This window comes from Podarcis liolepis (genome assembly GCF_965112155.1).
Source record: "Podarcis liolepis genome assembly, chromosome: 7".
NCBI classification, from domain to species: Eukaryota; Metazoa; Chordata; class Lepidosauria; order Squamata; family Lacertidae; genus Podarcis; species Podarcis liolepis.
Window position 1 is genome coordinate 17,779,871 of NC_139561.1, and position 139,906 is coordinate 17,919,776.

Here is a 139,906-nt window from a genome sequence, read left to right on the forward strand (position 1 = left end):
ATATTTTTGCTGAAATTGTGACCCCGGGGCTTAGGGATTTTTTCAAAAAAGTCTTTTCCGCAGGTTAAGTTGTTGAGGGCTGATTTCTTTTCCTGTGATAAAAAACACTTCTGTTTCCATCGCCAAAGCTTTCTCGGGAGCATTAGCAAGCTTCTGGCACCATTTTTGAGTGAATTGCCAAAAGTCAGATTTTTGCTGAAATTGTGACCCCGGGGCTTAGAGATTTTTTCAAAAAAGTCTTTTTCGCAGGTTAAGTTTTCTAGGGCTGATTTCTTGTCATGTGATAAAAAGACTTCTGTTTCCATCGCCAAAGCTTTCTCGGGAGCATTAGCAAGCTTCTGGCACCATTTTTGAGTGAATTGCCGAAAGTCAGATTTTTGCTAAAATTAGGGCTTAGGGATTTTTTCAAAAAAGTCTTTTCCGCAGGTTAAGTTTCGGACGGCTGATTTCTTGTCCTGTGATAAAAAGACTTCTGTTTCCATCGCCAAAGCTTTCAGGGGAGCATTTGCAAGCTTCTGGCACCATTTTTGAGTGAATTGCCAAAAGTCAGATTTTTGCTGAAATTGTGACCCCGGGGCTTAGGGATTTTTTCAAAAAAATATTTTCCGCAGGTTAACTTTTCTAGGGCTGATTTCGTGTCCTGTGATATAAAAGACTTCTGTTTCCATCGCCAAAGCTTTCTCGGGAGCATTTGCAAGCTTCTGGCACCATTTTTGAGTGAATTGCCAAAAGTCAGATTTTTGCTGAAATTGTGACCCCGGGGCTTAGGGATTTTTTCAAAAAAGTCTTTTCCGCAGGTTAAGTTTTTGAGGGCTGATTTCTTGTCCTGTGATAAAAAGACTTCTGTTTCCATCGCCAAAGCTTTCTCGGGAGCATTAGCAAGCTTCTGGCACCATTTTTGAGTGAATTGCCAAAAGTCAGATTTTTGCTGAAATTGTGACCCCGGGGCTTAGGGATTTTTTCAAAAAAGTCTTTTCCGCCGGTTAAGTTGTTGAGGGCTGATTTCTTGTCCTGTGATAAAAAGACTTCTGTTTCCATGGCCAAAGCTTTCTCGGGAGCATTTGCAAGCTTCTGGCACCATTTTTGAGTGAATTGCCAAAAGTCAGATTTTTGCTGAAATTGTGACCCCGGGTGTCAGAGCTGCTTGAAGATCCTAGCTCACAGAGGATCACGCTAGCCAGCGATCATTAAGTAAAAGCCTTTATTGAATTACAGTTTCCATTCTCACGCTGCTGCGCGCAACTCTACGTCTAGTAGCTAGGTCGGCGAAGCTCCGTCTGAGTCTCCGCCCCGTGTGCACCAACTTAATATCCTAGCCTTGCTCCACCTTTTCCGCCTGACTGTCCTCCTCTGGGTCCCTCTACCCCCCGGGGCTTCTTCCTTCCGGGATTCTTCTGACGCTGACCCGGACCCTCCTGCCTCCTTGCGCCGGGCTTTAGGACCTGGTTCCCTTTCGGGGCTGCTTACTGCGCCGCCTTCCTCTGCATTTGAACTTGGCGCGCGCGCCCAACCTTCCACTTTCCTCTTAACCGTTTCTTCGCTCCCCGATGGAGGTGTGGCCACTCCTGACTCATGCCCTCCCTCCTGTGGTGAGCTGCCAGCGCTTCCCCCCTGGCTCCCTTCCTCTTCCCTGCTTCCTGGCGGTGACGCTGGTCCCGATTTCCAGCTGCTCCCCCCTGAGTCCCCTCTGGCTCTATCTTCCTGGGGTGCCCCCCTAGACTCCCCCCTTGCCCTGGCCACTGGTGCTCCTTTCTGTGAATCCTCTGATTCACTGGAAAGACTAGGAGATCTCGGGTCGTCGTCATCACTCATCTTTTCTTCTGCCTCCTCCCCTTCGCTCTCTGTTTCCTCCCTTGCCCGTGCCTCTGCTCCTAAACCCCTGACACCGGGGCTTAGGGATTTTTTCAAAAAAGTCTTTTCCGCAGGTTAAGTTGTTGAGGGCTGATTTCTTTTCCTGTGATAAAAAACACTTCTGTTTCCATCGCCAAAGCTTTCTCGGGAGCATTAGCAAGCTTCTGGCACCATTTTTGAGTGAATTGCCAAAAGTCAGATTTTTGCTGAAATTGTGACCCCGGGGCTTAGAGATTTTTTCAAAAAAGTCTTTTTCGCAGGTTAAGTTTTCTAGGGCTGATTTCTTGTCATGTGATAAAAAGACTTCTGTTTCCATCGCCAAAGCTTTCTCGGGAGCATTAGCAAGCTTCTGGCACCATTTTTGAGTGAATTGCCAAAAGTCAGATTTTTGCTGAAATTCTGACCCCAGGGCTTAGGGATTTTTTCAAAAAAGACTTTTCCGCCGGTTAAGTTGTTGAGGGCTGATTTCTTGTCCTTTGATAAAAAGACTTCTGTTTCCATCGCCAAAGCTTTCTCGGGAGCATTAGCAAGCTTCTGGCACCATTTTTGAGTGAATTGCCAAAAAGTCAGATTTTTGCTGAAATTGTGACCCCGGGGCTTAGGGATTTTTTTAAAAAAGTCTTTTCTGCCGGTTAAGTTGTTGAGGGCTGATTTCTTGTCCTCTGATAAAAAGACTTCTGTTTCCATCGCCAAAGCTTTCTCGGGAGCATTAGCAAGCTTCTGGCACCATTTTTGAGTGAATTGCCAAAAGTCAGATTTTTGTTGTAAATGTGACCCAGGGGCGGAGGGATTTTTTCAAAAAAGTCTTTTCCGCCCGTTAAGTTTTCGAGGGCTGATTTCTTGTCCTGTGATAAGAACGACTTCTGTTTCCATCACCACATCTTTCAGGCGATCATTTGCAAGCTTCTGGCACCATTTTTGAGTGAATTGCCAAAAGTCAGATTTTTGCTGAAATTGTGACCCCGGGGCTTAGGGATTTTTTAAAAAAAGTTGTTTCCGCAGGTTAAGTTTTCGAGGGCTGATTTCTTGTACTGTGGTAAAAAAGACTTCTGTTTCCATCACCAAAGCTTTCAGGGGATCATTAGCAAGCTTCTGGCACCATGTTTGAGTGAATTGTCAAAAGTCAGATTTTTGCTGAAATTAGGGCAAGCTTCTGGCACCATGTTTGAGTGAATTGCCAAAAGTCAGATTTTTGCTAAAATTAAGGCTTAGGGATTTTTTCAAAAAAGTCTTTTCCGCAGGTTAAGTTTCGGACGGCTGATTTCTTGTCCTGTGATAAAAAGACTTCTGTTTCCATCGCCAAAGCTTTCAGGGGAGCATTTGCAAGCTTCTGGCACCATTTTTGAGTGAATTGCCAAAAGTCAGATTTTTGCTGAAATTGTGACCCAGGGGCTTAGGGATTTTTTCAAAAAAATATTTTCCGCAGGTTAACTTTTCTAGGGCTGATTTCGTGTCCTGTGATATAAAAGACTTCTGTTTCCATCGCCAAAGCTTTCAGGGGAGCATTTTCAAGCTTCTGGTACCATTTTTGAGTGAATTGCCAAAAGTCAGATTTTTGCTGAAATTGTGACCCCGGGGCTTAGGGATTTTTTCAAAAAAGTCTTTTCCGCAGGTTAAGTTTTTGAGGGCTGATTTCTTGTCCTGTGATAAAAAGACTTCTGTTTCCATCTCCAAATCTTTCAGGGGAGCATTTGCAAGGTTCTGGCACCATTTTTGAGTGAATTGCCAAAAGTCAGATTTTTGCTGAAATTGTGACCCCGGGGCTTAAGGATTTTTTCAAAAAAGTATTTTTCGCAGGTTAAGTTTTCTAGGGCTGATTTCTTGTCCTGTGATAAAAAGACTTCTGTTTCCATCGCCAAAGCTTTCTCGGGAGCATTAGCAAGCTTCTGGCACCATTTTTGAGTGAATTGCCAAAAGTCAGATTTTTGCTGAAATTGTGACCCCGGGGCTTAGGGATTTTTTCAAAAAAGTCTTTTCCGCCGGTTAAGTTGTTGAGGGCTGATTTCTTGTCCTGTGATAAAAAGACTTCTGTTTCCATCGCCAAATCTTTCAGGGGAGCATTTGCAAGGTTCTGGCAGCATTTTTGAGTGAATTGCCAAAAGTCAGATTTTTGCTGAAATTGTGACCCCGGGGCTTAAGGATTTTTTCAAAAAAGTCTTTTTCGCAGGTTAAGTTTTCTAGGGCTGATTTCTTGTCCTGTGATAAAAAGACTTCTCTTTCCATCGCCAAAGCTTTCTCGGGAGCATTTGCAAGCTTCTGGCACCATTTTTGAGTGAATTGCCAAAAGTCATATTTTTGCTGAAATTGTGACCCCGGGGCTTAGGGATTTTTTCAAAAAAGTCTTTTCCGCAGGTTAAGTTGTTGAGGGCTGATTTCTTTTCCTGTGATAAAAAACACTTCTGTTTCCATCGCCAAAGCTTTCAGGGGAGCATTAGCAAGCTTCTGGCACCATTTTTGAGTGAATTGCCAAAAGTCAGATTTTTGCTGAAATTGTGACCCCGGGGCTTAGAGATTTTTTCAAAAAAGTCTTTTTCGCAGGTTAAGTTTTCTAGGGCTGATTTCTTGTCATGTGATAAAAAGACTTCTGTTTCCATCGCCAAAGCTTTCTCGGGAGCATTAGCAAGCTTCTGGCACCATTTTTGAGTGAATTGCCAAAAGTCAGATTTTTGCTAAAATTACGGCTTAGGGATTTTTTCAAAAAAGTCTTTTCCGCAGGTTAAGTTTCGGACGGCTGATTTCTTGTCCTGTGATAAAAAGACTTCTGTTTCCATCGCCAAATCTTTCAGGGGAGCATTTGCAAGGTTCTGGCAGCATTTTTGAGTGAATTGCCAAAAGTCAGATTTTTGCTGAAATTGTGACCCCGGGGCTTAAGGATTTTTTCAAAAAAGTCTTTTCCGCAGGTTAAGTTTTCTAGGGCTGATTTCTTGTCCTGTGATAAAAAGACTTCTGTTTCCATCGCCAAAGCTTTCTCGGGAGCATTTGCAAGCTTCTGGCACCATTTTTGAGTGAATTGCCAAAAGTCATATTTTTGCTGAAATTGTGACCCCGGGGCTTAGGGATTTTTTCAAAAAAGTCTTTTCCGCAGGTTAAGTTGTTGAGGGCTGATTTCTTTTCCTGTGATAAAAAACACTTCTGTTTCCATCGCCAAAGCTTTCAGGGGAGCATTAGCAAGCTTCTGGCACCATTTTTGAGTGAATTGCCAAAAGTCAGATTTTTGCTGAAATTGTGACCCCGGGGCTTAGGGATTTTTTCAAAAAAGTCTTTTCCGCAGGTTAAGTTGTTGAGGGCTGATTTCTTTTCCTGTGATAAAAAACACTTCTGTTTCCATCGCCAAAGCTTTCAGGGGAGCATTAGCAAGCTTCTGGCACCATTTTTGAGTGAATTGCCAAAAGTCAGATTTTTGCTGAAATTGTGACCCCGGGGCTTAGAGATTTTTTCAAAAAAGTCTTTTTCGCAGGTTAAGTTTTCTAGGGCTGATTTCTTGTCATGTGATAAAAAGACTTCTATTTCCATCGCCAAAGCTTTCTCGGGAGCATTAGCAAGCTTCTGGCACCATTTTTGAGTGAATTGCCAAAAGTCAGATTTTTGCTAAAATTACGGCTTAGGGATTTTTTCAAAAAAGTCTTTTCCGCAGGTTAAGTTTCGGACGGCTGATTTCTTGTCCTGTGATAAAAAGACTTCTGTTTCCATCGCCAAATCTTTCAGGGGAGCATTTGCAAGGTTCTGGCAGCATTTTTGAGTGAATTGCCAAAAGTCAGATTTTTGCTGAAATTGTGACCCCGGGGCTTAAGGATTTTTTCAAAAAAGTCTTTTCCGCAGGTTAAGTTTTCTAGGGCTGATTTCTTGTCCTGTGATAAAAAGACTTCTGTTTCCATCGCCAAAGCTTTCTCGGGAGCATTTGCAAGCTTCTGGCACCATTTTTGAGTGAATTGCCAAAAGTCATATTTTTGCTGAAATTGTGACCCCGGGGCTTAGGGATTTTTTCAAAAAAGTCTTTTCCGCAGGTTAAGTTGTTGAGGGCTGATTTCTTTTCCTGTGATAAAAAACACTTCTGTTTCCATCGCCAAAGCTTTCAGGGGAGCATTAGCAAGCTTCTGGCACCATTTTTGAGTGAATTGCCAAAAGTCAGATTTTTGCTGAAATTGTGACCCCGGGGCTTAGAGATTTTTTCAAAAAAGTCTTTTTCGCAGGTTAAGTTTTCTAGGGCTGATTTCTTGTCATGTGATAAAAAGACTTCTGTTTCCATCGCCAAAGCTTTCTCGGGAGCATTAGCAAGCTTCTGGCACCATTTTTGAGTGAATTGCCAAAAGTCAGATTTTTGCTGAAATTCTGACCCCAGGGCTTAGGGATTTTTTCAAAAAAGACTTTTCCGCCGGTTAAGTTGTTGAGGGCTGATTTCTTGTCCTTTGATAAAAAGACTTCTGTTTCCATCGCCAAAGCTTTCTCGGGAGCATTAGCAAGCTTCTGGCACCATTTTTGAGTGAATTGCCAAAAAGTCAGATTTTTGCTGAAATTGTGACCCCGGGGCTTAGGGATTTTTTCAAAAAAGTCTTTTCCGCCGGTTAAGTTGTTGAGGGCTGATTTCTTGTCCTTTGATAAAAAGACTTCTGTTTCCATCGCCAAAGCTTTCTCGGGAGCATTAGCAAGCTTCTGGCACCATTTTTGAGTGAATTGCCAAAAAGTCAGATTTTTGCTGAAATTGTGACCCCGGGGCTTAGGGATTTTTTCAAAAAAGTCTTTTCCGCCGGTTAAGTTGTTGAGGGCTGATTTCTTGTCCTGTGATAAAAAGACTTCTGTTTCCATTGCCAAAGCTTTCTCGGGAGCATTAGCAAGCTTCTGGCACCATTTTTGAGTGAATTGCCAAAAGTCAGATTTTTGCTGAAATTGTGACCCCGGGGCTTAGGGATTTTTTCAAAAAAATATTTTCCGCAGGTTAAGTTTTCTAGGGTTGATTTCTTGTCCTGTGATATAAAAGACTTCTGTTTCCATCACCAAAGCTTTCAGGGGATCATTTGCAAGCCTCTGACACCATTTTTGAGTGAATTGCCAAAAGTCAGATTTTTGCTGTAAATGTGACCCAGGGGCGGAGGTATTTTTTCAAAAAAGTCTTTTCCGCCCGTTAAGTTTTCGAGGGCTGATTTCTTGTCCTGTGATAAGAACGACTTCTGTTTCCATCACCACATCTTTCAGGCGATCATTTGCAAGCTTCTGGCACCATTTTTGAGTGAATTGCCAAAAGTCAGATTTTTTCTGAAATTGTGACCCCGGGGCTTAGGGAATTTTTCAAAAAAGTCTTTTCCGCAGGTTAAGTTTTTGAGGGCTGATTTCTTGTCCTGTGATAAAAAGACTTCAGTTTCCATTGCCAAATCTTTCAGGGGAGCATTTGCAAGGTTCTGGCACCATTTTTGAGTGAATTGCCAAAAGTCAGATTTTTGCTGAAATTGTGACCCCGGGGCTTAAGGATTTTTTCAAAAAAGTCTTTTTCGCAGGTTAAGTTTTCTAGGGCTGATTTCTTGTCATGTGATAAAAAGACTTCTGTTTCCATCGCCAAAGCTTTCTCGGGAGCATTAGCAAGCTTCTGGCACCATTTTTGAGTGAATTGCCAAAAGTCAGATTTTTGCTGAAATTGTGACCCCGGGGCTTAGGGATTTTTTCAAAAAAGTCTTTTCCGCCAGTTAAGTTGTTGAGGGCTGATTTCTTGTCCTGTGATAAAAAGATTTCTGTTTCCATCGCCAAAGCTTTCAGGGGAGCATTTTCAAGCTTCTGGCACCATTTTTGAGTGAATTGCCAAAAGTCAGATTTTTGCTGAAATTGTGACCCCGGGGCTTAGGGAATTTTTCAAAAAAGTCTTTTCCGCCGGTTAAGTTGTTGAGGGTTGATTTCTTGTCCTCTGATAAAAAGACTTCTGTTTCCATCGCCAAAGCTTTCTCGGGAGCATTTGCAAGCTTCTGGCACCATTTTTGAGTGAATTGCCAAAAGTCAGATTTTTGCTGTAAATGTGACCCAGGGGCGGAGGTATTTTTTCAAAAAAGTCTTTTCCGCCCGTTAAGTTTTCAAGGGCTGATTTCTTGTCCTGTGATAAGAACGACTTCTGTTTCCATCACCACATCTTTCAGGCGATCATTTGCAAGCTTCTGGCACCATTTTTGAGTGAATTGCCAAAAGTCAGATTTTTGCTGAAATTGTGACCCCGGGGCTTAGGGATTTTTTTAAAAAAGTTGTTTCCGCAGGTTAAGTTTTCGAGGGCTGATTTCTTGTCCTGTGGTAAAAAAGACTTCTGTTTCCATCACCAAAGCTTTCAGGGGATCATTAGCAAGCTTCTGGCACCATGTTTGAGTGAATTGCCAAAAGTCAGATTTTTGCTGAAATTAGGGCAAGCTTCTGGCACCATGTTTGAGTGAATTGCCAAAAGTCAGATTTTTGCTAAAATTAAGGCTTAGGGATTTTTTCAAAAAAGTCTTTTCCGCAGGTTAAGTTTTTGAGGGCTGATTTCTTGTCCTGTGATAAAAAGACTTCTGTTTCCATCGCCAAATCTTTCAGGGGAGCATTTGCAAGCTTCTGGCACCATTTTTGAATGAATTGCCAAAAGTCAGATTTTTGCTGAAATTGTGACCCCGGGGCTTAAGGATTTTTTCAAAAAAGTCTTTTTCGCAGGTTAAGTTTTCTAGGGCTGATTTCTTGTCCTTTGATAAAAAGACTTCTGTTTCCATCGCCAAAGCTTTCTCGGGAGCATTAGCAAGCTTCTGGCACCCTTTTTGAGTGAATTGCCAAAAGTCAGATTTTTGCTGAAATTGTGACCCCGGGGCTTAGGGATTTTTTCAAAAAAGTCTTTTCCGCCGGTTAAGTTGTTGAGGGCTGATTTCTTGTCCTGTGATAAAAAGACTTCTGTTTCCATCGCCAAAGCTTTCTCGGGAGTATTTGCAAGCTTCTGGCACCATTTTTGAGTGAATTGCCAAAAGTCAGATTTTTGCTGAAATTCTGACCCCGGGGCTTAGGGATTTTTTCAAAAAAGACTTTTCCGCAGGTTAAGTTGTTGAGGGCTGATTTCTTTTCCTGTGATAAAAAACACTTCTGTTTCCATCGCCAAAGCTTTCTCGGGAGCATTAGCAAGCTTCTGGCACCATTTTTGAGTGAATTGCCAAAAGTCAGATTTTTGCTGAAATTGTGACCCCGGGGCTTAGAGATTTTTTCAAAAAAGTCTTTTTCGCAGGTTAAGTTTTCTAGGGCTGATTTCTTGTCATGTGATAAAAAGACTTCTGTTTCCATCGCCAAAGCTTTCTCGGGAGCATTAGCAAGCTTCTGGCACCATTTTTGAGTGAATTGCCAAAAGTCAGATTTTTGCTGAAATTGTGACCCCGGGGCTTAGGGATTTTTTCAAAAAAATATTTTCCGCAGGTTAACTTTTCTAGGGCTGATTTCGTGTCCTGTGATATAAAAGACTTCTGTTTCCATCGCCAAAGCTTTCTCGGGAGCATTTGCAAGCTTCTGGCACCATTTTTGAGTGAATTGCCAAAAGTCAGATTTTTGCTGAAATTGTGACCCCGGGGCTTAGGGATTTTTTCAAAAAACTCTTTTCCGCAGGTTAAGTTTTGGAGGGCTGATTTCTTGTCCTGTGATAAAAAGACTTCTGTTTCCATCGCCAAAGCTTTCTCGGGAGCATTAGCAAGCTTCTGGCACCATTTTTGAGTGAATTGCCAAAAGTCAGATTTTTGCTGAAATTGTGACCCCGGGGCTTAGGGATTTTTTCAAAAAAGTCTTTTCCGCCGGTTAAGTTGTTGAGGGCTGATTTCTTGTCCTGTGATAAAAAACACTTCTGTTTCCATCGCCAAAGCTTTCTCGGGAGCATTTGCAAGCTTCTGGCACCATTTTTGAGTGAATTGCCAAAAGTCAGATTTTTGCTGAAATTGTGACCCCGGGGCTTAGAGATTATTTCAAAAAAGTCTTTTTCGCAGGTTAAGTTTTCTAGGGCTGATTTCTTGTCATGTGATAAAAAGACTTCTGTTTCCATCGCCAAAGCTTTCTCGGGAGCATTAGCAAGCTTCTGGCACCATTTTTGAGTGAATTGCCAAAAGTCAGATTTTTGCTAAAATTAGGGCTTAGGGATTTTTTCAAAAAAATATTTTCCGCAGGTTAACTTTTCTAGGGCTGATTTCGTGTCCTGTGATATAAAAGACTTCTGTTTCCATCGCCAAAGCTTTCTCGGGAGCATTTGCAAGCTTCTGGCACCATTTTTGAGTGAATTGCCAAAAGTCAGATTTTTGCTGAAATTGTGACCCCGGGGCTTAGGGATTTTTTCAAAAAAGTCTTTTCCGCAGGTTAAGTTTTTGAGGGCTGATTTCTTGTCCTGTGATAAAAAGACTTCTGCTTCCATCGCCAAAGCTTTCTCGGGAGCATTAGCAAGCTTCTGGCACCCTTTTTGAGTGAATTGCCAAAAGTCAGATTTTTGCTGAAATTGTGACCCCGGGGCTTAGGGATTTTTTCAAAAAAGTCTTTTCCGCCGGTTAAGTTGTTGAGGGCTGATTTCTTGTCCTGTGATAAAAAGACTTCTGTTTCCATCGCCAAAGCTTTCTCGGGAGTATTTGCAAGCTTCTGGCACCATTTTTGAGTGAATTGCCAAAAGTCAGATTTTTGCTGAAATTCTGACCCCGGGGCTTAGGGATTTTTTCAAAAAAGACTTTTCCGCAGGTTAAGTTGTTGAGGGCTGATTTCTTTTCCTGTGATAAAAAACACTTCTGTTTCCATCGCCAAAGCTTTCTCGGGAGCATTAGCAAGCTTCTGGCACCATTTTTGAGTGAATTGCCAAAAGTCAGATTTTTGCTGAAATTGTGACCCCGGGGCTTAGAGATTTTTTCAAAAAAGTCTTTTTCGCAGGTTAAGTTTCGGACGGCTGATTACTTGTCCTGTGATAAAAAGACTTCTGTTTCCATCGCCAAAGCTTTCTCGGGAGCATTAGCAAGCTTCTGGCACCATTTTTGAGTGAATTGCCAAAAGTCAGATTTTTGCTAAAATTAGGGCTTAGGGATTTTTTCAAAAAAGTCTTTTCCGCAGGTTAAGTTTCGGACGGCTGATTACTTGTCCTGTGATAAAAAGACTTCTGTTTCCATCGCCAAAGCTTTCTCGGGAGCATTTGCAAGCTTCTGGCACCATTTTTGAGTGAATTGCCAAAAGTCATATTTTTGCTGAAATTGTGACCCCGGGGCTTAGGGATTTTTTCAAAAAAGTCTTTTCCGCAGGTTAAGTTGTTGAGGGCTGATTTCTTTTCCTGTGATAAAAAACACTTCTGTTTCCATCGCCAAAGCTTTCTCGGGAGCATTTGCAAGCTTCTGGCACCATTTTTGAGTGAATTGCCAAAAGTCAGATTTTTGCTGAAATTGTGACCCCGGGGCTTAGAGATTTTTTCAAAAAAGTCTTTTTCGCAGGTTAAGTTTTCTAGGGCTGATTTCTTGTCATGTGATAAAAAGACTTCTGTTTCCATCGCCAAAGCTTTCTCGGGAGCATTAGCAAGCTTCTGGCACCATTTTTGAGTGAATTGCCAAAAGTCAGATTTTTGCTAAAATTAGGGCTTAGGGATTTTTTCAAAAAAATATTTTCCGCAGGTTAACTTTTCTAGGGCTGATTTCGTGTCCTGTGATATAAAAGACTTCTGTTTCCATCGCCAAAGCTTTCTCGGGAGCATTTGCAAGCTTCTGGCACCATTTTTGAGTGAATTGCCAAAAGTCAGATTTTTGCTGAAATTCTGACCCCGGGGCTTAGGGATTTTTTCAAAAAAGACTTTTCCGCAGGTTAAGTTGTTGAGGGCTGATTTCTTGTCCTGTGATAAAAAACACTTCTGTTTCCATCGCCAAAGCTTTCTCGGGAGCATTTGCAAGCTTCTGGCACCATTTTTGAGTGAATTGCCAAAAGTCAGATTTTTGCTGAAATTGTGACCCCGGGGCTTAGAGATTATTTCAAAAAAGTCTTTTTCGCAGGTTAAGTTTTCTAGGGCTGATTTCTTGTCATGTGATAAAAAGACTTCTGTTTCCATCGCCAAAGCTTTCTCGGGAGCATTAGCAAGCTTCTGGCACCATTTTTGAGTGAATTGCCAAAAGTCAGATTTTTGCTAAAATTAGGGCTTAGGGATTTTTTCAAAAAAATATTTTCCGCAGGTTAACTTTTCTAGGGCTGATTTCGTGTCCTGTGATATAAAAGACTTCTGTTTCCATCGCCAAAGCTTTCTCGGGAGCATTTGCAAGCTTCTGGCACCATTTTTGAGTGAATTGCCAAAAGTCAGATTTTTGCTGAAATTGTGACCCCGGGGCTTAGGGATTTTTTCAAAAAAATATTTTCCGCAGGTTAACTTTTCTAGGGCTGATTTCGTGTCCTGTGATATAAAAGACTTCTGTTTCCATCGCCAAAGCTTTCTCGGGAGCATTTGCAAGCTTCTGGCACCATTTTTGAGTGAATTGCCAAAAGTCAGATTTTTGCTGAAATTGTGACCCCGGGGCTTAGGGATTTTTTCAAAAAACTCTTTTCCGCAGGTTAAGTTTTTGAGGGCTGATTTCTTGTCCTGTGATAAAAAGACTTCTGTTTCCATCGCCAAAGCTTTCTCGGGAGCATTAGCAAGCTTCTGGCACCATTTTTGAGTGAATTGCCAAAAGTCAGATTTTTGCTGAAATTGTGACCCCGGGGCTTAGGGATTTTTTCAAAAAAGTCTTTTCCGCCGGTTAAGTTGTTGAGGGCTGATTTCTTGTCCTGTGATAAAAAACACTTCTGTTTCCATCGCCAAAGCTTTCTCGGGAGCATTTGCAAGCTTCTGGCACCATTTTTGAGTGAATTGCCAAAAGTCAGATTTTTGCTGAAATTGTGACCCCGGGGCTTAGAGATTATTTCAAAAAAGTCTTTTTCGCAGGTTAAGTTTTCTAGGGCTGATTTCTTGTCATGTGATAAAAAGACTTCTGTTTCCATCGCCAAAGCTTTCTCGGGAGCATTAGCAAGCTTCTGGCACCATTTTTGAGTGAATTGCCAAAAGTCAGATTTTTGCTAAAATTAGGGCTTAGGGATTTTTTCAAAAAAATATTTTCCGCAGGTTAACTTTTCTAGGGCTGATTTCGTGTCCTGTGATATAAAAGACTTCTGTTTCCATCGCCAAAGCTTTCTCGGGAGCATTTGCAAGCTTCTGGCACCATTTTTGAGTGAATTGCCAAAAGTCAGATTTTTGCTGAAATTGTGACCCCGGGGCTTAGGGATTTTTTCAAAAAAGTCTTTTCCGCAGGTTAAGTTTTTGAGGGCTGATTTCTTGTCCTGTGATAAAAAGACTTCTGCTTCCATCGCCAAAGCTTTCTCGGGAGCATTAGCAAGCTTCTGGCACCCTTTTTGAGTGAATTGCCAAAAGTCAGATTTTTGCTGAAATTGTGACCCCGGGGCTTAGGGATTTTTTCAAAAAAGTCTTTTCCGCCGGTTAAGTTGTTGAGGGCTGATTTCTTGTCCTGTGATAAAAAGACTTCTGTTTCCATCGCCAAAGCTTTCTCGGGAGTATTTGCAAGCTTCTGGCACCATTTTTGAGTGAATTGCCAAAAGTCAGATTTTTGCTGAAATTCTGACCCCGGGGCTTAGGGATTTTTTCAAAAAAGACTTTTCCGCAGGTTAAGTTGTTGAGGGCTGATTTCTTTTCCTGTGATAAAAAACACTTCTGTTTCCATCGCCAAAGCTTTCTCGGGAGCATTAGCAAGCTTCTGGCACCATTTTTGAGTGAATTGCCAAAAGTCAGATTTTTGCTGAAATTGTGACCCCGGGGCTTAGAGATTTTTTCAAAAAAGTCTTTTTCGCAGGTTAAGTTTTCTAGGGCTGATTTCTTGTCATGTGATAAAAAGACTTCTGTTTCCATCGCCAAAGCTTTCTCGGGAGCATTAGCAAGCTTCTGGCACCATTTTTGAGTGAATTGCCAAAAGTCAGATTTTTGCTAAAATTAGGGCTTAGGGATTTTTTCAAAAAAGTCTTTTCCGCAGGTTAAGTTTCGGACGGCTGATTACTTGTCCTGTGATAAAAAGACTTCTGTTTCCATCGCCAAAGCTTTCTCGGGAGCATTTGCAAGCTTCTGGCACCATTTTTGAGTGAATTGCCAAAAGTCATATTTTTGCTGAAATTGTGACCCCGGGGCTTAGGGATTTTTTCAAAAAAGTCTTTTCCGCAGGTTAAGTTGTTGAGGGCTGATTTCTTTTCCTGTGATAAAAAACACTTCTGTTTCCATCGCCAAAGCTTTCTCGGGAGCATTTGCAAGCTTCTGGCACCATTTTTGAGTGAATTGCCAAAAGTCAGATTTTTGCTGAAATTGTGACCCCGGGGCTTAGAGATTTTTTCAAAAAAGTCTTTTTCGCAGGTTAAGTTTTCTAGGGCTGATTTCTTGTCATGTGATAAAAAGACTTCTGTTTCCATCGCCAAAGCTTTCTCGGGAGCATTAGCAAGCTTCTGGCACCATTTTTGAGTGAATTGCCAAAAGTCAGATTTTTGCTAAAATTAGGGCTTAGGGATTTTTTCAAAAAAATATTTTCCGCAGGTTAACTTTTCTAGGGCTGATTTCGTGTCCTGTGATATAAAAGACTTCTGTTTCCATCGCCAAAGCTTTCTCGGGAGCATTTGCAAGCTTCTGGCACCATTTTTGAGTGAATTGCCAAAAGTCAGATTTTTGCTGAAATTGTGACCCCGGGGCTTAGGGATTTTTTCAAAAAAATATTTTCCGCAGGTTAACTTTTCTAGGGCTGATTTCGTGTCCTGTGATATAAAAGACTTCTGTTTCCATCGCCAAAGCTTTCTCGGGAGCATTTGCAAGCTTCTGGCACCATTTTTGAGTGAATTGCCAAAAGTCAGATTTTTGCTGAAATTGTGACCCCGGGGCTTAGGGATTTTTTCAAAAAACTCTTTTCCGCAGGTTAAGTTTTTGAGGGCTGATTTCTTGTCCTGTGATAAAAAGACTTCTGTTTCCATCGCCAAAGCTTTCTCGGGAGCATTAGCAAGCTTCTGGCACCATTTTTGAGTGAATTGCCAAAAGTCAGATTTTTGCTGAAATTGTGACCCCGGGGCTTAGGGATTTTTTCAAAAAAGTCTTTTCCGCCGGTTAAGTTGTTGAGGGCTGATTTCTTGTCCTGTGATAAAAAACACTTCTGTTTCCATCGCCAAAGCTTTCTCGGGAGCATTTGCAAGCTTCTGGCACCATTTTTGAGTGAATTGCCAAAAGTCAGATTTTTGCTGAAATTGTGACCCCGGGGCTTAGAGATTATTTCAAAAAAGTCTTTTTCGCAGGTTAAGTTTTCTAGGGCTGATTTCTTGTCATGTGATAAAAAGACTTCTGTTTCCATCGCCAAAGCTTTCTCGGGAGCATTAGCAAGCTTCTGGCACCATTTTTGAGTGAATTGCCAAAAGTCAGATTTTTGCTAAAATTAGGGCTTAGGGATTTTTTCAAAAAAATATTTTCCGCAGGTTAACTTTTCTAGGGCTGATTTCGTGTCCTGTGATATAAAAGACTTCTGTTTCCATCGCCAAAGCTTTCTCGGGAGCATTTGCAAGCTTCTGGCACCATTTTTGAGTGAATTGCCAAAAGTCAGATTTTTGCTGAAATTGTGACCCCGGGGCTTAGGGATTTTTTCAAAAAAATATTTTCCGCAGGTTAACTTTTCTAGGGCTGATTTCGTGTCCTGTGATATAAAAGACTTCTGTTTCCATCGCCAAAGCTTTCTCGGGAGCATTTGCAAGCTTCTGGCACCATTTTTGAGTGAATTGCCAAAAGTCAGATTTTTGCTGAAATTGTGACCCCGGGGCTTAGGGATTTTTTCAAAAAACTCTTTTCCGCAGGTTAAGTTTTTGAGGGCTGATTTCTTGTCCTGTGATAAAAAGACTTCTGTTTCCATCGCCAAAGCTTTCTCGGGAGCATTAGCAAGCTTCTGGCACCATTTTTGAGTGAATTGCCAAAAGTCAGATTTTTGCTGAAATTGTGACCCCGGGGCTTAGGGATTTTTTCAAAAAAGTCTTTTCCGCCGGTTAAGTTGTTGAGGGCTGATTTCTTGTCCTGTGATAAAAAACACTTCTGTTTCCATCGCCAAAGCTTTCTCGGGAGCATTTGCAAGCTTCTGGCACCATTTTTGAGTGAATTGCCAAAAGTCAGATTTTTGCTGAAATTGTGACCCCGGGGCTTAGAGATTATTTCAAAAAAGTCTTTTTCGCAGGTTAAGTTTTCTAGGGCTGATTTCTTGTCATGTGATAAAAAGACTTCTGTTTCCATCGCCAAAGCTTTCTCGGGAGCATTAGCAAGCTTCTGGCACCATTTTTGAGTGAATTGCCAAAAGTCAGATTTTTGCTAAAATTAGGGCTTAGGGATTTTTTCAAAAAAATATTTTCCGCAGGTTAACTTTTCTAGGGCTGATTTCGTGTCCTGTGATATAAAAGACTTCTGTTTCCATCGCCAAAGCTTTCTCGGGAGCATTTGCAAGCTTCTGGCACCATTTTTGAGTGAATTGCCAAAAGTCAGATTTTTGCTGAAATTGTGACCCCGGGGCTTAGGGATTTTTTCAAAAAAGTCTTTTCCGCAGGTTAAGTTTTTGAGGGCTGATTTCTTGTCCTGTGATAAAAAGACTTCTGCTTCCATCGCCAAAGCTTTCTCGGGAGCATTAGCAAGCTTCTGGCACCCTTTTTGAGTGAATTGCCAAAAGTCAGATTTTTGCTGAAATTGTGACCCCGGGGCTTAGGGATTTTTTCAAAAAAGTCTTTTCCGCCGGTTAAGTTGTTGAGGGCTGATTTCTTGTCCTGTGATAAAAAGACTTCTGTTTCCATCGCCAAAGCTTTCTCGGGAGTATTTGCAAGCTTCTGGCACCATTTTTGAGTGAATTGCCAAAAGTCAGATTTTTGCTGAAATTCTGACCCCGGGGCTTAGGGATTTTTTCAAAAAAGACTTTTCCGCAGGTTAAGTTGTTGAGGGCTGATTTCTTTTCCTGTGATAAAAAACACTTCTGTTTCCATCGCCAAAGCTTTCTCGGGAGCATTAGCAAGCTTCTGGCACCATTTTTGAGTGAATTGCCAAAAGTCAGATTTTTGCTGAAATTGTGACCCCGGGGCTTAGAGATTTTTTCAAAAAAGTCTTTTTCGCAGGTTAAGTTTTCTAGGGCTGATTTCTTGTCATGTGATAAAAAGACTTCTGTTTCCATCGCCAAAGCTTTCTCGGGAGCATTAGCAAGCTTCTGGCACCATTTTTGAGTGAATTGCCAAAAGTCAGATTTTTGCTAAAATTAGGGCTTAGGGATTTTTTCAAAAAAGTCTTTTCCGCAGGTTAAGTTTCGGACGGCTGATTACTTGTCCTGTGATAAAAAGACTTCTGTTTCCATCGCCAAAGCTTTCTCGGGAGCATTTGCAAGCTTCTGGCACCATTTTTGAGTGAATTGCCAAAAGTCATATTTTTGCTGAAATTGTGACCCCGGGGCTTAGGGATTTTTTCAAAAAAGTCTTTTCCGCAGGTTAAGTTGTTGAGGGCTGATTTCTTTTCCTGTGATAAAAAACACTTCTGTTTCCATCGCCAAAGCTTTCTCGGGAGCATTTGCAAGCTTCTGGCACCATTTTTGAGTGAATTGCCAAAAGTCAGATTTTTGCTGAAATTGTGACCCCGGGGCTTAGAGATTTTTTCAAAAAAGTCTTTTTCGCAGGTTAAGTTTTCTAGGGCTGATTTCTTGTCATGTGATAAAAAGACTTCTGTTTCCATCGCCAAAGCTTTCTCGGGAGCATTAGCAAGCTTCTGGCACCATTTTTGAGTGAATTGCCAAAAGTCAGATTTTTGCTAAAATTAGGGCTTAGGGATTTTTTCAAAAAAATATTTTCCGCAGGTTAACTTTTCTAGGGCTGATTTCGTGTCCTGTGATATAAAAGACTTCTGTTTCCATCGCCAAAGCTTTCTCGGGAGCATTTGCAAGCTTCTGGCACCATTTTTGAGTGAATTGCCAAAAGTCAGATTTTTGCTGAAATTGTGACCCCGGGGCTTAGGGATTTTTTCAAAAAAATATTTTCCGCAGGTTAACTTTTCTAGGGCTGATTTCGTGTCCTGTGATATAAAAGACTTCTGTTTCCATCGCCAAAGCTTTCTCGGGAGCATTTGCAAGCTTCTGGCACCATTTTTGAGTGAATTGCCAAAAGTCAGATTTTTGCTGAAATTGTGACCCCGGGGCTTAGGGATTTTTTCAAAAAACTCTTTTCCGCAGGTTAAGTTTTTGAGGGCTGATTTCTTGTCCTGTGATAAAAAGACTTCTGTTTCCATCGCCAAAGCTTTCTCGGGAGCATTAGCAAGCTTCTGGCACCATTTTTGAGTGAATTGCCAAAAGTCAGATTTTTGCTGAAATTGTGACCCCGGGGCTTAGGGATTTTTTCAAAAAAGTCTTTTCCGCCGGTTAAGTTGTTGAGGGCTGATTTCTTGTCCTGTGATAAAAAACACTTCTGTTTCCATCGCCAAAGCTTTCTCGGGAGCATTTGCAAGCTTCTGGCACCATTTTTGAGTGAATTGCCAAAAGTCAGATTTTTGCTGAAATTGTGACCCCGGGGCTTAGAGATTATTTCAAAAAAGTCTTTTTCGCAGGTTAAGTTTTCTAGGGCTGATTTCTTGTCATGTGATAAAAAGACTTCTGTTTCCATCGCCAAAGCTTTCTCGGGAGCATTAGCAAGCTTCTGGCACCATTTTTGAGTGAATTGCCAAAAGTCAGATTTTTGCTAAAATTAGGGCTTAGGGATTTTTTCAAAAAAATATTTTCCGCAGGTTAACTTTTCTAGGGCTGATTTCGTGTCCTGTGATATAAAAGACTTCTGTTTCCATCGCCAAAGCTTTCTCGGGAGCATTTGCAAGCTTCTGGCACCATTTTTGAGTGAATTGCCAAAAGTCAGATTTTTGCTGAAATTGTGACCCCGGGGCTTAGGGATTTTTTCAAAAAAATATTTTCCGCAGGTTAACTTTTCTAGGGCTGATTTCGTGTCCTGTGATATAAAAGACTTCTGTTTCCATCGCCAAAGCTTTCTCGGGAGCATTTGCAAGCTTCTGGCACCATTTTTGAGTGAATTGCCAAAAGTCAGATTTTTGCTGAAATTGTGACCCCGGGGCTTAGGGATTTTTTCAAAAAAGTCTTTTCCGCAGGTTAAGTTTTTGAGGGCTGATTTCTTGTCCTGTGATAAAAAGACTTCTGTTTCCATCGCCAAAGCTTTCTCGGGAGCATTAGCAAGCTTCTGGCACCATTTTTGAGTGAATTGCCAAAAGTCAGATTTTTGCTGAAATTGTGACCCCGGGGCTTAGGGATTTTTTCAAAAAAGTCTTTTCCGCCGGTTAAGTTGTTGAGGGCTGATTTCTTGTCCTGTGATAAAAAACACTTCTGTTTCCATCGCCAAAGCTTTCTCGGGAGCATTTGCAAGCTTCTGGCACCATTTTTGAGTGAATTGCCAAAAGTCAGATTTTTGCTGAAATAGTGACCCCGGGGCTTAGAGATTATTTCAAAAAAGTCTTTTTCGCAGGTTAAGTTTTCTAGGGCTGATTTCTTGTCATGTGATAAAAAGACTTCTGTTTCCATCGCCAAAGCTTTCTCGGGAGCATTAGCAAGCTTCTGGCACCATTTTTGAGTGAATTGCCAAAAGTCAGATTTTTGCTGAAATTCTGACCCCGGGGCTTAGGGATTTTTTTAAAAAAGTCTTTTCTGCCGGTTAAGTTTTTGAGGGCTGATTTCTTGTCCTGTGATAAAAAGACTTCTGCTTCCATCGCCAAAGCTTTCTCGGGAGCATTAGCAAGCTTCTGGCACCCTTTTTGAGTGAATTGCCAAAAGTCAGATTTTTGCTGAAATTGTGACCCCGGGGCTTAGGGATTTTTTCAAAAAAGTCTTTTCCGCCGGTTAAGTTGTTGAGGGCTGATTTCTTGTCCTGTGATAAAAAGACTTCTGTTTCCATCGCCAAAGCTTTCTCGGGAGTATTTGCAAGCTTCTGGCACCATTTTTGAGTGAATTGCCAAAAGTCAGATTTTTGCTGAAATTCTGACCCCGGGGCTTAGGGATTTTTTCAAAAAAGACTTTTCCGCAGGTTAAGTTGTTGAGGGCTGATTTCTTTTCCTGTGATAAAAAACACTTCTGTTTCCATCGCCAAAGCTTTCTCGGGAGCATTAGCAAGCTTCTGGCACCATTTTTGAGTGAATTGCCAAAAGTCAGATTTTTGCTGAAATTGTGACCCCGGGGCTTAGAGATTTTTTCAAAAAAGTCTTTTTCGCAGGTTAAGTTTTCTAGGGCTGATTTCTTGTCATGTGATAAAAAGACTTCTGTTTCCATCGCCAAAGCTTTCTCGGGAGCATTAGCAAGCTTCTGGCACCATTTTTGAGTGAATTGCCAAAAGTCAGATTTTTGCTAAAATTAGGGCTTAGGGATTTTTTCAAAAAAGTCTTTTCCGCAGGTTAAGTTTCGGACGGCTGATTACTTGTCCTGTGATAAAAAGACTTCTGTTTCCATCGCCAAAGCTTTCTCGGGAGCATTTGCAAGCTTCTGGCACCATTTTTGAGTGAATTGCCAAAAGTCATATTTTTGCTGAAATTGTGACCCCGGGGCTTAGGGATTTTTTCAAAAAAGTCTTTTCCGCAGGTTAAGTTGTTGAGGGCTGATTTCTTTTCCTGTGATAAAAAACACTTCTGTTTCCATCGCCAAAGCTTTCTCGGGAGCATTTGCAAGCTTCTGGCACCATTTTTGAGTGAATTGCCAAAAGTCAGATTTTTGCTGAAATTGTGACCCCGGGGCTTAGAGATTTTTTCAAAAAAGTCTTTTTCGCAGGTTAAGTTTTCTAGGGCTGATTTCTTGTCATGTGATAAAAAGACTTCTGTTTCCATCGCCAAAGCTTTCTCGGGAGCATTAGCAAGCTTCTGGCACCATTTTTGAGTGAATTGCCAAAAGTCAGATTTTTGCTAAAATTAGGGCTTAGGGATTTTTTCAAAAAAATATTTTCCGCAGGTTAACTTTTCTAGGGCTGATTTCGTGTCCTGTGATATAAAAGACTTCTGTTTCCATCGCCAAAGCTTTCTCGGGAGCATTTGCAAGCTTCTGGCACCATTTTTGAGTGAATTGCCAAAAGTCAGATTTTTGCTGAAATTGTGACCCCGGGGCTTAGGGATTTTTTCAAAAAAATATTTTCCGCAGGTTAACTTTTCTAGGGCTGATTTCGTGTCCTGTGATATAAAAGACTTCTGTTTCCATCGCCAAAGCTTTCTCGGGAGCATTTGCAAGCTTCTGGCACCATTTTTGAGTGAATTGCCAAAAGTCAGATTTTTGCTGAAATTGTGACCCCGGGGCTTAGGGATTTTTTCAAAAAACTCTTTTCCGCAGGTTAAGTTTTTGAGGGCTGATTTCTTGTCCTGTGATAAAAAGACTTCTGTTTCCATCGCCAAAGCTTTCTCGGGAGCATTAGCAAGCTTCTGGCACCATTTTTGAGTGAATTGCCAAAAGTCAGATTTTTGCTGAAATTGTGACCCCGGGGCTTAGGGATTTTTTCAAAAAAGTCTTTTCCGCCGGTTAAGTTGTTGAGGGCTGATTTCTTGTCCTGTGATAAAAAACACTTCTGTTTCCATCGCCAAAGCTTTCTCGGGAGCATTTGCAAGCTTCTGGCACCATTTTTGAGTGAATTGCCAAAAGTCAGATTTTTGCTGAAATTGTGACCCCGGGGCTTAGAGATTATTTCAAAAAAGTCTTTTTCGCAGGTTAAGTTTTCTAGGGCTGATTTCTTGTCATGTGATAAAAAGACTTCTGTTTCCATCGCCAAAGCTTTCTCGGGAGCATTAGCAAGCTTCTGGCACCATTTTTGAGTGAATTGCCAAAAGTCAGATTTTTGCTAAAATTAGGGCTTAGGGATTTTTTCAAAAAAATATTTTCCGCAGGTTAACTTTTCTAGGGCTGATTTCGTGTCCTGTGATATAAAAGACTTCTGTTTCCATCGCCAAAGCTTTCTCGGGAGCATTTGCAAGCTTCTGGCACCATTTTTGAGTGAATTGCCAAAAGTCAGATTTTTGCTGAAATTGTGACCCCGGGGCTTAGGGATTTTTTCAAAAAAGTCTTTTCCGCAGGTTAAGTTTTTGAGGGCTGATTTCTTGTCCTGTGATAAAAAGACTTCTGTTTCCATCGCCAAAGCTTTCTCGGGAGCATTAGCAAGCTTCTGGCACCATTTTTGAGTGAATTGCCAAAAGTCAGATTTTTGCTGAAATTGTGACCCCGGGGCTTAGGGATTTTTTCAAAAAAGTCTTTTCCGCCGGTTAAGTTGTTGAGGGCTGATTTCTTGTCCTGTGATAAAAAACACTTCTGTTTCCATCGCCAAAGCTTTCTCGGGAGCATTTGCAAGCTTCTGGCACCATTTTTGAGTGAATTGCCAAAAGTCAGATTTTTGCTGAAATAGTGACCCCGGGGCTTAGAGATTATTTCAAAAAAGTCTTTTTCGCAGGTTAAGTTTTCTAGGGCTGATTTCTTGTCATGTGATAAAAAGACTTCTGTTTCCATCGCCAAAGCTTTCTCGGGAGCATTAGCAAGCTTCTGGCACCATTTTTGAGTGAATTGCCAAAAGTCAGATTTTTGCTGAAATTCTGACCCCGGGGCTTAGGGATTTTTTCAAAAAAGACTTTTCCGCCGGTTATGTTGTTGAGGGCTGATTTCTTGTCCTTTGATAAAAAGACTTCTGTTTCCATCGCCAAAGCTTTCTCGGGAGCATTAGCAAGCTTCTGGCACCATTTTTGAGTGAATTGCCAAAAAGTCAGATTTTTGCTGAAATTGTGACCCCGGGGCTTAGGGATTTTTTTTAAAAAGTCTTTTCTGCCGGTTAAGTTGTTGAGGGCTGATTTCTTGTCCTCTGATAAAAAGACTTCTGTTTCCATCGCCAAAGCTTTCTCGGGAGGATTTGCAAGCTTCTGGCACCATTTTTGAGTGAATTGCCAAAAGTCAGATTTTTGCTGTAAATGTGACCCAGGGGCGGAGGGATTTTTTCAAAAAAGTCTTTTCCGCCCGTTAAGTTTTCGAGGGCTGATTTCTTGTCCTGTGATAAGAACGACTTCTGTTTCCATCACCACATCTTTCAGGGGAGCATTTGCAAGCTTCTGGCACCATTTTTGAGTGAATTGCCAAAAGTCAGATTTTTGCTGAAATTGTGACCCCGGGGCTTAGGGATTTTTTTAAAAAAGTTGTTTCCACAGGTTAAGTTTTCGAGGGCTGATTTCTTGTCCTGTGGTAAAAAAGACTTCTGTTTCCATCACCAAAGCTTTCAGGGGATCATTAGCAAGCTTCTGGCACCATGTTTGAGTGAATTGCCAAAAGTCAGATTTTTGCTGAAATTAGGGCAAGCTTCTGGCACCATGTTTGAGTGAATTGCCAAAAGTCAGATTTTTGCTAAAATTAAGGCTTAAGGATTTTTTCAAAAAAGTCTTTTCCGCAGGTTAAGTTTCGGACGGCTGATTTCTTGTCCTGTGATAAAAAGACTTCTGTTTCCATCGCCAAAGCTTTCAGGGGAGCATTTGCAAGCTTCTGGCACCATTTTTGAGTGAATTGCCAAAAGTCAGATTTTTGCTGAAATTGTGACCCAGGGGCTTAGGGATTTTTTCAAAAAAATATTTTCCGCAGGTTAACTTTTCTAGGGCTGATTTCGTGTCCTGTGATATAAAAGACTTCTGTTTCCATCGCCAAAGCTTTCAGGGGAGCATTTTCAAGCTTCTGGTACCATTTTTGAGTGAATTGCCAAAAGTCAGATTTTTGCTGAAATTGTGACCCCGGGGCTTAGGGATTTTTTTCAAAAAAGTCTTTTCCGCAGGTTAAGTTTTTGAGGGCTGATTTCTTGTCCTGTGATAAAAAGACTTCTGTTTCCATCGCCAAATCTTTCAGGGGAGCATTTGCAAGGTTCTGGCACCATTTTTGAGTGAATTGCCAAAAGTCAGATTTTTGCTGAAATTGTGACCCCGGGGCTTATGGATTTTTTCAAAAAAGTCTTTCCCCCAGGTTAAGTTTTTGAGGGCTGATTTCTTGTCCTGTGATAAAAAGACTTCTGTTTCCATCGCCAAAGCTTTCTCGGGAGCATTAGCAAGCTTCTGGCACCATTTTTGAGTGAATTGCCAAAAGTCAGATTTTTGCTGAAATTGTGACCCCGGGGCTTAGGGATTTTTTCAAAAAAGTCTTTTCCGCCGGTTAAGTTGTTGAGGGCTGATTTCTTGTCCTGTGATAAAAAGACTTCTGTTTCCATCGCCAAATCTTTCAGGGGAGCATTTGCAAGGTTCTGGCAACATTTTTGAGTGAATTGCCAAAAGTCAGATTTTTGCTGAAATTGTGACCCCGGGGCTTAAGGATTTTTTCAAAAAAGTCTTTTTCGCAGGTTAAGTTTTCTAGGGCTGATTTCTTGTCCTGTGATAAAAAGACTTCTGTTTCCATCGCCAAAGCTTTCTCGGGAGCATTAGCAAGCTTCTGGCACCATTTTTGAGTGAATTGCCAAAAGTCAGATTTTTGCTAAAATTAGGGCTTAGGGATTTTTTCAAAAAAATATTTTCCGCAGGTTAACTTTTCTAGGGCTGATTTCGTGTCCTGTGATATAAAAGACTTCTGTTTCCATCGCCAAAGCTTTCTCGGGAGCATTTGCAAGCTTCTGGCACCATTTTTGAGTGAATTGCCAAAAGTCAGATTTTTGCTGAACTTGTGACCCCGGGGCTTAGGGATTTTTTCAAAAAAATATTTTCCGCAGGTTAACTTTTCTAGGGCTGATTTCGTGTCCTGTGATATAAAAGACTTCTGTTTCCATCGCCAAAGCTTTCTCGGGAGCATTTGCAAGCTTCTGGCACCATTTTTGAGTGAATTGCCAAAAGTCAGATTTTTGCTGAAATTGTGACCCCGGGGCTTAGGGATTTTTTCAAAAAAGTCTTTTCCGCAGGTTAAGTTTTTGAGGGCTGATTTCTTGTCCTGTGATAAAAAGACTTCTGTTTCCATCGCCAAAGCTTTCTCGGGAGCATTAGCAAGCTTCTGGCACCATTTTTGAGTGAATTGCCAAAAGTCAGATTTTTGCTGAAATTGTGACCCCGGGGCTTAGGGATTTTTTCAAAAAAGTCTTTTCCGCCGGTTAAGTTGTTGAGGGCTGATTTCTTGTCCTGTGATAAAAAACACTTCTGTTTCCATCGCCAAAGCTTTCTCGGGAGCATTTGCAAGCTTCTGGCACCATTTTTGAGTGAATTGCCAAAAGTCAGATTTTTGCTGAAATTGTGACCCCGGGGCTTAGAGATTATTTCAAAAAAGTCTTTTTCGCAGGTTAAGTTTTCTAGGGCTGATTTCTTGTCATGTGATAAAAAGACTTCTGTTTCCATCGCCAAAGCTTTCTCGGGAGCATTAGCAAGCTTCTGGCACCATTTTTGAGTGAATTGCCAAAAGTCAGATTTTTGCTGAAATTCTGACCCCGGGGCTTAGGGATTTTTTCAAAAAAGACTTTTCCGCCGGTTATGTTGTTGAGGGCTGATTTCTTGTCCTTTGATAAAAAGACTTCTGTTTCCATCGCCAAAGCTTTCTCGGGAGCATTAGCAAGCTTCTGGCACCATTTTTGAGTGAATTGCCAAAAAGTCAGATTTTTGCTGAAATTGTGACCCCGGGGCTTAGGGATTTTTTTTAAAAAGTCTTTTCTGCCGGTTAAGTTGTTGAGGGCTGATTTCTTGTCCTCTGATAAAAAGACTTCTGTTTCCATCGCCAAAGCTTTCTCGGGAGGATTTGCAAGCTTCTGGCACCATTTTTGAGTGAATTGCCAAAAGTCAGATTTTTGCTGTAAATGTGACCCAGGGGCGGAGGGATTTTTTCAAAAAAGTCTTTTCCGCCCGTTAAGTTTTCGAGGGCTGATTTCTTGTCCTGTGATAAGAACGACTTCTGTTTCCATCACCACATCTTTCAGGGGAGCATTTGCAAGCTTCTGGCACCATTTTTGAGTGAATTGCCAAAAGTCAGATTTTTGCTGAAATTGTGACCCCGGGGCTTAGGGATTTTTTTAAAAAAGTTGTTTCCACAGGTTAAGTTTTCGAGGGCTGATTTCTTGTCCTGTGGTAAAAAAGACTTCTGTTTCCATCACCAAAGCTTTCAGGGGATCATTAGCAAGCTTCTGGCACCATGTTTGAGTGAATTGCCAAAAGTCAGATTTTTGCTGAAATTAGGGCAAGCTTCTGGCACCATGTTTGAGTGAATTGCCAAAAGTCAGATTTTTGCTAAAATTAAGGCTTAGGGATTTTTTCAAAAAAGTCTTTTCCGCAGGTTAAGTTTCGGACGGCTGATTTCTTGTCCTGTGATAAAAAGACTTCTGTTTCCATCGCGAAAGCTTTCAGGGGAGCATTTGCAAGCTTCTGGCACCATTTTTGAGTGAATTGCCAAAAGTCAGATTTTTGCTGAAATTGTGACCCAGGGGCTTAGGGATTTTTTCAAAAAAATATTTTCCGCAGGTTAACTTTTCTAGGGCTGATTTCGTGTCCTGTGATATAAAAGACTTCTGTTTCCATCGCCAAAGCTTTCAGGGGAGCATTTTCAAGCTTCTGGTACCATTTTTGAGTGAATTGCCAAAAGTCAGATTTTTGCTGAAATTGTGACCCCGGGGCTTAGGGATTTTTTCAAAAAAGTCTTTTCCGCAGGTTAAGTTTTTGAGGGCTGATTTCTTGTCCTGTGATAAAAAGACTTCTGTTTCCATTGCCAAATCTTTCAGGGGAGCATTTGCAAGGTTCTGGCACCATTTTTGAGTGAATTGCCAAAAGTCAGATTTTTGCTGAAATTGTGACCCCGGGGCTTATGGATTTTTTCAAAAAAGTCTTTCCCCCAGGTTAAGTTTTTGAGGGCTGATTTCTTGTCCTGTGATAAAAAGACTTCTGTTTCCATCGCCAAAGCTTTCTCGGGAGCATTAGCAAGCTTCTGGCACCATTTTTGAGTGAATTGCCAAAAGTCAGATTTTTGCTGAAATTGTGACCCCGGGGCTTAGGGATTTTTTCAAAAAAGTCTTTTCCGCCGGTTAAGTTGTTGAGGGCTGATTTCTTGTCCTGTGATAAAAAGACTTCTGTTTCCATCGCCAAATCTTTCAGGGGAGCATTTGCAAGGTTCTGGCACCATTTTTGAGTGAATTGCCAAAAGTCAGATTTTTGCTGAAATTGTGACCCCGGGGCTTAAGGATTTTTTCAAAAAAGTCTTTTTCGCAGGTTAAGTTTTCTAGGGCTGATTTCTTGTCCTGTGATAAAAAGACTTCTGTTTCCATCGCCAAAGCTTTCTCGGGAGCATTTGCAAGCTTCTGGCACCATTTTTGAGTGAATTGCCAAAAGTCAGATTTTTGCTGAAATTGTGACCCCGGGGCTTAGGGATTTTTTCAAAAAAGTCTTTTCCGCCGGTTAAGTTGTTGAGGGCTGATTTCTTGTCCTGTGATAAAAAGACTTCTGTTTCCATCGCCAAATCTTTCTCGGGAGCATTAGCAAGCTTCTGGCACCATTTTTGAGTGAATTGCCAAAAGTCAGATTTTCGCTGAAATTGTGACCCCGGGGCTTAGGGATTTTTTCAAAAAAGTCTTTTCCGCCGGTTAAGTTGTTGAGGGCTGATTTCTTGTCCTGTGATAAAAAGACTTCTGTTTCCATCGCCAAAGCTTTGTCGGGAGCATTTGCAAGCTTCGGGCACCATTTATGAGTGAACTGCCAAAAGTCAGATTTTTGCTGTAAATGTGACCCAGGGGCTGAGGGATTTTTTCAAAAAAGTCTTTTCCGCCCGTTAAGTTTTCGAGGGCTGATTTCTTGTCCTGTGATAAGAACAACTTCTGTTTCCATCACCACATCTTTCAGGCGATCATTTGCAAGCTTCTGGCACCATTTTTGAGTGAAATGCCAAAAGTCAGATTTTTGCTGAAATTCTGACCCCGGGGCTTAGGGATTTTTTCAAAAAAGTTGTTTCCGCAGGTTAAGTTTTCGAGGGCTGATTTCTTGTCCTGTGGTAAAAAAGACTTCTGTTTCCATCACCAAAGCTTTCAGGGGATCATTAGCAAGCTTCTGGCACCATGTTTGAGTGAATTGCCAAAAGTCAGATTTTTGCTGAAATTACGGCAAGCTTCTGGCACCATGTTTGAGTGAATTGCCAAAAGTCAGATTTTTGCTGAAATTAGGGCTTAGGGATTTTTTCAAAAAAGTCTTTTCCGCAGGTTAAGTTTCGGAGGGCTGATTTCTTGTCCTGTGATAAAAAGACTTCTGTTTCCATCGCCAAAGCTTTCTCGGGAGCATTAGCAAGCTTCTGGCACCATTTTTGAGTGAATTGCCAAAAGTCAGATTTTTGTTGAAATTGTGACCCCGGGGCTTAGGGATTTTTTCAAAAAAGTTTTTCCGCAGGTTAAGTTTTGGAGGGCTGATTTCTTGTCCTGTGGTAAAAAAGACTTCTGTTTCCATCACCAAAGCTTTCAGGGGATCATTTGCAAGCTTCTGGCACCATTTTTGAGTGAATTGCCAAAAGTCAGATTTTTGCTGAAATTGTGACCCCGGTGCTTAGGGATTTTTTCAAAAAAGTCTTTTCCGCAGGTTAAGTCTTTGAGGGCTGATTTCTTGTCCTGTGATAAAAAGACTTCTGTTTCCATCGCCAAAGCTTTCAGGGGAGCATTTGCAAGCTTCTGGCACCATTTTTGAGTGAATTGCCAAAAGTCAGATTTTTGCTGAAATTGTGACCCCGGGGTTTAGGGATTTTTTCAAAAAAGTCTTTTCCGCAGGTTAAATTTTCTAGGGCTGATTTCTTGTCATGTGATAAAAAGACTTCTGTTTCCATCGCCAAAGCTTTCTCGGGAGCATTTGCAAGCTTCTGGCACCATTTTTGAGTGAATTGCCAAAAGCCAGATTTTTGCTGAAATTGTGACCCCGGGGATTAGGGGTTTTTTTCAAAAAAGTCTTTTCCGCAGGTTAAGTTTTTGAGGGCTGATTTCTTGTCCTGTGATAAAAAAGATTTCTGTTTCCATCACCAAAGCTTTCAGGGGATCATTCGCAAGCTTCTGCCACCATTTTTGGGTGAATTGCCAAAAATATTATTTTTGCTGAAATTGTGACCCCGGGGCTTAGGGATTTTTTCAAAAAAGTCTTTTCCACCGGTTAAGTTTTCGAGGGCTGATTTCTTGTCCTGTGGTAAAAAAGACTTCTGTTTCCATCACCAATGCTTTCAGGGGATCATTAGCAAGCTTCTGGCACCATTTTTGAGTGAATTGCCAAAAGTCAGATTTTTGCTGAAATTGTGACCCCGGGGCTTAGGGATTTTTTCAAAAAAGTCTTTTCCGCAGGTTAAGTCTTTGAGGGCTGATTTCTTGTCCTGTGATAAAAAGACTTCTGTTTCCATCGCCAAAGCTTTCAGGGGAGCATTTGCAAGCTTCTGGCACCATTTTTGAGTTAATTCCCAAAAGTCAGATTTTTGCTGAAATTGTGACCCCGGGGTTTAGGGATTTTTTTCAAAAAAGTCTTTTCCGCAGGTTAAGTTTTCGAGGGCTGATTTCTTGTCCTGTGGCAAAAAAGACTTCTGTTTCCATCACCAAAGCTTTCATGGGATCATTAGCAAGCTTCTGGCAACATTTTTGAGTGAATTGCCAAAAGTCAGATTTTTGCTGAAATTGTGACCCCGGGGCTTAGGGATTTTTTCAAAAAAGTCTTTTCCGCAGGTTAAGTTTTTGAGGGCTGATTTCTTGTCCTGTGATAAAAACACTTCTGTTTCCATTGCCAAATCTTTCAGGGGAGCATTTGCAAGGTTCTGGCACCATTTTTGAGTGAATTGCCAAAAGTCAGATTTTTGCTGAAATTGTGACCCCGGGGCTTAGAGATTTTTTCAAAAAAGTCTTTTTCGCAGGTTAAGTTTTCTAGGGCTGATTTCTTGTCATGTGATAAAAAGACTTCTGTTTCCATCGCCAAAGCTTTCTCGGGAGCATTAGCAAGCTTCTGGCACCATTTTTGAGTGAATTGCCAAAAGTCAGATTTTTGCTGAAATTGTGACCCCGGGGCTTAGGGATTTTTTCAAAAAAGTCTTTTCCGCAGGTTAAGTTTTTGAGGGCTGATTTCTTGTCCTGTGATAAAAACACTTCTGTTTCCATTGCCCAATCTTTCAGGGGAGCATTTGCAAGGTTCTGGCACCATTTTTGAGTGAATTGCCAAAAGTCAGATTTTTGCTGAAATTGTGACCCCGGGGCTTAAGGATTTTTTCAAAAAAGTCTTTTTCGCAGGTTAAGTTTTCTAGGGCTGATTTCTTGTCATGTGATAAAAAGACTTCTGTTTCCATCGCCAAAGCTTTCTCGGGAGCATTAGCAAGCTTCTGGCACCATTTTTGAGTGAATTGCCAAAAGTCAGATTTTTGCTGAAATTGTGACCCCGGGGCTTAGGGATTTTTTCAAAAAAGTCTTTTCCGCCGCTTAAGTTGTTGAGTGCTGATTTCTTGTCCTGTGATAAAAAGACTTCTGTTTCCATCGCCAAAGCTTTCTCGGGAGCATTAGCAAGCTTCTGGCACCATTTTTGAGTGAATTGCCAAAAGTCAGATTTTTGCTGAAATTGTGACCCAGGGGCTGAGGGATTTTCTCAAAAAAGTCTTTTCCACCCGTTAAGTTTTCGAGGGCTGATTTCTTGTCCTGTGATAAGAACGACTTCTGTTTCCATCACCACATCTTTCAGGCGATCATTTGCAAGCTTCTGGCACCATTTTTGAGTGAATTGCCAAAAGTCAGATTTTTGCTGAAATTGTGACCCCGGGGCTTAGGGATTTTTTCAAAAAAGTTGTTTCCGCAGGTTAAGTTTTCGAGGGCTGATTTCTTGTCCTGTGGTAAAAAAGACTTCTGTTTCCATCACCAAAGCTTTCAGGGGATCATTAGCAAGATTCTGGCACCATGTTTGAGTGAATTGCCAAAAGTCAGATTTTTGCTGAAATTGGGGCAAGCTTCTGGCACCATGTTTGAGTGAATTGCCAAAAGTCAGATTTTTGCTGAAATTAGGGCTTAGGGATTTTTTCAAAAAAGTCTTTTCCGCAGGTTAAGTTGTTGAGGGCTGATTTCTTGTCCTGTGATAAAAAGACTTCTGTTTCCATCGCCAAAGCTTTCAGGGGATCATTTGCAAGCTTCTGGCACCATTTTTGAGTGAATTGCCAAAAGTCAGATTTTTGCTGAAATTGTGACCCCGGGGCTTAGGGATCTTTTCAAAAAAGTCTTTTCCGCAGGTTAAGTTTTCTAGGGCTGATTTCTTGTCATGTGATTAAAAGACTTCTGTTTCCATCGCCAAAGCTTTCTCGGGAGCATTAGCAAGCTTCTGGCACCATTTTTGAGTGAATTGCCAAAAGTCAGATTTTTGCTGAAATTGTGACCCCGGGGCTTAGGGATTTTTTCAAAAAAGTCTTTTCCGCCGCTTAAGTTGTTGAGTGCTGATTTCTTGTCCTGTGATAAAAAGACTTCTGTTTCCATCGCCAAAGCTTTCTCGGGAGCATTAGCAAGCTTCTGGCACCATTTTTGAGTGAATTGCCAAAAGTCAGATTTTTGCTGAAATTGTGACCCAGGGGCTGAGGGATTTTCTCAAAAAAGTCTTTTCCACCCGTTAAGTTTTCGAGGGCTGATTTCTTGTCCTGTGATAAGAACGACTTCTGTTTCCATCACCACATCTTTCAGGCGATCATTTGCAAGCTTCTGGCACCATTTTTGAGTGAATTGCCAAAAGTCAGATTTTTGCTGAAATTGTGACTCCGGGGCTTAGGGATTTTTTCAAAAAAGTTGTTTCCGCAGGTTAAGTTTTCGAGGGCTGATTTCTTGTCCTGTGGTAAAAAAGACTTCTGTTTCCATCACCAAAGCTTTCAGGGGATCATTAGCAAGATTCTGGCACCATGTTTGAGTGAATTGCCAAAAGTCAGATTTTTGCTGAAATTGGGGCAAGCTTCTGGCACCATGTTTCAGTGAATTGCCAAAAGTCAGATTTTTGCTGAAATTAGGGCTTAGGGATTTTTTCAAAAAAGTCTTTTCCGCAGGTTAAGTTGTTGAGGGCTGATTTCTTGTCCTGTGATAAAAAGACTTCTGTTTCCATCGCCAAAGCTTTCAGGGGATCATTTGCAAGCTTCTGGCACCATTTTTGAGTGAATTGCCAAAAGTCAGATTTTTGCTGAAATTGTGACCCCGGGGCTTAGGGATCTTTTCAAAAAAGTCTTTTCCGCAGGTTAAGTTTTCTAGGGCTGATTTCTTGTCATGTGATTAAAAGACTTCTGTTTCCATCGCCAAACCTTTCTCGGGAGCATTAGCAAGCTTCTGTCACCATCAATCAAAATGTTTATTCGGCTTTACGCCCATCATAAAGCACAACACTCAAAACAAATCAAATAAAACAGCGGTCACGTACAAGCCACAAGTAATATAACACAATTCACAGCTCGCAAGGACAAATATTGGCAAATCAAAACAAAAAATTTAAGATTAAAGTTAAAAATTTAGGCACTACGCTAAAATCAATGTCTGATGTCAATATCAAAAATTCTTATAACTATCAATAATCAGCCAACATTCCATTCCGTCTCTTGTACGAGAGGACGGCTGTTAGGAATTTAGCAACCTGTAGAGTAATATAAGGATCTACATCTTGAAGAACCCAGGCAAGCTGTAGGTCTACTGGTTTGTCAGCCATAGGCTGGATTATGGAGTTTAGTATACTAGCACGAGCTGAACTGTACATAGGGCAGATAAACATAACATGATGTAAAGATTCAGATGTTTTCATTTCACAAGCACACATTGAAGGGACTTGGCCCTTAGTGAATCTATGTCTCAGCACGTTTGTTGGAAAAACATTGAACCTGGCTCTAATGAAGGCATATCGGTGAGATGCGGCTATAAGCGATGTTAAGTAGGACGGAGCACGATAGATAGGGGTTATGCCGAGATTTAACGGCGAGCAGGCTCCACCACCAGCTAAGAAATTTTGGTATAGCTCCACATCATCCAGCCTTTGATTTATACACCTTTTTGCCGCGTTTAGATCCAGTTTGAGCAATTCCGTGGGCGAGATCTCATAGGACAGCAATTTGGCATGGATTTTTCCTGACCACAAATTTGTGAAGTCATCCCGCCACATGCTTTGAATGAGATAGTGGTTCGGGAGTTTATGCCATAGGGATATCCAATAAATCAAAACTCTCCTCCATAAAACTAACTCCACTGAGGGGATCTTCATTTCTAAGCGAATAGCCGCATTACTTACGCAGGTTGGTAGTTTTAAAAGTCGGCGCAAGAATTGGCTTTGAAGCGACTCTAAAGGTGAGAGGTTTGCAAAGGCAGCCCATAAAGGTGCAGCATAGGCCATTGTGGCTATCACTTTGATGCTATACACTTTCAAGGCCGCAGGGATGAATAAGGCCCCCTCAGAGTAGAAAAAACGGAGGAGGGAGTGTGATAGGGCTTTTGTCTTGTTTTGAAGATATTCAACGTGCGCTTTCCACCCTAAATTATATTGAAAATAAATTCCTAAATATTTAAATTTATGTACTTGTTCGATTTTCATGCCCTCCAATTTCCATGAATATAATTTTCGACTCCTTGAAAATATCAGTACTTTGGACTTGGTGTGGTTGATAGACAGATGATTAGAATGGCAATATGACACAAAAATCTTTAGTGCCCTCCTTAAACCCACTCTGGAGTAAGAGAGTAGTACCGCATCATCTGCATAGAGAAGTAAAGGACAACGATAATCTGCTATACGGGGGGTGTGGATAATTTTTTGTGAGTCGATTAATGGGTTCCTCATATCACTGATAAATAAGTTAAAAAGAAGAGGTGCTAAAATACAACCCTGGCGTACACCCTTATTTACTGGCACTGGGTTAGTTAGGTCTCCAGCAGGGGATATTCTTACCCTGGCCACGGACCCGGCATGAAGTTGGGAGATAAGCCACAGGAGCCTTCTGTCTATTCCCCAGCAGGCAAGTTTATCCCATAGTAATTGCCTCGGAATACTATCAAACGCAGCTTTCAAATCTATGAAGGCTGCGCAAAGTTGGCCCCGTCGAGGTGTCGAGTATTTCCGGGCTAAGTGATAAAGAATAATTGCCTGGTCTGTTGTGGATCGGTTTGATCTAAATCCAGCTTGCTCATGCCCAATCAGGTCAGCCTCAACTGACCACTTCATCAACCTTGCCAGCAAAAAACGGGCATATATTTTCCCAATGGACGATAGCAGGCTGATATTCCGGTAATTCCCTGGGTCACCGGGAGGGCCTTTTTTGTAGATAGGAATTATAATGGCCTCCTTCCACGTTCCTGGTATTAAGCCCGTGGCATTTATTGCGTCAAACGTTTTAGCTAAAATCCCTGCCCACCATGTAGAATGTAACTTTATAGCCTCAACAGGGACCAAATCTGGCCCAGGGGCCTTGCCAGTTTTCAGCTCAGCTATCAATTCTAGGATTTCAGCAGGGTCGGTATTGGGCCAGACGGGAAGGGGATTAGAAGGTCTCCAGTGAGTGGCCGGAGCTTCTGCCACTGAGAAATATTTTCTCAGGAACTGCTCCCATGTAGGGGCCGGGATCACCGTTAAGGGGTATTTCGTGTTTCTTCCCTTTATTAAGGACCAAAATTTCCGGGAGTTATGAGATTTTGAGGCAGAAATTATAGTCTGCCAGCGATTTAAATGCCATTCCCGTTTGGCCGATTTCTGGGCCTGTTTGTATGCTTTTTTAGCTAGGGAATAAGATGGAGGTAAGGCCAGAGCGCCGGAAAGTTTATAGTCATTATATATTGTATGTAGATGGAGTCTGGCTAGTTTACAAGGGGCGCCAAATTTAAAATAATCGTTTTTAACTCCATAGCTTGGAGAAGTAAAAAAGCGAGTTAAAACTTCTATCAGGGAAGAGAAAAAATTCATACAGGTAATAGGATCACACGGGACTATTCCTATGTCCGGCTGATCACCAGGAAACTTTGCTCGGATAAAATCCGTATATCTATGGGCGAGGGCAGGGGACCATCTAATCCCCTTTATTTTAGTGGACGGCTCCACAATCACCGGGATTGGGTCCGAGCGCTCGAGCAGGTGCCAGTCAACACATAACTTGGTTGTCAGGGGAAGATGGTCACTAAATTGGGCATTATCAATTTTAAAAGAGGTGACATTCAAAAATAGATCCCGGGAAACCAATACATACTCAAGAACACTGTTTGAATTTAACCCCAGGTGGGTGAACTCTCCTGGTATATCTGGAGGACACCTGCCATTTAATATAATTAAATTAAGGCGTAGAGCCATCTGATAAAGCATCATTCCCGCCTTATTGACTTTTACATCCTTTGATATTCTGGTGGGGATATATATTAGATCGTAGGTTTGAGCGCCGGGGTCGACCCACCATTTAGACTTTATAAGAGCCTCCCGATTAGAGGCTATCCGAGCGTTAAAAACGCCTCCGGTAATGGTGGGGACATTAGGATATTTAAGATAACAAGAAAGTAAAAAATCCTCTAGGGATTCCCATCTAGAAGTAAGATCAGCTGCTAACCCTCCCGGGGGGAAATACACATTTGTAACCAATAAAGAGAAGTTTCCACCAGAGATCAGTCCGGTAATAGCATAAGGCGGAAATGCGTGCACTAGTGAAAGTTTAGCCCGAAGTTTAAGGGAGATACCGATTGTAAGGCCACCATTTTTGAGTGAATTGCCAAAAGTCAGATTTTTGCTGAAATTGTGACCCCGGGGCTTAGGGATTTTTTCAAAAAAGTCTTTTCCGCAGGTTAAGTCTTTGAGGGCTGATTTCTTGTCCTGTGATAAAAAGACTTCTGTTTCCATCGCCAAAGCTTTCAGGGGAGCATTTGCAAGCTTCTGGCACCATTTTTGAGTTAATTCCCAAAAGTCAGATTTTTGCTGAAATTGTGACCCCGGGGTTTAGGGATTTTTTTCAAAAAAGTCTTTTCCGCAGGTTAAGTTTCGGAGGGCTGATTTCTTGTCCTGTGGTAAAAAAGACTTCTGTTTCCATCACCAAAGCTTTCAGGGGATCATTAGCAAGCTTCTGGCACCATTTTTGAGTGAATTGCCAAAAGTCAGATTTTTGCTGAAATTGTGACCCCGGGGCTTAGGGATTTTTTCAAAAAAGTTGTTTCCGCAGGTTAAGTTTTCGAGGGCTGATTTCTTGTCCTGTGGTAAAAAAGACTTCTGTTTCCATCGCCAAAGCTTTCAGGGGAGCATTTGCAAACTTCTGGCACCATTTTTGAGTGAATTGCCAAAATCAGATTTTTGCTGAAATTGTGACCCCGGGGTTTAGGGATTTTTTCAAAAAAGTCTTTTCCGCAGGTTAAGTTGTTGAGGGCTGATTTCTTTTCCTGTGATAAAAAACACTTCTGTTTCCATCACCAAAGCTTTCTCGGGAACATTAGCAAGCTTCTGGCACCATTTTTGAGTGAATTCCCAAAAGTCAGATTTTTGCTGAAATTGTGACCCCGGGGCTTAGGGATTTTTTTCAAAAAAGTCTTTTCCGCAGGTTAAGTTTCGGAGGGCTGATTTCTTGTCCTGTGATAAAAAGACTTCTGTTTCCATCGCCACAGCTTTCAGGGGATCATTTGCAAGCTTCTGGCACCATTTTTGAGTGAATTGCCAAAAGTCAGATTTTTGCTGAAATTGTGACCCCGGGGCCTAGGGATTTTTTCAAAAAAGTCTTTTCCGCAGGTTAAGTCTTTGAGGGCTGATTTCTTGTCCTGTGATAAAAAGACTTCTGTTTCCATCGCCAAAGCTTTCAGGGGAGCATTTGCAAGCTTCTGGCACCATTTTTGAGTTAATTCCCAAAAGCCAGATTTTTGCTGAAATTGTGACCCCGGGGTTTAGGGATTTTTTTCAAAAAAGTCTTTTCCGCAGGTTAAGTTTCGGAGGGCTGATTTCTTGTCCTGTCATAAAAAAACTTCTGTTTCCATCACCAAAGCTTTCAGGGGATCATTTGCAAGCTTCTGGCACCATTTTTGAGTGAATTGGCAAAAGTCAGATTTTTGCTGAAATTGTGACCCCGGGGCTTAGGGATTTTTTCAAAAAAGTCTTTTCCGCAGGTTAAGTTTTCGAGGGCTGATTTCTTGTCCTGTGGTAAAAAAGACTTCTGTTTCCATCACCAAAGCTTTCAGGGGATCATTTGCAAGCTTCTGGCAACATTTTTGAGTGAATTGCCAAAAGTCAGATTTTTGCTGAAATTGTGACCCCGGGGCTTAGGGATTTTTTCAAAAAAGTCTTTTCCGCAGGTTAAGTCTTTGAGGGCTGATTTCTTGTCCTGGGATAAAAAGACTTCTGTTTCCATCGCCAAAGCGTTCAGGGGAGCATTAGCAAGCTTCTGGCACCATTTTTGAGTGAATTGCCAAAAGTCAGATTTTTGCTGAAATTGTGACCCCGGGGCTTAGGGATTTTTTCAAAAAAGTCTTTTCCGCAGGTTAAGTTTCGGAGGGCTGATTTCTTGTCCTGTGATAAAAAGACTTCTGTTTCCATCGCCAAAGCTTTCAGGGGAGCATTTGCAAGCTTCTGGCACCATTTTTGAGTTAATTCCCAAAAGTCAGATTTTTGCTGAAATTGTGACCCCGGGGCTTAGGGATTTTTTCAAAAAAGTCTTTTCCGCAGGTTAAGTCTTTGAGGGCTGATTTCTTGTCCTGTGATAAAAAGACTTCTGTTTCCATCGCCAAAGCTTTCAGGGGAGCATTTGCAAGCTTCTGGCACCATTTTTGAGTTAATTCCCAAAAGTCAGATTTTTGCTGAAATTGTGACCCCGGGGTTTAGGGATTTTTTTCAAAAAAGTCTTTTCCGCAGGTTAAGTTTCGGAGGGCTGATTTCTTGTCCTGTGGTAAAAAAGACTTCTGTTTCCATCACCAAAGCTTTCAGGGGATCATTAGCAAGCTTCTGGCACCATGTTTGAGTGAATTGCCAAAAGTCAGATTTTTGCTGAAATTAGGGCAAGCTTCTGGCACCATGTTTGAGTGAATTGCCAAAAGTCAGATTTTTGCTAAAATTAAGGCTTAAGGATTTTTTCAAAAAAGTCTTTTCCGCAGGTTAAGTTTCGGACGGCTGATTTCTTGTCCTGTGATAAAAAGACTTCTGTTTCCATCGCCAAAGCTTTCAGGGGAGCATTTGCAAGCTTCTGGCACCATTTTTGAGTGAATTGCCAAAAGTCAGATTTTTGCTGAAATTGTGACCCAGGGGCTTAGGGATTTTTTCAAAAAAATATTTTCCGCAGGTTAACTTTTCTAGGGCTGATTTCGTGTCCTGTGATATAAAAGACTTCTGTTTCCATCGCCAAAGCTTTCAGGGGAGCATTTTCAAGCTTCTGGTACCATTTTTGAGTGAATTGCCAAAAGTCAGATTTTTGCTGAAATTGTGACCCCGGGGCTTAGGGATTTTTTTCAAAAAAGTCTTTTCCGCAGGTTAAGTTTTTGAGGGCTGATTTCTTGTCCTGTGATAAAAAGACTTCTGTTTCCATCGCCAAATCTTTCAGGGGAGCATTTGCAAGGTTCTGGCACCATTTTTGAGTGAATTGCCAAAAGTCAGATTTTTGCTGAAATTGTGACCCCGGGGCTTATGGATTTTTTCAAAAAAGTCTTTCCCCCAGGTTAAGTTTTTGAGGGCTGATTTCTTGTCCTGTGATAAAAAGACTTCTGTTTCCATCGCCAAAGCTTTCTCGGGAGCATTAGCAAGCTTCTGGCACCATTTTTGAGTGAATTGCCAAAAGTCAGATTTTTGCTGAAATTGTGACCCCGGGGCTTAGGGATTTTTTCAAAAAAGTCTTTTCCGCCGGTTAAGTTGTTGAGGGCTGATTTCTTGTCCTGTGATAAAAAGACTTCTGTTTCCATCGCCAAATCTTTCAGGGGAGCATTTGCAAGGTTCTGGCAACATTTTTGAGTGAATTGCCAAAAGTCAGATTTTTGCTGAAATTGTGACCCCGGGGCTTAAGGATTTTTTCAAAAAAGTCTTTTTCGCAGGTTAAGTTTTCTAGGGCTGATTTCTTGTCCTGTGATAAAAAGACTTCTGTTTCCATCGCCAAAGCTTTCTCGGGAGCATTAGCAAGCTTCTGGCACCATTTTTGAGTGAATTGCCAAAAGTCAGATTTTTGCTAAAATTAGGGCTTAGGGATTTTTTCAAAAAAATATTTTCCGCAGGTTAACTTTTCTAGGGCTGATTTCGTGTCCTGTGATATAAAAGACTTCTGTTTCCATCGCCAAAGCTTTCTCGGGAGCATTTGCAAGCTTCTGGCACCATTTTTGAGTGAATTGCCAAAAGTCAGATTTTTGCTGAACTTGTGACCCCGGGGTTTAGGGATTTTTTTCAAAAAAGTCTTTTCCGCAGGTTAAGTTTCGGAGGGCTGATTTCTTGTCCTGTGATAAAAAGACTTCTGTTTCCATCGCCACAGCTTTCAGGGGATCATTTGCAAGCTTCTGGCACCATTTTTGAGTGAATTGCCAAAAGTCAGATTTTTGCTGAAATTGTGACCCCGGGGCCTAGGGATTTTTTCAAAAAAGTCTTTTCCGCAGGTTAAGTCTTTGAGGGCTGATTTCTTGTCCTGTGATAAAAAGACTTCTGTTTCCATCGCCAAAGCTTTCAGGGGAGCATTTGCAAGCTTCTGGCACCATTTTTGAGTTAATTCCCAAAAGCCAGATTTTTGCTGAAATTGTGACCCCGGGGTTTAGGGATTTTTTTCAAAAAAGTCTTTTCCGCAGGTTAAGTTTCGGAGGGCTGATTTCTTGTCCTGTCATAAAAAAACTTCTGTTTCCATCACCAAAGCTTTCAGGGGATCATTTGCAAGCTTCTGGCACCATTTTTGAGTGAATTGGCAAAAGTCAGATTTTTGCTGAAATTGTGACCCCGGGGCTTAGGGATTTTTTCAAAAAAGTCTTTTCCGCAGGTTAAGTTTTCGAGGGCTGATTTCTTGTCCTGTGGTAAAAAAGACTTCTGTTTCCATCACCAAAGCTTTCAGGGGATCATTTGCAAGCTTCTGGCAACATTTTTGAGTGAATTGCCAAAAGTCAGATTTTTGCTGAAATTGTGACCCCGGGGCTTAGGGATTTTTTCAAAAAAGTCTTTTCCGCAGGTTAAGTCTTTGAGGGCTGATTTCTTGTCCTGTGATAAAAAGACTTCTGTTTCCATCGCCAAAGCGTTCAGGGGAGCATTAGCAAGCTTCTGGCACCATTTTTGAGTGAATTGCCAAAAGTCAGATTTTTGCTGAAATTGTGACCCCGGGGCTTAGGGATTTTTTCAAAAAAGTCTTTTCCGCAGGTTAAATTTTCTAGGGCTGATTTCTTGTCATGTGATAAAAAGACTTCTGTTTCCATCGCCAAAGCTTTCAGGGGAGCATTTGCAAGCTTCTGGCACCATTTTTGAGTTAATTCCCAAAAGTCAGATTTTTGCTGAAATTGTGACCCCGGGGATTAGGGGTTTTTTTCAAAAAAGTCTTTTCCGCAGGTTAAGTTTTTGAGGGCTGATTTCTTGTCCTGTGATAAAAAAGATTTCTGTTTCCATCACCAAAGCTTTCAGGGGATCATTCGCAAGCTTCTGCCACCATTTTTGGGTGAATTGCCAAAAATATTATTTTTGCTGAAATTGTGACCCCGGGGCTTAGGGATTTTTTCAAAAAAGTCTTTTCCACCGGTTAAGTTTTCGAGGGCTGATTTCTTGTCCTGTGGTAAAAAAGACTTCTGTTTCCATCACCAATGCTTTCAGGGGATCATTAGCAAGCTTCTGGCACCATTTTTGAGTGAATTGCCAAAAGTCAGATTTTTGCTGAAATTGTGACCCCGGGGCTTAGGGATTTTTTCAAAAAAGTCTTTTCCGCAGGTTAAGTCTTTGAGGGCTGATTTCTTGTCCTGTGATAAAAAGACTTCTGTTTCCATCACCAAAGCTTTCAGGGGAGCATTTGCAAGCTTCTGGCACCATTTTTGAGTTAATTCCCAAAAGTCAGATTTTTGCTGAAATTGTGACCCCGCGGTTTAGGGATTTTTTTCAAAAAAGTCTTTTCCGCAGGTTAAGTTTTCGAGGGCTGATTTCTTGTCCTGTGGCAAAAAAGACTTCTGTTTCCATCACCAAAGCTTTCATGGGATCATTAGCAAGCTTCTGGCAACATTTTTGAGTGAATTGCCAAAAGTCAGATTTTTGCTGAAATTGTGACCCCGGGGCTTAGGGATTTTTTCAAAAAAGTCTTTTCCGCAGGTTAAGTTTTTGAGGGCTGATTTCTTGTCCTGTGATAAAAACACTTCTGTTTCCATTGCCAAATCTTTCAGGGGAGCATTTGCAAGGTTCTGGCACCATTTTTGAGTGAATTGCCAAAAGTCAGATTTTTGCTGAAATTGTGACCCCGGGGCTTAGAGATTTTTTCAAAAAAGTCTTTTTCGCAGGTTAAGTTTTCTAGGGCTGATTTCTTGTCATGTGATAAAAAGACTTCTGTTTCCATCGCCAAAGCTTTCTCGGGAGCATTAGCAAGCTTCTGGCACCATTTTTGAGTGAATTGCCAAAAGTCAGATTTTTGCTGAAATTGTGACCCCGGGGCTTAGGGATTTTTTCAAAAAAGTCTTTTCCGCAGGTTAAGTTTTTGAGGGCTGATTTCTTGTCCTGTGATAAAAACACTTCTGTTTCCATTGCCAAATCTTTCAGGGGAGCATTTGCAAGGTTCTGGCACCATTTTTGAGTGAATTGCCAAAAGTCAGATTTTTGCTGAAATTGTGACCCCGGGGCTTAAGGATTTTTTCAAAAAAGTCTTTTTCGCAGGTTAAGTTTTCTAGGGCTGATTTCTTGTCATGTGATAAAAAGACTTCTGTTTCCATCGCCAAAGCTTTCTCGGGAGCATTAGCAAGCTTCTGGCACCATTTTTGAGTGAATTGCCAAAAGTCAGATTTTTGCTGAAATTGTGACCCCGGGGCTTAGGGATTTTTTCAAAAAAGTCTTTTCCGCCGCTTAAGTTGTTGAGTGCTGATTTCTTGTCCTGTGATAAAAAGACTTCTGTTTCCATCGCCAAAGCTTTCTCGGGAGCATTAGCAAGCTTCTGGCACCATTTTTGAGTGAATTGCCAAAAGTCAGATTTTTGCTGAAATTGTGACCCAGGGGCTGAGGGATTTTCTCAAAAAAGTCTTTTCCGCCGGTTAAGTTTTCGAGGGCTGATTTCTTGTCCTGTGATAAGAACGACTTCTGTTTCCATCACCACATCTTTCAGGCGATCATTTGCAAGCTTCTGGCACCATTTTTGAGTGAATTGCCAAAAGTCAGATTTTTGCTGAAATTGTGACCCCGGGGCTTAGGGATTTTTTCAAAAAAGTTGTTTCCGCAGGTTAAGTTTTCGAGGGCTGATTTCTTGTCCTGTGGTAAAAAAGACTTCTGTTTCCATCACCAAAGCTTTCAGGGGATCATTAGCAAGATTCTGGCACCATGTTTGAGTGAATTGCCAAAAGTCAGATTTTTGCTGAAATTGGGGCAAGCTTCTGGCACCATGTTTGAGTGAATTGCCAAAAGTCAGATTTTTGCTGAAATTAGGGCTTAGGGATTTTTTCAAAAAAGTCTTTTCCGCAGGTTAAGTTGTTGAGGGCTGATTTCTTGTCCTGTGATAAAAAGACTTCTGTTTCCATCGCCAAAGCTTTCAGGGGATCATTTGCAAGCTTCTGGCACCATTTTTGAGTGAATTGCCAAAAGTCAGATTTTTGCTGAAATTGTGACCCCGGGGCTTAGGGATCTTTTCAAAAAAGTCTTTTCCGCAGGTTAAGTTTTCTAGGGCTGATTTCTTGTCATGTGATTAAAAGACTTCTGTTTCCATCGCCAAACCTTTCTCGGGAGCATTAGCAAGCTTCTGTCACCATCAATCAAAATGTTTATTCGGCTTTACGCCCATCATAAAGCACAACACTCAAAACAAATCAAATAAAACAGCGGTCACGTACAAGCCACAAGTAATATAACACAATTCACAGCTCGCAAGGACAAATATTGGCAAATCAAAACAAAAAATTTAAGATTAAAGTTAAAAATTTAGGCACTACGCTAAAATCAATGTCTGATGTCAATATCAAAAATTCTTATAACTATCAATAATCAGCCAACATTCCATTCCGTCTCTTGTACGAGAGGACGGCTGTTAGGAATTTAGCAACCTGTAGAGTAATATAAGGATCTACATCTTGAAGAACCCAGGCAAGCTGTAGGTCTACTGGTTTGTCAGCCATAGGCTGGATTATGGAGTTTAGTATACTAGCACGAGCTGAACTGTACATAGGGCAGATAAACATAACATGATGTAAAGATTCAGATGTTTTCATTTCACAAGCACACATTGAAGGGACTTGGCCCTTAGTGAATCTATGTCTCAGCACGTTTGTTGGAAAAACATTGAACCTGGCTCTAATGAAGGCATATCGGTGAGATGCGGCTATAAGCGATGTTAAGTAGGACGGAGCACGATAGATAGGGGTTATGCCGAGATTTAACGGCGAGCAGGCTCCACCACCAGCTAAGAAATTTTGGTATAGCTCCACATCATCCAGCCTTTGATTTATACACCTTTTTGCCGCGTTTAGATCCAGTTTGAGCAATTCCGTGGGCGAGATCTCATAGGACAGCAATTTGGCATGGATTTTTCCTGACCACAAATTTGTGAAGTCATCCCGCCACATGCTTTGAATGAGATAGTGGTTCGGGAGTTTATGCCATAGGGATATCCAATAAATCAAAACTCTCCTCCATAAAACTAACTCCACTGAGGGGATCTTCATTTCTAAGCGAATAGCCGCATTACTTACGCAGGTTGGTAGTTTTAAAAGTCGGCGCAAGAATTGGCTTTGAAGCGACTCTAAAGGTGAGAGGTTTGCAAAGGCAGCCCATAAAGGTGCAGCATAGGCCATTGTGGCTATCACTTTGATGCTATACACTTTCAAGGCCGCAGGGATGAATAAGGCCCCCTCAGAGTAGAAAAAACGGAGGAGGGAGTGTGATAGGGCTTTTGTCTTGTTTTGAAGATATTCAACGTGCGCTTTCCACCCTAAATTATATTGAAAATAAATTCCTAAATATTTAAATTTATGTACTTGTTCGATTTTCATGCCCTCCAATTTCCATGAATATAATTTTCGACTCCTTGAAAATATCAGTACTTTGGACTTGGTGTGGTTGATAGACAGATGATTAGAATGGCAATATGACACAAAAATCTTTAGTGCCCTCCTTAAACCCACTCTGGAGTAAGAGAGTAGTACCGCATCATCTGCATAGAGAAGTAAAGGACAACGATAATCTGCTATACGGGGGGTGTGGATCATTTTTTGTGAGTCGATTAATGGGTTCCTCATATCACTGATAAATAAGTTAAAAAGAAGAGGTGCTAAAATACAACCCTGGCGTACACCCTTATTTACTGGCACTGGGTTAGTTAGGTCTCCAGCAGGGGATATTCTTACCCTGGCCACGGACCCGGCATGAAGTTGGGAGATAAGCCACAGGAGCCTTCTGTCTATTCCCCAGCAGGCAAGTTTATCCCATAGTAATTGCCTCGGAATACTATCAAACGCAGCTTTCAAATCTATGAAGGCTGCGCAAAGTTGGCCCCGTCGAGGTGTCGAGTATTTCCGGGCTAAGTGATAAAGAATAATTGCCTGGTCTGTTGTGGATCGGTTTGATCTAAATCCAGCTTGCTCATGCCCAATCAGGTCAGCCTCAACTGACCACTTCATCAACCTTGCCAGCAAAAAACGGGCATATATTTTCCCAATGGACGATAGCAGGCTGATATTCCGGTAATTCCCTGGGTCACCGGGAGGGCCTTTTTTGTAGATAGGAATTATAATGGCCTCCTTCCACGTTCCTGGTATTAAGCCCGTGGCATTTATTGCGTCAAACGTTTTAGCTAAAATCCCTGCCCACCATGTAGAATGTAACTTTATAGCCTCAACAGGGACCAAATCTGGCCCAGGGGCCTTGCCAGTTTTCAGCTCAGCTATCAATTCTAGGATTTCAGCAGGGTCGGTATTGGGCCAGACGGGAAGGGGATTAGAAGGTCTCCAGTGAGTGGCCGGAGCTTCTGCCACTGAGAAATATTTTCTCAGGAACTGCTCCCATGTAGGGGCCGGGATCACCGTTAAGGGGTATTTCGTGTTTCTTCCCTTTATTAAGGACCAAAATTTCCGGGAGTTATGAGATTTTGAGGCAGAAATTATAGTCTGCCAGCGATTTAAATGCCATTCCCGTTTGGCCGATTTCTGGGCCTGTTTGTATGCTTTTTTAGCTAGGGAATAAGATGGAGGTAAGGCCAGAGCGCCGGAAAGTTTATAGTCATTATATATTGTATGTAGATGGAGTCTGGCTAGTTTACAAGCAGAGTTGAACCAAGGGGCGCCAAATTTAAAATAATCGTTTTTAACTCCATAGCTTGGAGAAGTAAAAAAGCGAGTTAAAACTTCTATCAGGGAAGAGAAAAAATTCATACAGGTAATAGGATCACACGGGACTATTCCTATGTCCGGCTGATCACCAGGAAACTTTGCTCGGATAAAATCCGTATATCTATGGGCGAGGGCAGGGGACCATCTAATCCCCTTTATTTTAGTGGACGGCTCCACAATCACCGGGATTGGGTCCGAGCGCTCGAGCAGGTGCCAGTCAACACATAACTTGGTTGTCAGGGGAAGATGGTCACTAAATTGGGCATTATCAATTTTAAAAGAGGTGACATTCAAAAATAGATCCCGGGAAACCAATACATACTCAAGAACACTGTTTGAATTTAACCCCAGGTGGGTGAACTCTCCTGGTATATCTGGAGGACACCTGCCATTTAATATAATTAAATTAAGGCGTAGAGCCATCTGATAAAGCATCATTCCCGCCTTATTGACTTTTACATCCTTTGATATTCTGGTGGGGATATATATTAGATCGTAGGTTTGAGCGCCGGGGTCGACCCACCATTTAGACTTTATAAGAGCCTCCCGATTAGAGGCTATCCGAGCGTTAAAAACGCCTCCGGTAATGGTGGGGACATTAGGATATTTAAGATAACAAGAAAGTAAAAAATCCTCTAGGGATTCCCATCTAGAAGTAAGATCAGCTGCTAACCCTCCCGGGGGGAAATAGACATTTGTAACCAATAAAGAGAAGTTTCCACCAGAGATCAGTCCGGTAATAGCATAAGGCGGAAATGCGTGCACTAGTGAAAGTTTAGCCCGAAGTTTAAGGGAGATACCGATTGTAAGGCCACCATTTTTGAGTGAATTGCCAAAAGTCAGATTTTTGCTGAAATTGTGACCCCGGGGCTTAGGGATTTTTTCAAAAAAGTCTTTTCCGCAGGTTAAGTCTTTGAGGGCTGATTTCTTGTCCTGTGATAAAAAGACTTCTGTTTCCATCGCCAAAGCTTTCAGGGGAGCATTTGCAAGCTTCTGGCACCATTTTTGAGTTAATTCCCAAAAGTCAGATTTTTGCTGAAATTGTGACCCCGGGGTTTAGGGATTTTTTTCAAAAAAGTCTTTTCCGCAGGTTAAGTTTCGGAGGGCTGATTTCTTGTCCTGTGGTAAAAAAGACTTCTGTTTCCATCACCAAAGCTTTCAGGGGATCATTAGCAAGCTTCTGGCACCATTTTTGAGTGAATTGCCAAAAGTCAGATTTTTGCTGAAATTGTGACCCCGGGGCTTAGGGATTTTTTCAAAAAAGTTGTTTCCGCAGGTTAAGTTTTCGAGGGCTGATTTCTTGTCCTGTGGTAAAAAAGACTTCTGTTTCCATCGCCAAAGCTTTCAGGGGAGCATTTGCAAACTTCTGGCACCATTTTTGAGTGAATTGCCAAAAGTCAGATTTTTGCTGAAATTGTGACCCCGGGGTTTAGGGATTTTTTCAAAAAAGTCTTTTCCGCAGGTTAAGTTTCGGAGGGCTGATTTCTTGTCCTGTGATAAAAAGACTTCTGTTTCCATCGCCACAGCTTTCAGGGGATCATTTGCAAGCTTCTGGCACCATTTTTGAGTGAATTGCCAAAAGTCAGATTTTTGCTGAAATTGTGACCCCGGGGCCTAGGGATTTTTTCAAAAAAGTCTTTTCCGCAGGTTAAGTCTTTGAGGGCTGATTTCTTGTCCTGTGATAAAAAGACTTCTGTTTCCATCGCCAAAGCTTTCAGGGGAGCATTTGCAAGCTTCTGACACCATTTTTGAGTTAATTCCCAAAAGCCAGATTTTTGCTGAAATTGTGACCCCGGGGTTTAGGGATTTTTTTCAAAAAAGTCTTTTCCGCAGGTTAAGTTTCGGAGGGCTGATTTCTTGTCCTGTCATAAAAAAACTTCTGTTTCCATCACCAAAGCTTTCAGGGGATCATTTGCAAGCTTCTGGCACCATTTTTGAGTGAATTGGCAAAAGTCAGATTTTTGCTGAAATTGTGACCCCGGGGCTTAGGGATTTTTTCAAAAAAGTCTTTTCCGCAGGTTAAGTTTTCGAGGGCTGATTTCTTGTCCTGTGGTAAAAAAGACTTCTGTTTCCATCACCAAAGCTTTCAGGGGATCATTTGCAAGCTTCTGGCAACATTTTTGAGTGAATTGCCAAAAGTCAGATTTTTGCTGAAATTGTGACCCCGGGGCTTAGGGATTTTTTCAAAAAAGTCTTTTCCGCAGGTTAAGTCTTTGAGGGCTGATTTCTTGTCCTGGGATAAAAAGACTTCTGTTTCCATCGCCAAAGCGTTCAGGGGAGCATTAGCAAGCTTCTGGCACCATTTTTGAGTGAATTGCCAAAAGTCAGATTTTTGCTGAAATTGTGACCCCGGGGCTTAGGGATTTTTTCAAAAAAGTCTTTTCCGCAGGTTAAGTTTCGGAGGGCTGATTTCTTGTCCTGTGATAAAAAGACTTCTGTTTCCATCGCCAAAGCTTTCAGGGGAGCATTTGCAAGCTTCTGGCACCATTTTTGAGTTAATTCCCAAAAGTCAGATTTTTGCTGAAATTGTGACCCCGGGGTTTAGGGATTTTTTTCAAAAAAGTCTTTTCCGCAGGTTAAGTTTCGGAGGGCTGATTTCTTGTCCTGTGATAAAAAAGACTTCTGTTTCCATCACCAAAGCTTTCAGCGGATCATTAGCAAGCTTCTGGCACCATTTTTGAGTGAATTGCCAAAAGTCAGATTTTTGCTGAAATTGTGACCCCGGGGTTTAGGGATTTTTTTCAAAAAAGTCTTTTCCGCAGGTTAAGTTTCGGAGGGCTGATTTCTTGTCCTGTGATAAAAAAACTTCTCTTTCCATCGGCAAAGCTTTCAGGGGAGCATTTGCAAGCTTCTGGCACCATTTTTGAGTGAATTGCCAAAAGTCAGATTTTTGCTGAAATTGTGACCCCGGGGTTTAGGGATTTTTTTCAAAAAAGTCTTTTCCGCAGGTTAAGTTTCGGAGGGCTGATTTCTTGTCCTGTGGTAAAAAAGACTTCTGTTTCCATCACCAAAGCTTTCAGGGGATCATTAGCAAGCTTCTGGCACCATTTTTGAGTGAATTGCCAAAAGTCAGATTTTTGCTGAAATTGTGACCCCGGGGCTTAGGGATTTTTTCAAAAAAGTCTTTTCCGCAGGTTAAGTCTTTGAGGGCTGATTTCTTGTCCTGTGATAAAAAGACTTCTGTTTCCATCGCCAAAGCTTTCAGGGGGAGCATTTGCAAGCTTCTGGCACCATTTTTGAGTTAATTCCCAAAAGTCAGATTTTTGCTGAAATTGTGACCCCGGGGTTTAGGGATTTTTTTCAAAAAAGTCTTTTCCGCAGGTTAAGTTTCGGAGGGCTGATTTCTTGTCCTGTGGTAAAAAAGACTTCTGTTTCCATCACCAAAGCTTTCAGGGGATCATTAGCAAGCTTCTGGCACCATTTTTGAGTGAATTGCCAAAAGTCGGATTTTTGCTGAAATTGTGACCCCGGGGCTTAGGGATTTTTTCAAAAAAGTCTTTTCCGCAGGTTAAGTCTTTGAGGGCTGATTTCTTGTCCTGTGATAAAAAGACTTCTGTTTCCATCGCCAAAGCTTTCAGGGGAGCATTAGCAAGCTTCTGGTACCATTTTTGAGTGAATTGCCAAAAGTCAGATTTTTGCTGAAATTGTGACGCCGGGGCTTAGCGATTTTTTCAAAAAAGTCTTTTCCGCAGGTTAAGTTTTTGAGGGCTGATTTCTTGTCATGTGATAAAAGGACTTCTGTTTCCATCGCCAAAGCTTTCTCCGGAGCAGTAGCAAGCTTCTGGCACCATTTTTGAGTGAATTGCCAAAAGTCAGATTTTTGCTGAAATTGTGACCCCGGGGTTTAGGGATTTTTTCAAAAAAGTCTTTTCCGCAGGTTAAGTTTTCTAGGGCTGATTTCTTGTCATGTGATAAAAAGACTTCTGTTTCCATCGCCAAAGCTTTCTCGGGAGCATTTGCAAGCTTCTGGCACCATTTTTGAGTGAATTGCCAAAAGTCAGATTTTTGCTGAAATTGTGACCCCGGGGCTTAGGGATTTTTTCAAAAAAGTTGTTTCCGCAGGTTAAGTTTTCGAGGGCTGATTTCTTTTCCTGTGATAAAAAAGACTTCTGTTTCCATCACCATTGCTTTCAGGGGATCATTCGCAAGCTTCTGCCACCATTTTTGGGTGAATTGCCAAAAATATGATTTTTGCTGAAATTGTGACGCCGGGGCTTAGGGATTTTTCCAAAAAAGTCTTTTCCACCGGTTAAGTTTTCGAGGGCTGATTTCTTGTCCTGTGGTAAAAAAGACTTCTGTTTCCATCACCAATGCTTTCAGGGGATCATTAGCAAGCTTCTGGCACCATTTTTGAGTGAATTGCCAAAAGTCAGATTTTTGCTGAAATTGTGACCCCGGGGTTTAGGGATTTTTTTCAAAAAAGTATTTTCCGCAGGTTAAGTTTCGGAGGGCTGATTTCTTGTCCTGTGGTAAAAAAGACTTCTGTTTCCATCACCAAAGCTTTCAGGGGATCATTAGCAAGCTTCTGGCACCATTTTTGAGTGAATTGCCAAAAGTCAGATTTTTGCTGAAATTGTGACCCCGGGGCTTAGGGATTTTTTCAAAAAAGTCTTTTCCGCAGGTTAAGTCTTTGAGGGCTGATTTCTTGTCCTGTGATAAAAAGACTTCTGTTTCCATCGCCAAAGCTTTCAGGGCAGCATTTGCAAGCTTCTGGCACCATTTTTGAGTTAATTCCCAAAAGTCAGATTTTTGCTGAAATTGTGACCCCGGGGTTTAGGGATTTTTTTCAAAAAAGTCTTTTCCTCAGGTTAAGTTTCGGAGGGCTGATTTCTTGTCCTGTGGTAAAAAAGACTTCTATTTCCATCACCAAAGCTTTCAGGGGATCATTAGCAAGCTTCTGGCACCATTTTTGAGTGAATTGCCAAAAGTCAGATTTTTGCTGAAATTGTGACCCCGGGGCTTAGGGATTTTTTCAAAAAAGTCTTTTCCGCAGGTTAAGTCTTTGAGGGCTGATTTCTTGTCCTGTGATAAAAAAACTTCTGTTTCCATCGCCAAAGCTTTCAGGGGAGCATTTGCAGGCTTCTGGTACCATTTTTGAGTGAATTGCCAAAAGTCAGATTTTTGCTGAAATTGTGACCCCGGGGCTTAGCGATTTTTTCAAAAAAGTCTTTTCCGCAGGTTAAGTTTTTGAGGGCTGATTTCTTGTCCTGTGATAAAAAAGACTTCTGTTTCCATCACCAAAGCTTTCAGGGGATCATTTGCAAGCTTCTGGCACCATTTTTGTGTGAATTGCCAAAAGTCAGATTTTTGCTGAAATTGTGACCCCGGGGCTTAGGGATTTTTTCAAAAAAGTCTTTTCCGCAGGTTAAGTCTTTGAGGGCTGATTTCTTGTCCTGTGATAAAAGGACTTCTGTTTCCATCGCCAAAGCTTTCTCGGGAGCAGTAACAAGCTTCTGGCACCATTTTTGAGTGAATTGCCAAAAGTCAGATTTTTGCTGAAATTGTGACCCCGGGGTTTAGGGGTTTTTTCAAAAAAGTCTTTTCCGCAGGTTAAGTTTTCTAGGGCTGATTTCTTGTCATGTGATAAAAAGACTTCTGTTTCCATCGCCAAAGCTTTCTCGGGAGCATTTGCAAGCTTCTGGCACCATTTTTGAGTGAATTGCCAAAAGTCAGATTTTTGCTGAAATTGTGACCCCGGGGCTTAGGGATTTTTTCAAAAAAGTCTTTTCCGCAGGTTAAGTCTTTGAGGGCTGATTTCTTGTCCTGTGATAAAAAGACTTCTGTTTCCATCGCCAAAGCTTTCAGGGGAGCATTTGCAAGCTTCTGGCACCATTTTTGAGTTAATTCCCAAAAGTCAAATTTTTGCTGAAATTGTGACCCCGGGGTTTAGGGATTTTTTTCAAAAAAGTCTTTTCCGCAGGTTAAGTTTTCGAGGGCTGATTTCTTGTCCTGTGATAAAAAGACTTCTGTTTCCATCGCCACAGCTTTCAGGGGATCATTTGCAAGCTTCTGGCACCATTTTTGAGTGAATTGCCAAAAGTCAGATTTTTGCTGAAATTGTGACCCCGGGGCTTAGGGATTTTTTCAAAAAAGTCTTTTCCGCAGGTTAAGTTTTTGAGGGCTGATTTCTTGTCCTGTGATAAAAACACTTCTGTTTCCATCACCAATGCTTTCAGGGGATCATTAGCAAGCTTCTGGCACCATTTTTGAGTGAATTGCCAAAAGTCAGATTTTTGCTGAAATTGTGACCCCGGGGCTTAGGGATTTTTTCAAAAAAGTCTTTTCCGCAGGTTAAGTCTTTGAGGGCTGATTTCTTGTCCTGTGATAAAAAGACTTCTGTTTCCATCGCCAAAGCTTTCAGGGGAGCATTTGCAAACTTCTGGTACCATTTTTGAGTGAATTGCCAAAAGTCAGATTTTTGCTGAAATTGTGACGCCGGGGCTTAGCGATTTTTTCAAAAAAGTCTTTTCCGCAGGTTAAGTTTTTGAGGGCTGATTTCTTGTCCTGTGATAAAAGGACTTCTGTTTCCATCGCCAAAGCTTTCTCGGGAGCAGTAGCAAGCTTCTGGCACCATTTTTGAGTGAATTGCCAAAAGTCAGATTTTTGCTGAAATTGTGACCCCGGGGTTTAGGGATTTTTTCAAAAAAGTCTTTTCCGCAGGTTAAGTTTTCTAGGGCTGATTTCTTGTCATGTGATAAAAAGACTTCTGTTTCCATCGCCAAAGCTTTCTCGGGAGCATTTGCAAGCTTCTGGCACCATTTTTGAGTGAATTGCCAAAAGTCAGATTTTTGCTGAAATTGTGACCCCGGGGCTTAGGGATTTTTTCAAAAAAGTTGTTTCCGCAGGTTAAGTTTTCGAGGGCTGATTTCTTTTCCTGTGATAAAAAAGACTTCTGTTTCCATCACCAAAGCTTTCAGGGGATCATTCGCAAGCTTCTGCCACCATTTTTGGGTGAATTGCCAAAAATATGATTTTTGCTGAAATTGTGACGCCGGGGTTTAGGGATTTTTTCAAAAAAGTCTTTTCCACCGGTTAAGTTTTCGAGGGCTGATTTCTTGTCCTGTGGTAAAAAAGACTTCTGTTTCCATCACCAATGCTTTCAGGGGATCATTAGCAAGCTTCTGGCACCATTTTTGAGTGAATTGCCAAAAGTCAGATTTTTGCTGAAATTGTGACCCCGGGGTTTAGGGATTTTTTTCAAAAAAGTATTTTCCGCAGGTTAAGTTTCGGAGGGCTGATTTCTTGTCCTGTGATAAAAGGACTTCTGTTTCCATCGCCAAAGCTTTCTCGGGAGCAGTAGCAAGCTTCTGGCACCATTTTTGAGTGAATTGCCAAAAGTCAGATTTTTGCTGAAATTGTGACCCCGGGGTTTAGGGATTTTTTCAAAAAAGTCTTTTCCGCAGGTTAAGTTTTCTAGGGCTGATTTCTTGTCATGTGATAAAAAGACTTCTGTTTCCATCGCCAAAGCTTTCTCGGGAGCATTTGCAAGCTTCTGGCACCATTTTTGAGTGAATTGCCAAAAGTCAGATTTTTGCTGAAATTGTGACCCCGGGGCTTAGGGATTTTTTCAAAATTTGTTTCCGCAGGTTAAGTTTTCGAGGGCTGATTTCTTTTCCTGTGATAAAAAAGACTTCTGTTTCCATCACCAAAGCTTTCAGGGGATCATTCGCAAGCTTCTGCCACCATTTTTGGGTGAATTGCCAAAAATATGATTTTTGCTGAAATTGTGACGCCGGGGCTTAGGGATTTTTTCAAAAAAGTCTTTTCCACCGGTTAAGTTTTCGAGGGCTGATTTCTTGTCCTGTGGTAAAAAAGACTTCTGTTTCCATCACCAATGCTTTCAGGGGATCATTAGCAAGCTTCTGGCACCATTTTTGAGTGAATTGCCAAAAGTCAGATTTTTGCTGAAATTGTGACCCCGGGGTTTAGGGATTTTTTTCAAAAAAGTATTTTCCGCAGGTTAAGTTTCGGAGGGCTGATTTCTTGTCCTGTGATAAAAGGACTTCTGTTTCCATCGCCAAAGCTTTCTCGGGAGCAGTAGCAAGCTTCTGGCACCATTTTTGAGTGAATTGCCAAAAGTCAGATTTTTGCTGAAATTGTGACCCCGGGGTTTAGGGATTTTTTCAAAAAAGTCTTTTCCACAGGTTAAGTTTTCTAGGGCTGATTTCTTGTCATGTGATAAAAAGACTTCTGTTTCCATCGCCAAAGCTTTCTCGGGAGCATTTGCAAGCTTCTGGCACCATTTTTGAGTGAATTGCCAAAAGTCAGATTTTTGCTGAAATTGTGACCCCGGGGTTTAGGGATTTTTTTCAAAAAAGTATTTTCCGCAGGTTAAGTTTCGGAGGGCTGATTTCTTGTCCTGTGATAAAAGGACTTCTGTTTCCATCGCCAAAGCTTTCTCGGGAGCAGTAGCAAGCTTCTGGCACCATTTTTGAGTGAATTGCCAAAAGTCAGATTTTTGCTGAAATTGTGACCCCGGGGTTTAGGGATTTTTTCAAAAAAGTCTTTTCCGCAGGTTAAGTTTTCTAGGGCTGATTTCTTGTCATGTGATAAAAAGACTTCTGTTTCCATCGCCAAAGCTTTCTCGGGAGCATTTGCAAGCTTCTGGCACCATTTTTGAGTGAATTGCCAAAAGTCAGATTTTTGCTGAAATTGTGACCCCGGGGCTTAGGGATTTTTTCAAAAAAGTTGTTTCCGCAGGTTAAGTTTTCGAGGGCTGATTTCTTTTCCTGTGATAAAAAAGACTTCTGTTTCCATCACCAAAGCTTTCAGGGGATCATTCGCAAGCTTCTGCCACCATTTTTGGGTGAATTGCCAAAAATATGATTTTTGCTGAAATTGTGACGCCGGGGCTTAGGGATTTTTTCAAAAAAGTCTTTTCCACCGGTTAAGTTTTCGAGGGCTGATTTCTTGTCCTGTGGTAAAAAAGACTTCTGTTTCCATCACCAATGCTTTCAGGGGATCATTAGCAAGCTTCTGGCACCATTTTTGAGTGAATTGCCCAAAGTCAGATTTTTGCTGAAATTGTGACCCCGGGGTTTAGGGATTTTTTTCAAAAAAGTATTTTCCGCAGGTTAAGTTTCGGAGGGCTGATTTCTTGTCCTGTGATAAAAGGACTTCTGTTTCCATCGCCAAAGCTTTCTCGGGAGCAGTAGCAAGCTTCTGGCACCATTTTTGAGTGAATTGCCAAAAGTCAGATTTTTGCTGAAATTGTGACCCCGGGGTTTAGGGATTTTTTCAAAAAAGTCTTTTCCGCAGGTTAAGTTTTCTAGGGCTGATTTCTTGTCATGTGATAAAAAGACTTCTGTTTCCATCGCCAAAGCTTTCTCGGGAGCATTTGCAAGCTTCTGGCACCATTTTTGAGTGAATTGCCAAAAGTCAGATTTTTGCTGAAATTGTGACCCCGGGGCTTAGGGATTTTTTCAAAAAAGTTGTTTCCGCAGGTTAAGTTTTCGAGGGCTGATTTCTTTTCCTGTGATAAAAAAGACTTCTGTTTCCATCACCAAAGCTTTCAGGGGATCATTCGCAAGCTTCTACCACCATTTTTGGGTGAATTGCCAAAAATATGATTTTTGCTGAAATTGTGACCCCGGGGCTTAGGGATTTTTTCAAAAAAGTCTTTTCCGCAGGTTAAGTTTTTGAGGGCTGATTTCTTGTCCTGTGATAAAAAGACTTCTGTTTCCATCGCCAAAGCTTTCAGGGGAGCATTTGCAAGCTGCTGGCACCATTTTTGAGTGAATTGCCAAAAGTCAGATTTTTGCTGAAATTGTAACCCCGGGGCTTAGGGATTTTTTCAAAAAAGTCTTTTCCGCAGGTTAAGTTTTTGAGGGCTGATTTCTTGTCCTGTGATAAAAAGACTTCTGTTTCCATCGCCACAGCTTTCAGGGGATCATTTGCAAGCTTTTGGCACCATTTTTGAGTGAATTCCCAAAAGTCAGATTTTTGCTGAAATTGTGACCCCGGGGTTTAGGGATTTTTTTCAAAAAAGTCTTTTCCGCAGGTTAAGTTTCGGAGGGCTGATTTCTTGTCCTGTCATAAAAAAACTTCTGTTTCCATCGCCAAAGCTTTCAGGGGAGCATTTGCAAGCTTCTGGCACCATTTTTGAGTTAATTCCCAAAAGTCAGATTTTTGCTGAAATTGTGACCCCGGGGTTTAGGGATTTTTTTCAAAAAAGTCTTTTCCGCAGGTTAAGTTTCGGAGGGCTGATTTCTTGTCCTGTCATAAAAAAACTTCTGTTTCCATCACCAAAGCTTTCAGGGGATCATTTGCAAGCTTCTGGCACCATTTTTGAGTGAATTGCCAAAAGTCAGATTTTTGCTGAAATTGTGACCCCGGGGCTTAGGGATTTTTTCAAAAAAGTCTTTTCCGCAGGTTAAGTTTTCGAGGGCTGATTTCTTGTCCTGTGGTAAAAAAGACTTCTGTTTCCATCACCAAAGCTTTCAGGGGATCATTAGCAAGCTTCTGGCAACATTTTTGAGTGAATTGCCAAAAGTCAGATTTTTGCTGAAATTGTGACCCCGGGGCTTAGGGATTTTTTCAAAAAAGTCTTTTCCGCAGGTTAAGTCTTTGAGGGCTGATTTCTTGTCCTGTGATAAAAAGACTTCTGTTTCCATCGCCAAAGCGTTCAGGGGAGCATTAGCAAGCTTCTGGCACCATTTTTGAGTGAATTGCCAAAAGTCAGATTTTTGCTGAAATTGTGACCCCGGGGCTTAGGGATTTTTTCAAAAAAGTCTTTTCCGCAGGTTAAGTTTCGGAGGGCTGATTTCTTGTCCTGTGGTAAAAAAGACTTCTGTTTCCATCACCAAAGCTTTCAGGGGAGCATTTGCAAGCTTCTTGCACCATTTTTGAGTTAATTCCCAAAAGTCAGATTTTTGCTGAAATTGTGACCCCGGGGTTTAGGGATTTTTTTCAAAAAAGTCTTTTCCGCAGGTTAAGTTTCGGAGGGCTGATTTCTTGTCCTGTGATAAAAAAACTTCTGTTTCCATCACCAAAGCTTTCAGGGGATCATTTGCAAGCTTCTGGCACCATTTTTGAGTGAATTGCCAAAAGTCAGATTTTTGCTGAAATTGTGACCCCGGGGCTTAGGGATTTTTTCAAAAAAGTCTTTTCCGCAGGTTAAGTTTTCGAGGGCTGATTTCTTGTCCTGTGGTAAAAAAGACTTCTGTTTCCATCACCAAAGCTTTCAGGGGATCATTAGCAAGCTTCTGGCAACATTTTTGAGTGAATTGCCAAAAGTCAGATTTTTGCTGAAATTGTGACCCCGGGGCTTAGGGATTTTTTCAAAAAAGTCTTTTCCGCAGGTTAAGTCTTTGAGGGCTGATTTCTTGTCCTGTGATAAAAAGACTTCTGTTTCCATCGCCAAAGCTTTCAGGGGGAGCATTTGCAAGCTTCTGGCACCATTTTTGAGTTAATTCCCAAAAGTCAGATTTTTGCTGAAATTGTGACCCCGGGGCTTAGGGATTTCTTCAAAAAAGTCTTTTCCGCAGGTTAAGTTTTCGAGGGCTGATTTCTTGTCCTGTGGTAAAAAAGACTTCTGTTTCCATCGCCAAAGCTTTCAGGGGAGCATTTGCAAGCTTCTGGCACGATTTTTGAGTGAATTGCCAAAAGTCAGATTTTTGCTGAAATTGTGACCCCGGGGCTTAGGGATTTTTTCAAAACTTGTTTCCGCAGGTTAAGTTTTCGAGGGCTGATTTCTTTTCCTGTGATAAAAAAGACTTCTGTTTCCATCACCAAAGCTTTCAGGGGATCATTCGCAAGCTTCTGCCACCATTTTTGGGTGAATTGCCAAAAATATGATTTTTGCTGAAATTGTGACGCCGGGGCTTAGGGATTTTTTCAAAAAAGTCTTTTCCACCGGTTAAGTTTTCGAGGGCTGATTTCTTGTCCTGTGGTAAAAAAGACTTCTGTTTCCATCACCAATGCTTTCAGGGGATCATTAGCAAGCTTCTGGCACCATTTTTGAGTGAATTGCCAAAAGTCAGATTTTTGCTGAAATTGTGACCCCGGGGTTTAGGGATTTTTTTCAAAAAAGTATTTTCCGCAGGTTAAGTTTCGGAGGGCTGATTTCTTGTCCTGTGATAAAAGGACTTCTGTTTCCATCGCCAAAGCTTTCTCGGGAGCAGTAGCAAGCTTCTGGCACCATTTTTGAGTGAATTGCCAAAAGTCAGATTTTTGCTGAAATTGTGACCCCGGGGTTTAGGGATTTTTTCAAAAAAGTCTTTTCCACAGGTTAAGTTTTCTAGGGCTGATTTCTTGTGATGTGATAAAAAGACTTCTGTTTCCATCGCCAAAGCTTTCTCGGGAGCATTTGCAAGCTTCTGGCACCATTTTTGAGTGAATTGCCAAAAGTCAGATTTTTGCTGAAATTGTGACCCCGGGGTTTAGGGATTTTTTTCAAAAAAGTATTTTCCGCAGGTTAAGTTTCGGAGGGCTGATTTCTTGTCCTGTGATAAAAGGACTTCTGTTTCCATCGCCAAAGCTTTCTCGGGAGCAGTAGCAAGCTTCTGGCACCATTTTTGAGTGAATTGCCAAAAGTCAGATTTTTGCTGAAATTGTGACCCCGGGGTTTAGGGATTTTTTCAAAAAAGTCTTTTCCGCAGGTTAAGTTTTCTAGGGCTGATTTCTTGTCATGTGATAAAAAGACTTCTGTTTCCATCGCCAAAGCTTTCTCGGGAGCATTTGCAAGCTTCTGGCACCATTTTTGAGTGAATTGCCAAAAGTCAGATTTTTGCTGAAATTGTGACCCCGGGGCTTAGGGATTTTTTCAAAAAAGTTGTTTCCGCAGGTTAAGTTTTCGAGGGCTGATTTCTTTTCCTGTGATAAAAAAGACTTCTGTTTCCATCACCAAAGCTTTCAGGGGATCATTCGCAAGCTTCTGCCACCATTTTTGGGTGAATTGCCAAAAATATGATTTTTGCTGAAATTGTGACGCCGGGGCTTAGGGATTTTTTCAAAAAAGTCTTTTCCACCGGTTAAGTTTTCGAGGGCTGATTTCTTGTCCTGTGGTAAAAAAGACTTCTGTTTCCATCACCAATGCTTTCAGGGGATCATTAGCAAGCTTCTGGCACCATTTTTGAGTGAATTGCCAAAAGTCAGATTTTTGCTGAAATTGTGACCCCGGGGTTTAGGGATTTTTTTCAAAAAAGTATTTTCCGCAGGTTAAGTTTCGGTGGGCTGATTTCTTGTCCTGTGATAAAAGGACTTCTGTTTCCATCGCCAAAGCTTTCTCGGGAGCAGTAGCAAGCTTCTGGCACCATTTTTGAGTGAATTGCCAAAAGTCAGATTTTTGCTGAAATTGTGACCCCGGGGTTTAGGGATTTTTTCAAAAAAGTCTTTTCCGCAGGTTAAGTTTTCTAGGGCTGATTTCTTGTCATGTGATAAAAAGACTTCTGTTTCCATCGCCAAAGCTTTCTCGGGAGCATTTGCAAGCTTCTGGCACCATTTTTGAGTGAATTGCCAAAAGTCAGATTTTTGCTGAAATTGTGACCCCGGGGCTTAGGGATTTTTTCAAAAAAGTTGTTTCCGCAGGTTAAGTTTTCGAGGGCTGATTTCTTTTCCTGTGATAAAAAAGACTTCTGTTTCCATCACCAAAGCTTTCAGGGGATCATTCGCAAGCTTCTGCCACCATTTTTGGGTGAATTGCCAAAAATATGATTTTTGCTGAAATTGTGACCCCGGGGCTTAGGGATTTTTTCAAAAAAGTCTTTTCCGCAGGTTAAGTTTTTGAGGGCTGATTTCTTGTCCTGTGATAAAAAGACTTCTGTTTCCATCGCCAAAGCTTTCAGGGGAGCATTTGCAAGCTTCTGGCACCATTTTTGAGTGAATTGCCAAAAGTCAGATTTTTGCTGAAATTGTGACCCCGGGGCTTAGGGATTTTTTCAAAAAAGTCCTTTTCACAGGTTAAGTTTTCTAGGGCTGATTTCTTGTCCTGTGATAAAAAGACTTCTGTTTCCATCGCCAAAGCTTTCAGGGGAGCATTTGCAAGCTTCTGGCACCATTTTTGAGTGAATTGCCAAAAGTCAGATTTTTGCTGAAATTGTGACCCCGGGGCTTAGGGATTTTTTCAAAAAAGTCTTTTCCGCAGGTTAAGTTTCGGAGGGCTGATTTCTTGTCCTGTCATAAAAAAACTTCTGTTTCCATCGCCAAAGCTTTCAGGGGAGCATTTGCAAGCTTCTGGCACCATTTTTGAGTTAATTCCCAAAAGTCAGATTTTTGCTGAAATTGTGACCCCGGGGTTTAGGGATTTTTTTCAAAAAAGTCTTTTCCGCAGGTTAAGTTTCGGAGGGCTGATTTCTTGTCCTGTCATAAAAAAACTTCTGTTTCCATCACCAAAGCTTTCAGGGGATCATTTGCAAGCTTCTGGCACCATTTTTGAGTGAATTGCCAAAAGTCAGATTTTTGCTGAAATTGTGACCCCGGGGCTTAGGGATTTTTTCAAAAAAGTCTTTTCCGCAGGTTAAGTTTTCGAGGGCTGATTTCTTGTCCTGTGGTAAAAAAGACTTCTGTTTCCATCACCAAAGCTTTCAGGGGATCATTAGCAAGCTTCTGGCAACATTTTTGAGTGAATTGCCAAAAGTCAGATTTTTGCTGAAATTGTGACCCCGGGGCTTAGGGATTTTTTCAAAAAAGTCTTTTCCGCAGGTTAAGTCTTTGAGGGCTGATTTCTTGTCCTGTGATAAAAAGACTTCTGTTTCCATCGCCAAAGCGTTCAGGGGAGCATTAGCAAGCTTCTGGCACCATTTTTGAGTGAATTGCCAAAAGTCAGATTTTTGCTGAAATTGTGACCCCGGGGCTTAGGGATTTTTTCAAAAAAGTCTTTTCCGCAGGTTAAGTTTCGGAGGGCTGATTTCTTGTCCTGTGGTAAAAAAGACTTCTGTTTCCATCACCAAAGCTTTCAGGGGAGCATTTGCAAGCTTCTTGCACCATTTTTGAGTTAATTCCCAAAAGTCAGATTTTTGCTGAAATTGTGACCCCGGGGTTTAGGGATTTTTTTCAAAAAAGTCTTTTCCGCAGGTTAAGTTTCGGAGGGCTGATTTCTTGTCCTGTGATAAAAAAACTTCTGTTTCCATCACCAAAGCTTTCAGGGGATCATTTGCAAGCTTCTGGCACCATTTTTGAGTGAATTGCCAAAAGTCAGATTTTTGCTGAAATTGTGACCCCGGGGCTTAGGGATTTTTTCAAAAAAGTCTTTTCCGCAGGTTAAGTCTTTGAGGGCTGATTTCTTGTCCTGTGATAAAAAGACTTCTGTTTCCATCGCCAAAGCTTTCAGGGGAGCATTTGCAAGCTTCTGGCACCATTTTTGAGTTAATTCCCAAAAGTCAGATTTTTGCTGAAATTGTGACCCCGGGGTTTAGGGATTTTTTTCAAAAAAGTCTTTTCCGCAGGTTAAGTTTTCGAGGGCTGATTTCTTGTCCTGTGGTAAAAAAGACTTCTGTTTCCATCACCAAAGCTTTCAGGGGATCATTAGCAAGCTTCTGGCACCATTTTTGAGTGAATTGCCAAAAGTCAGATTTTTGCTGAAATTGTGACCCCGGGGCTTAGGGATTTTTTCAAAAAAGTCTTTTCCGCAGGTTAAGTTTTCTAGGGCTGATTTCTTGTCCTGTGGTAAAAAAGACTTCTGTATCCATCACCAAAGCTTTCAGGGGATCATTTGCAAGCTTCTGACACCATTTTTGAGTGAATTGCCAAAAGTCAGATTTTTGCTGAAATTGTGACCCCGGGGCTTAGGGATTTTTTCAAAAAAGTTGTTTCGGCAGGTTAAGTTGTTGAGGGCTTATTTCTTGTCCTGTGGTAAAAAAGACTTCTGTTTCCATCACCAAAGCTTTCTCGGGAGCATTTGCAAGCTTCTGGCACCATTTTTGAGTGAATTGCCAAAAGTCAGATTTTTGCTGAAATTGTAACCCCGGGGCTTAGGGATTTTTTCAAAAAAGTCTTTTCCGCAGGTTAAGTTTTTGAGGGCTGATTTCTTGTCCTGTGATAAAAAGACTTCTGTTTCCATCGCCACAGCTTTCAGGGGATCATTTGCAAGCTTCTGGCACCATTTTTGAGTGAATTGCCAAAAGTCAGATTTTTGCTGAAATTGTGACCCCGGGGCTTAGGGATTTTTTCAAAAAAGTCTTTTCCGCAGGTTAAGTTTCGGAGGGCTGATTTCTTGTCCTGTCATAAAAAAACTTCTGTTTCCATCGCCAAAGCTTTCAGGGGAGCATTTGCAAGCTTCTGGCACCATTTTTGAGTTAATTCCCAAAAGTCAGATTTTTGCTGAAATTGTGACCCCGGGGTTTAGGGATTTTTTCAAAAAAGTCTTTTCCGCAGGTTAAGTCTTTGAGGGCTGATTTCTTGTCCTGTGATAAAAAGACTTCTGTTTCCATCGCCAAAGCTTTCAGGGGAGCATTTGCAAGCTTCTGGCACCATTTTTGAGTTAATTCCCAAAAGTCAGATTTTTGCTGAAATTGTGACCCCGGGGTTTAGGGATTTTTTTCAAAAAAGTCTTTTCCGCAGGTTAAGTTTTCGAGGGCTGATTTCTTGTCCTGTGGTAAAAAAGACTTCTGTTTCCATCACCAAAGCTTTCAGGGGATCATTAGCAAGCTTCTGGCACCATTTTTGAGTGAATTGCCAAAAGTCAGATTTTTGCTGAAATTGTGACCCCGGGGCTTAGGGATTTTTTCAAAAAAGTCTTTTCCGCAGGTTAAGTTTTCTAGGGCTGATTTCTTGTCCTGTGGTAAAAAAGACTTCTGTATCCATCACCAAAGCTTTCAGGGGATCATTTGCAAGCTTCTGACACCATTTTTGAGTGAATTGCCAAAAGTCAGATTTTTGCTGAAATTGTGACCCCGGGGCTTAGGGATTTTTTCAAAAAAGTTGTTTCGGCAGGTTAAGTTGTTGAGGGCTTATTTCTTGTCCTGTGGTAAAAAAGACTTCTGTTTCCATCACCAAAGCTTTCTCGGGAGCATTTGCAAGCTTCTGGCACCATTTTTGAGTGAATTGCCAAAAGTCAGATTTTTGCTGAAATTGTAACCCCGGGGCTTAGGGATTTTTTCAAAAAAGTCTTTTCCGCAGGTTAAGTTTTTGAGGGCTGATTTCTTGTCCTGTGATAAAAAGACTTCTGTTTCCATCGCCACAGCTTTCAGGGGATCATTTGCAAGCTTCTGGCACCATTTTTGAGTGAATTGCCAAAAGTCAGATTTTTGCTGAAATTGTGACCCCGGGGCTTAGGGATTTTTTCAAAAAAGTCTTTTCCGCAGGTTAAGTTTCGGAGGGCTGATTTCTTGTCCTGTCATAAAAAAACTTCTGTTTCCATCGCCAAAGCTTTCAGGGGAGCATTTGCAAGCTTCTGGCACCATTTTTGAGTTAATTCCCAAAAGTCAGATTTTTGCTGAAATTGTGACCCCGGGGTTTAGGGATTTTTTTCAAAAAAGTCTTTTCCGCAGGTTAAGTTTCGGAGGGCTGATTTCTTGTCCTGTCATAAAAAAACTTCTGTTTCCATCACCAAAGCTTTCAGGGGATCATTTGCAAGCTTCTGGCACCATTTTTGAGTGAATTGCCAAAAGTCAGATTTTTGCTGAAATTGTGACCCCGGGGCTTAGGGATTTTTTCAAAAAAGTCTTTTCCGCAGGTTAAGTTTTCGAGGGCTGATTTCTTGTCCTGTGGTAAAAAAGACTTCTGTTTCCATCACCAAAGCTTTCAGGGGATCATTAGCAAGCTTCTGGCAACATTTTTGAGTGAATTGCCAAAAGTCAGATTTTTGCTGAAATTGTGACCCCGGGGCTTAGGGATTTTTTCAAAAAAGTCTTTTCCGCAGGTTAAGTCTTTGAGGGCTGATTTCTTGTCCTGTGATAAAAAGACTTCTGTTTCCATCGCCAAAGCGTTCAGGGGAGCATTAGCAAGCTTCTGGCACCATTTTTGAGTGAATTGCCAAAAGTCAGATTTTTGCTGAAATTGTGACCCCGGGGCTTAGGGATTTTTTCAAAAAAGTCTTTTCCGCAGGTTAAGTTTCGGAGGGCTGATTTCTTGTCCTGTGGTAAAAAAGACTTCTGTTTCCATCACCAAAGCTTTCAGGGGAGCATTTGCAAGCTTCTTGCACCATTTTTGAGTTAATTCCCAAAAGTCAGATTTTTGCTGAAATTGTGACCCCGGGGTTTAGGGATTTTTTTCAAAAAAGTCTTTTCCGCAGGTTAAGTTTCGGAGGGCTGATTTCTTGTCCTGTGATAAAAAAACTTCTGTTTCCATCACCAAAGCTTTCAGGGGATCATTTGCAAGCTTCTGGCACCATTTTTGAGTGAATTGCCAAAAGTCAGATTTTTGCTGAAATTGTGACCCCGGGGCTTAGGGATTTTTTCAAAAAAGTCTTTTCCGCGGGTTAAGTTTTCGAGGGCTGATTTCTTGTCCTGTGGTAAAAAAGACTTCTGTTTCCATCACCAAAGCTTTCAGGGGATCATTAGCAAGCTTCTGGCAACATTTTTGAGTGAATTGCCAAAAGTCAGATTTTTGCTGAAATTGTGACCCCGGGGCTTAGGGATTTTTTCAAAAAAGTCTTTTCCGCAGGTTAAGTCTTTGAGGGCTGATTTCTTGTCCTGTGATAAAAAGACTTCTGTTTCCATCGCCAAAGCTTTCAGGGGAGCATTTGCAAGCTTCTGGCACCATTTTTGAGTTAATTCCCAAAAGTCAGATTTTTGCTGAAATTGTGACCCCGGGGTTTAGGGATTTTTTTCAAAAAAGTCTTTTCCGCAGGTTAAGTTTTCGAGGGCTGATTTCTTGTCCTGTGGTAAAAAAGACTTCTGTTTCCATCACCAAAGCTTTCAGGGGATCATTAGCAAGCTTCTGGCACCATTTTTGAGTGAATTGCCAAAAGTCAGATTTTTGCTGAAATTGTGACCCCGGGGCTTAGGGATTTTTTCAAAAAAGTCTTTTCCGCAGGTTAAGTTTTCTAGGGCTGATTTCTTGTCCTGTGGTAAAAAAGACTTCTGTATCCATCACCAAAGCTTTCAGGGGATCATTTGCAAGCTTCTGACACCATTTTTGAGTGAATTGCCAAAAGTCAGTTTTTTGCTGAAATTGTGACCCCGGGGCTTAGGGATTTTTTCAAAAAAGTTGTTTCGGCAGGTTAAGTTGTTGAGGGCTTATTTCTTGTCCTGTGGTAAAAAAGACTTCTGTTTCCATCACCAAAGCTTTCTCGGGAGCATTTGCAAGCTTCTGGCACCATTTTTGAGTGAATTGCCAAAAGTCAGATTTTTGCTGAAATTGTGACCCCGGGGCTTAGGGATTTTTTCAAAAAAGTCTTTTCCTCAGGTTAAGTCTTTGAGGGCTGATTTCTTGTCCTGTGATAAAGGACTTCTGTTTCCATCGCCAAAGCTTTCAGGGGAGCATTTGCAAGCTTCTGGCACCATTTTTGAGTGAATTGCCAAAAGTCAGATTTTTGCTGAAATTGTGACCCCGGGGTTTAGGGATTTTTTCAAAAAAGTCTTTTCCGCAGGTTAAGTCTTTGAGGGCTGATTTCTTGTCCTGTGATAAAAAGACTTTTGTTTCCATCGCCAAAGCTTTCTCGGGATAATTTGCAAGCTTCTGGCACCATTTTTGAGTGAATTGCCAAAAGTCAGATTTTTGCTGAAATTGTGACCCCGGGGCTTAGGGATTTTTTCAAAAAAGTCTTTTCCGCAGGTTAAGTTTTCGAGGGCTGATTTCTTGTCCTGTGGTAAAAAAGACTTCTGTTTCCATCACCAAAGCTTTCAGGGGATCATTAGCAAGCTTGTGGCAACATTTTTGAGTGAATTGCCAAAAGTCAGATTTTTGCTGAAATTGTGACCCCGGGGCTTAGGGATTTTTTCAAAAAAGTCTTTTCCGCAGGTTAAGTCTTTGAGGGCTGATTTCTTGTCCTGTGATAAAAAGACTTCTGTTTCCATCGCCAAAGCTTTCAGGGGAGCATTTGCAAGCTTCTGGCACCATTTTTGAGTTAATTCCCAAAAGTCAGATTTTTGCTGAAATTGTGACCCCGGGGCTTAGGGATTTCTTCAAAAAAGTCTTTTCCGCAGGTTAAGTTTTCGAGGGCTGATTTCTTGTCCTGTGGTAAAAAAGACTTCTGTTTCCATCGCCAAAGCTTTCAGGGGAGCATTTGCAAGCTTCTGGCACCATTTTTGAGTTAATTCCCAAAAGTCAGATTTTTGCTGAAATTGTGACCCCGGGGTTTAGGGATTTTTTTCAAAAAAGTCTTTTCCGCAGGTTAAGTTTCGGAGGGCTGATTTCTTGTCCTGTGATAAAAAAACTTCTGTTTCCATCACCAAAGCTTTCAGGGGATCATTTGCAAGCTTCTGGCACCATTTTTGAGTGAATTGCCAAAAGTCAGATTTTTGCTGAAATTGTGACCCCGGGGCTTAGGGATTTTTTCAAAAAAGTCTTTTCCGCAGGTTAAGTTTTCGAGGGCTGATTTCTTGTCCTGTGGTAAAAAAGACTTCTGTTTCCATCACCAAAGCTTTCAGGGGATCATTAGCAAGCTTCTGGCAACATTTTTGAGTGAATTGCCAAAAGTCAGATTTTTGCTGAAATTGTGACCCCGGGGCTTAGGGATTTTTTCAAAAAAGTCTTTTCCGCAGGTTAAGTCTTTGAGGGCTGATTTCTTGTCCTGTGATAAAAAGACTTCTGTTTCCATCGCCAAAGCTTTCAGGGGAGCATTTGCAAGCTTCTGGCACCATTTTTGAGTTAATTCCCAAAAGTCAGATTTTTGCTGAAATTGTGACCCCGGGGTTTAGGGATTTTTTTCAAAAAAGTCTTTTCCGCAGGTTAAGTTTTCGAGGGCTGATTTCTTGTCCTGTGGTAAAAAAGACTTCTGTTTCCATCACCAAAGCTTTCAGGGGATCATTAGCAAGCTTCTGGCAACATTTTTGAGTGAATTGCCAAAAGTCAGATTTTTGCTGAAATTGTGACCCCGGGGCTTAGGGATTTTTTCAAAAAAGTCTTTTCCGCAGGTTAAGTTTTCTAGGGCTGATTTCTTGTCCTGTGGTAAAAAAGACTTCTGTATCCATCACCAAAGCTTTCAGGGGATCATTTGCAAGCTTCTGACACCATTTTTGAGTGAATTGCCAAAAGTCAGTTTTTTGCTGAAATTGTGACCCAGGGGCTTAGGGATTTTTTCAAAAAAGTTGTTTCGGCAGGTTAAGTTGTTGAGGGCTTATTTCTTGTCCTGTGGTAAAAAAGACTTCTGTTTCCATCACCAAAGCTTTCTCGGGAGCATTTGCAAGCTTCTGGCACCATTTTTGAGTGAATTGCCAAAAGTCAGATTTTTGCTGAAATTGTGACCCCGGGGCTTAGGGATTTTTTCAAAAAAGTCTTTTCCTCAGGTTAAGTCTTTGAGGGCTGATTTCTTGTCCTGTGATAAAGGACTTCTGTTTCCATCGCCAAAGCTTTCAGGGGAGCATTTGCAAGCTTCTGGCACCATTTTTGAGTGAATTGCCAAAAGTCAGATTTTTGCTGAAATTGTGACCCCGGGGTTTAGGGATTTTTTTCAAAAAAGTCGTTTCTGCAGGTTAAGTTTCGGAGGGCTGATTTCTTGTCCTGTGATAAAAAAACTTCTGTTTCCATCACCAAAGCTTTCAGGGGATCAATTGCAAGCTTCTGGCACCATTTTTGAGTGAATTGCCAAAAGTCAGATTTTTGCTGAAATTGTGACCCCGGGGCTTAGGGATTTTTTCAAAAAAGTCTTTTCCGCAGGTTAAGTTTTCGAGGGCTGATTTCTTGTCCTGTGGTAAAAAAGACTTCTGTTTCCATCGCCAAAGCTTTCAGGGGAGCATTTGCAAGCTTCTGGCACCATTTTTGAGTTAATTCCCAAAAGTCAGATTTTTGCTGAAATTGTGACCCCGGGGCTTAGGGATTTTTTTCAAAAAAGTCTTTTCCGCAGGTTAAGTTTCGGAGGGCTGATTTCTTGTCCTGTGATAAAGGACTTCTGTTTCCATCGCCAAAGCTTTCAGGGGAGCATTTGCAAGCTTCTGGCACCATTTTTGAGTGAATTGCCAAAAGTCAGATTTTTGCTGAAATTGTGACCCCGGGGTTTAGGGATTTTTTTCAAAAAAGTCGTTTCTGCAGGTTAAGTTTCGGAGGGCTGATTTCTTGTCCTGTGATAAAAAAACTTCTGTTTCCATCACCAAAGCTTTCAGGGGATCATTTGCAAGCTTCTGGCACCATTTTTGAGTGAATTGCCAAAAGTCAGATTTTTGCTGAAATTGTGACCCCGGGGCTTAGGGATTTTTTCAAAAAAGTCTTTTCCGCAGGTTAAGTTTTCGAGGGCTGATTTCTTGTCCTGTGGTAAAAAAGACTTCTGTTTCCATCACCAAAGCTTTCAGGGGATCATTAGCAAGCTTCTGGCAACATTTTTGAGTGAATTGCCAAAAGTCAGATTTTTGCTGAAATTGTGACCCCGGGGCTTAGGGATTTTTTCAAAAAAGTCTTTTCCGCAGGTTAAGTCTTTGAGGGCTGATTTCTTGTCCTGTGATAAAAAGACTTCTGTTTCCATCGCCAAAGCTTTCAGGGGAGCATTTGCAAGCTTCTGGCACCATTTTTGAGTTAATTCCCAAAAGTCAGATTTTTGCTGAAATTGTGACCCCGGGGTTTAGGGATTTTTTTCAAAAAAGTCTTTTCCGCAGGTTAAGTTTTCGAGGGCTGATTTCTTGTCCTGTGGTAAAAAAGACTTCTGTTTCCATCACCAAAGCTTTCAGGGGATCATTAGCAAGCTTCTGGCAACATTTTTGAGTGAATTGCCAAAAGTCAGATTTTTGCTGAAATTGTGACCCCGGGGCTTAGGGATTTTTTCAAAAAAGTTGTTTCGGCAGGTTAAGTTGTTGAGGGCTTATTTCTTGTCCTGTGGTAAAAAAGACTTCTGTTTCCATCACCAAAGCTTTCTCGGGAGCATTTGCAAGCTTCTGGCACCATTTTTGAGTGAATTGCCAAAAGTCAGATTTTTGCTGAAATTGTGACCCCGGGGCTTAGGGATTTTTTCAAAAAAGTCTTTTCCTCAGGTTAAGTCTTTGAGGGCTGATTTCTTGTCCTGTGATAAAGGACTTCTGTTTCCATCGCCAAAGCTTTCAGGGGAGCATTTGCAAGCTTCTGGCACCATTTTTGAGTGAATTGCCAAAAGTCAGATTTTTGCTGAAATTGTGACCCCGGGGTTTAGGGATTTTTTTCAAAAAAGTCGTTTCTGCAGGTTAAGTTTCGGAGGGCTGATTTCTTGTCCTGTGATAAAAAAACTTCTGTTTCCATCACCAAAGCTTTCAGGGGATTATTTGCAAGCTTCTGGCACCATTTTTGAGTGAATTGCCAAAAGTCAGATTTTGGCTGAAATTGTGACCCCGGGGCTTAGGGATTTTTTCAAAAAAGTCTTTTCCGCAGGTTAAGTTTTCGAGGGCTGATTTCTTGTCCTGTGGTAAAAAAGACTTCTGTTTCCATCGCCAAAGCTTTCAGGGGAGCATTTGCAAGCTTCTGGCACCATTTTTGAGTTAATTCCCAAAAGTCAGATTTTTGCTGAAATTGTGACCCCGGGGCTTAGGGATTTTTTTCAAAAAAGTCTTTTCCGCAGGTTAAGTTTCGGAGGGCTGATTTCTTGTCCTATGATAAAAAAACTTCTGTTTCCATCACCAAAGCTTTCAGGGGATCATTTGCAAGCTTCTGGCACCATTTTTGAGTGAATTGCCAAAAGTCAGATTTTTGCTGAAATTGTGACCCCGGGGCTTAGGGATTTTTTCAAAAAAGTCTTTTCCGCAGGTTAAGTTTTCGAGGGCTGATTTCTTGTCCTGTGGTAAAAAAGACTTCTGTTTCCATCACCAAAGCTTTCAGGGGATCATTAGCAAGCTTCTGGCACCATTTTTGAGTGAATTGCCAAAAGTCAGATTTTTGCTGAAATTGTGACCCCGGGGCTTAGGGATTTTTTCAAAAAAGTCTTTTCCGCAGGTTAAGTCTTTGAGGGCTGATTTCTTGTCCTGTGATAAAAAGACTTTTGTTTCCATCGCCAAAGCTTTCTCGGGATCATTAGCTAGCTTCTGTCACCATTTTTGACTGAATTGCCAAAAGTCAGATTTTTGCTGAAATTGTGACCCCGGGGCTTAGGGATTTTTTCAAAAAAGTCTTTTCCGCAGGTTAAGTTTTCGAGCGCTGATTTCTTGTCCTGTGGTAAAAAAGACTTCTGTTTCCATCACCAAAGCTTTCAGGGGATCATTAGCAAGCTTGTGGCAACATTTTTGAGTGAATTGCCAAAAGTCAGATTTTTGCTGAAATTGTGACCCCGGGGCTTAGGGATTTTTTCAAAAAAGTCTTTTCCGCAGGTTAAGTCTTTGAGGGCTGATTTCTTGTCCTGTGATAAAAAGACTTCTGTTTCCATCGCCAAAGCTTTCAGGGGAGCATTTGCAAGCTTCTGGCACCATTTTTGAGTTAATTCCCAAAAGTCAGATTTTTGCTGAAATTGTGACCCCGGGGTTTACGGATTTTTTTCAAAAAAGTCTTTTCCCCAGGTTAAGTTTTCGAGGGCTGATTTCTTGTCCTGTGGTAAAAAAGACTTCTGTTTCCATCACCAAAGCTTTCAGGGGATCATTAGCAAGCTTCTGGCAACATTTTTGAGTGAATTGCCAAAAGTCAGATTTTTGCTGAAATTGTGACCCCGGGGCTTAGGGATTTTTTCAAAAAAGTCTTTTCCGCAGGTTAAGTCTTTGAGGGCTGATTTCATGTCCTGTGATAAAAAGACTTCTGTTTCCATCGCCAAAGCTTTCAGGGGAGCATTTGCAAGCTTCTGGCACCATTTTTGAGTTAATTCCCAAAAGTCAGATTTTTGCTGAAATTGTGACCCCGGGGTTTAGGGATTTTTTTCAAAAAAGTCTTTTCCGCAGGTTAAGTTTCGGAGGGCTGATTTCTTGTCCTGTGATAAAAAAACTTCTGTTTCCATCACCAAAGCTTTCAGGGGATCATTTGCAAGCTTCTGGCACCATTTTTGAGTGAATTGCCAAAAGTCAGATTTTTGCTGAAATTGTGACCCCGGGGCTTAGGGATTTCTTCAAAAAAGTCTTTTCCGCAGGTTAAGTTTTCGAGGGCTGATTTCTTGTCCTGTGATAAAAAGACTTTTGTTTCCATCGCCAAAGCTTTCTCGGGAGCATTTGCAAGCTTCTGGCACCATTTTTGAGTTAATTCCCAAAAGTCGGATTTTTGCTGAAATTGTGACCCCGGGGTTTAGGGATTTTTTTCAAAAAAGTCTTTTCCGCAGGTTAAGTTTTCGAGGGCTGATTTCTTGTCCTGTGGTAAAAAAGACTTCTGTTTCCATCACCAAAGCTTTCAGGGGATCATTAGCAAGCTTGTGGCAACATTTTTGAGTGAATTGCCAAAAGTCAGATTTTTGCTGAAATTGTGACCCCGGGGCTTAGGGATTTTTTCAAAAAAGTCTTTTCCGCAGGTTAAGTCTTTGAGGGCTGATTTCTTGTCCTGTGGTAAAAAAGACTTCTGTTTCCATCGCCAAAGCTTTCAGGGGAGCATTTGCAAGCTTCTGGCACCATTTTTGAGTGAATTGCCAAAAGTCAGATTTTTGCTGAAATTGTGACCCCGGGGCTTAGGGATTTTTTCAAAAAAGTCTTTTCCGCAGGTTAAGTCTTTGAGGGCTGATTTCTTGTCCTGTGATAAAAAGACTTCTGTTTCCATTGCCAAAGCTTTCAGGGGAGCATTTGCAAGCTTCTGGCACCATTTTTGAGTTAATTCCCAAAAGTCAGATTTTTGCTGAAATTGTGACCCCGGGGTTTACGGATTTTTTTCAAAAAAGTCTTTTCCGCAGGTTAAGTTTTCGAGGGCTGATTTCTTGTCCTGTGGTAAAAAAGACTTCTGTTTCCATCACCAAAGCTTTCAGGGGATCATTAGCAAGCTTCTGGCAACATTTTTGAGTGAATTGCCAAAAGTCAGATTTTTGCTGAAATTGTGACCCCGGGGCTTAGGGATTTTTTCAAAAAAGTCTTTTCCGCAGGTTAAGTCTTTGAGGGCTGATTTCTTGTCCTGTGATAAAAAGACTTCTGTTTCCATCGCCAAAGCTTTCAGGGGAGCATTTGCAAGCTTCTGGCACCATTTTTGAGTTAATTCCCAAAAGTCAGATTTTTGCTGAAATTGTGACCCCGGGGTTTAGGGATTTTTTTCAAAAAAGTCTTTTCCGCAGGTTAAGTTTCGGAGGGCTGATTTCTGGTCCTGTGATAAAAAAACTTCTGTTTCCATCACCAAAGCTTTCAGGGGATCATTTGCAAGCTTCTGGCACCATTTTTGAGTGAATTGCCAAAAGTCAGATTTTTGCTGAAATTGTGACCCCGGGGCTTAGGGATTTCTTCAAAAAAGTCTTTTCCGCAGGTTAAGTTTTCGAGGGCTGATTTCTTGTCCTGTGGTAAAAAAGACTTCTGTTTCCATCACCAAAGCTTTCAGGGGATCATTAGCAAGCTTCTGGCACCATTTTTGAGTGAATTGCCAAAAGTCAGATTTTTGCTGAAATTGTGACCCCGGGGCTTAGGGATTTTTTCAAAAAAGTCTTTTCCGCAGGTTAAGTTTTTGAGGGCTGATTTCTTGTCCTGTGATAAAAAGACTTTTGTTTCCATCGCCAAAGCTTTCTCGGGAGCATTTGCAAGCTTCTGGCACCATTTTTGAGTTAATTCCCAAAAGTCGGATTTTTGCTGAAATTGTGACCCCGGGGTTTAGGGATTTTTTTCAAAAAAGTCTTTTCCGCAGGTTAAGTTTTCGAGGGCTGATTTCTTGTCCTGTGGTAAAAAAGACTTCTGTTTCCATCACCAAAGCTTTCAGGGGATCATTAGCAAGCTTGTGGCAACATTTTTGAGTGAATTGCCAAAAGTCAGATTTTTGCTGAAATTGTGACCCCGGGGCTTAGGGATTTTTTCAAAAAAGTCTTTTCCGCAGGTTAAGTCTTTGAGGGCTGATTTCTTGTCCTGTGATAAAAAGACTTCTGTTTCCATCGCCAAAGCTTTCAGGGGAGCATTTGCAAGCTTCTGGCACCATTTTTGAGTTAATTCCCAAAAGTCAGATTTTTGCTGAAATTGTGACCCCGGGGCTTAGGGATTTTTTCAAAAAAGTCTTTTCCGCAGGTTAAGTTTTCGAGGGCTGATTTCTTGTCCTGTGGTAAAAAAGACTTCTGTTTCCATCACCAAAGCTTTCAGGGGATCATTAGCAAGCTTCTGGCACCATTTTTGAGTGAATTGCCAAAAGTCAGATTTTTGCTGAAATTGTGACCCCGGGGCTTAGGGATTTTTTCAAAAAAGTCTTTTCCGCAGGTTAAGTCTTTGAGGGCTGATTTCTTGTCCTGTGATAAAAAGACTTCTGTTTCCATCGCCAAAGCTTTCAGGGGAGCATTTGCAAGCTTCTGGCACCATTTTTGAGTTAATTCCCAAAAGTCAGATTTTTGCTGAAATTGTGACCCCGGGGTTTAGGGATTTTTTTCAAAAAAGTCTTTTCCGCAGGTTAAGTTTTCGAGGGCTGATTTCTTGTCCTGTGGTAAAAAAGACTTCTGTTTCCATCACCAAAGCTTTCAGGGGATCATTAGCAAGCTTCTGGCAACATTTTTGAGTGAATTGCCAAAAGTCAGATTTTTGCTGAAATTGTGACCCCGGGGCTTAGGGATTTTTTCAAAAAAGTCTTTTCCGCAGGTTAAGTCTTTGAGGGCTGATTTCTTGTCCTGTGATAAAAAGACTTCTGTTTCCATCGCCAAAGCTTTCAGGGGAGCATTTGCAAGCTTCTGGCACCATTTTTGAGTTAATTCCCAAAAGTCAGATTTTTGCTGAAATTGTGACCCCGGGGTTTAGGGTTTTTTTTCAAAAAAGTCTTTTCCGCAGGTTAAGTTTCGGAGGGCTGATTTCTTGTCCTGTGATAAAAAAACTTCTGTTTCCATCACCAAAGCTTTCAGGGGATCATTTGCAAGCTTCTGGCACCATTTTTGAGTGAATTGCCAAAAGTCAGATTTTTGCTGAAATTGTGACCCCGGGGCTTAGGGATTTTTTTCAAAAAAGTCTTTTCCGCAGGTTAAGTTTCGGAGGGCTGATTTCTTGTCCTGTGATAAAAAAACTTCTGTTTCCATCACCAAAGCTTTCAGGGGATCATTTGCAAGCTTCTGGCACCATTTTTGAGTGAATTGCCAAAAGTCAGATTTTTGCTGAAATTGTGACCCCGGGGCTTAGGGATTTTTTCAAAAAAGTCTTTTCCGCAGGTTAAGTTTTCGAGGGCTGATTTCTTGTCCTGTGGTAAAAAAGACTTCTGTTTCCATCACCAAAGCTTTCAGGGGATCATTAGCAAGCTTCTGGCACCATTTTTGAGTGAATTGCCAAAAGTCAGATTTTTGCTGAAATTGGGACCCCGGGGCTTAGGGATTTTTTCAAAAAAGTCTTTTCCGCAGGTTAAGTCTTTGAGGGCTGATTTCTTGTCCTGTGATAAAAAGACTTCTGTTTCCATCGCCAAAGCTTTCAGGGGAGCATTTCCAAGCTTCTGGCACCATTTTTGAGTTAATTCCCAAAAGTCAGATTTTTGCTGAAATTGTGACCCCGGGGTTTAGGGATTTTTTTCAAAAAAGTCTTTTCCGCAGGTTAAGTTTTCGAGGGCTGATTTCTTGTCCTGTGGTAAAAAAGACTTCTGTTTCCATCACCAAAGCTTTCAGGGGATCATTAGCAAGCTTCTGGCACCATTTTTGAGTGAATTGCCAAAAGTCAGATTTTTGCTGAAATTGTGACCCCGGGGCTTAGGGATTTTTTCAAAAAAGTCTTTTCCGCAGGTTAAGTCTTTGAGGGCTGATTTCTTGTCCTGTGATAAAAAGACTTCTGTTTCCATCGCCAAAGCTTTCAGGGGAGCATTTGCAAGCTTCTGGCACCATTTTTGAGTTAATTCCCAAAAGTCAGATTTTTGCTGAAATTGTGACCCCGGGGTTTAGGGATTTTTTTCAAAAAAGTCTTTTCCGCAGGTTAAGTTTCGGAGGGCTGATTTCTTGTCCTGTGATAAAAAAACTTCTCTTTCCATCGCCAAAGCTTTCAGGGGAGCATTTGCAAGCTTCTGGTACCATTTTTGAGTGAATTGCCAAAAGTCAGATTTTTGCTGAAATTGTGACCCCGGGGCTTAGGGATTTTTTCAAAAAAGTCTTTTCCGCAGGTTAAGTTTTCGAGGGCTGATTTCTTGTCCTGTGGTAAAAAAGACTTCTGTTTCCATCACCAAAGCTTTCAGGGGAGCATTTCCAAGCTTCTGGCACCATTTTTGAGTGAATTGCCAAAAGTCAGATTTTTGCTGAAATTGTGACCCCGGGGTTTAGGGATTTTTTTCAAAAAAGTCTTTTCCGCAGGTTAAGTTTTCGAGGGCTGATTTCTTGTCCTGTGGTAAAAAAGACTTCTGTTTCCATCACCAAAGCTTTCAGGGGATCATTAGCAAGCTTCTGGCACCATTTTTGAGTGAATTGCCAAAAGTCAGATTTTTGCTGAAATTGTGACCCCGGGGCTTAGGGATTTTTTCAAAAAAGTCTTTTCCGCAGGTTAAGTCTTTGAGGGCTGATTTCTTGTCCTGTGATAAAAAGACTTCTGTTTCCATCGCCAAAGCTTTCAGGGGAGCATTTGCAAGCTTCTGGCACCATTTTTGAGTTAATTCCCAAAAGTCAGATTTTTGCTGAAATTGTGACCCCGGGGTTTAGGGATTTTTTTCAAAAAAGTCTTTTCCGCAGGTTAAGTTTCGGAGGGCTGATTTCTTGTCCTGTGATAAAAAAACTTCTCTTTCCATCGCCAAAGCTTTCAGGGGAGCATTTGCAAGCTTCTGGTACCATTTTTGAGTGAATTGCCAAAAGTCAGATTTTGGCTGAAATTGTGACCCCGGGGGTTAGCGATTTTTTCAAAAAAGTCTTTTCCGCAGGTTAAGTTGTTGAGGGCTGATTTCTTGTCCTGTGATAAAAAAGACTTCTGTTTCCATCACCAAAGCTTTCAGGGGATCATTTGCAAGCTTCTGGCACCATTTTTGAGTAAATTGCCAAAAGTCAGATTTTTGCTGAAATTGTGACCCCGGGGCTTAGGGATTTTTTCAAAAAAGTCTTTTCCGCAGGTTAAGTTTTCTAGGGCTGATTTCTTGTCCTGTGATAAAAAGACTTCTGTTTCCATCGCCAAAGCTTTCAGGGGAGCATTTGCAAGCTTCTGGCACCATTTTTGAGTTAATTCCCAAAAGTCAGATTTTTGCTGAAATTGTGACCCCGGGGTTTAGGGATTTTTTTCAAAAAAGTCTTTTCCGCAGGTTAAGTTTTCGAGGGCTGATTTCTTGTCCTGTGGTAAAAAAGACTTCTGTTTCCATCACCAAAGCTTTCAGGGGATCATTAGCAAGCTTCTGGCAACATTTTTGAGTGAATTGCCAAAAGTCAGATTTTTGCTGAAATTGTGACCCCGGGGCTTAGGGATTTTTTCAAAAAAGTCTTTTCCGCAGGTTAAGTCTTTGAGGGCTGATTTCTTGTCCTGTGATAAAAAGACTTCTGTTTCCATCGCCAAAGCTTTCAGGGGAGCATTTGCAAGCTTCTGGCACCATTTTTGAGTTAATTCCCAAAAGTCAGATTTTTGCTGAAATTGTGACCCCGGGGTTTAGGGATTTTTTTCAAAAAAGTCTTTTCCGCAGGTTAAGTTTCAGAGGGCTGATTTCTTGTCCTGTGATAAAAAAACTTCTGTTTCCATCACCAAAGCTTTCAGGGGATCATTTGCAAGCTTCTGGCACCATTTTTGAGTGAATTGCCAAAAGTCAGATTTTTGCTGAAATTGTGACCCCGGGGCTTAGGGATTTTTTCAAAAAAGTCTTTTCCGCAGGTTAAGTTTTCGAGGGCTGATTTCTTGTCCTGTGGTAAAAAAGACTTCTGTTTCCATCACCAAAGCTTTCAGGGGATCATTAGCAAGCTTCTGGCACCATTTTTGAGTGAATTGCCAAAAGTCAGATTTTTGCTGAAATTGTGACCCCGGGGCTTAGGGATTTTTTCAAAAAAGTCTTTTCCGCAGGTTAAGTCTTTGAGGGCTGATTTCTTGTCCTGTGATAAAAAGACTTCTGTTTCCATCGCCAAAGCTTTCAGGGGAGCATTTGCAAGCTTCTGGCACCATTTTTGAGTTAATTCCCAAAAGTCAGATTTTTGCTGAAATTGTGACCCCGGGGTTTAGGGATTTTTTTCAAAAAAGTCTTTTCCGCAGGTTAAGTTTCGGAGGGCTGATTTCTTGTCCTGTGATAAAAAAGACTTCTGTTTCCATCACCAAGGCTTTCAGGGGATCATTTGCAAGCTTCTGGCACCATTTTTGAGTGAATTGCCAAAAGTCAGATTTTTGCTGAAATTGTGACCCCGGGGCTTAGGGATTTTTTCAAAAAAGTCTTTTCCGCAGGTTAAGTTTTCAAGGGCTGATTTCTTGTCCTGTGGTAAAAAAGACTTCTGTATCCATCACCAAAGCTTTCAGGGGATCATTTGCAAGCTTCTGACACCATTTTTGAGTGAATTGCCAAAAGTCAGTTTTTTGCTGAAATTGTGACCCCGGGGCTTAGGGATTTTTTCAAAAAAGTTGTTTCGGCAGGTTAAGTTGTTGAGGGCTTATTTCTTGTCCTGTGGTAAAAAAGACTTCTGTTTCCATCACCAAAGCTTTCTCGGGAGCATTTGCAAGCTTCTGGCACCATTTTTGAGTGAATTGCCAAAAGTCAGATTTTTGCTGAAATTGTGACCCCGGGGTTTAGGGATTTTTTCAAAAAAGTCTTTTCCGCAGGTTAAGTTTCGGAGGGCTGATTTCTTGTCCTGTGATAAAAAGACTTCTGTTTGCATCGCCAAATCTTTCAGGGGAGCATTTGCAAGGTTCTGGCACCATTTTTGAGTGAATTGCCAAAAGTCAGATTTTTGCTGAAATTGTGACCCCGGGGCTTAAGGATTTTTTCAAAAAAGTCTTTTTCGCAGGTTAAGTTTTCTAGGGCTGATTTCTTGTCCTGTGATAAAAAGACTTCTGTTTCCATCGCCAAAGCTTTCTCGGGAACATTAGCAAGCTTCTGGCACCATTCGTGAGTGAATTACCAAAAGTCAGATTTTTGCTGAAATTGTGACCCCGGGGCTTAGGGATTTTTTCAAAAAAGTCTTTTCCGCAGGTTAAGTTGTTGAGGGCTGATTTCTTGTCCTGTGATAAAAAACACTTCTGTTTCCATCGCCAAAGCTTTCTCGGGAGCATTAGCAAGCTTCTGGCACCATTTTTGAGTGAATTGCCAAAAGTCAGATTTTTGCTGAAATTCTGACCCCGGGGCTTAGGATTTTTTCAAAAAAGTCTTTTCCGCCGGTTAAGTTGTTGAGGGCTGATTTCTTGTCCTTTGATAAAAAGACTTCTGTTTCCATCGCCAAAGCTTTCTCGGGAGCATTAGCAAGCTTCTGGCACCATTTTTGAGTGAATTGCCAAAAGTCAGATTTTTGCTGAAATTTTGACCCCGGGGCTTAGGGATTTTTTCAAAAAAGTCTTTTCCGCCGGTTAAGTTGTTGAGGGCTGATTTCCTCTCCTGTGATAAAAAGACTTCTGTTTCCATCGCCAAAGCTTTCTCGGGAGCATTTGCAAGCTTCTGGCACCATTTTTGAGTGAATTGCCAAAAGTCAGATTTTTGCTGTAATTGTGACCCAGGGGCTGAGGGATTTTTTCAAAAAAGTCTTTTCCGCCCGTTAAGTTTTCGAGGGCTGATTTCTTGTCCTGTGATAAGAACGACTTCTGTTTCCATCACCACATCTTTCAGGCGATCATTTGCAAGCTTCTGGCACCATTTTTGAGTGAATTGCCAAAAGTCAGATTTTTGCTGAAATTGTGACCCCGGGGCTTAGGGATTTTTTCAAAAAAGTTGTTTCCGCAGGTTAAGTTTTCGAGGGCTGATTTCTTGTCCTGTGATAAAAAACACTTCTGTTTCCATCGCCAAAGCTTTCTCGGGAGCATTAGCAAGTTTCTGGCACCATTTTTGAGTGAATTGCCAAAAAGTCAGATTTTTGCTGAAATTGTGACCCCGGGGCTTAGGGATTTTTTCAAAAAAGTCTTTTCCGCAGGTTAAGTTTCGGAGGGCTGATTTCTTGTCCTGTGATAAAAAGACTTCTGTTTCCATCGCCAAAGCTTTCAGGGGAGCATTTTCCAGCTTCTGGCACCATTTTTGAGTGAATTGCCAAAAGTCAGATTTTTGCTGAAATTGTGACCCCGGGGCTTAGGGATTTTTTCAAAAAAGTCTTTTCCGCAGGTTAAGTCTTTGAGGGCTGATTTCTTGTCCTGTGATAAAAGGACTTCTGTTTCCATCGCCAAAGCTTTCAGGGGAGCATTTGCAAGCTTCTGGCACCATTTTTGAGTGAATTGCCAAAAGTCAGATTTTTGCTGAAATTGTGACCCCGGGGTTTAGGGATTTTTTCAAAAAAGTCTTTTCCGCAGGTTAAGTTTCGGAGGGCTGATTTCTTGTCCTGTGATAAAAAGACTTCTGTTTCCATCGCCAAAGCTTTCAGGGGAGCATTTTCCAGCTTCTGGCACCATTTTTGAGTGAATTGCCAAAAGTCAGATTTTTGCTGAAATTGTGACCCCGGGGCTTAGGGATTTTTTCAAAAAAGTCTTTTCCGCAGGTTAAGTTTTTGAGGGCTGATTTCGTGTCCTGTGATAAAAAGACTTCTGTTTGCATCGCCAAATCTTTCAGGGGAGCATTTGCAAGGTTCTGGCACCATTTTTGAGTGAATTGCCAAAAGTCAGATTTTTGCTGAAATTGTGACCCCGGGGCTTAAGGATTTTTTCAAAAAAGTCTTTTCCGCAGGTTAAGTTTTCTAGGGCTGATTTCTTGTCCTGTGATAAAAAGACTTCTGTTTCCATCGCCAAAGCTTTCTCGGGAGCATTAGCAAGCTTCTGGCACCATTCGTGAGTGAATTACCAAAGGTCAGATTTTTGCTGAAATTGTGACCCCGGGGCTTAGGGATTTTTTCAAAAAAGTCTTTTCCGCAGGTTAAGTTGTTGAGGGCTGATTTCTTGTCCTGTGATAAAAAACACTTCTGTTTCCATCGCCAAAGCTTTCTCGGGAGCATTAGCAAGCTTCTGGCACCATTTTTGAGTGAATTGCCAAAAGTCAGATTTTTGCTGAAATTGTGACCCCGGGGCTTAGGGATTTTTTCAAAAAAGTCTTTTCCGCCGGTTAAGTTGTTGAGGGCTGATTTCTTGTCCTGTGATAAAAAGACTTCTGTTTCCATCGCCAAAGCTTTCTCGGGAGCATTAGCAAGCTTCTGGCACCATTTTTGAGTGAATTGCCAAAAGTCAGATTTTTGCTGAAATTTTGACCCCGGGGCTTAGGGATTTTTTCAAAAAAGTCTTTTCCGCCGGTTAAGTTGTTGAGGGCTGATTTCTTGTCCTGTGATAAAAAGACTTCTGTTTCCATCGCCAAAGCTTTCTCGGGAGGATTTGCAAGCTTCTGGCACCATTTTTGAGTGAATTGCCAAAAGTCAGATTTTTGCTGTAATTGTGACCCATGGGCTGAGGGATTTTTTCAAAAAAGTCTTTTCCGCCCGTTAAGTTTTCGAGGGCTGATTTCTTGTCCTGTGATAAGAACGACTTCTGTTTCCATCACCACATCTTTCAGGCGATCATTTGCAAGCTTCTGGCACCATTTTTGAGTGAATTGCCAAAAGTCAGATTTTTGCTGAAATTGTGACCCCGGGGCTTAGGGATTTTTTCAAAAAAGTTGTTTCCGCAGGTTAAGTTTTCGAGGGCTGATTTCTTGTCCTGTGATAAAAAACACTTCTGTTTCCATCGCCAAAGCTTTCTCGGGAGCATTAGCAAGTTTCTGGCACCATTTTTGAGTGAATTGCCAAAAAGTCAGATTTTTGCTGAAATTGTGACCCCGGGGCTTAGGGATTTTTTCAAAAAAGTCTTTTCCGCAGGTTAAGTCTTTGAGGGCTGATTTCTTGTCCTGTGATAAAAAGACTTCTGTTTCCATCGCCAAAGCTTTCAGGGGAGCATTTGCAAGCTTCTGGCACCATTTTTGAGTTAATTCCCAAAAGTCAGATTTTTGCTGAAATTGTGACCCCGGGGTTTAGGGATTTTTTTCAAAAAAGTCTTTTCCGCAGGTTAAGTTTCGGAGGGCTGATTTCTTGTCCTGTGATAAAAAAGACTTCTGTTTCCATCACCAAGGCTTTCAGGGGATCATTTGCAAGCTTCTGGCACCATTTTTGAGTGAATTGCCAAAAGTCAGATTTTTGCTGAAATTGTGACCCCGGGGCTTAGGGATTTTTTCAAAAAAGTCTTTTCCGCAGGTTAAGTTTTCAAGGGCTGATTTCTTGTCCTGTGGTAAAAAAGACTTCTGTATCCATCACCAAAGCTTTCAGGGGATCATTTGCAAGCTTCTGACACCATTTTTGAGTGAATTGCCAAAAGTCAGTTTTTTGCTGAAATTGTGACCCCGGGGCTTAGGGATTTTTTCAAAAAAGTTGTTTCGGCAGGTTAAGTTGTTGAGGGCTTATTTCTTGTCCTGTGGTAAAAAAGACTTCTGTTTCCATCACCAAAGCTTTCTCGGGAGCATTTGCAAGCTTCTGGCACCATTTTTGAGTGAATTGCCAAAAGTCAGATTTTTGCTGAAATTGTGACCCCGGGGTTTAGGGATTTTTTCAAAAAAGTCTTTTCCGCAGGTTAAGTTTCGGAGGGCTGATTTCTTGTCCTGTGATAAAAAGACTTCTGTTTGCATCGCCAAATCTTTCAGGGGAGCATTTGCAAGGTTCTGGCACCATTTTTGAGTGAATTGCCAAAAGTCAGATTTTTGCTGAAATTGTGACCCCGGGGCTTAAGGATTTTTTCAAAAAAGTCTTTTTCGCAGGTTAAGTTTTCTAGGGCTGATTTCTTGTCCTGTGATAAAAAGACTTCTGTTTCCATCGCCAAAGCTTTCTCGGGAACATTAGCAAGCTTCTGGCACCATTCGTGAGTGAATTACCAAAAGTCAGATTTTTGCTGAAATTGTGACCCCGGGGCTTAGGGATTTTTTCAAAAAAGTCTTTTCCGCAGGTTAAGTTGTTGAGGGCTGATTTCTTGTCCTGTGATAAAAAACACTTCTGTTTCCATCGCCAAAGCTTTCTCGGGAGCATTAGCAAGCTTCTGGCACCATTTTTGAGTGAATTGCCAAAAGTCAGATTTTTGCTGAAATTCTGACCCCGGGGCTTAGGATTTTTTCAAAAAAGTCTTTTCCGCCGGTTAAGTTGTTGAGGGCTGATTTCTTGTCCTTTGATAAAAAGACTTCTGTTTCCATCGCCAAAGCTTTCTCGGGAGCATTAGCAAGCTTCTGGCACCATTTTTGAGTGAATTGCCAAAAGTCAGATTTTTGCTGAAATTTTGACCCCGGGGCTTAGGGATTTTTTCAAAAAAGTCTTTTCCGCCGGTTAAGTTGTTGAGGGCTGATTTCCTCTCCTGTGATAAAAAGACTTCTGTTTCCATCGCCAAAGCTTTCTCGGGAGCATTTGCAAGCTTCTGGCACCATTTTTGAGTGAATTGCCAAAAGTCAGATTTTTGCTGTAATTGTGACCCAGGGGCTGAGGGATTTTTTCAAAAAAGTCTTTTCCGCCCGTTAAGTTTTCGAGGGCTGATTTCTTGTCCTGTGATAAGAACGACTTCTGTTTCCATCACCACATCTTTCAGGCGATCATTTGCAAGCTTCTGGCACCATTTTTGAGTGAATTGCCAAAAGTCAGATTTTTGCTGAAATTGTGACCCCGGGGCTTAGGGATTTTTTCAAAAAAGTTGTTTCCGCAGGTTAAGTTTTCGAGGGCTGATTTCTTGTCCTGTGATAAAAAACACTTCTGTTTCCATCGCCAAAGCTTTCTCGGGAGCATTAGCAAGTTTCTGGCACCATTTTTGAGTGAATTGCCAAAAAGTCAGATTTTTGCTGAAATTGTGACCCCGGGGCTTAGGGATTTTTTCAAAAAAGTCTTTTCCGCAGGTTAAGTTTCGGAGGGCTGATTTCTTGTCCTGTGATAAAAAGACTTCTGTTTCCATCGCCAAAGCTTTCAGGGGAGCATTTTCCAGCTTCTGGCACCATTTTTGAGTGAATTGCCAAAAGTCAGATTTTTGCTGAAATTGTGACCCCGGGGCTTAGGGATTTTTTCAAAAAAGTCTTTTCCGCAGGTTAAGTCTTTGAGGGCTGATTTCTTGTCCTGTGATAAAAGGACTTCTGTTTCCATCGCCAAAGCTTTCAGGGGAGCATTTGCAAGCTTCTGGCACCATTTTTGAGTGAATTGCCAAAAGTCAGATTTTTGCTGAAATTGTGACCCCGGGGTTTAGGGATTTTTTCAAAAAAGTCTTTTCCGCAGGTTAAGTTTCGGAGGGCTGATTTCTTGTCCTGTGATAAAAAGACTTCTGTTTCCATCGCCAAAGCTTTCAGGGGAGCATTTTCCAGCTTCTGGCACCATTTTTGAGTGAATTGCCAAAAGTCAGATTTTTGCTGAAATTGTGACCCCGGGGCTTAGGGATTTTTTCAAAAAAGTCTTTTCCGCAGGTTAAGTTTTTGAGGGCTGATTTCGTGTCCTGTGATAAAAAGACTTCTGTTTGCATCGCCAAATCTTTCAGGGGAGCATTTGCAAGGTTCTGGCACCATTTTTGAGTGAATTGCCAAAAGTCAGATTTTTGCTGAAATTGTGACCCCGGGGCTTAAGGATTTTTTCAAAAAAGTCTTTTCCGCAGGTTAAGTTTTCTAGGGCTGATTTCTTGTCCTGTGATAAAAAGACTTCTGTTTCCATCGCCAAAGCTTTCTCGGGAGCATTAGCAAGCTTCTGGCACCATTCGTGAGTGAATTACCAAAGGTCAGATTTTTGCTGAAATTGTGACCCCGGGGCTTAGGGATTTTTTCAAAAAAGTCTTTTCCGCAGGTTAAGTTGTTGAGGGCTGATTTCTTGTCCTGTGATAAAAAACACTTCTGTTTCCATCGCCAAAGCTTTCTCGGGAGCATTAGCAAGCTTCTGGCACCATTTTTGAGTGAATTGCCAAAAGTCAGATTTTTGCTGAAATTGTGACCCCGGGGCTTAGGGATTTTTTCAAAAAAGTCTTTTCCGCCGGTTAAGTTGTTGAGGGCTGATTTCTTGTCCTGTGATAAAAAGACTTCTGTTTCCATCGCCAAAGCTTTCTCGGGAGCATTAGCAAGCTTCTGGCACCATTTTTGAGTGAATTGCCAAAAGTCAGATTTTTGCTGAAATTTTGACCCCGGGGCTTAGGGATTTTTTCAAAAAAGTCTTTTCCGCCGGTTAAGTTGTTGAGGGCTGATTTCTTGTCCTGTGATAAAAAGACTTCTGTTTCCATCGCCAAAGCTTTCTCGGGAGCATTTGCAAGCTTCTGGCACCATTTTTGAGTGAATTGCCAAAAGTCAGATTTTTGCTGTAATTGTGACCCAGGGGCTGAGGGATTTTTTCAAAAAAGTCTTTTCCGCCCGTTAAGTTTTCGAGGGCTGATTTCTTGTCCTGTGATAAGAACGACTTCTGTTTCCATCACCACATCTTTCAGGCGATCATTTGCAAGCTTCTGGCACCATTTTTGAGTGAATTGCCAAAAGTCAGATTTTTGCTGAAATTGTGACCCCGGGGCTTAGGGATTTTTTCAAAAAAGTTGTTTCCGCAGGTTAAGTTTTCGAGGGCTGATTTCTTGTCCTGTGATAAAAAACACTTCTGTTTCCATCGCCAAAGCTTTCTCGGGAGCATTAGCAAGTTTCTGGCACCATTTTTGAGTGAATTGCCAAAAAGTCAGATTTTTGCTGAAATTGTGACCCCGGGGCTTAGGGATTTTTTCAAAAAAGTCTTTTCCGCCGGTTAAGTTGTTGAGGGCTGATTTCTTGTCCTGTGATAAAAAGACTTCTGTTTCCATCGCCAAAGCTTTCAGGGGAGCATTTGCAAGCTTCTGGCACCATTTTTGAGTGAATTGCCAAAAGTCAGATTTTTGCTGAAATTGTGACCCCGGGGTTTAGGGATTTTTTCAAAAAAGTCTTTTCCGCAGGTTAAGTTTCGGAGGGCTGATTTCTTGTCCTGTGATAAAAAGACTTCTGTTTCCATCGCCAAAGCTTTCAGGGGAGCATTTTCCAGCTTCTGGCACCATTTTTGAGTGAATTGCCAAAAGTCAGATTTTTGCTGAAATTGTGACCCCGGGGCTTAGGGATTTTTTCAAAAAAGTCTTTTCCGCAGGTTAAGTTTTTGAGGGCTGATTTCGTGTCCTGTGATAAAAAGACTTCTGTTTGCATCGCCAAATCTTTCAGGGGAGCATTTGCAAGGTTCTGGCACCATTTTTGAGTGAATTGCCAAAAGTCAGATTTTTGCTGAAATTGTGACCCCGGGGCTTAAGGATTTTTTCAAAAAAGTCTTTTTCGCAGGTTAAGTTTTCTAGGGCTGATTTCTTGTCCTGTGATAAAAAGACTTCTGTTTCCATCGCCAAAGCTTTCTCGGGAGCATTAGCAAGCTTCTGGCACCATTCGTGAGTGAATTACCAAAAGTCAGATTTTTGCTGAAATTGTGACCCCGGGGCTTAGGGATTTTTTCAAAAAAGTCTTTTCCGCAGGTTAAGTTGTTGAGGGCTGATTTCTTGTCCTGTGATAAAAAACACTTCTGTTTCCATCGCCAAAGCTTTCTCGGGAGCATTAGCAAGCTTCTGGCACCATTTTTGAGTGAATTGCCAAAAGTCAGATTTTTGCTGAAATTCTGACCCCGGGGCTTAGGGATTTTTTCAAAAAAGTCTTTTCCGCCGGTTAAGTTGTTGAGGGCTGATTTCTTGTCCTGTGATAAAAAACACTTCTGTTTCCATCGCCAAAGCTTTCTCGGGAGCATTAGCAAGCTTCTGGCACCATTTTTGAGTGAATTGCCAAAAGTCAGATTTTTGCTGAAATTGTGACCCCGGGGCTTAGGGATTTTTTCAAAAAAGTCTTTTCCGCCGGTTAAGTTGTTGAGGGCTGATTTCTTGTCCTGTGATAAAAAGACTTCTGTTTCCATCGCCAAAGCTTTCTCGGGAGCATTTGCAAGCTTCTGGCACCATTTTTGAGTGAATTGCCAAAAGTCAGATTTTTGCTGTAATTGTGACCCAGGGGCTGAGGGATTTTTTCAAAAAAGTCTTTTCCGCCCGTTAAGTTTTCGAGGGCTGATTTCTTGTCCTGTGATAAGAACGACTTCTGTTTCCATCACCACATCTTTCAGGCGATCATTTGCAAGCTTCTGGCACCATTTTTGAGTGAATTGCCAAAAGTCAGATTTTTGCTGAAATTGTGACCCCGGGGCTTAGGGATTTTTTCAAAAAAGTTGTTTCCGCAGGTTAAGTTTTCGAGGGCTGATTTCTTGTCCTGTGATAAAAAACACTTCTGTTTCCATCGCCAAAGCTTTCTCGGGAGCATTAGCAAGTTTCTGGCACCATTTTTGAGTGAATTGCCAAAAAGTCAGATTTTTGCTGAAATTGTGACCCCGGGGCTTAGGGATTTTTTCAAAAAAGTCTTTTCCGCCGGTTAAGTTGTTGAGGGCTGATTTCTTGTCCTGTGATAAAAAGACTTCTGTTTCCATCGCCAAAGCTTTCTTGGGAGCATTTGCAAGCTTCTGGCACCATTTTTGAGTGAATTGCCAAAAGTCAGATTTTTGCTGTAAATGTGACCCAGGGGCTGAGGGATTTTTTCAAAAAAGTATTTTCCGCCCGTTAAGTTTTCGAAGGCTGATTTCTTGTCCTGTGATAAGAACGACTTCTGTTTCCATCACCACATCTTTCAGGCGATCATTTGCAAGCTTCTGGCACCATTTGTGAGTGAATTGCCAAAAGTCAGATTTTTGCTGAAATTGTGACCCCGGGGCTTAGGGATTTTTTCAAAAAAGTCTTTTCCGCCGGTTAAGTTGTTGAGGGCTGATTTCTTGTCCTGTGATAAAAAGACTTCTGTTTCCATCGCCAAAGCTTTCTCGGGAGCATTTGCAAGCTTCTGGCACCATTTTTGAGTGAATTGCCAAAAGTCAGATTTTTGCTGTAATTGTGACCCAGGGGCTGAGGGATTTTTTCAAAAAAGTCTTTTCCGCCCGTTAAGTTTTCGAGGGCTGATTTCTTGTCCTGTGATAAGAACGACTTCTGTTTCCATCACCACATCTTTCAGGCGATCATTTGCAAGCTTCTGGCACCATTTTTGAGTGAATTGCCAAAAGTCAGATTTTTGCTGAAATTGTGACCCCGGGGCTTAGGGATTTTTTCAAAAAAGTTGTTTCCGCAGGTTAAGTTTTCGAGGGCTGATTTCTTGTCCTGTGATAAAAAACACTTCTGTTTCCATCGCCAAAGCTTTCTCGGGAGCATTAGCAAGTTTCTGGCACCATTTTTGAGTGAATTGCCAAAAAGTCAGATTTTTGCTGAAATTGTGACCCCGGGGCTTAGGGATTTTTTCAAAAAAGTCTTTTCCGCCGGTTAAGTTGTTGAGGGCTGATTTCTTGTCCTGTGATAAAAAGACTTCTGTTTCCATCGCCAAAGCTTTCTTGGGAGCATTTGCAAGCTTCTGGCACCATTTTTGAGTGAATTGCCAAAAGTCAGATTTTTGCTGTAAATGTGACCCAGGGGCTGAGGGATTTTTTCAAAAAAGTATTTTCCGCCCGTTAAGTTTTCGAAGGCTGATTTCTTGTCCTGTGATAAGAACGACTTCTGTTTCCATCACCACATCTTTCAGGCGATCATTTGCAAGCTTCTGGCACCATTTGTGAGTGAATTGCCAAAAGTCAGATTTTTGCTGAAATTGTGACCCCGTGGCTTAGGGATTTTTTCAAAAAAGTTGTTTCCGCAGGTTAAGTTTTCGAGGGCTGATTTCTTGTCCTGCGGTAAAAAAGACTTCTGTTTCCATCACCAAAGCTTTCAGGGGATCATTAGCAAGCTTCTGGCACCATGTTTGAGTGAATTGCCAAAAGTCAGATTTTTGCTGAAATTAGGGCAAGCTTCTGGCACCATGTTTGAGTGAATTGCCAAAAGTCAGATTTTTGCTGAAATTAGGGCTTAGGGATTTTTTCAAAAAAGTCTTTTCCGCAGGTTACGTTTCGGAGGGCTGATTTCTTGTCCTGTGATAAAAAGACTTCTGTTTCCATCGCCAAAGCTTTCAGGGGAGCATTTGCAAGCTTCTGGTACCGTTTTTGAGTGAATTGCCAAAAGTTAGATTTTTGCTGTAATTGTGACCCCGGGGCTTAGCGATTTTTTAAAAAAAGTCTTTTCCGCAGGTTAAGTTGTTGAGGGCTGATTTCTTGTCCTGTGATAAAAAGACTTCTGTTTCCATCGCCAAAGCTTTCTCGGGAGCATTAGCAAGCTTCTGGCACCATTTTTGAGTGAATTGCCAAAAGTCAGATTTTTGCTGAAATTGTGACCCCGGGGCTTAGGGATTTTTTCAAAAAAGTCTTTTCCGCCGGTTAAGTTGTTGAGGGCTGATTTCTTGTCCTGTGATAAAAAGACTTCTGTTTCCATCGCGAAAGCTTTCTCGGGAGCATTTGCAAGCTTCTGGCACCATTTTTGAGTGAATTGCCAACAGTCAGATTTTTGCTGTAAATGTGACCCAGCGGCTGAGGGATTTTTTCAAAAAAGTATTTTCCGCCCGTTAAGTTTTCGAGGGCTGATTTCTTGTCCTGTGATAAGAACGACTTCTGTTTCCATCACCACATCTTTCAGGGGATCATTAGCAAGCTTCTGGCACCATGTTTGAGTGAATTGCCAAAAGTCAGATTTTTGCTGAAATTAGGGCAAGCTTCTGGCACCATGTTTGAGTGAATTGCCAAAAGTCAGATTTTTGCTGAAATTGTGACCCCGGGGCTTAGGGATTTTTTCAAAAAAGTCTTTTCCGCAGGTTAAGTTTCGGAGGGCTGGTTTTTTGTCCTGTGATAAAAAGACTTCTGTTTCCATCGCCAAAGCTTTCAGGGGAGCATTTTCAAGCTTCTGGTACCATTTTTGAGTGAATTGCCAAAAGTTAGATTTTTGCTGTAATTGTGACCCCGGGGCTTAGCGAATTTTTTAAAAAAGTCTTTTCCGCAGGTTAAGTTTTTGAGGGCTGATTTCTTGTCCTGTGATAAAAAGACTTCTGTTTCCATCGCCAAAGCTTTCAGGGGAGCATTTGCTACCTTCTGGCACCATTTTTGAGTTAATTGCCAAAAGTCAGATTTTTGCTGAAATTGTGACCCAGGGGCTTAGGGATTTTTGCAAAAAAGTCTTTTCCGCAGGTTAAGTTGTTGAGGGCTGATTTCTTTTCCTGTGATAAAAAACACTTCTGTTTCCATCGCCAAAGCTTTCTCGGGAGCATTAGCAAGCTTCTGGCACCATTTTTGAGTGAATTGCCAAAAGTCAGATTTTTGCTGAAATTGTGACCCCGGGGCTTAGGGATTTTTTCAAAAAAGTCTTTTCCGCAGGTTAAGTTGTTGAGGGCTGATTTCTTGTCCTTTCATAAAAAGACTTCTGTTTCCATCGCCAAAGCTTTCTCGGGAGCATTAGCAAGCTTCTGGCACCATTTTTGAGTGAATTGCCAAAAAGTCAGATTTTTGCTGAAATTATGACCCCGGGGCTTAGGGATTTTTTCAAAAAAGTCTTTTCCGCCGGTTAAGTTGTTGAGGGCTGATTTCTTTTCCTGTGATAAAAAACACTTCTGTTTCCATCGACAAAGCATTCTTGGGAGCATTAGCAAGCTTCTGGCACCATTTTTGAGTGAATTGCCAAAAGTCAGATTTTTGCTGAAATTGTGACCCCGGGGCTTAGGGATTTTTTCAAAAAAATATTTTCCGCAGGTTAAGTTTTCTAGGGCTGATTTCTTGTCCTGTAATATAAAAGACTTCTGTTTCCATCACCAAAGCTTTCAGGGGATCATTAGCAAGCTTCTGGCACCATTTTTGAGTGAATTGCCAAAAGTCAGATTTTGGCTGAAATTGTGACCCCGGGGCTTAGGGATTTTTTCAAAAAAGTCTTTTCCGCCGGTTAAGTTGTTGAGGGCTGATTTCTTGTCCTGTGATAAAAAGACTTCTGTTTCCATCGCCAAAGCTTTCTCGGGAGGATTTGCAAGCTTCTGGCACCATTTTTGAGTGAATTGCCAAAAGTCAGATTTTTGCTGTAATTGTGACCCATGGGCTGAGGGATTTTTTCAAAAAAGTCTTTTCCGCCCGTTAAGTTTTCGAGGGCTGATTTCTTGTCCTGTGATAAGAACGACTTCTGTTTCCATCACCACATCTTTCAGGGGAGCATTTGCAAGCTTCTGGCACCATTTTTGAGTGAATTGCCAAAAGTCAAATTTTTGCTGAAATTGTGACCCCGGGGCTTAGGTATTTTTTCAAAAAAGTTGTTTCCGCAGGTTAAGTTGTTGAGGGCTGATTTCTTTTCCTGTGATAAAAAACATTTCTGTTTCCATCGCCAAAGCTTTCAGGGGAGCATTAGCAAGCTTCTGGCACCATTTTTGGGTGAATTGCCAAAAGTCAGATTTTTGCTGAAATTGTGACCCCGGGGCTTAGGGATTTTTTCAAAAAAGTCTTTTCCGCAGGTTAAGTTGTTGAGGGCTGATTTCTTTTCCTGTGATAAAAAACACTTCTGTTTCCATCGCCAAAGCTTTCTCGGGAGCATTAGCAAGCTTCTGGCACCATTTTTGAGTGAATTGCCAAAAGTCAGATTTTTGCTGAAATTGTGACGCCGGGGCTTAGGGATTTTTTCAAAAAAGTCTTTTCCGCCGGTTAAGTTGTTGAGGGCTGATTTCTTTTCCTGTGATAAAAAACACTTCTGTTTCCATCGCCAAAGCTTTCTCGGGAGCATTAGCAAGCTTCTGGCACCATTTTTGAGTGAATTGCCAAAAGTCAGATTTTTGCTGAAATTGTGACCCCGGGGCTTAGGGATTTTTTCAAAAAAATATTTTCCGCAGGTTAAGTTTTCTAGGGCTGATTTCTTGTCCTGTGAAATAAAAGACTTCTGTTTCCATCACCAAAGCTTTCAGGGGATCATTAGCAAGCTTCTGGCACCATTTTTGAGTGAATTGCCAAAAGTCAGATTTTTGCTGAAATTGTGACCCCGGGGCTTAGGGATTTTTTCAAAAAAGTCTTTTCCGCCGGTTAAGTTGTTGAGGGCTGATTTCTTGTCCTGTGATAAAAAGACTTCTGTTTCCATCGCCAAAGCTTTCTCGGGAGCATTTGCAAGCTTCTGGAACCATTTTTGAGTGAATTGCCAAAAGTCAGATTTTTGCTGTAATTGTGACCCAGGGGCTGAGGGATTTTTTCAAAAAAGTCTTTTCCGCCCGTTAAGTTTTCGAGGGCTGATTTCTTGTCCTGTGATAAGAACGACTTCTGTTTCCATCACCACATCTTTCAGGCGATCATTTGCAAGCTTCTGGCACCATTTTTGAGTGAATTGCCAAAAGTCAGATTTTTGCTGAAATTGTGACCCCGGGGCTTAGGGATTTTTTCAAAAAAGTTGTTTCCGCAGGTTAAGTTTTCGAGGGCTGATTTCTTGTCCTGTGGTAAAAAAGACTTCTGTTTCCATCACCAAAGCTTTCATGGGATCATTAGCAAGCTTCTGGCACCATGTTTGAGTGAATTGCCAAAAGTCAGATTTTTGCTGAAATTAGGGCAAGCTTCTGGTACCATGTTTGAGTGAATTGCCAAAAGTCAGATTTTTGCTGAAATTAGGGCTTAGGGATTTTTTCAAAAAAGTCTTTTCCGCAGGTTAAGTTTTTGAGGACTGATTTCTTGTCCTGTGATAAAAAGACTTCTGTTTCCATCGCCAAAGCTTTCAGGGGAGCATTTGCAAGCTTCTGGTACCATTTTTGAGTGAATTGCCAAAAGGTAGATTTTTGCTGTAATTGTGACCCCGGGGCTTAGCGATTTTTTTAAAAAAGTCTTTTCCGCAGGTTAAGTTTTTGAGGGCTGATTTCTTGTCCTGTGATAAAAAGACTTCTGTTTCCATCGCCAAAGCTTTCTCGGGAGCATTAGCAAGCTTCTGGCACCATTTTTGTGTGAATTGCCAAAAGTCAGATTTTTGCTGAAATTGTGACCCAGGGGCTTAGGGATTTTTGCAAAAAAGTCTTTTCCGCAGGTTAAGTTGTTGAGGGCTGATTTCTTTTCCTGTGATAAAAAACATTTCTGTTTCCATCGCCAAAGCTTTCAGGGGAGCACTAGCAAGCTTCTGGCACCATTTTTGGGTGAATTGCCAAAAGTCAGATTTTTGCTGAAATTCTGACCCCGGGGCTTAGGGATTTTTTCAAAAAAGTCTTTTCCGCCGGTTAAGTTGTTGAGGGCTGATTTCTTGTCCTTTCATAAAAAGACTTCTGTTTCCATCGCCAAAGCTTTCTCGGGAGCATTAGCAAGCTTCTGGCACCATTTTTGAGTGAATTGCCAAAAAGTCAGATTTTTGCTGAAATTATGACCCCGGGGCTTAGGGATTTTTTCAAAAAAGTCTTTTCCGCCGGTTAAGTTGTTGAGGGCTGATTTCTTTTCCTGTGATAAAAAACACTTCTGTTTCCATCGACAAAGCTTTCTCGGGAGCATTAGCAAGCTTCTGGCACCATTTTTGAGTGAATTGCCAAAAGTCAGATTTTTGCTGAAATTGTGACCCCGGGGCTTAGGGATTTTTTCAAAAAAATATTTTCCACAGGTTAAGTTTTCTAGGGCTGATTTCTTGTCCTGTGATATAAAAGACTTCTGTTTCCATCACCAAAGCTTTCAGGGGATCATTAGCAAGCTTCTGGCACCATTTTTGAGTGAATTGCCAAAAGTCAGTGTCAGGGGTTCAGGAGCAGAGACGCAGAGAAGGGAGGAGACAGAGAGCGAGGGGGAGGAATACGAAGGAAGGATGAGTGGGGATGACGACCCGAGATCACCGAGCCTGTCTAGCGAGTCCGAGGATTCCCAGAAGGGAGCGCCAGCAGCCAGAGCAAGGGGGGAGAGCAGGGGGACACCCCAGGAAGAAGGGTCCAGAGAGGGATCAGAAAGCAGCAGTTGGAGATCGGGACCCACGTTCCCAGCCGGGAGCAGCGGGGAGAAAGGGGACCAGATATCGGGCTCCGGAGACTTTCAGAAGGAGGGAGGGCATGAGTCAGGAGTAGTCACGCCCACCTCGGGGAGCGAGGAAACGATCAAGAGGAAAGTGGAGAGTTGGGCGCGCGCGCCAAGTTCAAATGTAACGGAAGCTGGCGCAGTCAGCAGCCCAGAGAGTGAACCGGGTCCCAAAGCCCGCCGCAAGGAGGCGGAAGGGTCAGGGGGATCCGCGTCAGAAGAGAGTAGGAAGGGAGAGACCCAGGGGGGCAGGAGGACCCAGAGACGGAAGGAAAGGCGCAGGAGGTGGAGCAAGGCTAGGGTATTAAGCTGGTGCGCTAGAGGCGGAGACTCAGACGGGTCTTCGTCGTTCTGACCTAGAAGAAGTAGGGCTGCACGTTGCAGTTTGGAAATGGAACCTGTAATCCAATAAAGACTCTTTGAAACTGAACGCTGGCTGACTTGGTCCTATGTGAGCTGGGACTGGGCGGCAGCCCTGACAGTAAGACCCGTCTCTCAAGCTTCTGACACCTGATACCTCGCAGCGGAGACAGAAGCAGCTGGAGGAGGGGATCGGTGTGTGGGAGCAAGCTCACGACGGTTGGCAAAGATGACGGAAGCAGAGAAAGTTTCAGCGCTGCAACAGGCAGTTACCCAATTGAATGCGGAGGTACTGGCATCCAAGAAAAGGGAGGAGGATGTGGCAGCCGCCTACCGAGATCTCCACGCCAGGTTTGAAGCATGGGTTAAGCATGGGCAGCCAGGACCCAGACCGGAGGGGGTTGGGTTGGCACGGAGAGCAGGAGGGCTGGTGGCTCACTTCGATGGGAATTTACAACAGTACCCCAACTTTCGAGCAGATGTGATGTGCGCACTGCAACTGCTGGCAAAAGACTTTAGAGATGAGCAAGAGAAAGTGGGGTTTATACTGTCCCATTTGCATGGGGATGCGAAGGCGTGGCTGCGCAATTTGTGGAGGGATAAAGATCCGGCGCTTCAGAGTGCAGATGCCTTTATCAAAGCGATGGATGCATGTTTTTTGTCTACCATTGATGTGGATCTTGCCCGACGGGAGATTCATGGACTGAAACAAGGGAGGGCGAGCGTCCGGCAGTACCACGCCCGCTTTTTTGCGCTGGTCAGTGCATTGGAATGGGACCGGGACTCGCCCCCAGTCAGGGACCTGTTCTGGGAGGGTCTCAGCTCTGCTGTGAAGGATGAAATTGCGAGGGGGGAGAGGCCCCGAAGCACGCAGGAGGTGGTCCAAAGGGCGCTGACTGTGGGGGTGAGGCTGGAAGAACGTCCATGGTGCAGAGATGAAGGACGTGGAGGGCGCGAAGCAGCGAGAAGTTTCTCTTTCGTTCCAAGGGAAGCAGCGCGTGCGCAATCCACACCTCCGCCAGGAGGGGGAGTGGAACCTATGGAAGTGGGAGGCGCCAGGGCTCAGTCAGCTAGCAGAGCCTCTGCACCGACAGCAGTCAAGACTAAACCTCCTAGAGGGACCAGGAAGTGTTACATATGCGAGAGCCCTCAACACTTGGCGAAAGAGTGTCCCCAGAGGAGCTCCAAGCACACTGCAGCCTCCGCAACGGTGAAAGTGGCCACACAATGCAGCGAAGCCCAGCAGGGAAACGACGATGTCTGGCTGGAGACAGAGGCACTGGGGCCCAGCCAGACGCATCAGTGAAGCAGTCCCCAGCGATATTGCAACCCACGGACCCCCTCCCACCCAAACCAGTAGTGCAACTCACAGCGTCTCTCCAGCTACCCAATGGAGTCACCATCGAAGTGCCGCTTTCTGTGGATTCTGGAAGCAACGCAGACTTTATAGCACAGGATTTTGTGGAGCAGCACGCTATAAAGCTGCTGCCTGCCACTCTGCCCCTGCAAGTCGTCACAGTGGATGGCAGAGAGTTACTAGGGGGGCAGGTGGTGAAGCAGACGCCACCAATGGTGATGCAACTTGGTAACCACAGGGAAGTCATCAGTTTTAATGTCACCCGACTGTCGGACACGCCCATTGTGTTGGGCATGAGTTGGCTGGACAGGCACAGTCCAACGCTGGCTTGGTACCAGAGACAGCTGATCTTCGGCTCCTCTTACTGCGCAGAACACTGCATCCTGCCCAGGCAGGAGGGGGAGGAGGAGGACTCACAACTGCAGTTGGGAACGTTGCAAGCAGTTCCCCACAAATACGCGGACTTTCTGGAAGTCTTCTGCGAGAAAGAGGCAGACAAGCTACCACCGCACAGGCAATATGACTGCAAGATTGACCTCCTGCCAGGGGCGACGCTGCCGAAGGGGAAGCTATATTCCATGTCTGAGGACGAACTACAGGAACTCAAACAGTTCATCGATCACAATTTGCAGCGCGGTTTCATCCGGGAGTCCAGCGCAGTAGGGGGCAGTCCTGTTTTCTTCGTGAAGAAAAAGGACACGCCCCAAAAAAGATTGGTCGTGGATTACCGCCTCTTAAACAGAATGACCAAGCCCTCCAATTTCCCTATGCCCAGGATTGACGACCTGCTGGCGACGGTGCGCAAGGGACGCGTGTTCACCAAGTTGGACCTGCGAGGAGCGTACAATCTCATCCGCATGAGGGAGGGCGATGAGTGGAAGACAGCCATGTTCACGCCTCTGGGCACCTACGAATATAGAGTTATGCCTTTTGGATTGCAAAATGGCTCCCACGTTTTTCAAGCTTTTATGCATCACGTGTTGGCGGGACTCCTCTACAAGAAGTGCGTCTGCTTTCTGGATGACATCCTGATATTCTCTGACTCGCAGCAAGCACACGACCAGGACGTTCGGGAGGTGCTGAAGAGGCTGCAGCAGCATAGACTGTACGCCAAACTGGAGAAGTGCCAGTTCGACACGACGGAGGTGGATTTCTTGGGTTACAAGCTGTCGGACAAGGGGCTAGCCATGGACAGCGCCAAGGTTCGTGCGGTGTTGGATTGGAAGAGCCCGCGCAACCGGAAAGAGGTCCAGAGGTTTGTCGGATTCGCCAATTTCTATCGCAAGTTTATCAAGGGGTTCGCGATGCAGACGGCAGCTATTACGGACACGCTAAGCTCCAAGAAAAAGAAATTCATCTGGACGGAGCAGGCGGAGCGGTCCTTTCAGACACTCAAGCGTCTCTTCGCGTCGGAAGAGCAACTGCTGCATATCGACCCCAGCAGACCGCTGAGGGTGGAGACAGACGCGTCCGATAGAGCAGTGGGAGCGGTACTGCTGCAGAAGGACCCGCAGGGGGTCTGGAGGCCGGGGGCGTTCTACTCCAGAAAGCTCAGCAAGTCGGAGCAGAACTACACCATCTGGGATAGGGAGCTGCTTGCCATTCATGCAGCTTTCAAGGCGTGGAGGCACTTCCTGATCGGCGCCAAGCACACGGTGCAGGTCTGCACGGACCACAAGAATCTGGAGCACTGGCGCACGGCTCGGTTCCTGAACCAGAGGCAGATCCGTTGGGCGGAGTTCTTTGCTGACTTCAATTTCCGAATTGAGTACGTCCCGGGCGACACCAACATCATGGCGGATGCCCTGTCCCGAAAACCGCAGTACCTCGAAGAGGCGACGCCAGCGGCGGCCATGCACATCTTCGCGCCAACAGCGTGGGCGTGCGCTTCAGCCACAGTAGACCTGGATGCGGTGCGACGGGCGTTGACGGACGACTCATTCGCGCAGGCGAAGATGGCAGAGGTGCACAAGGGCACGGCGAAGGGCGACGAGTTCCAGATACGAGACGGCTTGCTCTTACGTAAAGGGGCCGTCTACGTGCCGGGAGACGAACTTCGCGCCCGGGTACTGCAGCAGCTGCACGACGCACCCACGGCCGGGCACTTTGGCACAGAAAAAACGGTGGAATTGGTCGCAAGAGACTTTTGGTGGCCCAGACTGAGGGGGGAAGTCGCGGACTACGTCGCGAGGTGCGACACCTGCCAGAGGGCCAAGCCGGTGCACAAACCACCGGCGGGACTGCTGGAACCGCTGCAAACGCCGTTTGAACCATGGGAGAGAGTGGCCCTGGACTTTGTCACGGATCTACCCAGTTCGAGAGGCAAGACAGCTGTACTAGTGGTGGTGGACTTGTTCACCAAGATGGCACATTTCATACCGTGTGCGAAGGTGGCCACGGCAGAACAAACAGCCAAATTGTTCATAGATCACGTGTTCAAAGTGCACGGGCTGCCGCGGTCTATACTGTCCGACCGCGGACGCCAGTTCATCTCGAATTTCTGGCAAAAGCTGATGGGCTTCCTGAACGTCAAGATCAACCTGACATCGGCAAGGCACCCGCAGACCAACGGGCAAGCGGAGAGGGTCAATGCCATCATGCAGCAGTACCTGAGATGCTATGCCAATCAACAGCCTGCGACGTGGGTGGATTACCTGCCGCTCGCCGAATTCGCCTACAACAACACGAAACACGTATCCACAGGGGTGACGCCGTTCTTCGCCAACAATGGGAGGAATCCCAGAACCTTCCCGGGACTGGACAGAGTGGGGGAAGGGGAACCACAGACGGCGGACGCTTTCGCATCCGAGTTGCAAGAGGTCCACGATCAACTCAGACGGCAGCTGGAGCTGGCGAAGCACGCATACAAGGTCCAAGCTGACAAGCACAGGCGAGTTGGCGAGGAGATCCGAGTGGGAGACTGGGTCTGGTTGGCAGCCCACGCGGTGCCGACCCGATCGTTAGCCAAGAGGAAGCTAGGGCACAAGCAACTCGGTCCATACCGAGTCGAAGCGCAGATCAACCCGGTGGCTTTCCGGCTGGTGCTACCAGAGGGTTCCAGGATGCATCCGGTGTTCCACAGGTCGGTGCTCACTCCCTACAGGGCACCGCACAGGTTCCAGGAACCAGGAACGGCACCGAGTCAGTCTCCGGAGCGGACGGAGGTGGGAAGATTGCCACAGCAGGACCCCATCAACGAAGTCACGGAGATTTTGGACTCCAGATGGGGGGAAGACGGAGTAGAATATCTACTAGCAAGGGAGGGCACCCGGGCCAGTACTAATAGCTGGGTGCCGGACTACGCCTTGGAGGAACCCCTGCTCAAGGATGAGTTTCATGCCCTTTTCCCACACAGACCTATGCCAGCAGGCTTCTTCGATGACTGGTTATTCACGCCCACGCTCTCCTCCAGCACGTTCCATGGCTTCGACTCGGAAGGGGAACCCGCACCGCGCACACGTTCCCCAGAGGGGTCACCGGAGGGTTCGGCGTCCGACAACTCGTATTGGTGGGACGATCGGCCAGAGGAGCAGTGGCGCCGGAAGTGGCAGGAGACACCAGGTCCAGCGACAGACGCAGAGACGGACATAGACGTTTGCGGGGAGGACCTTGGTTTCGAGCACGGCGGCACCGAAATGGAGGCGGAGGAGACCACCGTTGACGAACGCGGGGAGGAAGACTCGGAGGTCTTCAGTTGGCGGCCAGCAACGGGGAGCGAACTGTATCCGACATTCACTCCCGTGATGACGGAGCACCCACCAACCACCCTTGAAAGCGGGGAGGGGGGAAGGGGGGGCTTCGAGGGGGGGATGGATGTCAGGGGTTCAGGAGCAGAGACGCAGAGAAGGGAGGAGACAGAGAGCGAGGGGGAGGAATACGAAGGAAGGATGAGTGGGGATGACGACCCGAGATCACCGAGCCTGTCTAGCGAGTCCGAGGATTCCCAGAAGGGAGCGCCAGCAGCCAGAGCAAGGGGGAGAGCAGGGGGACACCCCAGGAAGAAGGGTCCAGAGAGGGATCAGAAAGCAGCAGTTGGAGATCGGGACCCACGTTCCCAGCCGGGAGCAGCGGGGAGAAAGGGGACCAGATATCGGGCTCCGGAGACTTTCAGAAGGAGGGAGGGCATGAGTCAGGAGTAGTCACGCCCACCTCGGGGAGCGAGGAAACGATCAAGAGGAAAGTGGAGAGTTGGGCGCGCGCGCCAAGTTCAAATGTAACGGAAGCTGGCGCAGTCAGCAGCCCAGAGAGTGAACCGGGTCCCAAAGCCCGCCGCAAGGAGGCGGAAGGGTCAGGGGGGTCCGCGTCAGAAGAGAGTAGGAAGGGAGAGACCCAGGGGGGCAGGAGGACCCAGAGACGGAAGGAAAGGCGCAGGAGGTGGAGCAAGGCTAGGGTATTAAGCTGGTGCGCTAGAGGCGGAGACTCAGACGGGTCTTCGTCGTTCTGACCTAGAAGAAGTAGGGCTGCACGTTGCAGTTTGGAAATGGAACCTGTAATCCAATAAAGACTCTTTGAAACTGAACGCTGGCTGACTTGGTCCTATGTGAGCTGGGACTGGGCGGCAGCCCTGACAGTCAGATTTTTGCTGAAATTGTGACCCCGGGGCTTAGGGATTTTTTCAAAAAAGTCTTTTCCGCCGGTTAAGTTGTTGAGGGCTGATTTCTTGTCCTGTGATAAAAAGACTTCTGTTTCCATCGCCAAAGCTTTCTCGGGAGCATTTGCAAGCTTCTGGCACCATTTTTGAGTGAATTGCCAAAAGTCAGATCTTTGCTGTAATTGTGACCCAGGGGCTGAGGGATTTTTTCAAAAAAGTCTTTTCCGCCCGTTAAGTTTTCGAGGGCTGATTTCTTGTCCTGTGATAAGAACGACTTCTGTTTCCATCACCACATCTTTCAGGCGATCATTTGCAAGCTTCTGGCACCATTTTTGAGTGAATTGCCAAAAGTCAAATTTTTGCTGAAATTGTGACCCCGGGGCTTAGGGATTTTTTCAAAAAAGTTGTTTCCGCAGGTTAAGTTTTCGAGGGCTGATTTCTTGTCCTGTGATAAAAAACACTTCTGTTTCCATCGCCAAAGCTTTCTCGGGAGCATTAGCAAGCTTCTGGCACCATTTTTGAGTGAATTGCCAAAAAGTCAGATTTTTGCTGAAATTGTGACCCCGGGGCTTAGGGATTTTTTCAAAAAAGTCTTTTCCGCCGGTTAAGTTGTTGAGGGCTGATTTCTTGTCCTGTGATAAAAAGACTTCTGTTTCCATCGCCAAAGCTTTCTCGGGAGCATTAGCAAGCTTCTGGCACCATTTTTGAGTGAATTGCCAAAAAGTCAGATTTTTGCTGAAATTGTGACCCCGGGGCTTAGGGATTTTTTCAAAAAAGTCTATTCCGCCGGTTAAGTTGTTGAGGGCTGATTTCTTGTCCTGTGATAAAAAGACTTCTGTTTCCATCGCCAAAGCTTTCTCGGGAGCATTAGCAAGCTTCTGGCACCATTTTTGAGTGAATTGCCAAAAGTCAGATTTTTGCTGAAATTGTGACCCCGGGGCTTAGGGATTTTTTCAAAAAAGTATTTTCCGCCCGTTAAGTTTTCGAGGGCTGATTTCTTGTCCTGTGATAAGAACGACTTCTGTTTCAATCACCACATCTTTCAGGCGATCATTTGCAAGCTTCTGGCACCATTTTTGAGTGAATTGCCAAAAGTCAGATTTTTGCTGAAATTGTGACCCCGGGGCTTAGGGATTTTTTCAAAAAAGTTGTTTCCGCAGGTTAAGTTTTCGAGGGCTGATTTCTTGTCCTGTGGTAAAAAAGACTTCTGTTTCCATCACCAAAGCTTTCAGGGGATCATTAGCAAGCTTCTGGCAACATGTTTGAGTGAATTGCCAAAAGTCAGATTTTTGCTGAAATTAGGGCAAGCTTCTGGCACCATGTTTGAGTGAATTGCCAAAAGTCAGATTTTTGCTGAAATTAGGGCTTAGGGATTTTTTCAAAAAAATTTTCCGCAGGTTAAGTTTCGGAGGGCTGATTTCTTGTCCTGTGATAAAAAGACTTCTGTTTCTATCGCCAATGCTTTCAGGGGAGCATTTGCTAGCTTCTGGCACCATTTTTGAGTTAATTGCCAAAAGTCAGATTTTTGCTGAAATTGTGACCCAGGGGCTTAGGGATTTTTGCAAAAAAGTCTTTTCCGCAGGTTAAGTTGTTGAGGGCTGATTTCTTTTCCTGTGATAAAAAACATTTCTGTTTCCATCGCCAAAGCTTTCAGGGGAGCATTAGCAAGCTTCTGGCACCATTTTTGGGTGAATTGCCAAAAGTCAGATTTTTGCTGAAATTGTGACCCCGGGGCTTAGGGATTTTTTCAAAAAAGTCTTTTCCGCAGGTTAAGTTGTTGAGGGCTGATTTCTTTGCCTGTGATAAAAAACACTTCTGTTTCCATCGCCAAAGCTTTCTCGGGAGCATTAGCAAGCTTCTGGCACCATTTTTGAGTGAATTGCCAAAAGTCAGATTTTTACTGAAATTCTGACCCCGGGGCTTAGGGATTTTTTCAAAAAAGTCTTTTCCGCCGGTTAAGTTGTTGAGGGCTGATTTCTTGTCCTTTCATAAAAAGACTTCTGTTTCCATCGCCAAAGCTTTCTCGGGAGCATTAGCAAGCTTCTGGCACTATTTTTGAGTGAATTGCCAAAAAGTCAGATTTTTGCTGAAATTGTGACCCCGGGGCTTAGGGATTTTTTCAAAAAAGTCTTTTCCGCCGGTTAAGTTGTTGAGCGCTGATTTCTTTTCCTGTGATAAAAAACACTTCTGTTTCCATCGCCAAAGCTTTCTCGGGAGCATTAGCAAGCTTCTGGCACCATTTTTGAGTGAATTGCCAAAAGTCAGATTTTTGCTGAAATTGTGACCCCGGGGCTTAGGGATTTTTTCAAAAAAATATTTTCCGCAGGTTAAGTTTTCTAGGGCTGATTTCTTGTCCTGTGATATAAAAGACTTCTGTTTCCATCATCAAAGCTTTCAGGGGATCATTAGCAAGCTTCTGGCACCATTTTTGAGTGAATTGCCAAAAGTCAGATTTTTGCTGAAATTGTGACCCCGGGGCTTAGGGATTTTTTCAAAAAAGTCTTTTCCGCCGGTTAAGTTGTTGAGGGCTGATTTCTTGTCCTGTGATAAAAAGAATTCTGTTTCCATCGCCAAAGCTTTCTCGGGAGCATTTGCAAGCTTCTGGCACCATTTTTGAGTGAATTGCCAAAAGTCAGATTTTTGCTGTAATTGTGACCCAGGGGCTGAGGGATTTTTTCAAAAAAGTCTTTTCCGCCCGTTAAGTTTTCGAGGGCTGATTTCTTGTCCTGTGATAAGAACGACTTCTGTTTCCATCACCACATCTTTCAGGCGATCATTTGCAAGCTTCTGGCACCATTTTTGAGTGAATTGACAAAAGTCAAATTTTTGCTGAAATTGTGACCCCGGGGCTTAGGGATTTTTTCAAAAAAGTTGTTTCCGTAGGTTAAGTTTTCGAGGGCTGATTTCTTGTCCTGTGATAAAAAACACTTCTGTTTCCATCGCCAAAGCTTTCTCGGGAGCATTAGCAAGCTTCTGGCACCATTTTTGAGTGAATTGCCAAAAAGTCAGATTTTTGCTGAAATTGTGACCCCGGGGCTTAGGGATTTTTTCAAAAAAGTCTTTTCCGCCGGTTAAGTTGTTGAGGGCTGATTTCTTGTCCTGTGATAAAAAGACTTCTGTTTCCATCGCCAAAGCTTTCTCGGGACCATTAGCAAGCTTCTGGCACCATTTTTGAGTGAATTGCCAAAAGTCAGATTTTTGCTGAAATTGTGACCCCGGGGCTTAGGGATTTTTTCAAAAAAGTCTTTTCCGCCGGTTAAGTTGTTGAGGGCTGATTTCTTGTCCTGTGATAAAAAGACTTCTGTTTCCATCGCCAAAGCTTTCTCGGGAGCATTTGCAAGCTTCTGGCACCATTTTTGAGTGAATTGCCAAAAGTCAGATTTTTGCTGTAAATGTGACCCAGGGGCTGAGGGATATTTTCAAAAAAGTATTTTCCGCCCGTTAAGTTTTCGAGGGCTGATTTCTTGTCCTGTGATAAGAACGACTTCTGTTTCCATCACCACATCTTTCAGGCGATCATTTGCAAGCTTCTGGCACCATTTTTGAGTGAATTGCCAAAAGTCAGATTTTTGCTGAAATTGTGACCCCGGGGCTTAGGGATTTTTTCAAAAAAGTTGTTTCCGCAGGTTAAGTTTTCGAGGGCTGATTTCTTGTCCTGTGGTAAAAAAGACTTCTGTTTCCATCACCAAAGCTTTCAGGGGATCATTAGCAAGCTTCTGGCACCATGTTTGAGTGAATTGCCAAAAGACAGATTTTTGCTGAAATTAGGGCAAGCTTCTGGCACCATGTTTGAGTGAATTGCCAAAAGTCAGATTTTTGCTGAAATTAGGGCTTAGGGATTTTTTCAAAAAAGTCTTTTCCGCAGGTTAAGTTTCGGAGGGCTGATTTCTTGTCCTGTGATAAAAAGACTTCTGTTTTCATCGCCAAAGCTTTCAGGGGAGCATTTGCTAGCTTCTGGCACCATTTTTGAGTTAATTGCCAAAAGTCAGATTTTTGCTGAAATTGTGACCCAGGGGCTTAGGGATTTTTGCAAAAAAGTCTTTTCCGCAGGTTAAGTTGTTGAGGGCTGATTTCTTTTCCTGTGATAAAAAACATTTCTGTTTCCATCGCCAAAGCTTTCAGGGGAGCATTAGCAAGCTTCTGGCACCATTTTTGGGTGAATTGCCAAAAGTCAGATTTTTTCTGAAATTGTGACCCCGGGGCTTAAGGATTTTTTCAAAAAAGTCTTTTTCGCAGGTTAAGTTTTCTAGGGCTGATTTCTTGTCCTGTGATAAAAAGACTTCTGTTTCCATCGCCAAAGCTTTCTCGGGAGCATTAGCAAGCTTCTGGCACCATTTTTGAGTGAATTGCCAAAAGTCAGATTTTTGCTGAAATTCTGACCCCGGGGCTTAGGGATTTTTTCAAAAAAGTCTTTTCCGCCGGTTAAGTTGTTGAGGGCTGATTTCTTGTCCTTTCATAAAAAGACTTCTGTTTCCATCGCCAAAGCTTTCTCGGGAGCATTAGCAAGCTTCTGGCACCATTTTTGAGTGAATTGCCAAAAAGTCAGATTTTTGCTGAAATTGTGACCCCGGGGCTTAGGGGTTTTTTCAAAAAAGTCTTTTCCGTCGGTTAAGTTGTTGAGGGCTGATTTCTTTTCCTGTGATAAAAAACACTTCTGTTTCCATCGCCAAAGCTTTCTCGGGAGCATTAGCAAGCTTCTGGCACCATTTTTGAGTGAATTGCCAAAAGTCAGATTTTTGCTGAAATTCTGACCCCGGGGCTTAGGGGTTTTTTCAAAAAAGTCTTTTCCGTCGGTTAAGTTGTTGAGGGCTGATTTCTTTTCCTGTGATAAAAAACACTTCTGTTTCCATCGCCAAAGCTTTCTCGGGAGCATTAGCAAGCTTCTGGCACCATTTTTGAGTGAATTGCCAAAAGTCAGATTTTTGCTGAAATTGTGACCCCGGGGCTTAGGGATTTTTTCAAAAAAATATTTTCCGCAGGTTAAGTTTTCTAGGGCTGATTTCTTGTCCTGTGATATAAAAGACTTCTGTTTCCATCACCAAAGCTTTCAGGGGATCATTAGCAAGCTTCTGGCACCATTTTTGAGTGAATTGCCAAAAGTCAGATTTTTGCTGAAATTGTGACCCTGGGGCTTAGGGATTTTTTCAAAAAAGTCTTTTCCGCCGGTTAAGTTGTTGAGGGCTGATTTCTTGTCCTGTGATAAAAAGACTTCTGTTTCCATCGCCAAAGCTTTCTCGGGAGCATTTGCAAGCTTCTGGCACCATTTTTGAGTGAATTGCCAAAAGTCAGATTTTTGCTGTAATTGTGACCCAGGGGCTGAGGGATTTTTTCAAAAAAGTCTTTTCCGCCCGTTAAGTTTTCGAGGGCTGCTTTCTTGTCCTGTGATAAGAACGACTTCTGTTTCCATCACCACATCTTTCAGGCGATCATTTGCAAGCTTCTGGCACCATTTTTGAGTGAATTGCCAAAAGTCAGATTTTTGCTGAAATTGTGACCCCGGGGCTTTGGGATTTTTTCAAAAAAGTCTTTTCCGCCGGTTAAGTTGTTGAGGGCTGATTTCTTGTCCTGTGATAAAAAGACTTCTGTTTCCATCGCCAAAGCTTTCTCGGGAGCATTTGCAAGCTTCTGGCACCATTTTTGAGTGAATTGCCAAAAGTCAGATTTTTGCTGTAAATGTGACCCAGGGGCTGAGGGATTTTTTCAAAAAAGTATTTTCCGCCCGTTAAGTTTTCGAGGGCTGATTTCTTGTCCTGTGATAAGAACGACTTCTGTTTCCATCACCACATCTTTCAGGCGATCATTTGCAAGCTTCTGGCACCATTTTGAGTGAATTGCCAAAAGTCAGATTTTTGCTGAAATTGTGACCCCGGGGCTTAGGGATTTTTTCAAAAAAGTTGTTTCCGCAGGTTAAGTTTTCGAGGGCTGATTTCTTGTCCTGTGGTAAAAAAGACTTCTGTTTCCATCACCAAAGCTTTCAGGGGATCATTAGCAAGCTTCTGGCACCATGTTTGAGTGAATTGCCAAAAGTCAGATTTTTGCTGAAATTAGGGCAAGCTTCTGGCACCATGTTTGAGTGAATTGCCAAAAGTCAGATTTTTGCTGAAATTAGGGCTTAGGGATTTTTTCAAAAAAGTCTTTTCCGCAGGTTAAGTTTTTGAGGGCTGATTTCTTGTCCTGTGATAAAAAGACTTCTGTTTCCATCGCCAAAGCTTTCAGGGGAGCATTTGCAAGCTTCTGGTACCATTTTTGAGTGAATTGCCAAAAGTTAGATTTTTGCTGTAATTGTGACCCCGGGGCTTAGCGATTTTTTAAAAAAAGTCTTTTCCGCAGGTTAAGTTTTGGAGGGCTGATTTCTTGTCCTGTGATAAAAAGACTTCTTTCTCCATCGCCAAAGCTTTCAGGGGAGCATTTGCAAGCTTCTTGCACCATTTTTGAGTGAATTGCCAAAAGTCAGATTTTTGCTGAAATTGTGACCCCGGGGCTTAGGGATTTTTTCAAAAAAGTCTTTTCCGCAGGTTAAGTTTTGGAGGGCTGATTTCTTGTCCTGTGATAAAAAGACTTCTGTTTCCATTGCCAAAGCTTTCAGGGGAGCATTTGCAAGCTGCTGGCACCATTTTTGAGTGAATTGCCAAAAGTCAGATTTTTGCTGAAATTGTGACCCCCCGCGGGGCTTAGGGATTTTTTCAAAAAAGTCTTTTCCGCAGGTTAAGTTTTGGAGGGCTGATTTCTTGTCCTGTGATAAAAAGACTTCTGTTTCCATCGCCAAAGCTTTCAGGGGAGCATTTGCTAGCTTCTGGCACCATTTTTGAGTGAATTGCCAAAAGTCAGATTTTTGCTGAAATTGTGACCCAAGGGCTTAGGGATTTTTGCAAAAAAGTCTTTTCCGCAGGTTAAGTTGTTGAGGGCTGATTTCTTTTCCTGTGATAAAAAACACTTCTGTTTCCATCGCCAAAGCTTTCAGGGGAGCATTAGCAAGCTTCTGGCACCATTTTTGGGTGAATTGCCAAAAGTCAGATTTTTGCTGAAATTGGGACCCCGGGGCTTAGGGATTTTTTCAAAAAAGTCTTTTCCGCAGGTTAAGTTTTTGAGGGCTGATTTCTTGTCCTGTGATAAAAAGACTTCTGTTTCCATCGCCAAAGCTGTCAGGGGAGCATTTGCAAGCTGCTGGCACCATTTTTGAGTGAATTGCCAAAAGTCAGATTTTTGCTGAAATTGTGACCCCGGGGCTTAGGGATTTTTTCAAAAAAGTCTTTTCCGCAGGTTAAGTTGTTGAGCGCTGATTTCTTTTCCTGTGATAAAAAACACTTCTGTTTCCATCGCCAAAGCTTTCTCGGGAGCATTAGCAAGCTTCTGGCACCATTTTTGAGTGAATTGCCAAAAGTCAGATTTTTGCTGAAATTGTGACCCCGGGGCTTAGGGATTTTTTCAAAAAAATATTTTCCGCAGGTTAAGTTTTCTAGGGCTGATTTCTTGTCCTGTGATATAAAAGACTTCTGTTTCCATCATCAAAGCTTTCAGGGGATCATTAGCAAGCTTCTGGCACCATTTTTGAGTGAATTGCCAAAAGTCAGATTTTTGCTGAAATTGTGACCCCGGGGCTTAGGGATTTTTTCAAAAAAGTCTTTTCCGCCGGTTAAGTTGTTGAGGGCTGATTTCTTGTCCTGTGATAAAAAGACTTCTGTTTCCATCGCCAAAGCTTTCTCGGGAGCATTTGCAAGCTTCTGGCACCATTTTTGAGTGAATTGCCAAAAGTCAGATTTTTGCTGTAATTGTGACCCAGGGGCTGAGGGATTTTTTCAAAAAAGTCTTTTCCGCCCGTTAAGTTTTCGAGGACTGATTTCTTGTCCTGTGATAAGAACGACTTCTGTTTCCATCACCACATCTTTCAGGCGATCATTTGCAAGCTTCTGGCACCATTTTTGAGTGAATTGACAAAAGTCAAATTTTTGCTGAAATTGTGACCCCGGGGCTTAGGGATTTTTTCAAAAAAGTTGTTTCCGTAGGTTAAGTTTTCGAGGGCTGATTTCTTGTCCTGTGATAAAAAACACTTCTGTTTCCATCGCCAAAGCTTTCTCGGGAGCATTAGCAAGCTTCTGGCACCATTTTTGAGTGAATTGCCAAAAAGTCAGATTTTTGCTGAAATTGTGACCCCGGGGCTTAGGGATTTTTTCAAAAAAGTCTTTTCCGTCGGTTAAGTTGTTGAGGGCTGATTTCTTGTCCTGTGATAAAAAGACTTCTGTTTCCATCGCCAAAGCTTTCTCGGGACCATTAGCAAGCTTCTGGCACCATTTTTGAGTGAATTGCCAAAAGTCAGATTTTTGCTGAAATTGTGACCCCGGGGCTTTGGGATTTTTTCAAAAAAGTCTTTTCCGCCGGTTAAGTTGTTGAGGGCTGATTTCTTGTCCTGTGATAAAAAGACTTCTGTTTCCATCGCCAAAGCTTTCTCGGGAGCATTTGCAAGCTTCTGGCACCATTTTTGAGTGAATTGCCAAAAGTCAGATTTTTGCTGTAAATGTGACCCAGGGGCTGAGGGATATTTTCAAAAAAGTATTTTCCGCCCGTTAAGTTTTCGAGGGCTGATTTCTTGTCCTGTGATAAGAACGACTTCTGTTTCCATCACCACATCTTTCAGGCGATCATTTGCAAGCTTCTGGCACCATTTTTGAGTGAATTGCCAAAAGTCAGATTTTTGCTGAAATTGTGACCCCGGGGCTTAGGGATTTTTTCAAAAAAGTTGTTTCCGCAGGTTAAGTTTTCGAGGGCTGATTTCTTGTCCTGTGGTAAAAAAGACTTCTGTTTCCATCACCAAAGCTTTCAGGGGATCATTAGCAAGCTTCTGGCACCATGTTTGAGTGAATTGCCAAAAGACAGATTTTTGCTGAAATTAGGGCAAGCTTCTGGCACCATGTTTGAGTGAATTGCCAAAAGTCAGATTTTTGCTGAAATTAGGGCTTAGGGATTTTTTCAAAAAAGTCTTTTCCGCAGGTTAAGTTTCGGAGGGCTGATTTCTTGTCCTGTGATAAAAAGACTTCTGTTTCCATCGCCAAAGCTTTCAGGGGAGCATTTGCTAGCTTCTGGCACCATTTTTGAGTTAATTGCCAAAAGTCAGATTTTTGCTGAAATTGTGACCCAGGGGCTTAGGGATTTTTGCAAAAAAGTGTTTTCCGCAGGTTAAGTTGTTGAGGGCTGATTTCTTTTCCTGTGATAAAAAACATTTCTGTTTCCATCGCCAAAGCTTTCAGGGGAGCATTAGCAAGCTTCTGGCACCATTTTTGGGTGAATTGCCAAAAGTCAGATTTTTTCTGAAATTGTGACCCCGGGGCTTAAGGATTTTTTCAAAAAAGTCTTTTTCGCAGGTTAAGTTTTCTAGGGCTGATTTCTTGTCCTGTGATAAAAAGACTTCTGTTTCCATCGCCAAAGCTTTCTCGGGAGCATTAGCAAGCTTCTGGCACCATTTTTGAGTGAATTGCCAAAAGTCAGATTTTTGCTGAAATTCTGACCCCGGGGCTTAGGGATTTTTTCAAAAAAGTCTTTTCCGCCGGTTAAGTTGTTGAGGGCTGATTTCTTGTCCTTTCATAAAAAGACTTCTGTTTCCATCGCCAAAGCTTTCTCGGGAGCATTAGCAAGCTTCTGGCACCATTTTTGAGTGAATTGCCAAAAGTCAGATTTTTGCTGAAATTGTGACCCCGGGGCTTAGGGATTTTTTCAAGAAAGTTGTTTCCGCAGGTTAAGTTTTCGAGGGCTGATTTCTTGTCCTGTGATAAAAAACACTTCTGTTTCCATCGCCAAAGCTTTCTCGGGAGCATTAGCAAGCTTCTGGCACCATTTTTGAGTGAATTGCCAAAAAGTCAGATTTTTGCTGAAATTGTGACCCCGGGGCTTTGGGAATTTTATCAAAAAAATCTTTTCCGCCGGTTAAGTTGTTGAGGGCTGATTTCTTGTCCTGTGATAAAAAGACTTCTGTTTCCATCGCCAAAGCTTTCTCGGGAGCATTTGCAAGCTTCTGGCACCATTTTTGAGTGAATTGCCAAAAGTCAGATTTTTGCTGTAAATGTGACCCAGGGGCTGAGGGATTTTTTCAAAAAAGTATTTTCCGCCCGTTAAGTTTTCGAGGGCTGATTTCTTGTCCTGTGATAAGAACGACTTCTGTTTCCATCACCACATCTTTCAGGCGATCATTTGCAAGCTTCTGGCACCATTTTGAGTGAATTGCCAAAAGTCAGATTTTTGCTGAAATTGTGACCCCGGGGCTTAGGGATTTTTTCAAAAAAGTTGTTTCCGCAGGTTAAGTTTTCGAGGGCTGATTTCTTGTCCTGTGGTAAAAAAGACTTCTGTTTCCATCACCAAAGCTTTCAGGGGAGCATTTGCAAGCTTCTGGTACCATTTTTGAGTGAATTGCCAAAAGTTAGATTTTTGCTGTAATTGTGACCCCGGGGCTTAGCGATTTTTTAAAAAAAGTCTTTTCCGCAGGTTAAGTTTTGGAGGGCTGATTTCTTGTCCTGTGATAAAAAGACTTCTTTCTCCATCGCCAAAGCTTTCAGGGGAGCATTTGCAAGCTTCTGGCAGCATTTTTGAGTGAATTGCCAAAAGTCAGATTTTTGCTGAAATTGTGACCCCGGGGCTTAGGGATTTTTTCAAAAAAGTCTTTTCCGCAGGTTAAGTTTTGGAGGGCTGATTTCTTGTCCTGTGATAAAAAGACTTCTGTTTCCATTGCCAAAGCTTTCAGGGGAGCATTTGCAAGCTGCTGGCACCATTTTTGAGTGAATTGCCAAAAGTCAGATTTTTGCTGAAATTGTGACCCCCCGCGGGGCTTAGGGATTTTTTCAAAAAAGTCTTTTCCGCAGGTTAAGTTTTGGAGGGCTGATTTCTTGTCCTGTGATAAAAAGACTTCTGTTTCCATCGCCAAAGCTTTCAGGGGAGCATTTGCTAGCTTCTGGCACCATTTTTGAGTGAATTGCCAAAAGTCAGATTTTTGCTGAAATTGTGACCCAAGGGCTTAGGGATTTTTGCAAAAAAGTCTTTTCCGCAGGTTAAGTTGTTGAGGGCTGATTTCTTTTCCTGTGATAAAAAACACTTCTGTTTCCATCGCCAAAGCTTTCAGGGGAGCATTAGCAAGCTTCTGGCACCATTTTTGGGTGAATTGCCAATAGTCAGATTTTTGCTGAAATTGGGACCCCGGGGCTTAGGGATTTTTTCAAAAAAGTCTTTTCCGCAGGTTAAGTTTTTGAGGGCTGATTTCTTGTCCTGTGATAAAAAGACTTCTGTTTCCATCGCCAAAGCTGTCAGGGGAGCATTTGCAAGCTGCTGGCACCATTTTTGAGTGAATTGCCAAAAGTCAGATTTTTGCTGAAATTGTGACCCCGGGGCTTAGGGATTTTTTCAAAAAAGTCTTTTCCGCAGGTTAAGTTTTGGAGGGCTGATTTCTTTTCCTGTGATAAAAAACACTTCTGTTTCCATTGCCAAAGCTTTCAGGGGAGCATTAGCAAGCTTCTGGCACCATTTTTGGGTGAATTGCCAAAAGTCAGATTTTTGCTGAAATTGGTACCCCGGGGCTTAGGGATTTTTTCAAAAAAATATTTTCCCCAGGTTAAGATTTCTAGGGCTGATTTCTTGTCCTGTGATATAAAAGACTTCTGTTTCCATCACCAAAGCTTTCAGGGGAGCATTAGCAAGCTTCTGGCACCATTTTTGGGTGAATTGCCAAAAGTCAGATTTTTGCTGAAATTGGGACCCCGGGGCTTAGGGATTTTTTCAAAAAAATATTTTCCCCAGGTTAAGTTTTCTAGGGCTGATTTCTTGTCCTGTGATATAAAAGACTTCTGTTTCCATCACCAAAGTTTTCAGGGGAGCATTTGCAAGCTTCTGGCACCATTTTTGAGTGAATTGCCAAAAGTCAGATTTTTGCTGAAATTGTGACCCCGGGGCTTAGGGATTTTTTCAAAAAAGTTGTTTCCGCAGGTTAAGTTTTTGAGGGCTGATTTCTTGTCGTGTGATAAAAAGACTTCTGTTTCCATCGCCAAAGCTTTCAGGGGAGCATTTGCAAGCTTCTGGCACCATTTTTGAGTGAATTGCCAAAAGTCAGATTTTTCCTGAAATTGTGACCCCGGGGCTTGGGGATTTTTTCAAAAAAGTCTTTTCCGCAGGTTAAGTTTTTGAGGGCTGATTTCTTGTCCTGTGATAAAAAGACTTCTGTATCCATCGCCAAAGCTTTCTCGGGAGCATTAGCAAGCTTCTGGCACCATTTTTGAGTGAATTGCCAAAAGTCAGATTTTTGCTGAAATTGTGACCCCGGGGCTTAGGGATTTTTTCAAAAAAGTCTTTTCCGCAGGTTAAGTTTTGGAGGGCTGATTTCTTTTCCTGTGATAAAAAACACTTCTGTTTCCATCGCCAAAGCTTTCAGGGGAGCATTAGCAAGCTTCTGGCACCATTTTTGGGTGAATTGCCAAAAGTCAGATTTTTGCTGAAATTGGGACCCCGGGGCTTAGGGATTTTTTCAAAAAAGTCTTTTCCGCAGGTTAAGTTTTGGAGGGCTGATTTCTTTTCCTGTGATAAAAAACACTTCTGTTTCCATCGCCAAAGCTTTCAGGGGAGCATTAGCAAGCTTCTGGCACCATTTTTGGGTGAATTGCCAAAAGTCAGATTTTTGCTGAAATTGGGACCCCGGGGCTTAGGGATTTTTTCAAAAAAATATTTTCCCCAGGTTAAGTTTTGGAGGGCTGATTTCTTTTCCTGTGATATAAAAGACTTCTGTTTCCATCACCAAAGCTTTCAGGGGAGCATTTGCAAGCTTCTGGCACCATTTTTGAGTGAATTGCCAAAAGTCAGATTTTTGCTGAAATTGTGACCCCGGGGCTTAGGGATTTTTTCAAAAAAGTGTTTTCCGCAGGTTAAGTTTTTGAGGGCTGATTTCTTTTCCTGTGATAAAAAGACTTCTGTTTCCATCGCCAAAGCTTTCAGGGGAGCATTTGCAAGCTTCTGGCACCATTTTTGAGTGAATTGCCAAAAGTCAGATTTTTGCTGAAATTGTGACCCCGGGGCTTAGGGATTTTTTCAAAAAAGTCTTTTCCGCAGGTTAAGTTGTTGAGCGCTGATTTCTTTTCCTGTGATAAAAAACACTTCTGTTTCCATCACCAAAGCTTTCTCGGGAGCATTAGCAAGCTTCTGGCACCATTTTTGAGTGAATTGCCAAAAGTCATATTTTTGCTGAAATTGTGACCCCAGGGCTTAGGGATTTTTTCAAAAAAGTCTTTTCCGCAGGTTAAGTTTTGGAGGGCTGATTTCTTGTCCTGTGATAAAAAGACTTCTTTCTCCATCGCCAAAGCTTTCAGGGGAGCATTTGCAAGCTTCTGGCACCATTTTTGAGTGAATTGCCAAAAGTCAGATTTTTGCTGAAATTGTGACCCAAGGGCTTAGGGATTTTTGCAAAAAAGTCTTTTCCGCAGGTTAAGTTGTTGAGGGCTGATTTCTTTTCCTGTGATAAAAAACACTTCTGTTTCCATCGCCAAAGCTTTCAGGGGAGCATTAGCAAGCTTCTGGCACCATTTTTGGGTGAATTGCCAAAAGTCAGATTTTTGCTGAAATTGGGACCCCGGGGCTTAGGGATTTTTTTCAAAAAAATATTTTCCCCAGGTTAAGTTTTGGAGGGCTGATTTCTTTTCCTGTGATATAAAAGACTTCTGTTTCCATCACCAAAGCTTTCAGGGGAGCATTTGCAAGCTTCTGGCACCATTTTTGAGTGAATTGCCAAAAGTCAGATTTTTGCTGAAATTGTGACCCCGGGGCTTAGGGATTTTTTCAAAAAAGTGTTTTCCGCAGGTTAAGTTTTTGAGGGCTGATTTCTTTTCCTGTGATAAAAAGACTTCTGTTTCCATCGCCAAAGCTTTCAGGGGAGCATTTGCAAGCTTCTGGCACCATTTTTGAGTGAATTGCCAAAAGTCAGATTTTTGCTGAAATTGTGACCCCGGGGCTTAGGGATTTTTTCAAAAAAGTCTTTTCCGCAGGTTAAGTTGTTGAGCGCTGATTTCTTTTCCTGTGATAAAAAACACTTCTGTTTCCATCGCCAAAGCTTTCAGGGGAGCATTAGCAAGCTTCTGGCACCATTTTTGGGTGAATTGCCAAAAGTCAGATTTTTGCTGAAATTGGGACCCCGGGGCTTAGGGATTTTTTCAAAAAAGTCTTTTCCGCAGGTTAAGTTTTGGAGGGCTGATTTCTTGTCCTGTGATAAAAAGACTTCTGTTTCCATCGCCAAAGCTTTCAGGGGAGCATTTGCAAGCTGCTGGCACCATTTTTGAGTGAATTGCCAAAAGTCAGATTTTTGCTGAAATTGTGACCCCGGGGCTTAGGGAATTTTTCAAAAAAGTCTTTTCCGCAGGTTAAGTTTTGGAGGGCTGATTTCTTTTCCTGTGATAAAAAACACTTCTGTTTCCATCGCCAAAGCTTTCAGGGGAGCATTAGCAAGCTTCTGGCACCATTTTTGGGTGAATTGCCAAAAGTCAGATTTTTGCTGAAATTGGGACCCCGGGGCTTAGGGATTTTTTCAAAAAAATATTTTCCCCAGGTTAAGTTTTCTAGGGCTGATTTCTTGTCCTGTGATATAAAAGACTTCTGTTTCCATCACCAAAGTTTTCAGGGGAGCATTTGCAAGCTTCTGGCACCATTTTTGAGTGAATTGCCAAAAGTCAGATTTTTGCTGAAATTGTGACCCCGGGGCTTAGGGATTTTTTCAAAAAAGTTGTTTCCGCAGGTTAAGTTTTTGAGGGCTGATTTCTTGTCGTGTGATAAAAAGACTTCTGTTTCCATCGCCAAAGCTTTCAGGGGAGCATTTGCAAGCTTCTGGCACCATTTTTGAGTGAATTGCCAAAAGTCAGATTTTTGCTGAAATTGTGACCCCGGGGCTTGGGGATTTTTTCAAAAAAGTCTTTTCCGCAGGTTAAGTTTTTGAGGGCTGATTTCTTGTCCTGTGATAAAAAGACTTCTGTATCCATCGCCAAAGCTTTCTCGGGAGCATTAGCAAGCTTCTGGCACCATTTTTGAGTGAATTGCCAAAAGTCAGATTTTTGCTGAAATTGTGACCCCGGGGCTTAGGGATTTTTTCAAAAAAGTCTTTTCCGCAGGTTAAGTTTTGGAGGGCTGATTTCTTTTCCTGTGATAAAAAAACACTTCTGTTTCCATCGCCAAAGCTTTCAGGGGAGCATTAGCAAGCTTCTGGCACCATTTTTGGGTGAACTGCCAAAAGTCAGATTTCTGATGAAATTGGGACCCCGGGGCTTAGGGATTTTTTCAAAAAAATATTTTCCCCAGGTTAAGTTTTGGAGGGCTGATTTCTTTTCCTGTGATATAAAAGACTTCTGTTTCCATCACCAAAGCTTTCAGGGGAGCATTTGCAAGCTTCTGGCACCATTTTTGAGTGAATTGCCAAAAGTCAGATTTTTGCTGAAATTGTGACCCCGGGGCTTAGGGATTTTTTCAAAAAAGTCTTTTCCGCAGGCTAAGTTGTTGAGCGCTGATTTCTTTTCCTGTGATAAAAAGACTTCTGTTTCCATCGCCAAAGCTTTCAGGGGAGCATTTGCAAGCTTCTGGCACCATTTTTGAGTGAATTGCCAAAAGTCAGATTTTTGCTGAAATTGTGACCCCGGGGCTTAGGGATTTTTTCAAAAAAGTCTTTTCCGCAGGTTAAGTTGTTGAGCGCTGATTTCTTTTCCTGTGATAAAAAACACTTCTGTTTCCATCACCAAAGCTTTCTCGGGAGCATTAGCAAGCTTCTGGCACCATTTTTGAGTGAATTGCCAAAAGTCATATTTTTGCTGAAATTGTGACCCCAGGGCTTAGGGATTTTTTCAAAAAAGTCTTTTCCGCAGGTTAAGTTTTGGAGGGCTGATTTCTTGTCCTGTGATAAAAAGACTTCTTTCTCCATCGCCAAAGCTTTCAGGGGAGCATTTGCAAGCTTCTGGCACCATTTTTGAGTGAATTGCCAAAAGTCAGATTTTTGCTGAAATTGTGACCCCGGGGCTTAGGGATTTTTTCAAAAAAGTCTTTTCCGCAGGTTAAGTTTTGGAGGGCTGATTTCTTGTCCTGTGATAAAAAGACTTCTGTTTCCATCACCAAAGCTTTCAGGGGAGCATTTGCTAGCTTCTGGCACCATTTTTGAGTTAATTGCCAAAAGTCAGATTTTTGCTGAAATTGTGACCCAAGGGCTTAGGGATTTTTGCAAAAAAGTCTTTTCCGCAGGTTAAGTTGTTGAGGGCTGATTTCTTTTCCTGTGATAAAAAACACTTCTGTTTCCATCGCCAAAGCTTTCAGGGGAGCATTAGCAAGCTTCTGGCACCATTTTTGGGTGAATTGCCAAAAGTCAGATTTTTGCTGAAATTGGGACCCCGGGGCTTAGGGATTTTTTCAAAAAAATATTTTCCCCAGGTTAAGTTTTGGAGGGCTGATTTCTTTTCCTGTGATATAAAAGACTTCTGTTTCCATCACCAAAGCTTTCAGGGGAGCATTTGCAAGCTTCTGGCACCATTTTTGAGTGAATTGCCAAAAGTCAGATTTTTGCTGAAATTGTGACCCCGGGGCTTAGGGATTTTTTCAAAAAAGTGTTTTCCGCAGGTTAAGTTTTTGAGGGCTGATTTCTTGTCCTGTGATAAAAAGACTTCTTTCTCCATCGCCAAAGCTTTCAGGGGAGCATTTGCAAGCTTCTGGCACCATTTTTGAGTGAATTGCCAAAAGTCAGATTTTTGCTGAAATTGTGACCCCGGGGCTTAGGGATTTTTTCAAAAAAGTCTTTTCCGCAGGTTAAGTTTTGGAGGGCTGATTTCTTGTCCTGTGATAAAAAGACTTCTGTTTCCATCGCCAAAGCTTTCAGGGGAGCATTTGCTAGCTTCTGGCACCATTTTTGAGTTAATTGCCAAAAGTCAGATTTTTGCTGAAATTGTGACCCAAGGGCTTAGGGATTTTTGCAAAAAAGTCTTTTCTGCAGGTTAAGTTGTTGAGGGCTGATTTCTTTTCCTGTGATAAAAAACACTTCTGTTTCCATCGCCAAAGCTTTCAGGGGAGCATTAGCAAGCTTCTGGCACCATTTTTGGGTGAATTGCCAAAAGTCAGATTTTTGCTGAAATTGGGACCCCGGGGCTTAGGGATTTTTTCAAAAAAATATTTTCCCCAGGTTAAGTTTTGGAGGGCTGATTTCTTTTCCTGTGATATAAAAGACTTCTGTTTCCATCACCAAAGCTTTCAGGGGAGCATTTGCAAGCTTCTGGCACCATTTTTGAGTTAATTGCCAAAAGTCAGATTTTTGCTGAAATTGTGACCCCGGGGCTTAGGGATTTTTTCAAAAAAGTCTTTTCCGCAGGTTAAGTTGTTGAGCGCTGATTTCTTTTCCTGTGATAAAAAACACTTCTGTTTCCATCGCCAAAGCTTTCAGGGGAGCATTTGCAAGCTTCTGGCACCATTTTTGAGTGAATTGCCAAAAGTCAGATTTTTGCTGAAATTGTGACCCCGGGGCTTAGGGATTTTTTCAAAAAAGTCTTTTCTGCAGGTTAAGTTTTTGAGGGCTGATTTCTTGTCCTGTGATAAAAAGACTTCTGTTTCCATCGCCAAAGCTTTCAGCGGAGCATTAGCAAGCTTCTGGCACCATTTTTGAGTGAATTGCCAAAAGTCAGATTTTTGCTGAAATTGTGACCCTGGGGCTTAGGGATTTTTTCAAAAAATTTGTTTCCGCAGGTTAAGTTTTTGAGGGCTGATTTCTTGTCGTGTGATAAAAAGACTTCTGTTTCCATCGCCAAAGCTTTCAGGGGAGCATTTGCAAGCTTCTGGCACCATTTTTGAGTGAATTGCCAAAAGTCAGATTTTTGCTGAAATTGTGACCCCGGGGCTTGGGGATTTTTTCAAAAAAGTCTTTTCCGCAGGTTAAGTTTTGGAGGGCTGATTTCTTGTCCTGTGATAAAAAGACTTCTGTATCCATCGCCAAAGCTTTCTCGGGAGCATTAGCAAGCTTCTGGCACCATTTTTGAGTGAATTGCCAAAAGTCAGATTTTTGCTGAAATTGTGACCCCGGGGCTTAGGGATTTTTTCAAAAAAGTCTTTTCCGCAGGTTAAGTTTTGGAGGGCTGATTTCTTTTCCTGTGATAAAAAACACTTCTGTTTCCATCGCCAAAGCTTTCAGGGGAGCATTAGCAAGCTTCTGGCACCATTTTTGGGTGAATTGCCAAAAGTCAGATTTTTGCTGAAATTGGGACCCCGGGGCTTAGGGATTTTTTCAAAAAAATATTTTCCCCAGGTTAAGTTTTGGAGGGCTGATTTCTTTTCCTGTGATATAAAAGACTTCTGTTTCCATCACCAAAGCTTTCAGGGGAGCATTTGCAAGCTTCTGGCACCATTTTTGAGTGAATTGCCAAAAGTCAGATTTTTGCTGAAATTGTGACCCCGGGGCTTAGGGATTTTTTCAAAAAAGTCTTTTCCGCAGGTTAAGTTGTTGAGCGCTGATTTCTTTTCCTGTGATAAAAAACACTTCTGTTTCCATCGCCAAAGCTTTCAGGGGAGCATTTGCAAGCTTCTGGCACCATTTTTGAGTGAATTGCCAAAAGTCAGATTTTTGCTGAAATTGTGACCCCGGGGCTTAGGGATTTTTTCAAAAAAGTCTTTTCCGCAGGTTAAGTTTTTGAGGGCTGATTTCTTGTCCTGTGATAAAAAGACTTCTGTTTCCATCGCCAAAGCTTTCAGCGGAGCATTAGCAAGCTTCTGGCACCATTTTTGAGTGAATTGCCAAAAGTCAGATTTTTGCTGAAATTGTGACCCCGGGGCTTAGGGATTTTTTCAAAAAAGTCTTTTCCGCAGGTTAAGTTTTTGAGGGCTGATTTCTTGTCCTGTGATAAAAAGACTTCTGTATCCATCGCCAAAGCTTTCTCGGGGGCATTAGCAAGCTTCTGGCACCATTTTTGAGTGAATTGCCAAAAGTCAGATTTTTGCTGAAATTGTGACCCCGGGGCTTAGGGATTTTTTCAAAAAAGTCTTTTCCGCAGGTTAAGTTGTTGAGCGCTGATTTCTTTTCCTGTGATAAAAAACACTTCTGTTTCCATCGCCAAAGCTTTCTCGGGAGCATTAGCAAGCTTCTGGCACCATTTTTGAGTGAATTGCCAAAAGTCATATTTTTGCTGAAATTGTGACCCCAGGGCTTAGGGATTTTTTCAAAAAAATATTTTCCGCAGGTTAAGTTTTCTAGGGCTGATTTCTTGTCCTGTGATATAAAAGACTTCTGTTTCCATCACCAAAGCTTTCAGGGGATCATTTGCAGGCCTCTGGCACCATTTTTGAGTGACTTGCCAAAAGTCAGATTTTTGCTGAAATTGTGACCCCGGGCTTAGGGATTTTTTCAAAAAAGTCTTTTCCGCAGGTTCAGTTTTCGAGGGCTGATTTCTTGTCCTGTGATAAAAAGACTTCTTTCTCCATCGCCAAAGCTTTCAGGGGAGCATTTGCAAGCTTCTGGCACCATTTTTGAGTGAATTGCCAAAAGTCAGATTTTTGCTGAAATTGTGACCCCGGGGCTTAGGCATTTTTTCAAAAAAGTCTTTTCCGCAGGTTAAGTTTTGGAGGGCTGATTTCTTGTCCTGTGATAAAAAGACTTCTGTTTCCATCGCCAAAGCTTTCAGGGGAGCATTTGCAAGCTGCTGGCACCATTTTTGAGTGAATTGCCAAAAGTCAGATTTTTGCTGAAATTGTGACCCAAGGGCTTAGGGATTTTTTCAAAAAAGTCTTTTCCGCAGGTTAAGTTTTGGAGGGCTGATTTCTTGTCCTGTGATAAAAAGACTTCTGTTTCCATCGCCAAAGCTTTCAGGGGAGCATTTGCTAGCTTCTGGCACCATTTTTGAGTGAATTGCCAAAAGTCAGATTTTTGCTGAAATTGTGACCCAAGGCCTTAGGGATTTTTGCAAAAAAGTCTTTTCCGCAGGTTAAGTTGTTGAGGGCTGATTTCTTTTCCTGTGATAAAAAACACTTCTGTTTCCATCGCCAAAGCTTTCAGGGGAGCATTAGCAAGCTTCTGGCACCATTTTTGGGTGAATTGCCAAAAGTCAGATTTTTGCTGAAATTGGGACCCTGGGGCTTAGGGATTTTTTCAAAAAAGTCTTTTCCGCAGGTTAAGTTTTGGAGGGCTGATTTCTTTTCCTGTGATAAAAAACACTTCTGTTTCCATCGCCAAAGCTTTCAGGGGAGCATTTGCAAGCTTCTGGCACCATTTTTGGGTGAATTGCCAAAAGTCAGATTTTTGCTGAAATTGTGACCCCGGGGCTTAGGGATTTTTTCAAAAAAATATTTTCCCCAGGTTAAGTTTTCTAGGGCTGATTTCTTGTCCTGTGATATAAAAGACTTCTGTTTCCATCACCAAAGTTTTCAGGGGAGCATTTGCAAGCTTCTGGCACCATTTTTGAGTGAATTGCCAAAAGTCAGATTTTTGCTGAAATTGTGACCCCGGGGCTTAGGGATTTTTTCAAAAAAGTCTTTTCCGCAGGTTAAGTTTTTGAGGGCTGATTTCTTGTCGTGTGATAAAAAGACTTCTGTTTCCATCGCCAAAGCTTTCAGGGGAGCATTTGCAAGCTTCTGGCACCATTTTTGAGTGAATTGCCAAAAGTCAGATTTTTGCTGAAATTGTGACCCCGGGGCGTAGGGATTTTTTCAAAAAAGTCTTTTCCGCAGGTTAAGTTGTTGAGCGCTGATTTCTTTTCCTGTGATAAAAAACACTTCTGTTTCCATCACCAAAGCTTTCTCGGGAGCATTAGCAAGCTTCTGGCACCATTTTTGAGTGAATTGCCAAAAGTCATATTTTTGCTGAAATTGTGACCCCAGGGCTTAGGGATTTTTTCAAAAAAATATTTTCCGCAGGTTAAGTTTTCTAGGGCTGATTTCTTGTCCTGTGATATAAAAGACTTCTGTTTCCATCACCAAAGCTTTCAGGGGATCATTTGCAGGCCTCTGTCACCATTTTTGAGTGACTTGGCAAAAGTCAGATTTTTGCTGAAATTGTGACCCCGGGCTTAGGGATTTTTTCAAAAAACTCTTTTCCGCAGGTTAAGTTTTCGAGGGCTGATTTCTTGTCCTGTGATAAAAAGACTTCTGTTTCCATCGCCAAAGCTTTCAGGGGAGCATTTTCAAGCTTCTGGCACCATTTTTGAGTGAATTGCCAAAAGTCAGATTTTTGCTGAAATTGTGACCCCGGGGCTTAGGGATTTTTTCAAAAAAGTCTTTTCCGCAGGTTAAGTTTTGGAGGGCTGATTTCTTGTCCTGTGATAAAAAGACTTCTTTCTCCATCGCCAAAGCTTTCAGGGGAGCATTTGCAAGCTTCTGGCACCATTTTTGAGTGAATTGCCAAAAGTCAGATTTTTGCTGAAATTGTGACCCCGGGGCTTAGGGATTTTTTCAAAAAAGTCTTTTCCGCAGGTTAAGTTTTGGAGGGCTGATTTCTTGTCCTGTGATAAAAAGACTTCTGTTTCCATCGCCAAAGCTTTCAGGGGAGCATTTGCTAGCTTCTTGCACCATTTTTGAGTTAATTGCCAAAAGTCAGATTTTTGCTGAAATTGTGACCCAAGGGCTTAGGGATTTTTGCAAAAAAGTCTTTTCCGCAGGTTAAGTTGTTGAGGGCTGATTTCTTTTCCTGTGATAAAAAACACTTCTGTTTCCATCACCAAAGCTTTCAGGGGAGCATTTGCAAGCTTCTGGCACCATTTTTGAGTGAATTGCCAAAAGTCAGATTTTTGCTGAAATTGTGACCCCGGGGCTTAGGGATTTTTTCAAAAAAGTCTTTTCCGCAGGTTAAGTTGTTGAGCGCTGATTTCTTTTCCTGTGATAAAAAACACTTCTGTTTCCATCGCCAAAGCTTTCAGGGGAGCATTTGCAAGCTTCTGGCACCATTTTTGAGTGAATTGCCAAAAGTCAGATTTTTGCTGAAATTGTGACCCCGGGGCTTAGGGATTTTTTCAAAAAAGTCTTTTCCGCAGGTTAAGTTTTTGAGGGCTGATTTCTTGTCCTGTGATAAAAAGACTTCTGTTTCCATCGCCAAAGCTTTCAGCGGAGCATTAGCAAGCTTCTGGCACCATTTTTGAGTGAATTGCCAAAAGTCAGATTTTTGCTGAAATTGTGACCCCGGGGCTTAGGGATTTTTTCAAAAAAGTCTTTTCCGCAGGTTAAGTTTTTGAGGGCTGATTTCTTGTCCTGTGATAAAAAGACTTCTGTATCCATCGCCAAAGCTTTCTCGGGGGCATTAGCAAGCTTCTGGCACCATTTTTGAGTGAATTGCCAAAAGTCAGATTTTTGCTGAAATTGTGACCCCGGGGCTTAGGGATTTTTTCAAAAAAGTCTTTTCCGCAGGTTAAGTTGTTGAGCGCTGATTTCTTTTCCTGTGATAAAAAACACTTCTGTTTCCATCGCCAAAGCTTTCTCGGGAGCATTAGCAAGCTTCTGGCACCATTTTTGAGTGAATTGCCAAAAGTCATATTTTTGCTGAAATTGTGACCCCAGGGCTTAGGGATTTTTTCAAAAAAATATTTTCCGCAGGTTAAGTTTTCTAGGGCTGATTTCTTGTCCTGTGATATAAAAGACTTCTGTTTCCATCACCAAAGCTTTCAGGGGATCATTTGCAGGCCTCTGGCACCATTTTTGAGTGACTTGCCAAAAGTCAGATTTTTGCTGAAATTGTGACCCCGGGCTTAGGGATTTTTTCAAAAAAGTCTTTTCCGCAGGTTCAGTTTTCGAGGGCTGATTTCTTGTCCTGTGATAAAAAGACTTCTTTCTCCATCGCCAAAGCTTTCAGGGGAGCATTTGCAAGCTTCTGGCACCATTTTTGAGTGAATTGCCAAAAGTCAGATTTTTGCTGAAATTGTGACCCCGGGGCTTAGGCATTTTTTCAAAAAAGTCTTTTCCGCAGGTTAAGTTTTGGAGGGCTGATTTCTTGTCCTGTGATAAAAAGACTTCTGTTTCCATCGCCAAAGCTTTCAGGGGAGCATTTGCAAGCTGCTGGCACCATTTTTGAGTGAATTGCCAAAAGTCAGATTTTTGCTGAAATTGTGACCCAAGGGCTTAGGGATTTTTTCAAAAAAGTCTTTTCCGCAGGTTAAGTTTTGGAGGGCTGATTTCTTGTCCTGTGATAAAAAGACTTCTGTTTCCATCGCCAAAGCTTTCAGGGGAGCATTTGCTAGCTTCTGGCACCATTTTTGAGTGAATTGCCAAAAGTCAGATTTTTGCTGAAATTGTGACCCAAGGCCTTAGGGATTTTTGCAAAAAAGTCTTTTCCGCAGGTTAAGTTGTTGAGGGCTGATTTCTTTTCCTGTGATAAAAAACACTTCTGTTTCCATCGCCAAAGCTTTCAGGGGAGCATTAGCAAGCTTCTGGCACCATTTTTGGGTGAATTGCCAAAAGTCAGATTTTTGCTGAAATTGGGACCCTGGGGCTTAGGGATTTTTTCAAAAAAGTCTTTTCCGCAGGTTAAGTTTTGGAGGGCTGATTTCTTTTCCTGTGATAAAAAACACTTCTGTTTCCATCGCCAAAGCTTTCAGGGGAGCATTTGCAAGCTTCTGGCACCATTTTTGGGTGAATTGCCAAAAGTCAGATTTTTGCTGAAATTGTGACCCCGGGGCTTAGGGATTTTTTCAAAAAAATATTTTCCCCAGGTTAAGTTTTCTAGGGCTGATTTCTTGTCCTGTGATATAAAAGACTTCTGTTTCCATCACCAAAGTTTTCAGGGGAGCATTTGCAAGCTTCTGGCACCATTTTTGAGTGAATTGCCAAAAGTCAGATTTTTGCTGAAATTGTGACCCCGGGGCTTAGGGATTTTTTCAAAAAAGTCTTTTCCGCAGGTTAAGTTTTTGAGGGCTGATTTCTTGTCGTGTGATAAAAAGACTTCTGTTTCCATCGCCAAAGCTTTCAGGGGAGCATTTGCAAGCTTCTGGCACCATTTTTGAGTGAATTGCCAAAAGTCAGATTTTTGCTGAAATTGTGACCCCGGGGCGTAGGGATTTTTTCAAAAAAGTCTTTTCCGCAGGTTAAGTTGTTGAGCGCTGATTTCTTTTCCTGTGATAAAAAACACTTCTGTTTCCATCACCAAAGCTTTCTCGGGAGCATTAGCAAGCTTCTGGCACCATTTTTGAGTGAATTGCCAAAAGTCATATTTTTGCTGAAATTGTGACCCCAGGGCTTAGGGATTTTTTCAAAAAAATATTTTCCGCAGGTTAAGTTTTCTAGGGCTGATTTCTTGTCCTGTGATATAAAAGACTTCTGTTTCCATCACCAAAGCTTTCAGGGGATCATTTGCAGGCCTCTGTCACCATTTTTGAGTGACTTGGCAAAAGTCAGATTTTTGCTGAAATTGTGACCCCGGGCTTAGGGATTTTTTCAAAAAACTCTTTTCCGCAGGTTAAGTTTTCGAGGGCTGATTTCTTGTCCTGTGATAAAAAGACTTCTGTTTCCATCGCCAAAGCTTTCAGGGGAGCATTTTCAAGCTTCTGGCACCATTTTTGAGTGAATTGCCAAAAGTCAGATTTTTGCTGAAATTGTGACCCCGGGGCTTAGGGATTTTTTCAAAAAAGTCTTTTCCGCAGGTTAAGTTTTGGAGGGCTGATTTCTTGTCCTGTGATAAAAAGACTTCTTTCTCCATCGCCAAAGCTTTCAGGGGAGCATTTGCAAGCTTCTGGCACCATTTTTGAGTGAATTGCCAAAAGTCAGATTTTTGCTGAAATTGTGACCCCGGGGCTTAGGGATTTTTTCAAAAAAGTCTTTTCCGCAGGTTAAGTTTTGGAGGGCTGATTTCTTGTCCTGTGATAAAAAGACTTCTGTTTCCATCGCCAAAGCTTTCAGGGGAGCATTTGCTAGCTTCTTGCACCATTTTTGAGTTAATTGCCAAAAGTCAGATTTTTGCTGAAATTGTGACCCAAGGGCTTAGGGATTTTTGCAAAAAAGTCTTTTCCGCAGGTTAAGTTGTTGAGGGCTGATTTCTTTTCCTGTGATAAAAAACACTTCTGTTTCCATCGCCAAAGCTTTCAGGGGAGCATTAGCAAGCTTCTGGCACCATTTTTGGGTGAATTGCCAAAAGTCAGATTTTTGCTGAAATTGGGACCCCGGGGCTTAGGGAATTTTTCAAAAAAGTCTTTTCCGCAGGTTAAGTTTTGGAGGGCTGATTTCTTGTCCTGTGATAAAAAGACTTCTGTTTCCATCGCCAAAGCTTTCAGGGGAGCATTTGCAAGCTGCTGGCACCATTTTTGAGTGAATTGCCAAAAGTCAGATTTTTGCTGAAATTGTGACCCCGGGGCTTAGGGATTTTTGCAAAAAAAGTCTTTTCCGCAGGTTAAGTTTTGGAGGGCTGATTTCTTTTCCTGTGATAAAAAACACTTCTGTTTCCATCGCCAAAGCTTTCAGGGGAGCATTAGCAAGCTTCTGGCACCATTTTTGGGTGAATTGCCAAAAGTCAGATTTTTGCTGAAATTGGGACCCCGGGGCTTAGGGATTTTTTCAAAAAAATATTTTCCCCAGGTTAAGTTTTGGAGGGCTGATTTCTTGTCCTGTGATATAAAAGACTTCTGTTTCCATCGCCAAAGCTTTCAGGGGAGCATTAGCAAGCTTCTGGCACCATTTTTGGGTGAATTGCCAAAAGTCAGATTTTTGCTGAAATTGGGACCCCGGGGCTTAGGGATTTTTTCAAAAAAATATTTTCCCCAGGTTAAGTTTTCTAGGGCTGATTTCTTGTCCTGTGATATAAAAGACTTCTGTTTCCATCACCAAAGTTTTCAGGGGAGCATTTGCAAGCTTCTGGCACCATTTTTGAGTGAATTGCCAAAAGTCAGATTTTTGCTGAAATTGTGACCCCGGGGCTTAGGGATTTTTTCAAAAAAATATTTTCCCCAGGTTAAGTTTTCTAGGGCTGATTTCTTGTCCTGTGATATAAAAGACTTCTGTTTCCATCACCAAAGTTTTTAGGGGAGCATTTGCAAGCTTCTGGCACCATTTTTGAGTGAATTGCCAAAAGTCAGATTTTTGCTGAAATTGTGACCCCGGGGCTTAGGGATTTTTTCAAAAAAGTCTTTTCCGCAGGTTAAGTTTTTGAGGGCTGATTTCTTGTCGTGTGATAAAAAGACTTCTGTTTCCATCGCCAAAGCTTTCAGGGGAGCATTTGCAAGCTTCTGGCACCATTTTTGAGTGAATTGCCAAAAGTCAGATTTTTGCTGAAATTGTGACCCCGGGGCTTAGGGATTTTTTCAAAAAAGTCTTTTCCGCAGGTTAAGTTGTTGAGGGCTGATTTCTTGTCCTGTGATAAAAAGACTTCTGTTTCCATCGCCAAAGCTTTCTCGGGAGCATTAGCAAGCTTCTGGCACCATTTTTGAGTGAATTGCCAAAAGTCAGATTTTTGCTGAAATTGTGACCCCGGGGCGTAGGGATTTTTTCAAAAAAGTCTTTTCCGCAGGTTAAGTTGTTGAGCGCTGATTTCTTTTCCTGTGATAAAAAACACTTCTGTTTCCATCACCAAAGCTTTCTCGGGAGCATTAGCAAGCTTCTGGCACCATTTTTGAGTGAATTGCCAAAAGTCATATTTTTGCTGAAATTGTGACCCCAGGGCTTAGGGATTTTTTCAAAAAAATATTTTCCGCAGGTTAAGTTTTCTAGGGCTGATTTCTTGTCCTGTGATATAAAAGACTTCTGTTTCCATCACCAAAGCTTTCAGGGGATCATTTGCAGGCCTCTGTCACCATTTTTGAGTGACTTGCCAAAAGTCAGATTTTTGCTGAAATTGTGACCCCGGGCTTAGGGATTTTTTCAAAAAACTCTTTTCCGCAGGTTAAGTTTTCGAGGGCTGATTTCTTGTCCTGTGATAAAAAGACTTCTGTTTCCATCGCCAAAGCTTTCAGGGGAGCATTTTCAAGCTTCTGGCACCATTTTTGAGTGAATTGCCAAAAGTCAGATTTTTGCTGAAATTGTGACCCCGGGGCTTAGGGATTTTTTCAAAAAAGTCTTTTCCGCAGGTTAAGTTGTTGAGGGCTGATTTCTTTTCCTGTGATAAAAAACACTTCTGTTTCCATCGCCAAAGCTTTCAGGGGAGCATTAGCAAGCTTCTGGCACCATTTTTGGGTGAATTGCCAAAAGTCAGATTTTTGCTGAAATTGTGACCCCGGGGCTTAGGGATTTTTTCAAAAAAGTCTTTTCCGCAGGTTAAGTTTTGGAGGGCTGATTTCTTGTCCTGTGATAAAAAGACTTCTGTTTCCATCGCCAAAGCTTTCAGGGGAGCATTTGCAAGCTGCTGGCACCATTTTTGAGTGAATTGCCAAAAGTCAGATTTTTGCTGAAATTGGGACCCCGGGGCTTAGGGATTTTTTCAAAAAAATATTTTCCCCAGGTTAAGTTTTGGAGGGCTGATTTCTTGTCCTGTGATATAAAAGACTTCTGTTTCCATCGCCAAAGCTTTCAGGGGAGCATTAGCAAGCTTCTGGCACCATTTTTGGGTGAATTGCCAAAAGTCAGATTTTTGCTGAAATTGGGACCCCGGGGCTTAGGGATTTTTTCAAAAAAATATTTTCCGCAGTTTAAGTTTTCTAGGGCTGATTTCTTGTCCTGTGATATAAAAGACTTCTGTTTCCATCACCAAAGTTTTCAGGGGAGCATTTGCAAGCTTCTGGCACCATTTTTGAGTGACTTGCCAAAAGTCAGATTTTTGCTGAAATTGTGACCCCGGGCTTAGGGATTTTTTCAAAAAAGTCTTTTCCGCAGGTTAAGTTTTCGAGGGCTGATTTCTTTTCCTGTGATAAAAAGACTTCTTTCTCCATCGCCAAAGCTTTCAGGGGAGCATTTGCAAGCTTCTGGCACCATTTTTGAGTGAATTGCCAAAAGTCAGATTTTTGCTGAAATTGTGACCCCGGGGCTTAGGGATTTTTTCAAAAAAGTCTTTTCCGCAGGTTAAGTTTTGGAGGGCTGATTTCTTGTCCTGTGATAAAAAGACTTCTGTTTCCATCGCCAAAGCTTTCAGGGGAGCATTTGCAAGCTGCTGGCACCATTTTTGAGTGAATTGCCAAAAGTCAGATTTTTGCTGAAATTGGGACCCCGGGGCTTAGGGATTTTTTCAAAAAAGTCTTTTCCGCAGGTTAAGTTTTGGAGGGCTGATTTCTTGTCCTGTGATAAAAAGACTTCTGTTTCCATCGCCAAAGCTTTCAGGGGAGCATTTGCAAGCTGCTGGCACCATTTTTGAGTGAATTGCCAAAAGTCAGATTTTTGCTGAAATTGTGACCCCGGGGCTTAGGGATTTTTTCAAAAAAGTCTTTTCCGCAGGTTAAGTTTTGGAGGGCTGATTTCTTTTCCTGTGATAAAAAACACTTCTGTTTCCATCGCCAAAGCTTTCAGGGGAGCATTAGCAAGCTTCTGGCACCATTTTTGGGTGAATTGCCAAAAGTCAGATTTTTGCTGAAATTGGGACCCCGGGGCTTAGGGATTTTTTCAAAAAAATATTTTCCCCAGGTTAAGTTTTGGAGGGCTGATTTCTTGTCCTGTGATATAAAAGACTTCTGTTTCCATCGCCAAAGCTTTCAGGGGAGCATTAGCAAGCTTCTGGCACCATTTTTGGGTGAATTGCCAAAAGTCAGAATTTTGCTGAAATTGTGACCCCGGGGCTTAGGGATTTTTTCAAAAAAATATTTTCCCCAGGTTAAGTTTTCTAGGGCTGATTTCTTGTCCTGTGATATAAAAGACTTCTGTTTCCATCACCAAAGTTTTCAGGGGAGCATTTGCAAGCTTCTGGCACCATTTTTGAGTGAATTGCCAAAAGTCAGATTTTTGCTGAAATTGTGACCCCGGGGCTTAGGGATTTTTTCAAAAAAGTTGTTTCCGCAGGTTAAGTTTTTGAGGGCTGATTTCTTGTCGTGTGATAAAAAGACTTCTGTTTCCATCGCCAAAGCTTTCAGGGGAGCATTTGCAAGCTTCTGGCACCATTTTTGAGTGAATTGCCAAAAGTCAGATTTTTGCTGAAATTGTGACCCCGGGGCTTAGGGATTTTTTCAAAAAAGTCTTTTCCGCAGGTTAAGTTTTTGAGGGCTGATTTCTTGTCCTGTGATAAAAAGACTTCTGTATCCATCGCCAAAGCTTTCTCGGGAGCATTAGCAAGCTTCTGGCACCATTTTTGAGTGAATTGCCAAAAGTCAGATTTTTGCTGAAATTGTGACCCCGGGCTTAGGGATTTTTTCAAAAAACTCTTTTCCGCAGGTTAAGTTTTCGAGGGCTGATTTCTTGTCCTGTGATAAAAAGACTTCTGTTTCCATCGCCAAAGCTTTCAGGGGAACATTTTCAAGCTTCTGGCACCATTTTTGAGTGAATTGCCAAAAGTCAGATTTTTGCTGAAATTGTGACCCCGGGGCTTAGGGATTTTTTCAAAAAAGTCTTTTCCGCAGGTTAAGTTTTTGAGGGCTGATTTCTTGTCCTGTAATAAAAAGACTGCTTTTTCCATCGCCAAAGCTTTCAGGGGAGCATTTGCAAGCTTCTGGCACCATTTTTGAGTGAATTGCCAAAAGTCAGATTTTTGCTGAAATTGTGACCCCGGGGCTTAGGGATTTTTTCAAAAAAGTCTTTTCCGCAGGTTAAGTTGTTGAGGGCTGATTTCTTGTCCTGTGATAAAAAGACTTCTGTTTCCATCGCCAAAGCTTTCAGGGGAGCACTTGCAAGCTTCTGGCACCATTTTTGAGTGAATTGCCAAAAGTCAGATTTTTGCTGAAATTGTGACCCCGGGGCTTAGGGATTTTTTCAAAAAAGTCTTTTCCGCAGGTTAAGTTTTGGAGGGCTGATTTCTTGTCCTGTGATAAAAAGACTTCTGTTTCCATCGCCAAAGCTTTCAGGGGAGCATTAGCAAGCTTCTGGCACCATTTTTGGGTGAATTGCCAAAAGTCAGATTTTTGCTGAAATTGTGACCCCGGGGCTTAGGGATTTTTTCAAAAAAATATTTTCCCCAGGTTAAGTTTTCTAGGGCTGATTTCTTGTCGTGTGATAAAAAGACTTCTGTTTCCATCGCCAAAGCTTTCAGGGGAGCACTTGCAAGCTTCTGGCACCATTTTTGAGTGAATTGCCAAAAGTCAGATTTTTGCTGAAATTGTGACCCCGGGGCTTAGGGATTTTTTCAAAAAAGTCTTTTCTGCAGGTTAAGTTTTTGAGGTCTGATTTCTTTTCCTGTGATAAAAAGACTTCTGTTTCCATCACCAAAGCTTTCAGGGGAGCATTTGCAAGCTGCTGGCACCATTTTTGAGTGAATTGCCAAAAGTCAGATTTTTGCTGAAATTGTGACCCCGGGGCTTAGGGATTTTTTCAAAAAAGTCTTTTCCGCAGGTTAAGTTTTGGAGGGCAGATTTCTTTTTCTGTGATAAAAAACACTTCTGTTTCCATCGCCAAAGCTTTCAGGGGAGCATTAGCAAGCTTCTGGCACCATTTTTGGGTGAATTGCCAAAAGTCAGATTTTTGCTGAAATTGGGACCCCGGGGCTTAGGGATTTTTTCAAAAAAGTTGTTTCCGCAGGTTAAGTTTTTGAGGGCTGATTTCTTGTCGTGTGATAAAAAGACTTCTGTTTCCATCGCCAAAGCTTTCAGGGGAGCATTAGCAAGCTTCTGGCACCATTTTTGGGTGAATTGCCAAAAGTCAGATTTTTGCTGAAATTGGGACCCCGGGGCTTAGGGATTTTTTCAAAAAAATATTTTCCCCAGGTTAAGTTTTGGAGGGCTGATTTCTTTTCCTGTGATATAAAAGACTTCTGTTTCCATCACCAAAGCTTTCAGGGGAGCATTTGCAAGATGCTGGCACCATTTTTGAGTGAATTGCCAAAAGTCAGATTTTTGCTGAAATTGTGACCCCGGGGCTTAGGGATTTTTTCAAAAAAGTCTTTTCCGCAGGTTAAGTTGTTGAGCGCTGATTTCTTTTCCTGTGATAAAAAGACTTCTGTTTCCATCGCCAAAGCTTTCAGGGGAGCATTTGCAAGCTGCTGGCACCATTTTTGAGTGAATTGTCAAAAGTCAGATTTTTGCTGAAATTGTGACCCCGGGGCTTAGGGATTTTTGCAAAAAAATATTTTCCGCAGGTTAAGTTTTCTAGGGCTGATTTCTTGTCCTGTGATATAAAAGACTTCTGTTTCCATCACCAAAGCTTTCAGGGGATCATTTGCAAGCCTCTGGCACCATTTTTGAGTGAATTGCCAAAAGTCAGATTTTTGCTGAAATTGTGACCCCGGGGCTTAGGGATTTTTTCAAAAAAGTTGTTTCCGCAGGTTAAGTTGTTGAGGGCTGATTTCTTGTCCTGTGATAAAAAACACTTCTGTTTCCATCGCCAAAGCTTTCTCGAGAGCATTAGCAAGCTTCTGGCACCATTTTTGAGTGAATTGCCAAAAGTCAGATTTTTGCTGAAATTGTGACCCCGGGGCTTAGGGATTTTTTCAAAAAAATATTTTCCGCAGGTTAAGTTTTCTAGGGCTGATTTCTTGTCCTGTGATATAAAAGACTTCTGTTTCCATCACCAAAGCTTTCAGGGGATCATTTCCAAGCCTCTGGCACCATTTTTGAGTGAATTGCCAAAAGTCAGATTTTTGCTGAAATTGTGAAACCGGGGCTTAGGGATTTTTTCAAAAAAGTCTTTTCCGCAGGTTAAGTTTTTGAGGGCTGATTTCTTGTCCTGTGATAAAAAGACTTCTGTTTCCATTGCCAAATCTTTCAGGGGAGCATTTGCAAGGTTCTGGCACCATTTTTGAGTGAATTGCCAAAAGTCAGATTTTTGCTGAAATTGTGACCCCGGGGCTTAAGGATTTTTTCAAAAAAGTCTTTTTCACAGGTTAACTTTTCTAGGGCTGATTTCTTGTCATGTGATAAAAAGACTTCTGTTTCCATCGCCAAAGCTTTCTCGGGAGCATTAGCAAGCTTCTGGCACCATTTTTGAGTGAATTGCCAAAAGTCAGATTTTTGCTGAAATTGTGACCCCGGGGCTTAGGGATTTTTTCAAAAAAGTCTTTTCCGCCGGTTAAGTTGTTGAGGGCTGATTTCTTGTCCTGTGATAAAAAGACTTCTGTTTCCATCACCACATCTTTCAGGCAATCATTTGCAAGCTTCTGGCACCATTTTTGAGTGAATTGCCAAAAGTCAGATTTTTGCTGAAATTGTGACCCCGGGGCTTAGGGATTTTTTCAAAAAAGTTGTTTCCGCATGTTAAGTTTTCGAGGGCTGATTTCTTGTCCTGTGGTAAAAAAGACTTCTGTTTCCATCACCAAAGCTTTCAGGGGATCATTAGCAAGCTTCTGGCACCATTTTTGAGTTAAGTGCCAAAAGTCAGATTTTTGCTGAAATTGTGACCCAGGGGCTTAGGGATTTTTGCAAAAAAGTCTTTTCCGCCGGTTAAGTTGTTGAGGGCTGATTTCTTGTCCTGTGAAAAAAAGACTTCTGTTTCCATCACCAAAGCTTTCAGGGGAGCATTTGCTAGCTTCTCGCACCATTTTTGAGTTAAGTGCCAAAAGTCAGATTTTTGCTGAAATTGTGACCCAGGCGCTTAGGGATTTTTGCAAAAAAGTCTTTTCCGCCGGTTAAGTTGTTGAGGGCTGATTTCTTGTCCTGTGATAAAAAGACTTCTGTTTCCATCGCCAAAGCTTTCAGGGGAGCATTTGCTAGCTTCTGGCACCATTTTTGAGTTAATTGCCAAAAGTCAGATTTTTGCTGAAATTGTGACCCAGGGGCTTAGGGATTTTTGCAAAAAAGTCTTTTCCGCAGGTTAGGTTTTCGAGGGCTGATTTCTTGTCCTGTGGTAAAAAAGACTTCTGTTTCCATCACCAAAGCTTTCAGGGGATCATCTGCAAGCTTCTGGCACCATTTCTGAGTGAATTGCCAAAAGTCAGATTTTTGCTGAAATTGTGACCCCGGGGCTTAGGGATTTTTTCAAAAAAGTCTTTTCCGCAGGTTAAGTTTTTGAGGGCTGATTTCTTGTCCTGTGATAAAAAGACTTCTGTTTCCATTGCCAAATCTTTCAGGGGAGCATTTGCAAGGTTCTGGCACCATTTTTGAGTGAATTGCCAAAAGTCAGATTTTTGCTGAAATTGTGACCCCGGGGCTTAAGGATTTTTTCAAAAAAGTCTTTTTCACAGGTTAACTTTTCTAGGGCTGAATTCTTTTCATGTGATAAAAAGACTTCTGTTTCCATCGCCAAAGCTTTCTCGGGAGCATTAGCAAGCTTCTGGCACCATTTTTGAGTGAATTGCCAAAAGTCAGATTTTTGCTGAAATTGTGACCCCGGGGCTTAGGGATTTTTCCAAAAAGTCTTTTCCGCCGGTTAAGTTGTTGAGGGCTGATTTCTTGTCCTGTGATAAAAAGACTTCTGTTTCCATCGCCAAAGCTTTCTCGGGAGCATTAGCAAGCTTCTGGCACCATTTCTGAGTGAATTGCCAAAAGTCAGATTTTTGCTGAAATTGTGACCCCGGGGCTTAGGGATTTTTTCAAAAAAGTCTTTTCCGCAGGTTAAGTTTTTGAGGGCTGATTTCTTGTCCTGTGATAAAAAGACTTCTGTTTCCATTGCCAAATCTTTCAGGGGAGCATTTGCAAGGTTCTGGCACCATTTTTGAGTGAATTGCCAAAAGTCAGATTTTTGCTGAAATTGTGACCCCGGGGCTTAAGGATTTTTTCAAAAAAGTCTTTTTCACAGGTTAACTTTTCTAGGGCTGATTTCTTGTCATGTGATAAAAAGACTTCTGTTTCCATCGCCAAAGCTTTCTCGGGAGCATTAGCAAGCTTCTGGCACCATTTTTGAGTGAATTGCCAAAAGTCAGATTTTTGCTGAAATTGTGACCCCGGGGCTTAGGGATTTTTCCAAAAAGTCTTTTCCGCCGGTTAAGTTGTTGAGGGCTGATTTCTTGTCCTGTGATAAAAAGACTTCTGTTTCCATCGCCAAAGCTTTCTCGGGAGCATTAGCAAGCTTCTGGCACCATTTTTGAGTGAATTGCCAAAAGTCAGATTTTTGCTGAAATTGTGACCCCGGGGCTTAGGGATTTTTTCAAAAAAGTCTTTTCCGCCGGTTAAGTTGTTGAGGACTGATTTCTTGTCCTGTGATAAAAAGACTTCTGTTTCCATCGCCAAAGCTTTCTCGGGAGCATTTGCAAGCTTCTGGCACCATTTTTGTGTGAATTGCCAAAAGTCAGATTTTTGCTGTAAATGTGACCCAGAGGCTGAGGGATTTTTTCAAAAAAGTATTTTCCGCCCGTTAAGTTTTCAAGGGCTGATTTCTTGTCCTGTGATAAGAACGACTTCTGTTTCCATCACCACATCTTTCAGGCGATCATTTGCAAGCTTCGGGCACCATTTTTGAGTGAATTGCCAAAAGTCAGATTTTTGCTGAAATTAGGGCAAGCTTCTGGTACCATGTTTGAGTGAATTGCCAAAAGTCAGATTTTTGCTGAAATTAGGGCTTAGGGATTTTTTCAAAAAAGTCTTTTCCGCAGGTTAAGTTTCGGAGGGCTGATTTCTTGTCCTGTGATAAAAAGACTTCTGTTTCCATCGCCAAAGCTTTCAGGGGAGCATTTGCAAGCTTCTGGTACCATTTTTGAGTGAATTGCCAAAAGTTAGATTTTTGCTGAAATTGTGACCCCGGGGCTTAGCGATTTTTTTAAAAAAGTCTTTTCCGCAGGTTAAGTCTTTGAGGTCTGATTTCTTGTCCTGTGATAAAAAGACTTCTGTTTCCATCGCCAAAGCTTTCAGGGGAGCATTTGCTAGCTTCTGGCACCATTTTTGAGTTAATTGCCAAAAGTCAGATTTTTGCTGAAATTGTGACCCAGGGGCTTAGGGATTTTTGCAAAAAAGTCTTTTCCGCAGGTTAGGTTTTCGAGGGCTGATTTCTTGTCCTGTGGTAAAAAAGACTTCTGTTTCCATCACCAAAGCTTTCAGGGGATCATCTGCAAGCTTCTGGCACCATTTCTGAGTGAATTGCCAAAAGTCAGATTTTTGCTGAAATTGTGACCCCGGGGCTTAGGGATTTTTTCAAAAAAGTCTTTTCCGCAGGTTAAGTTTTTGAGGGCTGATTTCTTGTCCTGTGATAAAAAGACTTCTGTTTCCATTGCCAAATCTTTCAGGGGAGCATTTGCAAGGTTCTGGCACCATTTTTGAGTGAATTGCCAAAAGTCAGATTTTTGCTGAAATTGTGACCCCGGGGCTTAGCGATTTTTTTAAAAAAGTCTTTTCCGCAGGTTAAGTCTTTGAGGTCTGATTTCTTGTCCTGTGATAAAAAGACTTCTGTTTCCATCGCCAAAGCTTTCAGGGGAGCATTTGCTAGCTTCTGGCACCATTTTTGAGTTAATTGCCAAAAGTCAGATTTTTGCTGAAATTGTGACCCAGGGGCTTAGGGATTTTTGCAAAAAAGTCTTTTCCGCAGGTTAGGTTTTCGAGGGCTGATTTCTTGTCCTGTGGTAAAAAAGACTTCTGTTTCCATCACCAAAGCTTTCAGGGGATCATCTGCAAGCTTCTGGCACCATTTCTGAGTGAATTGCCAAAAGTCAGATTTTTGCTGAAATTGTGACCCCGGGGCTTAGGGATTTTTTCAAAAAAGTCTTTTCCGCAGGTTAAGTTTTTGAGGGCTGATTTCTTGTCCTGTGATAAAAAGACTTCTGTTTCCATTGCCAAATCTTTCAGGGGAGCATTTGCAAGGTTCTGGCACCATTTTTGAGTGAATTGCCAAAAGTCAGATTTTTGCTGAAATTGTGACCCCGGGGCTTAAGGATTTTTTCAAAAAAGTCTTTTTCACAGGTTAACTTTTCTAGGGCTGATTTCTTGTCATGTGATAAAAAGACTTCTGTTTCCATCGCCAAAGCTTTCTCGGGAGCATTAGCAAGCTTCTGGCACCATTTTTGAGTGAATTGCCAAAAGTCAGATTTTTGCTGAAATTGTGACCCCGGGGCTTAGGGATTTTTCCAAAAAGTCTTTTCCGCCGGTTAAGTTGTTGAGGGCTGATTTCTTGTCCTGTGATAAAAAGACTTCTGTTTCCATCGCCAAAGCTTTCTCGGGAGCATTAGCAAGCTTCTGGCACCATTTTTGAGTGAATTGCCAAAAGTCAGATTTTTGCTGAAATTGTGACCCCGGGGCTTAGGGATTTTTTCAAAAAAGTCTTTTCCGCAGGTTAAGTTTTCTAGGGCTGATTTCTTGTCATGTGATAAAAAGACTTCTGTTTCCATCGCCAAAGCTTTCTCGGGAGCATTTGCAAGCTTCTGGTACCATGTTTGCGTGAATTGCCAAAAGTCAGATTTTTGCAGAAATTAGGGCAAGCTTCTGGCACCATGTTTGAGTGAATTGCCAAAAGTCAGATTTTTGCTGAAATTAGGGCATGGATTTTTAAAAAAAAAGTCTTTTCCGCAGGTTAATTTTTGTAGGGCTGATTTCTTGTCATGTGATAAAAAGACTTCTGTTTCCATCGCCAAAGCTTTCTCGGGAGCATTTGCAAGCTTCTGGTACCATGTTTGAGTGAATTGCCAAAAGTCAGATTTTTGCTGAAATTAGGGCTTAGGGATTTTTTCAAAAAAGTCTTTTCCGCAGGTTAAGTTTTCTAGGGCTGATTTCTTGTCATGTGATAAAAAGACTTCTGTTTCCATCGCCAAAGCTTTCTCGGGAGCATTAGCAAGCTTCTGGCACCATTTTTGAGTGACTTGCCAAAAGTCAGATTTTTGCTGAAATTGTGACCCCGGGGCTTATGGATTTTTTCAAAAAAGTCTTTTCAGCAGGTTAAGTTTCGGAGGGCTGATTTCTTGTCCTGTGATAAAAAGACTTCTGTTTCCATCGCCAAAGCTTTCAGGGGAGCATTTGCAAGCTTCTGGTACCATTTTTGAGTGAATTGCCAAAAGTCAGATTTTTGCTGAAATTGTGACCCCGAGGCTTAGGGATTTTTTCAAAAAAGTCTTTTCCACCGGTTAAGTTTTCGAGGGCTGATTTCTTGTCCGGTGGTAAAAAAGACTTCTGTTTCCATCACCAAAGCTTTCAGGGGATCATTTGCAAGCTTCTGGCACCATTTTTGAGTGAATTGCCAAAAGTCAGATTTTTGCTGAAATTGTGACCCCGGGGCTTAGGGATTTTTTCAAAAAAGGCTTTTCCGCAGGTTAAGTTTTCGAGGGCTGATTTCTTGTCCTGTGATAAAAAAGACTTCTGTTTCCATCACCAAAGCTTTCAGGGGATCATTCGCAAGCTTCTGACACCATTTTTGGGTGAATTGCCAAAAATATGATTTTTCCTGAAATTGTGACCCCGAGGCTTAGGGATTTTTTCAAAAAAGTCTTTTCCACCGGTTAAGTTTTCGAGGGCTGATTTCTTGTCCGGTGGTAAAAAAGACTTCTGTTTCCATCACCAAAGCTTTCAGGGGATCATTTGCAAGCTTCTGGCACCATTTTTGAGTGAATTGCCAAAAGTCAGATTTTTGCTGAAATTGTGACCCCGGGGCTTAGGGATTTTTTCAAAAAAGGCTTTTCCGCAGGTTAAGTTTTCGAGGGCTGATTTCTTGTCCTGTGGTAAAAAAGACTTCTGTTTCCATCACCAAAGCTTTCAGGGGATCATTTGCAAGCTTCTGGCACCATTTTTGAGTGAATTGCCAAAAGTCAGATTTTTGCTGAAATTGTGACCCCGGGGCTTAGCGATTTTTTCAAAAAAGTCTTTTCCGCAGGTTAAGTTTCGGAGGGCTGATTTCTTGTCCTGTGATAAAAAGACTTCTGTTTCCATCGCCAAAGCTTTCAGGGGAGCATTTGCAAGCTTCTGGTACCATTTTTGAGTGAATTGCCAAAAGTCAGATTTTTGCTGAAATTGTGACCCCGGGGCTTAGCGATTTTTTCAAAAAAGTCTTTTCCGCAGGTTAAGTTTTTGAGGGCTGATTTCTTGTCCTGTGATAAAAAGACTTCTGTTTCCATCGCCAAAGCTTTCAGGGGAGCATTTTCAAGCTTCTGGCACCATTTTTGAGTGAATTGCCAAAAGTCAGATTTTTGCTGAAATTGTGACCCCACGGCTTAGGGATTTTTTCAAAAAAATATTTTCCGCAGGTTAAGTTTTCTAGGGCTGATTTATTGTCCTGTGATATAAAAGACTTCTGTTTCCATCACCAAAGCTTTCAGTGGATCATTTGCAAGCCTCTGGCACCATGTTTGAGTGAATTGCCAAAAGTCAGATTTTTGCTGAAATTAGGGCTTAGGGATTTTTTCAAAAAAGTCTTTTCCGCAGGTTAAGTTTTCTAGGGCTGATTGCTTGTCATGTGATAAAAAGACTTCTGTTTCCATCGCCAAAGCTTTCTCGGGAGCATTAGCAAGCTTCTGGCACCATTTTTGAGTGACTTGCCAAAAGTCAGATTTTTGCTGAAATTGTGACCCCGGGGCTTAGCGATTTTTTCAAAAAAGTCTTTTCCGCAGGTTAAGTTTTCTAGGGCTGATTTCTTGTCATGTGATAAAAAGACTTCTGTTTCCATTGCCAAAGCTTTCTCGGGAGCATTTGCAAGCTTCTGGTACCATGTTTGAGTGAATTGCCAAAAGTCAGATTTTTGCTGAAATTAGGGCAAGCTTCTGGCACCATGTTTGAGTGAATTGCCAAAAGTCAGATTTTTGCTGAAATTAGGGCTTATGGATTTTTTCAAAAAAGTCTTTTTCACAGGTTAACTTTTCTAGGGCTGATTTCTTGTCATGTGATAAAAAGACTTCTGTTTCCATCGCCAAAGCTTTCTCGGGAGCATTAGCAAGCTTCTGGCACCATTTTTGAGTGAATTGCCAAAAGTCAGATTTTTGCTGAAATTGTGACCCCGGGGCTTAGGGATTTTTCCAAAAAGTCTTTTCCGCCGGTTAAGTTGTTGAGGGCTGATTTCTTGTCCTGTGATAAAAAGACTTCTGTTTCCATCGCCAAAGCTTTCTCGGGAGCATTAGCAAGCTTCTGGCACCATTTTTGAGGGAATTGCCAAAAGTCAGATTTTTGCTGAAATTGTGACCCCGGGGCTTAGGGATTTTTTCAAAAAAGTCTTTTCCGCCGGTTAAGTTGTTGAGGGCTGATTTCTTGTCCTGTGATAAAAAGACTTCTGTTTCCATCGCCAAAGCTTTCTCGGGAGCATTTGCAAGCTTCTGGCACCATTTTTGTGTGAATTGCCAAAAGTCAGATTTTTGCTGTAAATGTGACCCAGAGGCTGAGGGATTTTTTCAAAAAAGTATTTTCCGCCCGTTAAGTTTTCAAGGGCTGATTTCTTGTCCTGTGATAAGAACGACTTCTGTTTCCATCACCACATCTTTCAGGCGATCATTTGCAAGCTTCGGGCACCATTTTTGAGTGAATTGCCAAAAGTCAGATTTTTGCTGAAATTAGGGCAAGCTTCTGGTACCATGTTTGAGTGAATTGCCAAAAGTCAGATTTTTGCTGAAATTAGGGCTTAGGGATTTTTTCAAAAAAGTCTTTTCCGCAGGTTAAGTTTCGGAGGGCTGATTTCTTGTCCTGTGATAAAAAGACTTCTGTTTCCATCGCCAAAGCTTTCAGGGGAGCATTTGCAAGCTTCTGGTACCATTTTTGAGTGAATTGCCAAAAGTTAGATTTTTGCTGAAATTGTGACCCCGGGGCTTAGCGATTTTTTTAAAAAAGTCTTTTCCGCAGGTTAAGTCTTTGAGGTCTGATTTCTTGTCCTGTGATAAAAAGACTTCTGTTTCCAGCGCCAAAGCATTCAGGGGAGCATTTGCTAGCTTCTGGCACCATTTTTGAGTTAATTGCCAAAAGTCAGATTTTTGCTGAAATTGTGACCCAGGGGCTTAGGGATTTTTGCAAAAAAGTCTTTTCCGCAGGTTAGGTTTTCGAGGGCTGATTTCTTGTCCTGTGGTAAAAAAGACTTCTGTTTCCATCACCAAAGCTTTCAGGGGATCATCTGCAAGCTTCTGGCACCATTTCTGAGTGAATTGCCAAAAGTCAGATTTTCGCTGAAATTGTGACCCCGGGGCTTAGGGATTTTTTCAAAAAAGTCTTTTCCGCAGGTTAAGTTTTTGAGGGCTGATTTCTTGTCCTGTGATAAAAAGACTTCTGTTTCCATTGCCAAATCTTTCAGGGGAGCATTTGCAAGGTTCTGGCACCATTTTTGAGTGAATTGCCAAAAGTCAGATTTTTGCTGAAATTGTGACCCCGGGGCTTAGCGATTTTTTTAAAAAAGTCTTTTCCGCAGGTTAAGTCTTTGAGGTCTGATTTCTTGTCCTGTGATAAAAAGACTTCTGTTTCCATCGCCAAAGCTTTCAGGGGAGCATTTGCTAGCTTCTGGCACCATTTTTGAGTTAATTGCCAAAAGTCAGATTTTTGCTGAAATTGTGACCCAGGGGCTTAGGGATTTTTGCAAAAAAGTCTTTTCCGCAGGTTAGGTTTTCGAGGGCTGATTTCTTGTCCTGTGGTAAAAAAGACTTCTGTTTCCATCACCAAAGCTTTCAGGGGATCATCTGCAAGCTTCTGGCACCATTTCTGAGTGAATTGCCAAAAGTCAGATTTTTGCTGAAATTGTGACCCCGGGGCTTAGGGATTTTTTCAAAAAAGTCTTTTCCGCAGGTTAAGTTGTTGAGGGCTGATTTCTTGTCCTGTGATAAAAAGACTTCTGTTTAAATCGCCAAAGCTTTCTCGGGAGCATTAGCAAGCTTCTGGCACCATTTTTGAGTGAATTGCCAAAAGTCAGATTTTTGCTGAAATTGTGACCCCGGGGCTTAGGGATTTTTTCAAAAAAGTCTTTTCCGCAGGTTAAGTTTTCTAGGGCTGATTTCTTGTCATGTGATAAAAAGACTTCTGTTTCCATCGCCAAAGCTTTCTCGGGAGCATTTGCAAGCTTCTGGTACCATGTTTGAGTGAATTGCCAAAAGTCAGATTTTTGCTGAAATTAGGGCAAGCTTCTGGCACCATGTTTGAGTGAATTGCCAAAAGTCAGATTTTTGCTGAAATTAGGGCTTATGGATTTTTTCAAAAAAGTCTTTTCCGCAGGTTAATTTTTGTAGGGCTGATTTCTTGTCATGTGATAAAAAGACTTCTGTTTCCATCGCCAAAGCTTTCTCGGGAGCATTTGCAAGCTTCTGGTACCATGTTTGAGTGAATTGCCAAAAGTCAGATTTTTGCTGAAATTAGGGCTTAGGGATTTTTTCAAAAAAGTCTTTTCCGCAGGTTAAGTTTTCTAGGGCTGATTTCTTGTCATGTGATAAAAAGACTTCTGTTTCCATCGCCAAAGCTTTCTCGGGAGCATTAGCAAGCTTCTGGCACCATTTTTGAGTGACTTGCCAAAAGTCAGATTTTTGCTGAAATTGTGACCCCGGGGCTTATGGATTTTTTCAAAAAAGTCTTTTCAGCAGGTTAAGTTTCGGAGGGCTGATTTCTTGTCCTGTGATAAAAAGACTTCTGTTTCCATCGCCAAAGCTTTCAGGGGAGCATTTGCAAGCTTCTGGTACCATTTTTGAGTGAATTGCCAAAAGTCAGATTTTTGCTGA